Genomic DNA, 144179 nt, shown 5'->3' on the forward strand with positions numbered 1-144179 from the left:
AATGTTCAGATAAACAGGTTGTTCATCATTCAGAAGAGGGAGTATTCACATCCTTACTTCCTTGTTCAGTTATCAATTTATCAGCTAGCAGTTCAGTTTCAGTTTCAGTGTTGACAATTCTTTTGTTCAGCTATTTTACATACCAGTACAATTCAAATGTACTAACGTCCCTTTTGCCCGGGGCCTGCATCTCGCGATGCAGGTAATGATTTACAGGTTGATGATTCAGAGCGCTAGGATTCTCATACCAGCTATTTAGTGATCCCCAATTCTTTCAGGGCATTATCATTGCTACAGTTTTCAGTATTCAGATACAGTTAGTGTTTTCAGTACTCAAATAGAGGCTTCATAGACTACAGTAACAGTTAGACAGAGTCACAGACTTTTATATTAAGCTATGTTGGTTACAAATATGTTTCAGAATTGTATTAGTATTTTCGCACTTTGATTTATATCATCTAGACTTTCGGTATATCAGCATGTGTTAGTTTATCTTCCGCATTCAGTATGTTATGATACCACATGTTGATTCAGCTAGCCAGTTGGTTCGCTCGGTTACATGTAGTCAGGCACCGAGTGCCGTGTTACGTCCAGGCCCAGGTTCAGGGTGTGACAAAGCTTGGTATCAGAGCCATAGGTTCAAGTGTCCTAGGGAGTCTATGAAGCCGTGTCCAGTGGAGTTTCCTTTAAATATGTGTGTCGGCCACTCATATAAATGGTTAACTACCAAGACATCCAGGATTGTCTCATTTCTTTCTACTCTAGATCGTGCCATGAATCTTAGAGCAATAGATAACCTTTTCTTCCTATCAAATTCCAAATGTATTGGATGCCCAAGCGACGCGCAGGAGAAACCTAAAGTCCTAGAGATGATAATTGCCCATTGAGGTATAATTATGGAGTACAGGTTGGTAAATACGAGACTTTAGAGGATGTAAAAAAGTGGGATGCAATGGATAGTGTTACAGATTAGAGCATAACCTTATTAGAAAGTACAAAAGCAGTTATCGTGTCTTATGGTTATCAGTTTACCTTAGTTACCAGTTATACAGTCTTTCAGTAATTTCTCAGTTAGCAAGTTTATGGTTATTCCGTACTCCAGTATTCAGTTATATGTTTACCAAATATTCGATTTTCAGTGTATCCAAATTTTTGGAGGCTTGTGAGTATACGGTGATGCATATGGATGTTAAAAGAAAATTTAAGTAATAGTGATTATAGCGAAACCTTTGCATACTTTAGGTCTTGATTAAGACCAAGACTCACCGGACGATGCAAGAAGTGATTTATCAGATGATGGTATACTTTGAAGGATAAGTTTGTGCATGGTAGTGTATTCGTATGCGTTTTACCTCAGAGAACAATTTCTTTTAATTCTTGAAAATGGAGCCACAAGTTGGATGATGATAGTTTGGATGTCAGACCCCAACATTGGTCAATATAGTTTTTGACAGAAAAGAGCCTAAGGGTAAAATACCTAGGAGTCAGAAACGTTTGTTATTACCAAAGATGTGATTTCGTACAACTCATGCAAATGACTAGAAGATATGATATATGCAATGAGAACTAAGAGCAGCCAATAGTGAATTTCAGGGAATGATTTTAAGTTGTTCATATTTATTCAAATCAGAACTAGAAGTACCACGTTAGGTTGCTATAAGAAGCAGCTATTGGTGTAAGATAAAAGATATGGCAATTCCCCCTTAGGTTATGTGACTAAATGATTACCCGGGATGTTTATAGTATGATATGATTTTATATTATATAGAAAGTTTGGGGTTACATATTCTAATTTTGTTTAAGACAGATGAATTTCCCTATGTGTTATCCATGTACATAGTTCAAAAAGAATGATAGTGTGCGACAAAAAAAATATGGTCAGATGATAAGGGAATTTAGGAGTAACCTTATGCTTCACTATAGTTATTCAAAGCAGGAGAAGAAAATATGATGCTAGCAGGTGGTTAGTAAAAGAAGAGTAAGTAAGTTTTGAGTTGATACAGTGAATTAGCACTTTCAGCAGAGCTAGTGAGGGTACAATTTGATTCACTTAGCCAGGTTAACTCTAGTGAGTGGATGATAGTTTGAAATACCGAACGTGTGTTAGAACCCAAAGAGTTTAAGTTAAACTCGAAGTACAATAGCAGTGGAAAAAAAATATTAGCTAGTAGTGAGAGCACAAACTATAGAAGAATAGCCTTTAGGAATTATTGTAATGTGGTTTCTCCAGGATTGGCAGTGTGAGCAGAGTTAAATTATTAAGATTGTATATGATAGCTGTGAATACATTAGCTTTCTGTTAAGTGAATAATTTATTTTTTCCTAGTAAGAAAGATTTCTCAGAAGTAAGTTGGAAGATGAGTCGGCATTGACGTAGAGTGCAAAGAATTGCAGAGAATAAGGAAAGTTATTTGGATCCCAGCAAAATGAGAAGGATCCACAAGTATAAGACCTGTGGTCTAAGGGGTGATGTCAAAATTTTCAATAAGTCCAGTTGGAGATCTGAAACTCGAATAGTAGCATGGGATATGAAAAAGAAAATCAATTCGATAATGAGGGAAAATTGTATAATTACCACACGGATTATGTCTAGCAAGTGTAAGAAAAACAAATTGAGTAGAATGATCACCGAGTTTAGTTATTGATGATAAAATGATCACAGAAAGCTATAGTATCACGAGGGTAGTGCCATTGCACGAGACTCTAGTCTTCGAAGTACTGGTTAAAGACTTAGCTCACAACAATTCTATAAGTGTTTTCAGGAAGTTCTTAAGAAGATAAAGTGTGAGAAGTATAACTCATGATTGCGGTAGATAAGAGAACTTTGGTAAAAGAAGTTCACCAGCCAAGATAGGAGTTCGACTTCGGACTCTAAAAGATGACAGAGTTGTTGTCTAGAATATGACTTGTCCCCCCTTAGTAGGCGAAGTGAAGGGGAAATAGTTTGATGATCCCTACTTGTTGTAGCTGAAAGAGGAGATTCACAAGTATAAGATGATGTCTTTCGAATAAGGGGGAGATGATGGTACTTTGAGGTACCAAGATTGTGTGTTCTAGACATAGATGGACTTAAAAAGAGAAGATCATGTTAGAAGCCTATAATTCCTGGTATTATTTCCATCCAGGTCCCCTAAATATGCATCATGACTAAGGAGATTGATTATATGAACTACATGAAAAAGAACGTCGCACACTTGCAGCCAATTGTCTTAATTGTCAGCAAGTGAAAGTCGAGCAGCAGAAAGCCTAGTGTTTTATCACAGAATACACATATTTTGTGTCGAGATGGTAAATATGAAATTTATAAACGGGATTATCTTTCTCATTTTAAAAGCATGATTTGATTGGATGATTGTAAATCGACTTACCAAGTCAGCACATTTCTTGCCAATAAAGACTACAGATTCAATAGAAGATTATACCAAGTTATACATTCAGGAAATCGTCTAATTACATGGGACTCCATGGTCCATCATTTGGGACTGTGGTGCTCAGTTTAAAATGAACTTTTAGAAGTTCTTTCAGAAATGATTAGGCATAGGTTTTTCATCCTAAAAAAAAGATGGCTAGGCAGAGCGCATTGTTCAAACAATTGAGGATATTTCCTTGATGTTAAAAGTAATTGGGATGATCACATACCTCTTATTGGCCTTGCTAATAATAACCTACCATTCTAGTATCAAGATGGCACCGTACGAAGCTATGTGTGGGGGAAGGTGTAGATCACCAATTGGTTGGTTCAAAGTTGGAGAAGTGGAGTTATTAGGACCTTATTTGGTCTATCAGACTATAGAGAAAGTTAAGTTGATTCAAGAGCATTTGAAGAAAACTCAGAGCCACCAAAATGTCCTATTCGAGCGTGCGTCATAGAGACCTAGAGTTTCAAGTTGATGATTGGGTGTTTTTGAAAGTTTCGACTATAAAAGGCATTATGAGATTTGAGAAGAAGGGAAAGCATAGTCCCTACTATATTGGGTCATATAGAATCTTGCAAAGGATCGGTCAATTAGCTTATGAGTTGGAGTTGCCACCAGAACTAGTGGTGGTACAACCAGTATTTCACGTGTAACGTTATAACATTCAAGTTTCCAGCACTCAAATACTCATGTTAGTTCAGTACTCAGATACTTATGTCAGTTCAATACTCAGATATTCAAGTCCGTTCAATACTCAGCTACTCATGTCAGTCCAATACTTAGATATTCATGCCTGCTTAGTACTTTGATATTGATGTTAGTTCAATTGTCAAATATGTGCCAGTTCAATATTCAGATATCGATGTTAGTTCAGTATTCACGTATTCATGGCAGATCAATATTTAGTCAATGCAGTTCAGTTCAGTATCTCAACAGGTCAGTAATAATGTATTCATCATATTTTAGTATTCTCATATCTCCATAACACCCATTTAATGACCATAGATAGCCGTAGTTGCAGCCAGGACCATCATTCGAGGACGAATGATCCCAAGGGGGAGATAATGTAACACCCCGTAATTTGAATCGGTTGTGGATGCATTAAACGAGTATTAGCATGATGGTAATTGAGTGGTTATGATAATAAGTGTACGAGGCATATTATAGGTGATTTGGGGTCTAAGGAGAGGCTTAAGTCCAAGCCAAGTTGAAAATTTTCATTATAGCTGAAAATTTGCAAATGAGTATGCACAAGACCTCACTTTGGGCGAGCATATCTACCTGGATACAATGATTTGTGTGATTCAAAACCTATCAAATTAAATCCCTTTGAGTCTAGTTTTCGACGCAACAAACCGTTCATCATTTGGATGTGTATACAGAAAGTTATGACCATTTTACTGGGCAGGTGTCACTAGCGCGAACAGGAGCGCGAAGTCGCGCGTTTTTGCTGAGTATTCTGCCGAGCTCGCGCGAACAGGAAGGTTTAAATATCTTAAAGACCGGAAATAAGAGAAATTGAGTCATTTCTCAAGCTTAGGGCTTCCTCTACACCCCCAACTCGACCAAGGCATCCAATTGCACACCTAAGGTGAGTTTTTAAGTGTGTTATCATGGTGATTTCACTTCTCAATCACTAGTTACAACATGATTTTGATTGGGTTTCATAGGATTTCTTCAAAATCTCAAGAACACCCCAAAAGTTGTCTTTCAAGATTTGGTCTACAAGAGGTAATCCTACACCCTTAGACTTACATATATGGTGTTATTATGGAATTATGAGTATGAATCAAGTATTACAACTTATGGTATGGTGATTGGAAGTCATAAATTCCCAATTTAAATGCATGACCATGGTAGGGATTTAAAGGTGATTATTTGATAGGATTTGTTGGTTGGGTGTGAATGGATGGTCATACATATGTTGTTGGAAGTTATAAATTTGTTAGGAATGATGGTGGAATGAATTGTTGGTTAATGGTGATAGTTGGATGAACCAACACTATAGTTATGAGGTGTAAATATCTATGCCTACAAGGTGTTTGATAATATGCCTAAATGGCATAAGTTATGGAATTTATTACTAATATTGGGTTCCATTGGATGTTGTTGTTGTAGATTGAAGGTTCTTAGTAGTGTGGATCATTGTAGTATCACTAAGGGGCAAATTGAGGTATGTAAGGCTAACTCTTTACGTTTGGGAATATCTATGATTCTCCCTACGTCCCATTCATCATGAACATTACTAGTTTCCTCAGAAAGTAATTATGCCTTGGTTCCATGAATAGAAGTAGAACTTATATTCTCTAGATGACATAGTTTCATAATCATTCGATATTCTATGAGTTTCAGTTATGACAAATCAACTTATTATGAATACTCATCTCAGTTTAATCCTATTCACTATACCAGTATCATGTAAGTCGGTATGGCTCATTATTTCAGTATCACATATTACAGTATGATTCTCAGTTCCTGATTTAAATTCCTGAATGTTGAACACGTGCATTTGGGCCTAAGGCCGCAGTTTATGCTTTATGCATTTTGGACCTGAGGTCGCAGTTATGTATACGTATACTTGGGCCCGAGGCCGCAGTTTTGCACACATATATATATATATATATATATATATATATATATATATATATATATATATATATATACATATTGGGCCTGAGGCCGCAGTTTAATGTTCAGATAAACAGGTTGTTCATCATTCAGAAGAGGGAGTATTCACATCCTTACTTCCTTGTTCAGTTATCAGTTTATCAACTAGCAGTTCAGTTTCAGTTTCAGTGTTGACAGTTCTTTTGTTCATCTATTTTACATACCAGTACAATTCAAATGTACTGACATCCCTTTTGCCCGGGGCCTGCATCTCGCGATGCAGGTAATGATTTACAGGTTGAAGATTCAGAGCGCTAGGATTCTCGTACCAGCTATTTGGTGATCCCCAGTTCTTTCAGGGCATTATCATTGCTACAGTCTTCAGTATTCACATACAGTAAGTGTTTTCAGTACTCAAATAGAGGCTTCATAGACTAGAGTAACAGTTAGACAGAGTCACAAGCTTTCATATTAAGCTATGCTGGTTACAAATATGTTTCAGAATTATATTAGTATTTTCGCACTTTGATTTATATCATCCAGACTTTCGGTATATCAGCATGTGTTAGTTTATCTTCCGCATTCAGTATGTTATGATACCATATGTTGATTCAGCTAGCCAGTTGGTTCGCTCGGTCACATGTAGTCAGGCACCGAGTGTCGTGTTACGTTCAGGCCCAGGTTCAGGGTATGACAAATGTAATGTAATCCCTACAAATAGCCACATGGCTTAAATGACTAAGAGTCATTCTTAGCCATTGTGGCTTTGAGTTACTTAGTTAAATTTTGTCCATTTATTAGTTAACTGGGTAATGTTCTGTTATCCAATAATTAATCAATTACCCGCATAATTTAAAAATTACCACAAATTACTTAAAATTCTATTTATTTTTAAAATACTTCATATATACTTTATATATTATACAAATGTGGTCCTACGGCACCTTGCATGGTACTAGTTCATAATTATCGGGTATTATCGCTCGACCCGTATTTTATTCCAAATTAGCCACTTTCAACGAAACTTGTTTTCTTTAATCCGTGTACCCCTTTATCCTTCATAACACTTATTTATCGCTTGTTATAAATAACGTAAATACATTAACATCAAAATGATCTCATCCCCGAGTCTACGTCAGTTAGTTGAAAACAAAATTTTAACGTACAAAAATGCGAGATGTAACATCCTTCCCCCCTTTGAAACATTCGTCTTCGAATGTTCAACTCCCCGTAATCTGCATAACTTTGGCAGGTTCACCTTTGTAACAACACCACTACCAATTTTCCTCGTAGAAGCTTAATAACCCAACGCCACACAGGACCACAATTATGAATAACTACCATGGCCTGACATGACCAACGACAATAACCAACATAAGAATTTATACATGTACCTTATGATTATGACGTCTCAGTCGGACCCTTCTCTGGAGGAGGAAATAGGTAGGGATATCTAGACTTCATGTTTTCCTCGGCCTCCCAAGTCATTTCTTCCACATTGTTATTTCCCCAAAGTACTTTCACGGAGGCTACCTCCTTATTCTGCAGCTTGCGGATTTGTCGATCTAGAATGGCAACCGGAATTTCCTCGTATGACAAGTCCTCTGTAATCTGTACATTATTCGTGGGCACCACTCAGGTAGGATCGTCAATGCACTTTCGTAACATAGATACGTGAAAAACTGGATGTACAGACTCTAATTCTGAGGGCAATTCTAACTCATAAGCCACTCGGCCCACTCTCTGAATGATCCTATAAAACCCAATATATCGTGGGCTAAGTTTGCCTTTCTTGCCAAATCTTATCACGCCCTTCATAGACGACACCTTTAAGAATACCCTATCATCAACCCCGAACTCTATATCTCGACGTCGGACGTCAGAATATGACTTCTGACGACTCTGAGCTGTCAATAGTTGATCCCGGATAAGCTTTACTTTTTCTATGGCTTGCTGAACTAAGTCTGGCCCGTGTAATCCAGATTCTCCAACGTCGAACCACCCTATAGGCGACCTACACTTTCATCCGTAAAAGGCTTCATATGGAGCCATCTGAATGCTGGAATGGTAGCTATTATTATATGCGAACTCAATAAGTGCTAGATGATCATCCTAGCTACCTTTGAAGTCTATTACACAAGCTCGTAACGTATCCTCCAGTGTTTGAATAGTACGCTCAGCCTAACCGTCTGTCTGGGGATGAAATGCAGTACGAAGACTTACTTGAGTCCCCAATCCCTTTTGGAAGGACCTCTAGAAGTTAGCTGTAAATTGAGCTCCTGTATCCGAGATAATAGATTTCGGGACACCATACAGTCGTACTATCTCCTTGGTATAAAACCTCGCATAATCTTCTGAGGAATATGTAGTTCTAACAGGCAGAAAATGGGCTGACTTTGTGAGCCTATCAACAATCACCCATATCGAATTGAACTTACGCTGGGTACGAGGTTAGCCTACGATGAAGTCCATATTGATTATTTACCATTTCCAAGTCGGAATCTCCATAGCCTGCAATAATCAACCGGGTTTTTGATGCTCAATCTTAACCTACTGATAGTTAGGGCACTGAGCAACAAATTCTATTATATCCTTTTTCATTCCGTCCCACCAATATATTTCCCTGATGTCATGATATATCTTTGTCGCTCCTGGATGGATAGAATAACGGGAATAGTGAATTTCTCCCATAACCTGCCGACACAGCCCTGCAATATTAGATACACATAATCATCCTCGATATCTGAGGACCCCATCTTCTGTAATTTCAAATGGCATCTTCTCCTTTTGAAGGGTGGTATCCCTATAATGAACTAACACAGGATCATTGTACTGACGTTCCTTTACTTTAGTTGCTAAAGAGGATGTTGCCGTATCCTGAAGAGTAATTCCAATGTCACCTGAGTCTCGTAACCGAACTCCAAGATTAGCTAGCTGATGAACCTCATGGTCTATTCCCCTCTTTTCTAGCTATAAATACGATAGGCTACACATAGATCTACAGCTGAGGGCGTCGGCTACTACGTTCACCTTCCCCGGATGGTATAAAATTGACGTCATAGTCTTTAAGTAGCTCCAACCATCTCCTTTGACGAATATTCAATTCCTTTTGCTTGAAAATATACTGGAGGCTTTTATGATCCATATAGATATCAACATGAATGCCGTACAAGTAGTGCCTCCACATCTTTAGTGCATGAATCACTGCGGCTAACTCTGAATCATGGGTTGGGTAGTTCTTCTCGTGCTTTCTTAGTTTTCTAGAAGCATAACCCACAACCTTACCATACGACCCAATCCAATGCCTGAAGCGTTATAATAGATAACGTAACCATCAGTACCTTCTGGAAGCATTAGAACTGGTGCTCAAGTTAATCTGTCTTTTAAGGCCTAGAAAACTCCATTCGCAAGCGTCGGTCTATTGAAACCTAGTTCCCTTCTGAGTTAACTTACATGGTTATCCTAATCTTGTACAATTCAGGAAATTTCCCTCTTCGGAGGCCCAAACTTCATCTTTTATCCCTCATAATTGCGCCCTTATCCCACTATTAGGGCAACATTTCATCTATTCTAAACGTTACTAGTCTTAGACTCTTTTGAGTTCATTCGGGCTATACTGAGCCTTCTATAACTTAGAGACACCACCAACTCTCTTATGAGCTTAACCCCAAGGACTTATCCATTCTCGTCTCATTTTCACTCATCTTTTCTTATCCTTCCTCGTGTTTTCCTAAAACCTTGTCGCTCTACCATACTTTAGCTTGCGTCCTACACATATCTATTTATACTTATTCACAATCTTTCTTCAACTTACTTGCATCATAGATTTCCTTATGTTATTTCGGAACATTAAGCGAGACGATTACAAGTTTCCTGTAATAACCTGCCAAATGGAGAAGCTACGAACCTTCGTCGGTGTTGTGGGTCTAGGACAAGTCTTCAATGCCTCAACATTTTGTGTATCCATCCGGATGCCTTCACCTGAAATGATATGCCCAAGGAAAGCTACAACATTCAACTAGAATTCATATTTAGAGAGATTTGCATACCACTTCCCTTTTTGTAGAGCTTTGAGCATAGTACGCAAGTGATCTGTATGCTCAGCCTCTGAACGAGAATATACCAATATATATTGTTGATAAATATGATTACAAACAAATCTTAAAAAGCACCTGAACACATGGTTCATCGAATCCATGAATACTGTTGGGGCATTGGTCAAAGTGCCTGTATCTGGTCCTAAATGTTGTCTTCGGAATATCTTTATCATTAACCCTTACCTGATGGTACCCGAACCTCAGGTCTATCTTTGAAAACACTTGGCACCTTGCAACTACTCAAATAAATCATCAATTCTCAGGAGTGGGTATTTGTTCTTGATTGTCAACTTATTCAGCTGCCTATAATCAATACACATTCGTAAGGAACCATCTTTCTTTCTTACAAACAAAACAGGTGCTCCCCATGGTGACGTACTGGGTCTGATAAAACCTTTTTCCAACAAATCCTTTAGTTTCTCTTTTAACTCTTTCAGCTCTGCGGGGGCCATTCTATAGGGAGGAATAGATATTGGGTGAGTATCTGGTAGTAGGTCAATAGAAAACTCAATTTCTCGCTCTGGCGGGAGACTCGAAAGCTCCTCGGGAAACTCATTCACCACAAGGATTGACTGAATGGTTGGTGATTCTACTTCCGTATCGTAAACCTAAACTAAGTGATAAATATAACCCTTACTGATCATTTTCCTTGCTTTGAGATAAGAAATAAATCTGCATTTCAGCGACACCGTATTACCATCCCACTCCAAAACAAGCTCCCCTATAAATTGATGTCGGACTATATTTGACCTACACTTGATGTTAACATAACAAAAGGCCAACCAATCTATACCCATTATAGTATCAAGTTCTACCCAACCCAACGCCACGTATCTTATCCTTGTTTATTATAAAATCTATCACGGGCCATTTCGGGCCAGATCAATATATATAGGTAACAATATTAAAACTTAACTCGCATAACTAATTTAGAAAAAGGCTTATATACATAGGGGTCGACTAGGCCGTAGACATATCTTACCCAAAACTATATACAGGATACTGACTGCAAAACCTCTAAGTAGGCATAACCATAATATATACAAGTCGGGACGGGGCTCCCTACATCCTCATAAAACAACCAAACACATTTAGAACCCTGACTTGGTAATATTCCAAGAAGAGGTGGAACTCACCAACCAAAACTGACACTTGGAGGAAGTCTACAGTAGAGGGTCCTTGCCTCGTCCTATATAAGAACCTTGATCGGATACACTTTGAAGCAGAATTTTCATGTCCTTATCAGTTAACTTCTTCCTCTTGGCCCGACTGCTATCTTCTTCCTCTGTGTGTCCCATGACATACACCGACGAACCTTGATTGACGGACTCCCAAGACTGTGGACTATCCGGAACCTCAAAAGAACTGGTGTCCTCAAATACCTTGACATAGTTTTGGTCCTGAGGGAATCCTGGCTGTGCCAATCCATGCACTACTCCCCTCATACCCTGATCAACGGGCTGTGAAACTAAGGGTCTTGGTGAGGTCCGAACTCCTCTCACCCCATATACTACTGGAGTGGTCGAAACAGCTTGAACGTATGACTCATATGGATCCTCCTCAATTGAACCCATGATCTCCGATGGGTCTAAATCGATAGTATAAATTATCTCTCTTTCTAACACCTTCGTAGACTTCTGACCCGTGCTAGCGGCTGTAGTCTTCGGAGGCATCGCTAAAAATGTAACACATCGTTAGGAACATGAATGCTTATATCGCACGATCTAAGATAAGAAGAGAGGATAACATCCTATATGTCTTGTAGCCTCCTGTTTATAAGTATGGTGCACGACACACACATAAACAGGACTCTACTAGACACGGTCTATAGACAACCCTATGACAGAGCTGCTCTGATACCACTTTTGTCACAACCCAAACCGATGGGCCGCGGCTGGTGCCTGAGTCCTACTTGTCGAACACCCCTAAGTATGCGTCTAGGATATGAACCTGTATAATATCTGCTGAATTACGAACATAACGTATATGAAAGAAACCTGCCTTCAAGGCATATATACATATACATGCAGAATACAGTGGGCGAGCCGGCAAGGCTGCTATAGACAACTATATATATCTAAAACTAAAAGCTGTCAAGGCCACATGCAACCCAACTAGACATACTGTCCACAGACCTCTAACAGAAACATAACTGTACAAAGATGGGACTGAGCCATGTCATACCCATATACATATATATATATATATATATATATATATATATATATATATATATATACATACAAACGTATCGTACCAAAATCAAAAGCAGCTCCCGATCAAATGGAGCACACCAATTGTCGCTGATTAGGGATCATAAGAAGGGGGACCATCAGCTTGACTACTGCACCTGCGGGTATGAAACACAGGTCCCATGAAATAGGGCGTCAGTACGAAAAATGTACTGAGTATGTAAGGCATGAAAATTGGTACGTAAAAGACATAGATAAAACATGGAATACAGAAATACCTTTAAATCTGAATAACTTTGTAAATTCTGAAACTTTTATAATGTCATCCACATGCATATTAAATGTCATTCCATGCATAGGTATGGGTGTTCATAATATCATCAAGCCATTGAGGGCATCCCATCATATCGTCTCGGCCACTGTGGGCACATCATCAACATATACCAGCTGATCAGGTGGTGGTGCATATATAATGTCATAACCTCTTCCCATATCCCATATACATATACATATAAATATACGCATATATAACGCCGTCTGAATCATATTTCAGCCACTATGGGCAACATTATCATCATATACCAGCTGATCAGGTGGTGGTGCGTATATAACGCCGTAACTTTTTCCCATATCCCATATACATATTCATATATATATATATATGCGTATATAACACCATCTGGTCATGGGTCAATGCACATGTATAAATGAATGAAATGCGCAAAAAATACATAATAATCTCGATATTCCTTCCGAATAAAATTTTCCAACTACGTATTATTCTGAAACCCATGAACAAAAGATAATGATAATTCTCATGGGGAATAAAGAATATAGACACCCCTACTATTTCAATGAATAGAGTAACTTATAGAAACTGTGCATTTGCTTGTTTCTTCAGTATTATTTGGACCATGCCAAAAGAAAGAAGGGAGGGCCTTAACATACCTGTTCCGGGAATTATTTGAACGAATCTGCTTCTGTGAAATATGGAAAAAATTCTGCTTGAAATTTTGAAATGAAATCTGACTGCTCTCTGAAGTTTTAATCAAAATGTTGGCTTAAGAAGTTGAATTTGTTCAACGAAAATGGTTCTGCTTCACGTTTTTGGTTTTTAAATAGATTTGCAAAAGTTGTTTAATCTAAGACAATACATTTTGAATGTTTAATAATGAAGCTTATAACCATATGTAAGACTTGTAACCAAGTCTTGTTGATAAGACTTAATGTAATGTAATCCTTACAAATAGACACATGGCTTGAATGACTAAGAGTCATTCTTAGCCATTGTGGCTTTGTGCCACGTGGCTTTGAGTTACTTAGTTAAATTTTGTCCGTTTATTAGTTAACTGGTAATGTTCTGTTACCCGATAATTAATCAATTACCCGTATAATTTAAAAATTACCCCAAATTACTTGAAATTCTATTTATTTTTAAAATACTTCATATATACTTTATATATTATACTAACGTGGTCCTACGACACCTTGCATTATACTAGTTCATAATTATCTGGTATTATCGCTTGACCCGTATTTTATTCTAAATTGGCCACTTTCAACGAAACTTGTTTCTTTAATCCGTGTACCCCTTTATCCTTCATTACACTTATTTATCGCTTGTTATAAATAACATAAATACATTAACATCAAGATGATCTCAATCCCGAGTCTACATCGGTTAGCTGAAAATGAAATTTTAACGTATGAAAACACGAGATGTAACACAAAGTTTAAAGAGACCTCCCTAACTCATTTAGAGTCTCTACACGGTAATGAGGAAGGCTTCAACAAAGATGTTGATTTGAAATAGCTTCAAAAAATCATACGATACTATGTAATGTTATAGCAACGAGATTTTGCGATTCTAAGGGAGTACGGTGCAATCTCTCTCAAAGAATATCATACGAATTTTCCCCTACTTCGATCCATTGTTACATGTTTTGTCGCAATCAACGTGTGTTATAGGGATTGTCAAGAGAATCGGTTCAAGTATGTTAAGACTATCCCTTATTTCCTTTTGGCATGATTTATACGACACAAATGAAACAAGCAAATGCACAACTTCCATATTACTTTATTCATAGAAGTATTAGAGGTGAATATGTTCTTGAATTCCCATATGTCTTATTGTTCTATCATCAGTTCATGGGTCTAAGAAAATACGTAAGTTGATAAAGTTTACTTCATGATTTTATACAAAGGCATAATGGTCTTATGACATTCCGAAAGATTTTATTGACGTACTTCTCATGCATTACATTCATTTATACATGTACATTAACCCATGACCAGATGTCGTTATATACGTGTATATATGTATTTTATATGTATATGGGATATGGGAAAAGGTTACGATGTTATATACGCACCACCACCTGATCGGCTGGTATACGTTGATGATTTTGCCCATAGTGGCCGAGATGATGTGATGGGATGCCCTCAAAGGCTTGATGATGTTATGAACACATGTACCTATGCACGATATGACATTCATATGCATATGCATGACACTATGAGTATTTCATGATTTAAATAGTTATTTAGATTTACATGTCGAGTCTTTTACTCCATGTTTCTCTCATGTCTATTATTTACTTATTTTCATTCCTTACATACTCGGTACATTATTTGTATTGATGTCTCTTTTGCTTGTGGACAATGCGTTTCATGTCCGCAGGTCCCGATAGACAGGTCGACAGTCCTCCAAGTAGGCTACTAGCTTAGCGGAAGATGTTGGTGCACCCGTTTGCTTCGAAGTTGCGTGTTTTCTTAGTATGATTTAGACGTGTATTGATTGGTATGGCGGGGCGCTGTCCTGACCTTTATGGTATTTATCTACTCTTAGAGGCTTGTAGATGACAACAACTAGGTCGGGAATCCAAATTAGAGTAAGAATTTGAGAAGTAAATGCGGAAGCAATAACAACAAGGATTTGAACAACTAGAATTAAAGAGATGAAAGTAAAGGATATGGGAAGAATTCAAGGAAAGAATTCCAAGAACTTTCAAGAACGCAAGTTCTATATCCTTGACAAGATCAAAGTAACAACGTCTTGATTTATGGAAGAAATCAAACGCCTTTACTTAAAAAGCAAATCAAAACAATAGATTTGGATCTTGACCACTTTACGAGTAACTTGAGACAACAATTAATAACTAGTATTAATCGCCTTCTACGAATACCACAAAGGAATCAAAGATATCATAAAAGAGAAGTAATCTTACTACCTTGAACTAAGAACTAGTAAAGGTTGAAAGATAAATCTCAAAGCACAAGTAACAAAGGTTCAAAAGAACTCTCAAAGTATGATATACTTAATCAATAAATGTTGTGTCTTATGAATGAGAAGAACTCCTTATTTATAGGAGTTAAAAGCACTTAAAATAATGTAGGGGGTTGCTAAAAAGTCATCTAAATTAGGTAGGGGGCTGCTAGGGGTCACAATAGCCATCAAACTTAGGTAGGTGGCTCCTAAGGGGTAACAAAAGCCATCAAAATTAAGTGGGGGGCGGCCAAATCCTTTTGGGGCAGATGTGGGCCTTAAAACTATTAGTTTGGGCCATTGGTTTGGACTCCAATTGGGCTTATTTTGAAACACCCCCTTTTGGACCTCTTTTAAGGTCATTTTGAGCCCTATTGGGTGGACTTCAAGGGCTGATTTGGTAACCCAATCTTCCTCCTCCTGGACTTCAATTTGGATTACCAAATAATTGTAAAACTTGGACAATTCATCTCCTTTGGTCTTGAGCTCTTCCTCTACAATTGAAAGCTTCTTTATTTGCCATTGAAGTCTAGCAACCTTAGTTTGCAACTCTTTAGCTTGAGATCTTGTATATGGCCTTGGAGCTTCCAAAACTCTATCCTTGTCCTTGATGCTATCACCTAGCCAATTCACATCCTTTATCCTTGAGCTCTTCCTCCCAATTAATAACTTCTTCATTTGCACTTGAAGTCTAATGATCTTGTTTTGTAATTCTTTAGCTTGACATCTTATTAAAGGCCATCTTTGAGATTCAAAAGCTTCATCCCTGTCCTTGAATAGAGTTGAGCTTCCTAGGATGCTATCATTCCCCTCTTCTTGAAGAAAATTTGTCCTCAAATTTCGACCTTGCAAGAAAAAGAAAACACGCACTAGTAAATGGTATCCACTTATCTGAAAAAACAATAGGAATAAAATAGGATAGTGCCAATGTGTCCATTTAACCCAATCAATCCTAATAGGTATAAATACTCCCTTATAAAGCGTATGGACATCATCATCCCAATAAAATTTATGTCTACCTAGATTAATACAATAAAAACCTCTCTTAGATGCACCATGCAATGGAACTTGCAATTCGATCTTGTCGGTACGGTAGTCCATGAGTATACATGACAAAGAAATTATAAAAGAGTGACTACACATCCATTTAATATAAGTACCTTTACCACATTTATCAAACAAGATACATTCATGATATAGACTACTAACTACAATTACAAATCTCATGGATTCCTCTACATGAAAGAGTATTTGATCACCAGTATTACAACAATCATGCATATCCTCTTTACTAGAAACAAATACTTTTACAAGCTTACAATGAACATGACTTGAAGAATGACTCCCCATCACATAACAAAGATCACATTCTAGCACTTTAGCACATGAAAACTCATTAGCCACTTGAATAAGATAAGAAGAAATATTTAACTCATTCGCAAGCCTCTTCTCAGAAATTCCATGCCTCTTTCCACCAAGTTGGAATAAGTAATCATCTATGTCATACACAATTTCACAAGGAAGCGAATTACTCTTACACATTAACTTAGATATTATAGTAAATGACTTGATGTGCATCAAAATATCATCATCTACAAAAATTATAAAGTCACCAATATAAAAAATAAGTGTGTAATTCATTACCTCCAAAAATACCTTAGGTGTTCTAGAAAGACCAAGAATGAAAATAAACCAATTATACATACCATACTTGGACTTATTTACCAATGGAACATCATCACCTTGTATTGTTTTATGCAATGGCTCCACCTTAGCAATGCTTTTAGGCAACTCCATGTCATAACCCTATAAATAAGAATCGAAATAGTCAAAAGGTAACAAAGAATTTAATCAAGCTTTTGTCTTCCACCATCCAACAAGAATTGATATTGCCGAATTTATGTTGGAATCCAATTTGATCTTTTGCCACCATCTCTTGCGCCTCACCACTCCTTTCAAAAGGTATTTCATCACGTCGCTGCACAAAATCACAAGAACTAAAACAAGAAAGAGTTAATGGGTTAGGAAGTAAAGAAATTTTTTTCTTGCTTACACTCTCTTTGGCTTTTATCGCAAGACTAATGTTTTCCTCACCCTTAGCCTCTTTTCTCTCACTAAAGAGTTCTTTTCCTTCACTCAATCTCTCTTGTTTTTCTCTCTCTACCTCACAGACTTTGTTTCTCTTATTGCTTTCTCTCTTTTCTTTTTTCTCAAGATCATTGTTTACCTCACTTGACATCCCACTCTTTTTACTCAAGACAATCTCTCCTTTTTCCTCTCTTGGAATGTCAACATGCACTCCCTTACTCCTCTCATTCTTTTCTCTCTCGTATTTTTCCATATTCTCTTTAACAATCTTTTCATCTGCACAAATTTGTGAGGAAGTCAAAGGTCCAAGACTGAGTTTCTTCCCATTAACCTCAAAATAGTATCTATTTTTTTCGATACTATATGAAGCACTTCTATAGATATTCCATGGCCTTCCCAACAAGATATGAAAACGATTCATGGGAATGACATCACACCAAATCACATCCTCATACCTTCCAATAGAGAATGGTAATAACACTCTTTTATCTACCTTTACTCCTTTCAACATGTAGGGATCAATATGTTCAACACAAGGCAAGTTCAATTTCTCAACCATATAAGTGCTAATTAAGTTATAGTTAAATGCTTTGTCAATTCTAAGGGTATAAATTGTAGACATCACTTTAGCTCTTGTTTGAAAAATAACTTTACCATTGTCTTCTTTCCATTCGATATATTGTAATATCGACCTTTCAAGAGTCATAGATCTACTCCTTCCACTGCAACTACCTATTTGAGATATCTTGACATAGATTAAAGGAAATATGAATCTCTCAAATTTGGCTTCTTTGTTTTTTTTTCAATTGTTCTCTCACACACTTTATCCTTTTTTTTCTCTCGAAATGACCTTTGAACAAAATACTTTGTAGATTTATAGTTAAACCAACTCGTATGAAGTTCTTAGTAGTAAAATTCAGATTTTTGGGGAACTAATGAAAGAAAAACCAAATCCTAGAACTATTAGGCTCGGTTGAAACATGACGCGAACAAAAAGGAAAGGATTATATGTTTAGATTAGAAAGAGTAAGAAAATCTAGGATCCCCTCTTCTTGTTTCCTTTGTTAATTTTTGGTAACAAATTAGATACAAAAGAAATATCCCGGAGAGCACGCAATTCTATTTTTTGTTCTAAAAACTGATTTTTCGCTTCTTTTTTTTTTTAATTTTTTTTTCTTTGCTCTTAGTATTCAAGAAATCCCAAGACTTACCAAGAACGAAATCTTGATAAAAACCGCTCTGATACCACTTGATAACAACTAGGTCGGGAATCCAAATTAGAGTAAGAATTTGAGAAGTAAATGCGGAAGCAATAACAACAAGGAATTGAACAACTAGAATTAAAGAGATGAAAATAAAGGATATGGGAAGAATTCAAGGAAAGAATTCCAAGAACTTCCAAGAACGCAAGTTCTATAGCCTTGACAAGATCAAAGTAACAACGTCTTGATTTATGGAAGAAATCAAACGCCTTTACTTAAAAAGCAAATCAAAACAATAGATTCGGATCTTGACCACTTTACGAGTAACTTGAGACAACAATTAATAACTAGTATTAATCGCCTTCTAAGAATACCACAAAGGAATCAAAGATATCATAAAAGAGAAGTAATCTTACTACCTTGAACTAAGAACTAGTAAAGGTTGAAAGATAAATCTCAAAGCACAAGTAACAAAGGTTCAAAAGAACTCTCAAAGTATGATATACTTAATCAATAAATGTTGTGTCTTATGAATGAGAAGAACTCCTTATTTATAGGAGTTAAAAGCACTTAAAATAATGTAGGGGGTTGCTAAAAAGTCATCTAAATTAGGTAGGGGGCTGCTAGGGGTCACAATAGCCATCAAACTTAGGTAGGTGGCTCCTAAGGGGTAACAAAAGCCATCAAAATTAAGTGGGGGGCGGCCAAATCCTTTTGGGGCAGATTTGGGCCTTAAAACTATTAGTTTGGGCCATTGTTTTGGACTCCGATTGGGCTACTTTTGAAACACCCCCTTTTGGACCTCTTTCAAGGTCATTTTGAGCCCTATTGGGTGGACTTCAAGGGCTGATTTGGTAACCCAATCTTCCTCCTCATGGACTTCAATTTGGACTACCAAATAATTGTAAAATTTGGACAATTCATCTCCTTTGGGCTTGAGCTCTTCCTCTACAATTAAAAGCTTATTTATTTGCCATTGAAGTCTAGAAACCTTAGTTTGCAACTCTTTAGCTTGAGATCTTGTATATGACCTTGGAGCTTCCAAAACTCTATCCTTGTCCTTGATGCTATCACCTAGCCAATTCACATCCTTTATCCTTGAGCTCTTCCTCCCAATTAATAACTTTTTTCATTTGCACTTGAAGTCTAATGATCTTGTTTTGTAATTATTTAGCTTGACATCTTATTAAAGGCCATCTTTGAGATTCAAAAGCTTCATCCATGTCCTTGAATAGAGTTGAGCTTCCTAGGATGCTATCAGTAGACATATGTCATGTACGTAAAAGTTTGTATGGCCTTGTTGGCCTATGTTTAGTGTACGAGTGATCGTTTTGGTCTTATATATAAGTTGCCATTACATGTTTTGTTCTAGATATCCTATGGCATCCCTTCCGCCTCATTTATCTATGATAGCATGATAGGAAAAGATACATTATGTAAGTACTCGGTTAAGTAAGGTACCGGGTGCCCGTCGCGACCCATCGGTTTCGGACGTAACAAAAGTGGTATTAGAGCAGTTCTATCCTAGGGAGTCTACAAGCCGTGTCTAGTAGAGTTTTGTTTATGGGTGTGTCGTGCACCACATTTATAAGTAAGAGGCTACAGGGCATTTAGGACTGTCACTCTTTCTTCTTACTCTAGATCTTGTGGTAGAGCTCAGTTGTAAGAACTCAATTTCCTAAAGTCTATCTTTTCATAATACAATGATGCCTACATCTAAAAAGATGGTTGATAAAGGATTAAATGCAGCTGTGGAGAAATTGAGGTAGAGGAACTCGATTTTGAATCATGCTTATGATGAGTAAATGTAAGGTCTCCAGCAGATCGTGTATGTATTAAGACATGTGAGCTTCTGGAAAAGGAGCCCTAAGGCATGAATATCTATCCACCCATATGGTAAAAAGCAACAAGAGAATCAGAAGATAGATACAAGTTTCAACAAGTAAAAGAAGCAAGATGAAGAAGGGTACGAGTTACTCAGCTAGTGAAGATTATCATTACTTACCACTCAAGAAAGGAAATTTAAGCATTTTGAGTTACCTTCAATAGTAATAGAGGTATATATAATTGGCCACACCCATCTTGTTTATGCCCTATAGGGGCTAACATAAGTAGTTTAAGAGAAGGATCAGGACCCGGCTGGGGTTAGAGTGACCCAAAATGGTGGATGGATTGTTTGCGTTAGTTGACATTTCCGAAGTATATTGCAAATGTGCTAATAGATCTCCTTGTGAGACACCCAGATGGTGCACTCTAAAATAGTACAGCTGGATATGAGAACTACAAAGATAGGCACTGGTAGCCTTGAAGGGATAAATATTTGCTCCCGTCCCTAGTAGAGAAGAAATGTTAGGCAGCCCGAAGAACCAATGGATGGAGCAAGGGGCTCTAAAAGAAAACGAATGTCTTGTTTGGGTTTTTAGAATAAAGTGATAGACATAAATGTTAGCGGGAAATAAGAACAGAGTTAACGAAGCATTATGAGAAAGATATGATACATGGATGACAACGGTAGATCAAAAAGATGACAGTATTACAGAGTTTATAGACAAGTAAAGGAAAAGACGAGAGGTGACAGGCCTTGAGACAACAAAAGAGTATAGGCCATAAAGTCATATCTTCATTTTGAGAAATAAGTTCGTGACTCTAACGTGATTAATAGAAGGAAAAGCTAGACCCCAGAGTAATAGAAATCAGTATGGACTGGAGAACAAGATAAACTAAACATGAATTAGGAACTGAGTAATTTGATAATAGTCGGCATCATAGAATTTCAGATTATCTGTATGGACAACATAAAAAGATTCAAGAGAAATTCAGAGAATTCAGGAAGACGCTTCCCTAAAGCAAGCAATGTGAGCAAAGTTAAGCTTAAGGGACTGTATGTGTCAGTTACACTAAGTGTCACCCTCGTGAGTAAGGAAATATTATTTTCCTTGGTACAGAAGGATTACCGTAAGGTGAGTAAGGGTCATCGATGAGGTGAAAAGACGCCAAAGATGAAAAGGTAAAATATCTATAGGTAGTTCGTCGTAGCGCTAAATCTTAGTAGTCCCCTAAAGGGGGAATATGGAAGGATGTGGCATTAAGTCAGAATTTAGTGGTTATAGTAAATATGGAATGGTAAAGGAAGATTGCGATGAAAAATGAGAAAGGGATGAGATTGCACTTATTCAAATCCTACAGATATTCTATAATTCCAGAACATTATGCAAACACAACGTCAAAAAAATAAAGTAAGGGTTCCTACCCGAGATGTTATTGGTACATAAGGAGTTAGTGCAGGACATAAGTTAAGACAAGGAAATAACCCAAGAAAGATTACACGGAATATTGATATGAGAATGGGCCAACAAGTAGTTAGTAATTGATTCAGGAATAGCCTAATTATGGCTAGACAAGAGGATACAGACAAATCAATAGATCGTACAAGATAAACATAGTGAACCCCAACATGGGGAATTGAGTCTCGTAGATATGACATCATGACCCTTGAGAAATATTCAGATAGTAGTTGGGGTAGTTAATGGTACCGTATGAGTGTTACAGAAATAAAAGAGAATACCACTGGGAAGACAGTCAAAACATCAGTTCAGAAGCAACTATACGAGCAGATGAGTGGAGAGGTAAGTAACTAAGGATAATTATAGGTGAGTACGAACATAAAGAATTCCATCGGCTATACGATGTAATAAGCTTGCAGCTTTACAAGAGTCAGAGGGTCCTCCTTATGTACTACAATGAAAAGCTAGCTAAGGAAATAAGGAAGAAGGCTTTAACCTAAGCATAGTAACTTGAAAAAGGAATGGTCATGTAGAAATAGTCTCACTACAACATTGTATGCACTCTATAAGAAAGTGGCACCTACTGTGGCTAATGACGGGAAGTAAAAGCAAAAGTAGGAGTCGAGATCATATGAGTTGCACGAAAATTCTGGCATGCGTGGGAACAAAATAAGCTAAGTATGCATGCAACAAGGGGGCAGAAAGACCAGGAAAAGTAATTACTTACGTTTAAAGGAAGATGAGAAGGAACGAAAGGATTTATTCAATCAATGATTCAGAGTTAGTTACGTTATGAATGCACTCAAGATTTCAAAGTATTATTCATGCAGCATATATGTTGACAATCATACAACAGTAGAAGACTTTGGTATAAGATAAAATAAAGAATTGAGTAACTAATCCCAGGAGTCGTAGATCGGAAGATAGCTTAAGCCTGCATAAAGGCTGATTAGAAGGAGGAAAATAAAGAGTTACATCAACTAAGTAAATTAGGAGTTTGATTATTGGACCCAAAAAATTATAGACATCATGATTGAGAACATTGCAGAAACACTCTCAAAATCAGAGGTACAAGAGAGATAGTACGACCTACCTAGATGTAGTAAAGTCATACGAATGGATAACCGGATCTATGAAATAAGATATAGCAATATTCGTATGTTCAACAAAGTATCGAGTGAAGAACTTCAGTATACCCATAGATGCCGAAAGAGACATCTTATCAAACTCTGTATATGTTTACAAAGTGAGGCCTAGAGATTGGCTAAAAGCTAGAGAAAAAAAGAGAGAAGAGTCGCATAGGCGCATTTACAAGGTCAGAGTCATACAAACTGCATGATAGATGGTAGCAACAGTTACGAGATTGGAAAGATTCCGACCACTAGTCGTGGTTGGAAAGAGGCCTAAAGGAGGGGGAGGGGGGGGCAGGGAGGGATGACCTGGCCTTTGGATTTATTCACAAAACAGTTGCTTAGATGGCAAGAAGAGTACTAAAGTATTCAAAAGACATAGGTTATGAAAATTATAAGTGCATCGGTCAATATTCTAGGATGAATGTTCCAAAGGGGGAATGATGTTACACCCCATGTTTTTGTACATGGAAGTACGCCATAAGTAAATAAATATAAGCTCGGAAATGAGATGTTACTTCCGCATTTTCGTACAGTAAAGTTTCGTTGTAAACTAATCGACGTAAGTTCGGGAATGAGATTATTTTGAGACTATAAGAATTATGCTATTTCAAACAAGTGATGAATAAATTAGTGAAGGTGAGAGGGTAAGCAAATCAAAGAAAATGAATTTTCGTCAGAGTTTGACATGGGATAAAATACGGCCGGAGCTAAAATACCCGGTATTTATGGACTAGTGCCATACAAGGTACCATATGACCATGGTAGTAAGGTGTATAAGGTGTGTTAAAAGTGAGTAGTATTTTAAGTTATTTGAGATAATTCTTAATTATGTGGATAATTGAGTAATTATTGATAGTGGGAGATTAACAATTAATTAAGATGATTGGTTATTAATTGTTGGGAATGGATAAACATCATGTGACAGCCCAAGGTTGTCTTGATCAAGCCTAGAAATGACTCTTAAGTCATGTAAAAAGGTTGCACATTTTAATGAGAATTTTGTGACTAAGCCATCCTAAGTGGGGCCCACACCCAAAGTTTAAAGAGACCTCCCTAACTCATTTAGAGTCTCTACAAGGTAATAAGGAAGGCTTCAGCAAAGATGTTGATTTGAAATAACAATGTAATGGCTTCAAAAAATCATACGAGACTATGCAATGTTATAGCAACGGGATTTTACGATTCTAAGGGAGTACGATGCAAACTTTCTCAAAGAATATCATATGGATTTTCCCTTACTTCAATCCGTTGTTACATGTTTTGTCGCAATCAATGTGTGTTAGAGGGATTGTCAAGAGAATCGGTCCAGGTGTGTTAAGGCTATCCCTTTTTTTCCTTTTGGCATGATCTATACGACACAAACGAAACGAGCCAATGCACAACTTTCATAAATGACTCTATTCATAAAAGTATTAGAGGTACATATGTTCTTGAATTTCCATTTGTCTTATTGTTCTATCATCTCTTCATGGGTCTCAGAAAAATACGTAAGTTGAAAAAAGTTTACTTCATGATATTACTCAAAGGCATAATGGTGTTACGACATTCGTAGAGATTTTATTGACGTACTTCTCATGCATTGTATTTATTTATACATGTACATTGACCCATGACCAGATGACATTATATACACGTATATATATGTACTTATATGTATATGGGATATGGGAAAAGCTTACGACGTTATATACACACCGCCACTTGATCAACTGGTATATATTGATGATTTTGCCCATAGTGAATGAGATGATATGATGGGATATGACCTCAGAGGCCTGATGATGTTATGTACACCTATACCTATGCATGACATGACATTTATACACACGTGCATGACATTATAAATGTTTCAAGATTTACAAAGTTATTTGGACTTACATGCGGAAATATTTATATCATGTTTCATCTATGTCTTTTATGTACTGATTTTATGCTCTACATACTCAGTACATTATTCGTACTGATGCCCTATTTCTCGGGGCATGCGTTTCATGCCCGCAGGTTTAGGTAGACGAGCTGACGGCCCCCCTCCTTAGGATCCTTGATTAGCGAGAGTTGGTGTGCTCCATTTGATCCGGAGCCGCTTTTAACCTTGGTACGATATGTTTGTATGCATATATGAGTATGATGGGGCCCAGTCCCGTCCTTATATAGTTGTATATTCTAATAGAGGTTTGTACGAAAACATGGGGTGTAACATCATTCCCCCTTTGGAACATTCGTCCTTGAATGTTGATTGATGCACTTATTATTTTCATAACCTATGTCTTTTGAATACTTTAGTACTCTTCTTTCCATCCCAACAATAGTTCTGTGAATAAATCCAAAGGCCAAGGCATTCCTCCCTTTAGGCCTCTTTCTCATACCATGACTAGTGTTCGGAATCTTTCCAATCTCGTAATTGTTGCTACCTTCTATCGTTCAGCCTGTACGACTCTCACCTTGTATGTGTTCCTATGCGACTCTTCCCTTTAGCTTTTAGCCAATCTCTAGGCTTCACTTTGGTAACATATACAGAACTTGACAAAATGTCCCTCTGGGCATCTATAGGTGCACTGAAGTTCTTTGCTCGGTACTTTGTCAAACTTACGAATATTGCTATATCTTATTTCATAGGCCTGGTTATCTATCCGCATGACTTTACTGCATCTAAGTAGGTCATAATATACCATAACTCTTACTTCGATTTATCATTACTGAGGCCTGCTACCAAACTCTAGGTTATTCTCATTGCTTATCTTATATGTATAAATCTAAGTCCTTTAATGCTTCTTCATTACTGTTCATCTTAAGTATGACGACCTAATCTCATCTCATACTTTGTAAATTTTATCTATCCATTGTTGATTCACATCAATGTTGATCTATAATCTACCACTAATAACTTGAAACTTCTTACGTAATACATTGTCATTAGGGCCTACGTCTCGTCAGGGAATATCTGAAGTGGCTTGCCTAATCCACCTAGGGGCGATACTATACTTCAATAACCATATTTCATAGCATCCCAAAGTAATTCTCCTTACGAGGGTAATTTAATCTTGTACCATTCATCAAATCATTACTCAATCGAAGGCCCAAACATCATCCTTTATCTATCACAATTACACTCTTATTCTATTACCAGGATAGTATTCTATCTTTTCAAATTCTACTAGTCTTAGACTCCTTTGAGTACATTCAGGCTATACTAAGCTTTCTATAATTCTTGTTCTCATGGGCTTAATTCGAAGGACTTATCCCTTCTCGTCACCTTCTCACTTGCCTTTTCTTATCCTTACTCCTGTCTTCCTAAAACCTTGTCGCTTTACCATACTTTAGCTTGCGACCTACATATATGTATTTATATTACTCGCAACCTTCCTTCAACTCGCCTCCACCATAGATTTCCTTGTGTTATTTTGGAACATTAAGCGAGACAGCACATCTTCTCTAACTCTTCTTTACTCTCTTGGCTAGATCTCTCGGTACCTAGAAACCATAGGCTGAGTGATATGCTACTGATGATGCCGCTATTATTCTTGGATACTGAATCCCAGTGCTTTTAGCCTTCTATCTGAAGTATGGATTATTCATAATCTTCTGTACCTGAGTATCTCGTATATTGTTCACCTTCACCATACCTTAAAATATCGCATCACATCTTCTATCTCTTTTATGACCGCCCATCCACGTAGGTATAATTTACATTTATAACTTGAAGCTCTATTATTATACTTGCACCTCTGGTGCATACACAACCCAGTGAGAGCTTCATACCGACTTCTCATAAGGCTGGTACTTCTTCTAACTTGCTTTATTGTAGAGCCATTGTAGAATATGGCTACTGTACTATCTCTCTTGTACCTCTGATATATAAGAGTAATCCTATAATGTTCTCATTCACGAGGTCTATAATTTTCTAGGTCCAATAATCTGATTCCTGATTTACTTCGTTGATGTAACTATTTATTTTCCTCCTTCTTCTGATCAACCTTTATGTAATCTTAAGCTATTTCTCGATCTTCGGCTCATGGTATAAGTTATTACTTTAGCCTTTCATGGGCGTTATGGAATATCCATGATACAATCTTATAATAACTCAATCATTTGTCTATGCCCTGGGCTTAATTCTTTCTTTTAACTTATACCGGATTCTTCTACGGTTTATCATTAATCGAATAATTCCTTTTGTTCCATCTCAGCTTTCTTCAAGCGTAAGCAATTGCTTTTCCTGGTTTGTTTGCCCCTTGTTGTGTGCATACTTAGCTTATATGCGTTCTCACGCATGCCAAAATTTTTGTACAACTCATATGGTCTCAAATATTACTTTGGTTTTACTCCCCGCTCATTAGCCATGGTAGGTGCCACTTTCTTTTGGAGTGCATACAATTTTATAGTGAGACTATTGTTACACGACCATTTCCTCTTTAGGTCATTGTGCTTAGGTTGAAGCCTCCTTCCTTATTTCCTCAAGTAGTCTTCTATTGTAGTAACTAGGAAGGACCCACTGACTTTTGTAAAGCTACGAGCTTATTACATCGTATACTCGACAAAATTTTTGATGTCCTTCCTCGCCTATAATTATCCGTAGTTACGTACCTCCACGCCCTTGTGCTTGTAGGGTTGCTTTTTAACTGATATTTTAACTGTCTTCCCAATGGCATTCCCTTTTATTTCCGTAATACTCATACGGTACCTTTAACTACCCCAACTCTTATATGAATATATCCCAAATATTACAATGTCATAGCTGCGAGGCTGAATTCACTATATTGGGTTCTACTCTATTTATCTTACACGATCTGCTGCTTTGTCTGTAATCTCTTGTCTAGCCATAACTAGGCTCTTTCTGAATCAACTACTAACTACTCATTGGCCTATTCTCATATTAATATTCTGTGTAATCTTTCTTGGGGTTATTTCCTTTGTCTTAACTTACCTCTCGCACTGGCTCCTTATTTAACAATAACATCCAGGGCAAGATTCCTTACTTCCTTTTCTTGAGGTCGTGCTTGCGTAATGTTCTGGAGTCGTAACACCTCAGTAGGATTTGAATAAGTTCAATATCATCTCTTTCTCATTTTTATTGCATTCTTCCTTTAGCATTTCATAGATACTAGAGCCACTTAATTCTGACTTAATGCCACATCACTCCATATTCCCCACTTTAGGGGAGTACTATGATTTAGCGCTATGACGATCTACCTATAGATGTTTTACCTCTACATCATTGATGGTCCTTACTCGCCTTGCGGTAATCCTTCTGCACCAAGGATAACAAAATTCCTTACTCACGAGGGTGACACCTAAGTGTAACTGGCACAGGTAGTCCCTTAAGCTTATCTTTGCTCACATTGCTTGCTTTAGAGAAGCGTCTTCCTGAATGGCCTTTAAAGATTATTCTTCTGTCGTCCATTCTATTATTGCCGGAATACAATCTAAAATTCTCATGATGTCGACCATTATCAAACCACTCAGTCCCTAATTCATGTTTAGTTTATCTTGTTCACCAATCCATACTAATTTCTATTACTCTAGGTCTAAATTTTCCTTTTAGTAGTCATGTTGGAGTCATGAACTTATTTCTTGATATGAGGATATGACTTTATTGCTTGTCTCAAGGCCTGTCACCTCTCGTCTTTTCCTTCACTTGACTATAAACTTTGTAATACTGTCATCATTTTTTTTAATCTACCGTTGTCATCCATGTATCACATCTTACTCATAATGCTTCCTTAACACCCTTCTTATTTCCCTATTAACATTTCTGTCTATCATTTTATTCTGAAAACTTCAACAAGACATTCTTCTGCTTCTAGCTCCCCTTGCTCCATCCACTGGCTCTTCAGGTTGCCTAACATTCTCTCTACTAGGGACGAGAGCCATACTAAGATAATATTTATCCCTTCAAGGCTTTCAGTGCCTATCTTTATAGTACTTATATCTAGCTGTACTATTTTAGAGTGCACCATCTGGTGTCTCAAAAGGAGATCTATTAGCACATTTGCAATATCCTTCAGAAATCTCAGCTAACGCTAACAATCCATCCAACATTTTGGGTTACTTTAACCCCAGCTGGATCCTGTTATCCCGTCCTTCTATTACACTATATCTATTGGCTCCCATGGATCATAACTGAGATGGAAGTGACTAATTGTACATACCTTTGTAACAATTGATTGTAACTTAAAATGCTTATATTTCTCTGCTTGAATTGTAAATATTGTTAATCTTCATTAACTGGGTGTCTCGTACCCTTTCTTCACCATGCTTCTTTTACTTGCTGAAACTTGTGTCTACCTTCCGATTCTTTTATTCCTTTTTATCGTAAGAGTGGATAGACATTCTTGCCTTAGGGATCCTTATCAAGAAGCTTACACATCTTAGTACACACATGATCTGCTGAATACCTCATATTTATACATCATAAGCAAGTTGCAAAAATCGAGTTCCTCTAACTCAACTCTTCCATAGCCGCATTCAATCCCTTACTAACTGTCTTTCTAGATATAGGCATCATCGTATTGTGAATAAGATGGAGTTTAGGAAATTGAGTGCTTATAACTAAGCTCTACCACACGATCTAGAGTAAGAAGAAATAGGGACAGTTCTAAATGCCCTGTAGCTCCTGCTTATAAGTGTGGTGCACGACACACCCATAAACAAGCTACTAGACACAGCTTGTAGACTCCCTAGGACAGAACTGCTCTGATACCACTTTTATCACGACCCAAACCGATGGGCCGCGACGAGCACCCGGTACCTTATTCAACTGAGTACCAACATAACATATCTTTCTTATTACATCATCATAGGTAAGTGGGCCAGAAGGGGCGTCATGAGATAACCAGAGTAAACATGAGGGAATACCTAACACAGAATGACCCAACCTGATATAGAAACTCATACATGTGACATACAGGCCAATGTGTTCCATTACATACATAAATATAGGCCGACAAGGCCATACAAGTATCCGTATACATGACATCTATCTACAAGCCTCTAAGGATACATACTTATCATAAAGGTCGGGATAGGGCCCCACCATACCAAACAATACATGTCTAAATCATACTGACCAAACGAGAAACTTCGGAGCAAATGGAGTGCACCAACATCTTCCGTAGAGTTGATTGCCTACTTGGAGGAATCTCGACCTATCTATCGGGACCTGCAGGCATGAAATGCAGCATCCCTAGACAAAGGTATGTCAATACAAATGATGTACCGAGTATGTAAGGAATGAAAATTAGTAAACAATAGACATGAGAAAAACATGTAGTAAAAAACTCAACATGTATGTTTGAACAACTCTGTGAATCATTAATACTTATACTATTATGCATATGCATATGAATATCATGTCGTGCATAGGTACATGTATTCATAACATCATCAAGCCTCTGAGGGCATCCCATCATATCATCTCGGCCATTGTGGACAAAATTATCAATGTATACCAGCTGATCAGGTGGCGGTGCGTACATAACGTCATAACCTTTTCCCATATCCCATATACATATATAAATATATACATATATAAATATATACATATATACGCGTATATAACACCATCTGGTCATGGGTCAATGTACATGTATAAATGAATGCAATGCATGAGAAGTCGTCAATAAAATCTCTCGGAATGTCATAAGACCATTATGCCTTTGATTAATATCATTAAGTAAACATTATCAACTTACGTATTTTCTGAGACCCATGAATAGATGATAGAATAATAGGACACATAGGGAATCAAGAACATAGGCATCTCTATTATTTCTATGAATAGAGTCATTTATTAAAGTTGTTCATTCGCTCGTTTCGTTTTTATCGTATGGATCATGCCAAAAAGAAAGAAGGGATAGCCTTAACATACCTGAGCTGATTCTCTTGACAACCCCTCTAATACACGTCAATTGCGATAAAACACGTAACGGCAGATCAAAGTAGGGAGAAATCCGTATGATATTCTTGAGAAAGATTGTACCGTACTCTCTTAGAATCGCAAAATCCCGTTGCTATTATGCAATATAATTTCATATGAAATTTTTCTTAAGACCGTTACCCTGCTGAATATGACCATCTTTAATTTGTGATTTTAGAGAAGCCTCACGTTACCATGTAAATATATATCCATCTCTCTTAAAATGAATTTATATCCATCTCTTGAAGATCAATGACTAAGCCTTCAAAAGGTGATGACTAAGCCTTATCAAGTGACTTTTAAGAGTCATCAATTTGGCAAGAGTTGGCTGCCACATTTGGGGATAAGGACTTTATCAAACTTATCCACAAATATCTTAATCTTTATCCAAATAACATAATTACTTAATTAATCTCTCATTAGAATCCGTAATTACCCAATTATCCACATAATTAAGAATTATCTCAAATTACTTAAAATACCACTCACTTTTAACACGCCTTATACACCTTACTATTATGGTCATGTGGTACCTTGTAGGACACTAGTCCATGAATAAAGGGTATTATAGCTTGGACCGCAGTTTTATCCCCAAATTGCCAAACTTCGACGGAATTCATTTTTCTTTGATTCGCTTACCCTCTTATCTTCACGAACTAACTTATCACTTGTTTGAAATAGCGTAATACTTATAATCCCGAAATAAATCTCATCCTCGAACTTACATCGATTAACTTACGACGAAGCTTTAACGTACGAAAATGTTGAATGTAACATCTCATTTCCGAGCTTACATCAATTTACTTATGGCGTGCTTCCACATACGAAAACATGGGGTGTAAATTCGGGATCCATGTCACGACCCTAGTTCGCCCTCCGTGAACTGTCGTGACGGCACCTAGTCTCTACGACTAGGTAAGGCTAACAAATGCGGAACATAAACGAAACTTGCGGAAGAAATAATCAAAAACCCAAAATAACTTAATGGAAGCAACAGTTATAATTCCGTTTGACATATACAACACAACATTCTCAAAACCAAGTACACAATCCAAAACCAAGAAACTCACGAAACACAAGCCTTTGAAATATCTAATAGTCTAACTCCAGAATATCTAACAAGAAAGAAAAATATAGAAGGGCAACTTTTAACAACTAGAATAGAAAGGGACTTCTCGGTCTGCGGACGCGACAGATGTACCTCGAAGTCTCTAGAGCAGTCGCCTCCCTCAAGGATGGTAGGCCTGAGTAGCGGTGCCTGAATCTGCACATGAAAAACATGCGCAGAAGGGACATGAGTACACCACAACGGTACTCAGTAAGTGCCAAGCCTAACCTCGGTCGGGTAGTGACGAGGAAGGTCAGGGCCCTACTGAGGTTAAATAAATAATAAGATGACAAAATAAGATAAACAGTACAATTGAGAATCTACAGTAAGAATCTACATAGGATAATAAGGAGTACAATAACGAAAAAAGAAATAAAGGCAAAAACGAGGAAGTACCACTCATAACAAGGATGATAACCAAGGATCTCTTGGTATCATCAATATATGCTAGGGATCTCTTGGTATCCTCAATATAGGCTAGGGGTCACTTGGTATCCCGATGATCTCTTGGTATCCTCAATATATGTTAGGGATCTCTTGGTATTCCGAGGATCTATTGGTATCCTCAATATATGCTAGGGATCTCTTGGTATACCGAGGATCTTTTGGTATCCTCAATACATGTGCCAGGGATATCTTGGTATCCTGCACCTCAATTCAGATCATAAATACGTACAGGGGATCCCCCAAAATGCCGTCCCGTAGTCCCAAAGTAAAAACACACAACAGCAACACATGAATACCCAATTAAGCTAAATTTCATAACAAGTAAATAGTTAATTCTAGCCTAACATGCTTCACGTAATGCAATTAAGGCAGTTTAAGCAAATAGGCAATTAAGTCAACTAAACATGCTTTTCTAATCTAGCAACATACTAAATTCGCAAGTAGAATAAAATAGGAAAAAGAACTCAATTGAAATATTTAAGGAAAAACCAGATTTTGAACAATTAGCTCAAGTACGCACTCGTCACCTCACATACAAGGCATTTCAATTATCAAATATATCATATCCTAAGGGGAAAGTCCCCCAAACAAGGTTAGCCAAGCCACTTAACTCGAACCGGCTCAATAATCAATCTGAAACCACGCTCTTGCCACGAGTACTCGACTCCAAATGACCCAAATCTATTCAACTCAATTTCATAACGTAAATAACACTTCATGCAACTGATTCTACAAAGAAATTCTAAGCTAATACACGAAATTAAGTAAAATGACCAAAACACCCCTCTGGACCACGTCTCGAAATCGGGTAAAATTTATATTTTCAGAATCCTCACTCTCACGAGTTCATGCATATAAAAATTATCCAAATCTAAGGTCAAATTCCTAATCAAAAGTCGAATTTTAGGTCTAAGAACTTTCTTCCAATTTTTCCCCAATTTTCATCTCTAATCCGAAATTAAATGATAAAACTAACTATAGATTGATGGAATATAACTAGAAAGGGTTAAAGAATCGTTACCCAATGATCTCCTCTTCAATTTCCTCTCAAAATCGCCCTATCCCGATCTCTAAAGCAAATTTCTAACTTTTGAAACTAAACCCTCGAAATTTCCTTTTTTTGCCCAGTTGTTTCCGCATCTGCGGTCCCGCTTTTGCGGACCAAAGGTCGCACCTGCGACTTTTCACTTAATGGCCAGGATCCGCATCTGCGACTCCCAATCAACAGATGTAGTACCACTTCTGCGGAATTACTACCGCTTCTGAGGTTCCTGAAGAAATTCCTAAATATCATTTCTACGGTGCCGCACCTGCGGAGCCCAAACAGCAGGTGCGGTTATGACAGAACCAGCAGTTGAAGCTGCAACTCTAATTCCAAAATCTTTCCGTCAACCATCCGAATTCATCCCGAGGCCTCGGGGACCTCAACCAAAGGCACCAACAAGTCACAAACCACTATCCAAACTTGTACCAAATCCATAGAACACCTAAAACAACATCGAAACATCGAATTAACCATGGATTCAAGCCTAAGAACTCCAAAATTCTCAAAATACACTTTCGATCAAAAAATCCATCAAACCGTGTCTGAATGAGTTGAAATTTTGCACATACGTCACACTCAACACTACGGAGATACTCCAATTTCCGAAATTCCATTCCGACCCACGGATCAAAATCTCCCTATCGGACCGAAAACTTCAAAAATTTAACTTTCAGCATTTCAAGCCTAAATTAGCTACGGGCCTATGAAACACAATCCGAACACTCCCCTAAGCCAGAAATCACCCAACGGAGCTAACAGAATCATCAGATTTCCATTCAGAGGCCATCTTCACACTGTTCCGACAACAGTCAAGTTTCCAACATTTAAGCTCTCATTTAGGGACTAAGTGTCCCAAAACACTCTGAAACTCAAAATCAAACATCCCGGCAAATCAAAATAGCAGAAATAAACTTGGGGAAAGCAGTTAATAGGGGATCGGGGTGTTAATTCTTAAGACGACCGGTCGGGTCGTCACATCCTCCTACACTTAAACATTCATTCATCCTCGAACGAGCATAAAGACATACCTGAAGTAGTGAAAAGATGAGGGTAACAGCTGCGCATATCCTGCTCAGTCTCCCAGGTTGCCTCCTCGACCGGCTGACCCCGCCACTGAACCTTTACTGATGCAATGTTCTTTGACCTCAAATTTCCAACCTGCCTATCCAATTGGATAGATCCTTGTCCAATTGGACAGAACTGCAATCGAACACATGCGATGGATCACTGTGATACCTCAGGAGCATCGAAATATGGAATACCGGATGAACTCTGGCCAAGCTGGGAGGTAAGGCAAGCTCATAAGCAACCTCCCCAACATACCTCAATATCTCAAAAGGGCTAATAAATCTCGGACTCAACTTTCCTTTCTTCCCGAATCTCTGAATCTCATGACGCTCTTCATAAGTGAAAATCGAAGCAGAACCCGCTCTCCAACCATATAGGAAACATCATGAACCTTCCGGTACGCGTAACTCTTCTATATGGACTGGGTTGTACGGAGTCTATCCTGAATCACCTTAACCTTCTCCAAAACATCCTAAACTAAGTATGTTCCCAATAACCTAGCCTCACCAGGCTGAACCAACCCACCGGGGATCTACACCGTCTCCCATATAAAGCCTTATACGGTGCCATTTGAATGTTGGACTGATAGCTGTTGTTATAAGCAAACTCCGCCAAAGTCAAAAACTGATCCCAAGACCCTCCAAACTCAATCACACATGCACGAGGCATATCCTCAAGAATCTGGATAGTGCGCTCAAACTGTTTGTCTGTCTGATGGTGAAATGTTGTACTCAACTCTACCCGAGTACCTAACTCATGCTGAACGGCCCTCCAGAACCGTGATGTGAACTGAGTACCTCTATCTGAAATGATGGACACTGGAATACCATGCAGACGAACAATCTCCCGAATATAGATCTCTGCCAGCCGCTCCGAGGAATAAGTAGTACACACAGGAATAAAGTGAGGGGACTTGGTTAGCCGATCCACAATCACCCAATAGCATCAAACTTTCTCAAAGTCCATGGGAGCCCAATTACAAAGTCCATGGTGATCCGCTCCTACTTCCACTCCGGAAATCTCTATCTGCTGAAGCAATCCACCCGGCCGCTGGTGCTCCTACTTCACCTGCTGACAATTGAGGCACCGAGCTACAAACCCAACTATATCTTTCTTCATTCGCCTCCACCAATAGTGCTGCCTCAAGTCCTGGTACATCTTCGCAGCACCCGGATGGATGGAATACCGCGAACTATGGGCCTCCTCTAGAATCAACTCATGCAGCCCATCAACATTGGGTACACAAATCCGACCCTACATCCTCAATACCCCATCATGCTCAATAGTCACATCTCTGGCATCACCATGCTGAACCGTGTCCTTGAGGACAAGTAAATGAAGGTCATCATACTGTCGTTCTCTGATGCGATCAAATAGGGAAGGCCGAGAAACCACGCAAGCTAGAACCCGACAAGGCTCCAAAAGATCCAATCTCACAAACTGGCTGGCTAAGGCCTGAATATCCATCTCCATAGGCCTCTCCGATACTGGTAAATAAGCCAAACTCCCCAAACTCTCTGCCCAGCGACTCAAAGCATAGGCCACCACATTGACCTTGCCCGGGTGATACAGAATAGTGATGTCATAATCCTTCAGCAACTCTAACCACCTCCTCTAGCGCAAATTTAGATCCTTTTTCTTGAACAAGTGTTGCAAGCTCCGATGTTCAGTATAAATCTCACAAGGCACACCGTATAAATAATGGCCCCAAATCTTCAGGACGTGAAGAATGGCAGCTAACTCAAAGTCATGAACAAGGTAGTTTTTCTCGTATATCTTCAATTGTCTGGACGCATAGACAATCACCCTACCGTCCTGCATCAACACCGCTCTGAGGCCAACCCTCGAGGCATCACAATAAACCGTATAAGACCCCGAACCTGTAGGCAATATCAAAACTAGGGCTGTAGTCAAAGCTGGCTTGATCTTCTAAAATCTCACCTCACACTCCTTCGTCCATTGGAACGGAGCACCCTTTTGGGTCAACCTGGTCATAGGGCCGCAATCGATGAAAACCCCTCCACAAAACGACGGTAGTAGCCCGCCAAACCAAGGAAACTGCGTATCTCGGTAGTTGAAGATGATCTGGGCCAACTCTGCATGGCCTCTATCTTCTTCGGATCCATCTGAATACCCTCACTCAATACCGCATGGCCTAAGAATGCCACTTAATCCAACCAAAACTCATATTTCGAGAACTTAGCATATAACTTCTTCTCTCTCAGAGTCTGAAACATAGTCCTCAGGTGCTGCTCATGATCTTCCTAACTCCGGGAATACACCAAAATATCATCAATAAAGACAATGATGAACGAGTCAAGATACGGCCGAAACATACTGTGCATCAAATGCATAAAGGCTTCTAGGGCATTGGTCAGCCCAAATGATATAACGAGGAACTCGTAATGACCATACCGAGTCCTGAAAGCAGTCTTCGGTTTATCTGGCTCCCGAATCTTCAATTGATGGTAACTTAACGCAAATCAATCATAGAAAACACTCGTGCACCCTGAAGCTGGTCGAATAAATCATCAATACGAGGCAATGTATAATGGTTCTTCACTGTAACTTTGTTTAACTGATGATAATCAATACACTGCACATAGAACCATCCGTTTTTCTTCACAAAAAAGACAGGAGCACTCCAAGGTGATACACTAGGACGAATAAAACCCTTATCAAGCAATTCCTGTAACAGATCCTTCAGCTCTTTCAACTTAGGAAGAATCATACGATACAGAGGAATAGAAATGGGCTGAGTGCCCGGCAACAGATCAATGCCAAAACCAATATCTCTATCAGGTGGCATGCCCGGAAGGTCGGCTAGAAACACATCGGTAAAATCCCGTACTACTGGGACTAAATCAATTGAAGGGGTATCAATACTGACATCTCTCACATAAGCTAAATATGCGTCACACCCCTTCTCAACGATACGCTGAGCTTTAAGAAAAGAAATAACTCTACTGGGAGTGTGATCTAAAGTACCCCTCCACTCAACACGAGGCACACCTAGCATAGCCAGCATCACAGTTTTAGCGTGACAATCAAGAATAGTATAATGGGGCAATAACCAGTCCATGCCCAAGATAATATCAAAGTCAACCATGCTGAGTAACAATAAATTGGCTCTAGTCTCAAAACCACTAAGAACAACCAATACGACAGATAAATGCGGTCCACAATAAGAGAATCTCCCACAGGAGTAGAAACATAAACAAGGGAACTCAACGAATCCCGAGATACACCCAAATGCGGAGAAAAATAAGACGACACATAAGAGTAAGTGGAGCCTGGGTCGAATAGAACCAATGCATCTCTATGACAAACCAGTATAATACCTGTGATGACAAAATTGGAGGAAACAACCTCAGTATGGGCAAGAAGAGCATAATATCTGGCTTGGCCTCCTCCTCTAGGGCTACCTCTACAGGCCCAACCTCCACCTCTAGCTGGCTGAGCAGGTGGGGTAGCAACTGGAGCTATAACCATAGCTTAAGAACTCTGTAGGGCACGCTGTGGTTGAGAAGTCTGTGGAGGTGCACCCCTCCCAAGTTTGGGGCAATCCCTCACCATTTGACATGTGTCACCACACTCAAAACAATCTCTGGGAGGACGTGGTGGATGTAACTGGCTCGGGCCAGGCCTGCTGGACTGACCTCAGAAAGCACCCCGCACAAGGGGCGCGCTAGAAACCGGAGGTGCATAATAAGGCTCCTAAGGTCTAGGAAGAGCTGGAATACCACTGGCTGCCGGAAGAGCTGAATGAACAGGGCAACTCATATAACCCCTACCATGACGATCTGCTGTTGGGGCACGGGCACCAGAGAAATGGCCCGACCCTCGAGACCTCTTGGCCTCCCTATCCTCTCTCTCCCTAGCATGCATACCCTCAATCCTCCCATCAATGCTCACCACCTGCTAATAAGAAATATCTATCTCCAACATACGAGCCATGCTAGACCTGATAGTGGGTATAAGGCCCTCAATAAACTTGCAAACCCTTTTGCGAATAGTAGAAACCAAGGTTGGTGCATGCCTAGCCAATCTGGTGTAACGGGCAGCATACTATGAGATAGTCATAGTACCCTGGCGCAAATGCTCAAACTCTGTGCACTATGTGTCCCTAAGGCTCTGAGGAACATACTCCCTTAGGAACAGATCTGAAAATTCAATCTAAGTCAGCAAAGTAGCCTCATCCGGACTGTCTAACTCATAGGTATGCCACCACTCATAGACGGCTCCTCGAAGCTGGAAGGTAGTGAACGAAACCCCGCTCGATCCTGATATACCCATGGTACGGAGAATGCGATAACTCTCATCTAGAATCCCAGAGAATCCTCTGATACTAGACCGCTGAATACAGGAGGCTTGTACCTTTTGAACCTCTCAAGCCTCAGTTGCTCCTCCTCGGAAGCCGCTACCTTGTCCTCGGGCTAAACTGGCACTACAGGTGGTACATGAATAATCTCAGGGACCTGCTCAACATGCACTCGCTGCTTAGGAGTGTGGGCGGCGGGAGTCTGTACTCCTCCCCCAGCCTGAGATATAGCCATAGCAAGGGGAAGCGACTCTGCCTGAGCCAGAGTGGTGTACATGCTCATGAACTGTGCCAGAGTCTCCTGAAGAGCTGGAGGAGTAGTAGCATTAGGCGTGTCAGGTGCTTGGACTCCGGCTGGAATTGCTGGTGGTACCTCAACGGCAGCTCGCGCAGGTGCTCTGGCTACACCACGTGCGTGTCCTCAGCCTCTACCCCGGCCTCGACTTCTGGCGAATCTCGCAGGGGCGCGGGTGCCTGATCATTTAAGGTAGCATGTGTCCTCACTACCAGTGAGAGAATAGAAGATAGAAGTTCAAAATCCGTGAAGTCAAAAATCTCGCACGATAAGGAAATCAAATGAAGTGGAATTTTCCTAATGGTTACATAGCCTCTCGTAGATAAGTACAGACCTCTCTGTATAGATCAGCGAGACTCTAATAAACCAACTTGTGATCTATGAATCCTATGAACCTAGAGCTCTGATACCAACTTGTCACGACCCCAGTTCGTCATCCGTAAACTGTCATGACGGCACCTAGTCTCTACGACTAGGTAAGCCTAACAAATGCAGAACATAAACGAAACTTGCGGAAGAAATAATCAAAAACGCAAAATAACTTAATGGAAGCAATAGTTATAATGCCGCTCGGCATATACAACACAACATTCTCAAAACCAAGTACACTATCCCAAAACCCGGAAACTCACGGAAACACAAGCCTTTGGAATATCTAATAGTCTAACTCCAGAATATCTAACAAGAAAGAAAAATACAGAAGGGCAACGTTTAACAACTAGAATAGAAAGGGACTTTTCGGTCTGCTGACGCGGCAGATGTACCTCGAAATCTCTAGAGCAGTCGCCTCTCTCAAAAATGGTAGGCCTGAGTAGCGGTGCCAGGATCTGCACATGAAGAACATGCACAGAAGGGGCATGAGTACACCACAGCGGTACTCAGTAAGTGCCAAGCCTAACCTCGGTCGGGTAGTGACGAGGAAGGTCAGGGCCCTACTGAGGTTAAATAAATAATAAGATGAAAGGATAAGATAAACAGTACAATTAAAAATCTATAGTAAGAATCTACACAGGATAATAAAGAGTACAATAATGGAAATAGAAATAAAGGCAAACACCAGGAAGCACCACTCATAACAAGGATGATAACCGGGGATGTCTTGGTATCCCGAGGATCTCTTGGTATCCTCAATATATGCTAGGGATCTCTTGGAATACCAATGATCTCTTGGTATCCTCAATATATACCAGGGATCTCTTGGTATCCCGAGGATATCTTGGTATCCCGAGGATCTATTGGTATCCTCAATATATGTTAGGGATCTCTTGGTATCCCAAGGATCTCTTGGTATCCTCAATATATGCTAGGGATCTCTTGGTATCCTCAATACACGTGCCAAGGATCTCTTGGTATCCCGCACCTCAGTCCAGGTCATCAATACGAACAAGGGATCTCCTAGGATACCGTCCCGTAGTCCCTATTTAAAACACACATCAGCACAAGAATATTAAATTAAATGCTAATTTTGTACTAAGTAAACAGTTGATTCTAGCCTAACATGCTTCACGTAATGCAATTAAGGCATTTTAGGCAAATAAGCAATTAAGTCAACTAAACATGCTTTTCTAAACTTGCAATAGGCTAAATTCGCAAGTAGAATAAAATAGGAAAAAGAAGTCAAATGAAATACTTAAGGAAAAACTGGATTTCGAATAATTAGCTCAAGTACGCACTCGTCACCTCACGTACAAGGAAATTCATATATTAAATATATCATATCCTAAGGGGAAGGTCCCCCACACAAGGTTAGGCAAGCCACTTACCTCGAACCGGCTCAATAATCAATCCGACACCACGCTCTTGTCACGAGTACTCGACTCCAAATGGCCCAAATCTATTCAATTCAATTTCATAACGTAAATAACACTTCAAGTAACTAATTCTACAAAGAAATTCTAAACTAATATGCGAAATTAGGTAAAATGACCAAAACACCCGTCGGGCCACGTCTCAGAATTGGGTAAAATTTATATTTTCAGAATCCTCACTCTCACGAGTTCATGCATTTAAATATTATCCAAATCTAAGGTCAAATTCCCAATTAAAAGTCGAATTTCAGGCCTAAGAACTTTCTTCTAATTTTCCCTATTTTCATCTTCAATTCGAAACTAAATGATAAAACTAACTATAGATTGGTGGAATATAACTAGAAAGGGTTAAAGAATCATTACCCAATGATCTCCTCTTCAATTTTCTCTCAAAATTGCCCTCTCCCAATCTCTAAATCAAATTTCCAACTTTTGAAACTAAAGCCTCCAAATATCATGTTTCTGCCCAGCTGTTTCCGTATCTACGGTCAAGCGACTGCATCTACGGTCTCGCTTATGCAGACCAAAGGTCGCACCTGCGACTTTTCACTTAATGGCCAGGTTTCCCATCTGTGACTCCCAATCCGCAGATGCGGCACCGCTTCTGCGGTTTCTGAAGAATTCCCAAATTTCGCTTCTGCGGCCACTAAGCCGCTTCTGCGGCGCCGCACCTGCGGAACCCAAACCGCAGGTGCGGTTATAACAGAACCAGCAGCTGAAGCTGCAACTCTAACTCCAAAATCTTTCCGTCAACCATCCCAATTCATCCCGAGGCCTCCGGGACCTCAACCAAGGCACCAACAAGTCACAAACCACTATCCAAACTTGTACCAAATCCTTAGAACATCTAAAACAACATCGAAACCTCGAATTAACCATGGATTCAAGCCTAAGAACTCCAAAATTCTCAAAATACGCTTTCGATCATAAATCTCCCTATCGGACCGGAAACTTCAAAACTTCAACTTTCAGCATTTCAAGCCTAAATTGGCTTCGAGCCTATAAAACACAATCCGAACACACCCCTAAGCCCGAAATCACCCAACGGAGCTAATGGAACCATCAGATTTCCATTCTGAGGCCGTCTTGACATTGTTCTGACTACGGTCAACTTTCCAACACTTAAGCTCTCATTTAGGGACTAAGTATCCTAGAACTCTCTGAAACTCAAAATCGAACATCCCGGCAAATCAAAATAGCAGAAATAAACTTGGGGAAAGCAGTTAATAAGGGATCGGGGAGTTAATTCTTAAGACGACCAGCGGGGTTATCACATCCTCCTACACTTAAACATTCATTAGTCCTCGAACGAGCACAACGACATACCTGAAGTAGTGAAAAGATGATGGTAACGGCTGCGCATATCCTGCTCGGTCTCCCAGCTCGCCTCCTCGACCGGCTGACCCCGCCACTCAACCTTCACTAACGCAATGCTCTTTGACCTCAGCTCTCTAACCTGCTTATCCAATATTTCCACTGGCTCCTCAACATAGGATAGATGCTTGTCCAACTGGATTGAACTGAAGTCCAACACGTGCGACGGATCACCGTGATACCTCCGGAGCATTGAAACATAGAATACCAGATGAACTCCGGCCAAGCTAGGAGGTAAGGCAAGCTCATAAGCAACCTCTCCAACATGCCTCAATATCTCAAAAGGGCTAATAAATCTCGGACTTAACTTTCCTTTCTTCCCGAATCTCAGACGCCCTTCATATGCGAAACTCGAAGCAGAACCCGCTCTCCAACCATATAGGAGACATCATGAACCTTCGAGTTCGCGTAACTTTTCTATCTGGACTAGGCTGTACGGAGTCTATCCTGAATCACCTTAACCTTCTCCAAAGCATCCTGAACTAAGTCTGTGCCCAATAACCTAGCCTCACCCGGCTCAACCAACCCACCGAGGATCTACACCTTTTTTCATATGAAGCCTCATACGGTGGCATTTGAATGTTGGGTTGATCGCTGTTGTTATATGCAAACTCCGCCAATGGCAAGAACTGATCTCAAGACCCTCCAAACTCAATGACACACGCACGGAGCATATCTTCAAGAATCTGAATATTGCGCTCGGACTATCCATCCATCTGAGGGTGAAATGCTTTACTCAACTCTACCCGAGTACCCAACTCATGTTGAACGGCCCTCCAGAACTATGATGTGAACTGAGTTCCTCTATCTGAAATGATGGACACTGGAATACCATGCAGACGAACAATCTCCCCGATATAGATCTACACCAACCGCTCCAAGGAATAAGTAGTACACACAAGAATAAAGTGAGCGGACTTCGTCAGCCGATCCACAATCACCCAAATAGCATCGAACTTTCTCAAAGTCCGTGGGAGCCTAACTACAAAGTTCATGGTGATCCGCTCCCACTTCCACTTTGAAAATCTCTATATGCTGAAGCAATCCACCCGGCCGCTGGTGCTCGTACTTCACCTGCTGACAATTGAGGCACCGAGTTACAAACCCAACTATATCTTTCTTCATCCGCCTCCACCAATAGTGCTGCCTCATGTCCTGGTACATCTTCGCGGCACCCGGATGAATGGAATACCGCGAATTACGGGCCTCCTCTAGAATCAACTCTCGCAGCCCATCAACATTGTGTACACAAATCTGATCCTGCATCTTCAATACCCTATCATCACCAATAGTCACATATCTGGCATCACCGTGCTGAACCGTGTCCTTGAGGTCAAGCTAATGAGGGTCATCATACTGTCGCTCTCTGATGCGATCAAATAGGGAAGGCCGAGAAACCATGCAACCTAGGACCCGACAGGGCTCCGAAAGATCCAATCTCACAAACTGGCGGGCTAAGGCCTGAATATCCATCGCCATAGGCCTCTCCGATACTGGTAAATAAGCCAAACTCCCCAAACTCTCCGCCCGGCGACTCAAAGCATCGGCCACCACATTGTCCTTTCCCGGGTGATACAAAATAGTGATGTCATAATCCTTCAACAACTCTAACCACCTCCTCTGGCGCAAATTTAGATCCTTTTGCTTGAACAAGTGCTATAAGCTCCGATGGTCAGTATAAATCTCACAAGGCACACCGTATAAGTAATGACGCCAAATCTTCAGGGCGTGAAAAATGGCAGCTAACTCAAAGTCGTGAACAGGGTAGTTTTTCTTGTGTATCTTCAATTGTCTAGATGTGTAGGCAATCACCCTACCGTCCTACACAACACCACTCCGAGGCCAACCCTTGAAGTATCACAATAGACCGTATAAGACCCTGAACCTATAGGCAATATCAAAACTGGGGTTGTAGTCAAAGCTTTCTTGAGCTTCTGAAATCTCACCTCACACTCCTCCGTCCACTGGAACGGAGCACCCTTATGGGTCAACCTGGTCATAAGGGCCGCAATCGATGAAAATCCCTCCACAAAACGATGATAGTAGCCCGCTAAATAAAGGAAACTGCGAATCTCGGTAGCTGATGATAGTCTGGGCCAACTCTGCACGACCTTTATCTTCTTCGGATCCACCTGAATACCCTCACTCAATACCACGTGGCCTAAGAATGCCACTTAATCCAACCAAAACTCATATTTCGAGAACTTAGCATATAACTTCTTCTCTCTCAGAGTTTGAAGCACAGTCCTCAGGTGCTGCTCATGATCTTCCCGACTCCGGGAATATACCAAAATATCATCAATAAAGACAATGATGAATTAGTCAAGATATGGCCGAAACACACTGTGCATCAAATGCATAAACGCTGCTGGGGCATTGGTCAGCCCAAATAACATAAGAGGAACTCGTAATGACCATACCGAGTCCTGAAAGCAGTCTTCAGGATATCTGGCTCCCGAATCTTCAACTGATGGTAACTTGACGCAAATCAATCATAGAAAACACTCGTGCACCCTGAAGCTGGTCGAATAAATTATCAATACGAGGCAAAGGATAACGGTTCTTCAATGTAGCTTTGTTCAACTGACAATAATCAATACACATGCGCATATAACCATACTTTTTTTCTTCACAAACAAGACAGGAGCACCCCAAGGCGATACATTAGGACGAATAAAACCGTTATCAAGCAATTCCTGTAATAGATCCTTCAGCTCCTTCAACTTAGGAGGAGTCATACGATTCAGAGGATTATAAATGGGATGAGTTCCCGGCAACAGATCAATGCGAAAATCAATATCTCTATCAGGCGGCATGCCCAGAAGGTCAGCTGGAAACACATCGGTAAAATCCCGTACTACTGGGACTGAATCACTGAAGGGGTATCAATACTGACATCTCTCACATAAGCTAAATACGCGTCACACCTCTTCTCAACCATACGCTGAACTTTAAGAAAAGAAATAACTCTACTAGGAGTGTGATCTAAAGTACCCCTCCACTCAAGTGGTACACCTGGCATAGCCAGCATCACGGTTTTGGCGTGACAATCAAGAATAGCATAATGGGGCAACAACCAGTCCATGCCCAAGATAATATCAAAGTCAACGATGCTGAGTAACAATAAATTGGCTGTGGTCTCAAAACCACTAAGAGCAACCAACACGACCGATAAATGCGGTCCACGATAAGAGAATATCCCACAGGAGTAGAAACATAAATAGGGGAACTCAACGAATCCTGAGATACACCCAAATGCGGAGCAAAATAAGAAGACACATGAGAGTAAGTGGAGCCTGGGTCGAATAGAACCGATGTATATCTATGACAAACCAGTATAATACATGTGATGACAGAATCGAAGGCAACAACCTCGGTACCGGTAGGAAGAGCATAATATCTGGTGTGGCCTCCCCCTCTAGGGCGACCTCTACCTCCCCGACCTCCAGCTCTAACTAGCTGAGCAGGTGGGGTAGCAACTGGAGCAGTAACCATAGCCTGAGAATAGTAACCAAGGTTGGTGCATGCCTAGCCAAACTTGTCTAACGGATAACATACTCTGAGACAGTCATAGTACCCTGGCGCAAATGCTCAAACTCTATGCACCATGCGTCCTTGAGGCTCTAAGGAACATACTCCCTCAAGAACAGATCTGAAAACTGAGTCCAAGTCAGTGAAGCAGCCTCATCCGGACTGTCTAACTCATAGGTGTGCCACCACTCATAGGCGGCTCCTCGAAGCTGGAAGGTAGTGAAGGAAACCCAGCTCGATCATTAAATACCCATGGTACGGAGAATGTGATAACTCTCATCTAGAAATCCCAGATCATCCTCCGATGCTAGACCGCTGAATACAGGAGGATTGTACCTCTTGAACCTCTCAAGCCTCATCTGCTCCACCTCAGAAGCCGCTGCCCTGTCCTCAGGCTGAACTGGCACTGCAGGCGGTACAGGAATAATCTCAACGACCTGCTCAACATGCACTCGTTGCTCAAGAGTGCGGGCGGTGGGAGTCTGTAATCCTCCCCCAGCCTGAAATGTAGCCGCAGCAAGGGGAAGTAACCCTGCCTGAGCCAGAGTGGTGTACATGCGCATGAACAGTGCTAGAGTCTCTTGAAAAGCTGGAGTAGTAGTAGCAGTAGGCGTGTCAAGTGCCTGGACTCCGGCTGGAACTGCTGATGGTACCTCGGCGGCAGCTCGTGCAGGTGCTCTAGCACGTGCGTCTCCTCGGCCTCTACCCCGGCCCCAACTTCTAGCGACTCTCGTAGGGGCGCGGGTGCCTGATCATTTCAGGTAGTGCGTGTCCTCACTATCGGTGAGAGAATTGAATATAGAAGTTAAGAATTCGTGATGTCATAAATTATGCACGACAAGGAAATCAAATGAAGTGGAATTTTCCTAACGATAACATAGTGATAACAACTAGGTCGGGAATCCAAATTAGAGTAAGAATTTAAGAAGTAAATGCAGAAGCAATAACAACAAGGAATTGAACAACTAGACTTAAATAGATGAAAATAAAGGATATGGGAAGAATTCAAGGAAAGAATTCCAAGAACTTCCAAGAACGCAAGTTCTATAGCCTTAACAAGATCAAAGTAACAACGTCTTGATTTATGGAAGAAATCAAACGCCTTTACTTAAAAAGCAAATCAAAACAATAGATTCAGATCTTGACCACTTTATGAGTAACTTGAGACAACAATTAATAACTAGTATTAATTGTCTTCTAAGAATACCACAAAGGAATCAAAGATATCATAAAAGAGAAGTAATCTTACTACCTTGAACTAAGAACTAGTAAAGGTTGAAAGATAAATCTCAAAGCACAAGTAACAAAGGTTCAAAAGAACTCTCAAAGTATGATATACTTAATCAATAAATGTTGTGTCTTATGAATGAGAAGAACTCCTTATTTATAGGAGTTAAAAGCACTTAAAATAATGTAGGGGGTTGCTAAAAAGTCATCTAAATTAGGTAGGGGGCTGCTAGGGGTCACAATAGCCATCAAACTTAGGTAGGTGGCTCCTAAGGGGTAACAAAAGCCATCAAAATTAAGTGGGGGGCGGCCAAATCCTTTTGGGGCAGATTTGGGCCTTAAAACTATTAGTTTGGGCCATTGGTTTGGACTCCAATTGGGCTCCTTTTGAAACACCCCCTTTTGGACCTCTTTTAAGGTCATTTTGAGCCCTATTGGTGGACTTCAAGGGCTGATTTGGTAACCCAATCTTCCTCCTCTTGGACTTCAATTTGGACTACCAAATAATTGTAAAACTTGGACAATTCATCTCCTTTGGGCTTGAGCTCTTCCTCTACAATTAAAAGCTTCTTTATTTTCCATTGAAGTCTAGCAACCTTAGTTTGCAACTCTTTAGCTTGAGATCTTGTATATGGCCTTGGAGCTTCCAAAACTTTATCCTTGTCCTTTATGCTATCACCTAGCCAATTCACATCCTTTATCCTTGAGTAGAGTTGAGCTTCCTAGGATGCTATCATTCCCCTCTTCTTGAAGAAAATTCGTCCGCGAATTTCGACCTTGCAAGAAAAAAAAAACACGCACTAGTAAATGGTATCCACTAATCTGAAAAAATAGTATGAATAAAACAAGATAGTGACAATGTATCTATTTAACCTAATCAATCCTAATAGGGGTAAATACTCCCTTATAAAGCATATGGACATCATCATCCCAATAAAATTTATGTCTACCTAGATTAATATAATAAAAACCTCTCTTAGATGTACCATGTAATGGAACTTGCAATTCGATCTTGTCGGTACGACAGTCCATGACAAAGAAATTATAAAAGAGTGACTACACATCCATTTAATATAAGTACCTCTACCACGTTTATCAAACAAGATACATTCATGATATAGACTACTAACTACAATTACAAATCTCATGGATTCCTCTACATGAAAGAGTATTTGATCACCAGTATTACAACAATCATGCATATCCTCTTTACTAGAAACAAATACTTTTACAATCTTACAATGAACATGACTTGAAGAATGACTCCCCATCACATAACAAAGATCACATTCTTTAGCACATGAAAACTCATTAGCCACTTGAATAAGATAAGAAGAAATATTTAACTCATTTGCAAGCCTCTTCACAGAAATTCCATGCCTCTTTCCACCAAGTTGGAATAAGTAATCATCTATGTCATACACAATTTCAAAAGGAAGCGAATTACTCTTACACATTAACTTAGATATTATAGTTAATGACTTGATGTGCATCAAAATATCATCATCTACAAAAATTATAAAGTCACCAATATAAGAAATAAGAGTGTAATTCATTACCTCCAAAAATACCTTAGGTGTTCTAGAAAGACCAAGAATGCAAATAAACCAATTATACATACCATACTTGGACTTATTTACCAATGGAACATCATCACCTTGTATTCTTTTATGCAATGGCTCCACCTTAGCAATGCTTTTAGGCAACTCCATGTCATAACCCTGTAAATAAGAATCGAAATAGTCAAAAGGTTTAATAACAAAGAATTTAATCAAGCTTTTGTCTTCCACCATCCAACAAGAATTGATATTGCCGAATTTATGTTGGAATCCAATTGGATCTTTTGCCACCATCTCTTGCGCCTCACCACTCCTTTCAAAAGGTATTTCATCACGTGGCTGCACAAAATCACAAGAACTAAAACAAGAAAGAGTTAATGGGTTAGGAAGTAAAGAAAATTTTTTCTTGCTTACACTCTCTTTGGCTTTTATCGCAAGACTAATGTTTTCCTCACCCTTAGCCTCTTTTCTCTCACTAAAGAGTTCTTTTCCTTCACTCAATCTCTCTTGTTTTTCTCTCTCTACCTCACAGACTTTGTTTCTCTTATTGCTTTCTCTCTTTTCTTTTTTCTCAAGATCATTGTTTACCTCACTTGACATCCCACTCTTTTTACTCAAGACAACCTCTCCTTTTTCCTCTCTTGGAATGTCAACATGCACTCCCTTACTCCTCTCATTCTTTTCTCTCTCGTATTTTTCCATATTCTTTTTAACAATCTTTTCATCTGCACAAATTTGTGAGGGAGTCAAAGGTCCAAGACTGAGTTTCTTCCCATTAACCTCAAAAGAGTATCTATTTTTTTCGATACTATATGAAGCACTTCTATAGATATTCCATGGCCTTCCCAACAAGATATGAAAACGATTCATGGGAATGACATCACACCAAATCACATCCTCATACCTTCCAATAGAGAATGGTAATAACACTCTTTTATCTACCTTTACTCCTTTCAACATGTAGGGATCAATATGTTCAACACAAGGCAAGTTCAATTTCTCAACCATATAAGTGCTAATTAAGTTATAGTTAAATGCTTTGTCAATTCTAAGGGTATAAATTGTAGACATCACTTTAGCTCTTGTTTGAAAAATAACTTTACCATTGTCTTCTTTCCATTCGATATATTGTAATATCGACCTTTCAAGAGTCATAGATCTACTCCTTCCACTGCAACTACCTATTTGAGATATCTTGACATAGATTAAAGGAAATATGAATCTCTCAAATTTGGCTTCTTTGTTTTTTTTTCAATTGTTCTCTCACACACTTTATCCTTTTTTTTCTCTCGAAATGACCTTTGAACAAAATACTTTGTAGATTTATAGTTAAACCAACTCGTATGAAGTTCTTAGTAGTAAAATTCAGATTTTTGGGGAACTAATGAAAGAAAAACCAAATCCTAGAACTATTAGGCTCGGTTGAAACATGACGCGAACAAAAAGGAAAGGATTATATGTTTAGATTAGAAAGAGTAAGAAAATCTAGGATCCCCTCTTCTTGTTTCCTTTGTTAATTTTTGGTAACAAATTAGATACAAAAGAAATATCCCGGAGAGCACGCAATTCTATTTTTTGTTCTAAAAACTGATTTTTGTTTTTTTTTAATTTTTTTTCTTTTCTTTTCTTTGCTCTTAGTATTCAAAAAAATCCCAAGACTTACCAAAAACGAAATCTTGATAAAAACCGCTCTGATACCACTTGATAACAACTAGGTCGGGAATCCAAATTAGAGTAAGAATTTGAGAAGTAAATGCGGAAGCAATAACAACAAGGAATTGAACAACTAGAATTAAAGAGATGAAAATAAAGGATATGGGAAGAATTCAAGGAAAGAATTCCAAGAACTTCCAAGAACGCAAGTTCTATAGCCTTGACAAGATCAAAGTAACAACGTCTTGATTTATGGAAGAAATCAAACGCCTTTACTTAAAAAGCAAATCAAAACAATAGATTCGGATCTTGACCACTTTACGAGTAACTTGAGACAACAATTAATAACTAGTATTAATCGCCTTCTAAGAATACCACAAAGGAATCAAAGATATCATAAAAGAGAAGTAATCTTACTACCTTGAACTAAGAACTAGTAAAGCTTGAAAGATAAATCTCAAAGCACAAGTAACAAAGGTTCAAAAGAACTCTCAAAGTATGATATACTTAATCAATCAATGTCGTGTCTTATGAATGAGAAGAACTCCTTATTTATAGGAGTTAAAAGCACTTAAAATAATGTAGGGGTTGCTAAAAAGTCATCTAAATTAGGTAGGGGCTGCTAGGGGTCACAATAGCCATCAAACTTAGGTAGGTGGCTCCTAAGGGGTAACAAAAGCCATCAAAATTAAGTGGGGGATGTCCAAATCCTTTTGGGGCAGATTTGGGCATTAAAACTATTAGTTTGGGCCATTAGTTTGGACTCCAATTGGGCTCCTTTTGAAACACCCCCTTTTGGACCTCTTTTAAGGTCATTTTGAGGCCTATTGGTGGACTTCAAGGGCTGATTTGGTAACCCAATCTTCCTTCTCTTGGACTTCAATTTGGACTACCAAATAATTGTAAAACTTGGACAATTCATCTCCTTTGGTCTTGAGCTCTTCCTCTACAATTAAAAGCTTCTTTATTTTCCATTGAAGTCTAGCAACCTTAGTTTGCAACTCTTTAGCTTGAGATCTTGTATATGGCCTTGGAGCTTCTTTCTCGGTATGCGGACGCGACAAATGTACCTCGAAGTCTCTAGAGCAATCGCCTCCCTCAAGTATAGTAGGCCTGTGTAGCGGTTCCTGGATCTGCCCATGAAAAACATGCGCAGAAGGGGCATGAGTACACCACATCATACTCAGTAAGTGCCAAGCCTAACCTCGGTCGGGTAGTGACAAGGAAGGTCAGGGCCCTACTAAGGTCAAATAAATAATAAGATGACAGGATAAGATAAACAGTACAATTAAGAATCTACACAGGATAATAAGGAGTACAATAATGGAAACCGAAATAAAGGCAAACACCAGGAAGCACCACTCATAACAAGGATGATAACCGGGGATCTCTTGGTATCCCGAGAATATCTTGGTATCTTCAATATATGCTAGGGATCTCTTGGTATCCTCAATATATGCTAGGGATCTCTTGGTATCCCGAGGATCTATTGGTATTCTCAATATATGCTAGGGATCTCTTGGTATCCTGAATATATGCTAGGGATCTCTTGGTATCCTCAATACACGTGCCAGGGATCTCTTGGTATCCCGCACCTCAGTTCAGATCATAAATACGTACAGGGGATCTCCTGGAATGCCGCCCCATAGTCCCAAAGTAAAAACACACAGCAGCAACACATGAATACCCAATTAAGCTAAATTTCATACCAAGTAAACAGTTAATTCTAGCCTTACATTCTTCACGTAATGCAATTAAGGCAGTTTAAGCAAATAGGCAATTAAGTCAACTAAACATGCTTTTCTAAACTAGCAATAGGCTAAATTCGCAAGTAGAATAAAACAAGAAAAAGAACTCAATAGAAATATTTAAGGAAAAAGCGGATTTTCAATAATTAGCTCAAGTACACACTCGTCACCTCACGTACAAGGAATTTCAATTATCAAATATATTATATCCTAAGGGGAAGGTCCCCACACAAGGTTAGGCAAGCCACTTACCTCGAACCGGCTCAAAAATCAATCTGAAACCACACTCTTGCCACGAGTACTCAACTCCAAATGGCCCACATCTATTTCAATTTCATAACGTAAATAACAATTCATGTAACTGATTCTACAAAGAAATTCTAAGCTAATACACGAAATTAGGTAAATTGACCAAAATGCCCCTTGGGCCCACATCTCGGAATCGGGTAAAATTTATATTTTCAGAATCCTCACTCTCACGAGTTCATGCCTACCAAAATTATCAAAATCTAAGGTCAAATTCCCAATCAAAAGTCGAATTTTAGGTCTAAGAACTTTCTTCTAATTTTTTCCCAATTTTCATCTCCAATCCGAAATTAAATGGTAAAACTAACTATAGATTTATGGAATATAACTATAAAGGGTTAAAGAAGTGTTACCCAATGATCTCCTCTTCAATTTCCTCTCAAAATTGCCCTATCCCGATCTATAAAGCGAATTTCCAACTTTTGACACTAAACCCTCAAAATTTCATATTTCTGCCGGGTTGTTTCCACATCTACGGTCAAGGGACCGCATTTGCGGTCCCGCTTTTGTGGACCAAAGGTCGCACCTGCGACTTTTCACTTAATGGCCAGGCTCCGCATCTGCGACTCCCAATTCGCAGATGCGGTACCGCTTTTGCAGAATTACCACTGCTTCTGCGGTTCCTAAAGAAATTTCCAAATATTGCTTCTACGGCCACTGAGCCGCTTCTGCGGCACCACACCTGCAGAACCCAAATTGCAGGTGCGGTTATGACAGAACCAGCAGCTGAAGCTGCAACTCTAACTCCAAAATCTTTCCGTCAACCATCCAAATTCATCCCGAGGCCTTCGGGACCTCAACCAAAGGCACCAACAAGTCACAAACTACTATCCAAACTTGTACCAAATCCTTAGAACACCTAAAACAACATCGAAACCTCAAATTAACCATGGATTCAAGCATAAGAATTCCAAAATTCTCAAAATACGCTTTCGATCAAAAAGTCTATCAAACCTCGTCCGAATGACCTCAAATTTTGCACACGCGTCACATTCAACACTATAGAGCTACTCCAACTTCTGGAATTCCATTACGACCCTCCGATCAAAATCTCCCTATCGAACCGGAAACTTCAAAAATTCAACTTTCAGCATTTCAAGCCTAAATTAGCTACATGCCTATAAAACACAATCCGAACAAACCCCTAAGCCCGAAATCACCTAACGGAGCTAACGGAACAATCAGATTTCCATTCCGAGGCCATCTTCACACTGTTCCGACTACGGTCAACTTTCCAATACTTAAGCTCTCATTTAGGGACTAAGTGTCCCAGAACTCTTTGAAACTCAAATTCGAAAATCCCGACAAATCAAAATAGCAGAAATAAACTTGGGAAAAGCAGTTAATAGAGGATCAGGGCATTAATTCTTAAGACGACCTGCGGGGTCATCACATCCTCCTACACTTAAACATTTATTCATCCTCGAACGAGAATAAAGACATACCTGAAGTAGTGAAAAGATGAGGGTAACATCTACACATTTCCTACTCGGTCTCCCAGGTCGCCTCCTCGACCGGCTGACCCCGCCACTAAACCTTCACTGACGTAATGTTCTTTGTCCTCAGCTTTCTAACTTGCTTGTCCAATATTGCCACTGGCTCCTCAACATAGGATAGATCCTTGTCCAACTGGATTGAATTGAAATCCAACACGTGCGACGGATCACCGTGATACCTCCAGAGCATCGAAACATGGAATACCGGATGAACTCAGGCCAAGCTAGGAGGTAAGGTAAGCTCATAAGCAACCTCCCCAACACGCCTCAATATCTCAAAAGGGACAATAAATCTCGGACTCAACTTTCCTTTCTTCCCGAATCTCAGACGCCCTTCATAGGCGAAACTCGAAGCAGAACCCGCTCTCCAACCATATAGGAAATATCACGAACCTTCGGGTCTACGTAACTCTTCTATCTGGACTGGGCTATACGGAGTCTATCCTGAATCACCTTAACCTTCTCCAAATCATCCTGAACTAAGTCTGTGCCTAATAACCTAGCCTCACCCAGTTCAACCAACCCACCGAGGATCTACCCCGTTTCCCATATAAAGCCTTATACGGTGCCATTTGAATGTTGGACTGATAGTTGTTGTTATAAGCAAACTCCTCCAATGGCAAGAACTAATCCAAAGACACTTCAAACTCAATCACACATGCATGGAGCATATCCTCAAGAATCTGAATAGTGCGCTTGGACTGTCCATCCGTCTGAGGGTGAAATATTGTACTCAACTCTACCCGAGTACCCAACTCATGTTGAACGACCCTCTAGAATCATGATGTGAACTGAGTACCTCTATCTAAAATGATAGACACTGGAATACCATGCAGACGAATAATCTCCCAGATATAGATCTACACCAACCGCTCCGAGGAATAAGTAGTACACATAGGAATAAAGTGAGCGGACTTGGTCAGCCGATCCACAATCACCCTAATAGCATCGAACTTTCTCAAAGTCCGTGGGAGACTAACTACAAAGTCCATGGTGATCGGCTGCCACTTCCACTCTGGAAATCTCTGTCTGCTAAAGCAATCCACCCTGCCGCCGGTGCTCGTACTTCACCTGCTGACAATTGAGGCACCGAGCTACAAACCCAACTATATCTTTCTCCATCCGCCTCCACCAATAGTGCTGCCTCAAGTCCTAGTATATCTTTGCGGTACCCGGATGGATGGAATACCGCGAACTATGGGCCTCCTCTAGAATCAACTCTCGCAGCCCATCACCATTGGGTACACAAATCCGACCCTGCATCCTCAATACGCCATCATCACCAATAGTCACATCTCTGGCATCAATGTGCTGAACTGTGTCCTTGAGGACAAGCAAATGAGGGTCATCATACTGCCGCTCTCTGATGCGGTCAAATAGGGAAGGCCGAGAAACCACGCAAGCTAGAACCCGACTAGGCTCCGAAAGATCCAATCTCACAAACTGGCTGGCTAAGGCCTGAATATCCATTGCTATAGGCCACTCTGATACTGGTAAACTCCCCAAACTCTCCACCCGGTGACTCAAAGAATTGGCCACCACATTGTCCTTGCCCGGGTGATATAGAATAGTGATGCCATAATCCTTCAGTAACTCTAGCCACCTCCTCTGGCACAAATTTAGATCCTTTTGCTTGAATAAGTGTTGTAAGCTCCGATGGTCAGTATAAATCTCACAAGGCAAACCGTATAAGTAATGGCGCCAAATCTTCAGGGCGTGAACAATGGAAGCTAACTCAAAGTCGTGAATAGGGTAGTTCTTCTCGTGTATCTTCAATTGTCTGGATGCGTAGGCATCACCCAACCATCCTGCATTAACACCGCTCTGAGGACCACCCTCAAGGCATCATAATAGACCGTCTAAGACCCCGAACCTGTAGGCAATATCAAAACTGGGGCTGTAGTCAAAGCTGTCTTGAGCTTCTTAAAGCTTGCCTCACACTCCTCTGTCCACTGGAACGGAGCACCCTTTTGGGTCAACCTAGTCATAGGGGTCGCAATCGATGAAAACCCCTCCACAAAACAACGGTAGTAGCCCACCAAACTAAGGAAACTATGAATCTCGGTAGCTGAGGTCGGTCTGGGAAAACTCTGCACGACCTCTATCTTCTTCGGATACACCTGAATACCCTCACTTGATACCACGTGGCCTAAGAATACCACTGAATCCGACCAAAACTCACATTTTGAGAACTTAGCATATAACTTCTTCTCTCTTAGAGTCTGAAGTATAGTCCTCAGGTGCTGCTCATGATCTTCCCGACTCGGGGAATATACCAAAATATCATCAATAAAGACAATGACGAACGAGTCAAGATACGGTCGAAACACACTGTGCATCAAATGCATAAAGTCTCCTGGGGCATTGGTCAGCCCAAATGACATAACAAGGAACTCGTAATGACCATACCGAGTCTTGAAAGCAGTCTTCGATATATCTGGCTCTCGAATCTTAAACTGATGGTAACCTGACGCAACTCAATCTTAGAAAACCCTCATGCACCTTGAAGCTGGTCAAATAAATCATCAATAAGAGGCAAAGGATAACGGTTCTTCACTGTAACTTTGTTCAACTGACGATAATCAATACACATGCACATAGAACCATCCTTTTTTCTTCACAAACAAGATAGGAGCACCCCAAAGTGATACATTGGGATGAATAAAACTCTTATCAAGCAATTCCTGTAACTGATCCTCCAACTCCTTCAACTCAGGAGGAGTCATACAATACAGAGGAATAGAAATAGGCTGAGTGCCCAACAACAGATCAATGCCAAAATCAATATCTCTATCAGGCGGCATGCCCGAAAGGTCAGCTGGAAACACATCGGGAAAATCCCGTACTACTGGGACTGAATCAACTGAAGGGGTATCAATACTGACATCTCTCACATAAGCTGAATACGTATCACACCCCTTCTCAGCCATATGCTGAGCTTTAAGAAAAGAAATAACTATACTAGGAGTGTGATATAAAGTACCCTTCCACTCAACACGCTGTACACCTGGTATATCTAGCGTCACAGTTTTGGCGTGACAATCAAGAATATCATAATGGGGCGACAACCAGTCCATGCCCAAGATAATATCAAAGTCAACCATGCTGAGTAGCAATAAATTGGCTTTGGTCTCAAAACCACTAAAATCAACCAACACGACCAATAAACGCAGTCCACAACAAGAGAATCTCCTACAGGAGTAGAAACATAAACAATGGAATTCAACGAATCCTGAGATACACCCAAATGCGGAGCAAAATAAGAACACACATAAGAGTAAGTGGAGCCTGGGTCGAATAGAACCGGTGCATCTTTGTGACAAACCAGTATAATACTTGTGATGATAGAATCGGAGGCAACAACCTCAGTATGGGAAGGAAGAGCAAAATATCTGGCCTAGCTTCCCCCTCTAGGGCGACCTCTACCTCCCTGACCTCCACCTCTAGCTGGCTGAGCAGGTGGGGTAGCAACTGGAGCTGTAACCATAGCCTGAGAACTCTACAGGGTATGTTGTGGGTGAGAAGTCTGTGGAGGTGCACCCCTCCCAAGTCTGGGGTAATCCCTCACCATTTGACGTGTATCAGAACACTCAAAACAAGCTTTGGGAGAACGTGGTGGCTATGACTGGATCGGGCCAGGTCTGCTGGACTGACTTCTGAAAGCACCCCGCGCAGGAGGCTCGCTAGAAACCGGAGGTGCATAATAAGGCTCTTGAGGTCTAGGAGGAGTTGGAATACCACTGGCTGCCGGAAGAGCTGAATGAACAGGGTGACCCATATAACCCCTACCATGATGACCTGCTGCTGGGGCACGGGCACTAGAGAAATGGCCCGACCCTCAAGACCTCTTGGCCTCCCTCTCCTCTTTCTCCCTAGAAAGCATACCCTCAATCCTCCTAGCAATGCTCACCACCTGCTGATAAGAAATAGCCATCTGCAACTCACGAGCCATGCTAGACCTGATACTGGGTATAAGGCCCTCAATAAGCCGGTGAACCCTCTCGCGAACAGTAAAAACCAAGGCTGGTGCATGCCTAGCCAAACTGGTGTAACAGACAACATACTCTGAGACAGTCATAGTACCCTAGCGCAAATGCTCAAACTCTGTGCGCCATGCATCCATGAGGCTCTGAGGAACATACTCCATAAGGAACAGATCTGAAAACTGAGTCCAAGTCAGCGCAACAACCTCATCCGGACTGTCTAATATGAACTAGCTACTCAGGAGTGCGGGCAGCGGGAGTCTGTACTCCTCCCCCAGCCTGAGATGTAGCCGCAGCAAGGGGAAACAACCTTGCTCGAGTCAGAGTGGTGTACGTGCTCACGAATTGTGCGAGAATCTCCTGAAGAGCTGGAGTAGTAGTAGCAGTAGGCATGTCAGGTGCCTGGACTCTGGCTGGAACTACTGGTGGTACCTCGGCGGCAGCTCGCGCAGGTGCTCTGGCTGCACCACGTGCGCGTCCTCGGCCTCTACCCCGGCCCTAACTTCTGGAAACTCTCGCAGGGGCGCGGGTGCTTGATCATTTCAAGTAGCACATGTCCTCACTATCGGTGAGAGAATAGAAGATAGAAGTTCTGAATTTGTGAAGTCAAAAATCTCGCACGACAAGTAAATCAAATAAAGTGGAATTTTCCTAATGGTTACATAGCCTCTCGTAGATAAGTACAAACATCTCCGTACCGATCAGCGAGACTCTAATAAACTGGCTTGTGATCCATGACTCCTATAAACCTAGAGCTCTGATACCAACTTGTCACGACCCCAGTTCACCCTCCGTGAACTGTCGTGATGGTACCTACTCTCTACGACTAGGTAAGCCTAACAAATGCGGAATATAAACGAACGTGCGGAAGAAATAATCAAAAACCCAAAATAACTTAATGGAAGCAATAGTTATAATGTTGCTCGGCATATACAACATAACATTCTCATAACCAAGTACACTATCCCAAAACCCGGAAACTCACGGAAATACAAGGCTTTGGAATATCTAATAGTCTAACTCTAGAATATCTAACAAGAAAGAAAAATACAGAAGGGCAACAATTAACAGCTAGAATAGAAAGGGACTTCTCGGTTTGCGGACGCGGCAGATGTACCTCGAAGTCTCTAGAGCAGTCGCCTCCCTCAATGATAGTAGGCTTGAGTAGCGGTGCCTGGATCTGCATATGAAAAACATGCGCAGAAAGGGCATGAGTACACCGCAGTGGTACTCAGTAAGTATCAAGCCTAACCTCGGTCGGGTAGTGATGAGGAAGGTTAGGGCCCTACTAAGGTTAAATAAATAATAAGATGACAGGATAAGATAAAGAGTACAATTGAGAATCTACAGTAAGAATCAACACAGGATAATATGGAGAACAATAATAGAAACAGAAATAAAGGCAAACACCAAAAGTACCACTCTAACAAGGATGATAACCGGGGATCTCTTGGTATCCCGAGGATCACTTGGTATCCTCAATATATGCTAGGGATCTCTTGGTATCCCGAGGATCTATTGGTATCCTCTATATATGCTAGGGATCTTTTGGTATCCCGAGGATATCTTGGTATCCTCAATATATGCTAGGGATCTCTTGGTATCCTCAATGCACGTGCCAGGGAACTCTTGGTATCCTCAATATGTGCTAGGGATCTCTTGGTATCCTCAATACACGTGCCAGGGATCTCTTGGTATCCCGCACCTCAGTTCAGATCATAAATACGTACAGGGGATCTCCCGGAATGTCGTCCCGTAGTCCCAAAGTAAAAACACACAGCAACAACATAGGAATACCCAATTAAGCTAAATTTCATACCAAGCTAACAGTTAATTCTCGTCTAACATGCTTCACGTGGCAATTAAGACAATTTAAGAAAATAGGCAATTAAGTCAACTAAACATGCTTTTCTAAACGAGCTACAAGCTAAATTCGCAAGTAGAATAAAACAGGAAAAAGAACTCAATTGAAATACTTAAGGAAAACCCGGATTTTCAACAATTAGCTCAAGTATGCACTCGTCACCTCACGTACAAGGCATTTCAATTATCAAATATATCATATCCTAAGGGGAAGATCCCCCACACAAGGTTAGGCAAGCCACTTACCTCGAACCGGCTCAATAATCAATCTGAAACCATGCTCTTGCCACGAGTACTCGACTCCAAATGGCCCAAATCTACTCAATTCAATTTCATAACATAAATAACACTTCAAGTAACTGATTCTACAAAGAAATTCTAAGCTAATACACGAAATTAGGTAAACTGACCAAAATGCCCCTTGGGCCCACGTCTCGGAATCGGGTAAAATTTATATTTTCAGAATCCTCACTCTCACGAGTTCATGCATACCAAAATTATCGAAATCTAAGGTCAAATTCCTAATCAAAAGTCGAATTTTAGGTCTAAGAACTTTCTTCCAATTTTCCCCAATTTTCATCTCCAATCCGAAATTAAATGATAAAACTAACTATAGATTGATGGAATATAACTAGAAAGGGTTAAAGAATCGTTACCCAATGATCTCCTCTTAAATTTCCTCTCAAAATCGACCTCTCCCGATCTCTAAAGCCATTGAGGCGCTTCTGCGGAGCCGCACCTGCAGAAGCCAAATTGCAGGTGCGGTTTTGACAGAACCAGCAGCTGAAGCTACAACTCTAACTCCAAAATCTTTCCGTCAACCATCTGAATTCATCCTTAGGCCTCCGGGACCTCAACCAAAGGCACCTACAAGTCACAAACCACTATCCAAACTTTTATCAAATCCTTAGAACACCTAAAACAACATCGAAACCTCGAATTAACCATGGATTCAAGCCTAAGAACTCAAAAATTCTCAAAATACGCTTTCGATCAAAAAGTTTATCAAACATCGTCCGAATGACTTGAAATTTTGCACACACGTCACATTCAACACTACGAAGCTACTCCAACTTCCATAATTCCATTCCGACCCTCGGATCAAAATTTCCCTATCGGACTGGAAACTTCAAAAATTCAATTTTCGACATTTCAAGCCTAAATAAGCTACAGGCCTATAAAATACAATCCGAACACACACCTAAGCCCGAAATCACCCAACGGAGCTAACGAAACCATCAGATTTCCATTCTAAGGCCGTCTTCACACTGTTCCGACTACGGTCAACTTTCCAACACTTAAGCTCTCATTTAGGGACTAAGTGTCCCAAAACTCTCTAAAACTCAAAATTGAACATCCCGGCAAATCAAAATAGCAGAAATAAACTTGGGGTGAAAGTAGTTAATAGGGGATCGGGTAATTAATTCTTAAGATGACCAGCCGGGTCGTCACAAACCATCAGGTAAGGGTTAAGGAGAAAGATATTCCAAAGACAACATTTAGGACCAGATACGGGCACTTTGAGTTTCGTGTTATGTCGTTCAGTTTGACCAATGCCCTAGTAGTATTCATGGACTTGATAAACCGTGTGTTCAGACACTTTTTAGATCTGTTTGTAATTGTATTTATTGACGATATATTGGTATATTCTCATTCAGAGGGTGAGCATGCAAATCATTTCTCACGACTCAAACCGATGGGCCACAACGGGCACCCGGTACCTTACTCAATAGAGAACCAATGATAGCAACTAGGTCGGGAATCCAAATTAGAGTAAGAATTTGAGAAATAAATGCGGAAGCAATAACAACAAGGAATTGAACAACTAGAATTAAAGAGATGAAAATAAAGGATTGTATTACCCCGTAATTTGAATCGGTTGTGGATGCATTAAACGAGTATTAACGTGATGGTAATTGAGTGGTTATGATAATAAGCGTACGAGGCATATTATAGGTGATTTGGGGTCTAAGGAGAGGCTTAAGTCCAAGCCAAGTTGAAAATTTTCATTATAGCTGAAAATTTGCAAATGAGTAGGCACAAGACCTAAGTTTGGGCGAGCATATCTACATGGATTTAAAGGTGATTATTTGATAGGATTTGTTGGTTGGGTGTGAATGGATGGTCATACATATGTTGTTGGAAGTTATAAATTTGTTAGGAATGATGGTGGAATGAATTGTTGGTTAATGGTGATAGTTGGATGAACCAACACTATAGTTATGAGGTGTAAATATCTATGCCTACAAGGTGTTTGATAATATGCCTAAATGGCATAAGTTATGGAATTTATTACTAATATTGGGTTCCATTGGATGTTGTTGTTGTAGATTGAAGGTTCTTAGTAGTGTGGATCATTGTAGTATCACTAAGGGGCAAATTGAGGTATGTAAGGCTAACTCTTTACGTTTGGGAATATCTATGATTCTCCCTACGTCCCATTCATCATGAACATTACTAGTTTCCTCAGAAAGTAATTATGCCTTGGTTCCATGAATAGAAGTAGAACTTATATTCTCTAGATGACATAGTTTCATAATCATTCGATATTCTATTAGTTTCAGTTATGACAAATCAACTTATTATGAATACTCATCTCAGTTTAATCCTATTCACTATACCAATATCATGTAAGTCGGTATGGCTCATTATTTCAGTATCACATATTACAGTATGATTCTCAGTTCCTAATTTAAATTCCTGAATGTTGAACACCTACATTTGGGCCTAAAGCCGCAGTTTATGCTTTATGCATTTTGGACCTGAGGTCGCAATTATGTATACGTATACTTGGGCCCGAGGCCGTAGTTGTGCATATATATATATATATATATATATATATATATATATATATATATATATATATATTGGGCCTGAGGCTGCAATTTAATATTCAGATAAACAGGTTGTTCATCATTAGAAGAGGGAGTATTTATATCCTTACTTCCTTTCAGTTCAATTATTAGTTACCGTTCAGCTATCAACTATCATATCAGTTATCAGTTCAATTACCAATTCAGTTATCATTTCAGTTTCAGTTTCAGTGTTGACAGTTCTTTTGTTCAGCTATTTTACATACCAGTACAATTCAAATGTACTGACGTCCCTTTTGCCCGGGGCCTGCATCTCGCGATGCAGGTAATGATTTACAGGTTGATGATTCAGAGCGCTAGGATTCTCGTACCAGCTATTTGGTGATCCCCAGTTCTTTTAGGGCATTATCATTGCTATAGTCTTCAGTATTTTCAGTACTCAAATAGAGGCTTCATAGACTAGAGTAACAGTTAGACAAAGTCACAGGCTTTCATATTAAGCTATGTTGGTTACAAATATGTTTCAGAATTGTATTAGTATTTTCGCACTTTGATTTATATCATTTAGACTTTCGGTATATCAGCATGTGTTAGTTTATCTTCCGCATTCAGTATGTTATGATACCACATGTTGATTCAGCTAGCCAGTTGGTTCGCTCGGTCACATGTAGTCAGGCACCGAGTGTCGTGTTACGTCCAGGTCCAGGTTCAGGGCGTGACAAAGCTTGGTATCAGAGCCTTAGGTTCAAGTGTCTAGGGAGTCTATGAAGCCATGTCCAGTGGAGTTTCCTTTAAATGTGTGTGTCGGCCACTTATATAAACTGTTAACTACCAAGACATCCAGGATTGTCTCATTTCTTTCTACTCTAGATCGTGCCATGAATCTTAGAGCAATAGATAACCTTTTCTTCCTATCAAATTCCAAATACATTGGATGCCCAAGCGACGCGCAGGAGAAACCTAAAGTCCTAGAGAGGATAATTGCCCATTGAGGTATAATTATGGAGTACAGGTTGGTAAATACGAGACTTTAGAGGATGTAAAAAAGTGGGATGCAATGGATAGTGTTACAGATTAGAGCATAACCTTATTAGAAAGTACAAAAGCAGTTATCGCGTCTTATGGTTATCAGTTTACCTTAGTTACCAGTTATACAGTCTTTCAGTAATTTCTCAGTTAGCAAGTTTATGGTTATTCAATACTCCAGTATTCAGTTATATGTCTACCAAATATCCGATTTTCAGTGTATCGAAATTTTTGGAGACTTGTGAGTATACGGTGATGCATATGGATGCTAAAAGAAAATGTAAGTAATAGTGATTATAGCGAAACCTTTGCATACTTTAGGTCTGGATTAAGACCAAGACTCACCGGATGGTGCAAGAAGTGATTTATCAGATGATGGTATACTTTAAAGGATACGTTTGTGCATGGTAGTGTATTCGTATGCGTTTTACCTCGGAGAACAATTTCTTTTAATTCTTGAAAATGGAGCCACAACTTGGATGATGATAGTTTGGATGTCAGACCCCAACATTGGTCACTATAGTTTTTGACAGAAAAGAGCCTAAGGGTAAAATACCTAGGAGTCAGAAACGTTTGTTATTACCAAAGATGTGATTTCGTACAACTCATGCAAATGACTAGAAGATATTATGTATGCAATGAGAACTAAGAGCAGCCAATAGTGAATTTCAGGGAATGATTTTAAGTTGTTCATATTTATTCAAATCAGAACTAGAAGTACCACGTTAGTAAGTTACTATAAGAAGCAGCTATTGGTGTAAGATAAAAGATATGGCAATTCCCCCTTAGGTTATGTGACTAAATGAATACCCGGGATGCTTATAGTATGATATGATTTTATATTATATAGAAAGTTTGGGGTTACATATTCTAATTTTGTTTAAGACAGATGAATTTCCCTAAGTGTGATCCATGTACATAGTTCAAAAAGAATGATAGTGTGCGACAAAAAAAATATGGTCAGATGATGAGGGAATTTAGGAGTAACCTTATGCTTCACTATAGTTATTCAAAGCAGGAGAAGAAAATATGATGCTAGCAGGTGGTTAGTAAAAGAAGAGTAAGTAAGTTTTGAGTTGATACAGTGAATTAGCACTTTCAGCAGATCTAGTAAGGGTACAATTTGATTCACTTAGCCGGGTTAACTCTAGTGAGTGGATGACAGTTTGAAATACCGAACGTGTGTTAGAACCCAAAGAGTTTAAGTTAAACTCGAAGTACAATAGCAGTGGGAAAAAAATATTAGCTAGCAGTGAGAGCACAAACTATAGAAGAATAGCCTTTAGGAATTATCATAATGTGGTTTCTCCAGGATTGACAGTGTGAGCAGAGTTACATTATTAAGATTGTATATGATAGCTGTGAATACATTAGCTTTCTGTTAAGTGAATAATTTAATTTTTCCTAGTAAGAAAGATTTCTCAGAAGTAAGTTGGAAGATGAGTTGGCATTGACGTAGAATGCAAAGAATTGCAGAGAATAAGGAAAGTTATTTGGATCCCAGCAAAATGAGAAGGGTCCACAAGTAAAAGACCTGTGGTCTAAGGGGTGATGTGAAAATTTTCAATAAGTCCAGTTGGAGATCTGAAACTCGAATAGTAGCATGGGATATGAAAAAGAAAATCAATTCGGTAATGAGGGAAAATTGTATAATTACCCCACGGATTATGTCTAGCAAGTGTAAGAAAAACAAAGTGAGTAGAATGATCATCGAGTTTAGTTATTGATGATAAAATGATCACAGAAAGCTATAGAATCATGCCTAGTTATGTATCACGAGGGTAGTGCCATTGCACGAGACTCTAGTCTTCGGAGTACTGGTTAAAGACTTAGCTCACAATAATTCTATAAGTGTTTTCAGGAAGTTCTTAAGAAGATAAAGTGTGGGAAGTATAACTCATGATTGCGGTAGATAAGAGAACTTTGGTAAAAGAAGTTCACCAGCCAAGATAGGAGTTCGACTTCGGACTCTAAAAGATGACAGAGTTGTTGTCTAGAATATGACTTGTTCCCCCTTAGTAGGCGAAGTGAAGGAGAAATAGTTTGATGATCCCTACTTGTTGTAGCTGAAAGAGGAGATTCACAAGTATAAGATGATGGCTTTCGAATAAGGGGGAGATGATGGTACTTTGAGGTACCAAGATTGTGTGTTCCAGACATAGATGGACTTAAAAAGGGAAGATCATATTAGAAGCCTATAATTACTGGTATTATTTCCATCCAGGTCCCCCAAATATGCATCATGACCAAGGAGATTGATTAGATGAACTACATGAAAAAGAACATCGCACACTTGCCGGCCAATTGTCTTAATTGTCAGCAAGTGAAAGTCGAGCAACAGAAAGCCTAGTGTTTTATCACAGAATACACATATTTTGTGTGGATATGGTAAATATGAAATTTATAAATGGGATTATCTTTCTCATTTTAAAAGCATGATTTGATTGGATGATTGTAAATCGACTTACCAAGTCAGCACATTTCTTGCCAGTAAAGACTACAGATTCAACAGAAGATTATACCAAGTTATACATTCAGGAAATCGTCTAATTACATGGGACTCCATGGTCCATCATTTGGGACTGTGGTGCTCAGTTTAAAATGAACTTTTAGAAGTTCTTTCAGAAATGATTAGGCACACGTTTTTCATCCTAAAAAAAAGATGGCTAGGCAGAGCGCATTGTTCAAACAATTGAGGATATTTCCTTGATGTTAAAAGTAATTGGGATGATCACATACCTCTTATTGTCCTTGCTAATAATAACCTACCATTCTAGTATCAAGATGGCACCGTACGAAGCTATGTGTGGGGGAAGGTGTAGATCACCAATTGGTTGGTTCGAAGTTGGAGAAGTGGAGTTATTAGGACCTTATTTGGTCTATCAGACTATAGAGAAAGTTAAGTTGATTCAAGAGCATTTGAAGAAAACTCAGAGCCACCAAAATGTCCTATTCGAGCGTGCGACATAGAGACCTAGAGTTTCAAGTTGATGATTGGGTGTTTTTGAAAGTTTCGCCTATAAAAGGCATTATGAGATTTGAGAAGAAGGGAAAGCATAGTCCCTACTATATTGGGCCATATAGAATCTTGCAAAGGATCGGTCAATTAGCTTATGAGTTGGAGTTGCCACCAGAATTAATGGTGGTACAACGAGTATTTCGCGTGTAACATTATAACATTCAAGTTTCCAGCACTCAAATACTCATGTCAGTTCAGTACTCAGATTCTTATGTCAGTTCAATACTCAGATATTCAAGTCCGTTCAATACTCAGCTACTCATGTCAGTCAAATACTTAGATATTCATGCCAGCTTAGTACTTTGATATTGATGTTAGTTCAATTCTCAAATATTCGTGCCAGTTCAATATTCAGATATCCATGTTAGTTCAGTATTCACGTATTCATGGCAGATCAATATTTAGTCAATATAGTTCAGTTCAGTATCTCAACAGGTCAGTAATCATGTATTCATAATATTTTAGTATTCTCATATCTCCATAACACCCATTTAATGACCATAGATAGCCGTAGTTGCAGCCAGGACCATCATTCGAGGATGAATGATCCCAAGGGGGAGATAATGTAACACCCCGTAATTTGAATCGGTTGTGGATGCATTAAACGAGTATTAGTATGATGGTAATTGAGGGGTTATGATAATAAGTGTACGAGGCATATTATAGGTGATTTGGGGTCTAAGCAGAGGCTTAAGTCCAAGCCAAGTTGAAAATTTTCATTATAGCTGAAAATTTGCAAATGAGTATGCACAAGACCTCACTTTGGGCGAGAATATCTACCAGGATACAATTAATTGTGTTATGCCCAACCTATCCAATTAAATCCCTTTGAGTCTAGTTTCCAACGCAACAAACCGTTCGTCATTTAGAGGTGTATACAGAAAGTTATGACCATTTTACTGGGCAGGTGTCACTAGCGCGAACAGGAGCGCGAAGTCGCATTTTTGCTGAGTATTCTGCCTCCCGCGCGCGAACAGGCGCACGAGCTCGCGCGTCTAGAAGGTTTTAAATATCTTAAAGACCGGAATTAAGAGAAATTGAGTTATTTCTCAAACTTAGGGCTTCCTCTACACCCCCAACTCGACCAAGGCATCCAATTGCACACCTAAGGTGAGTTTTTAAGTGTATTATCATGGTGATTTCACTTCTCAATCACTAGTTACAACATGATTTTGATTGGGTTTCATAGGATTTCTTCAAAATCTCAAGAACACCCCAAAAGTTGTCTTTCAAGATTTGGTCTACAAGAGGTAATCCTACACCCTTAGACTTACATATATGGTGTTATTATGGAATTATGAGTATGAATCAAGTATTACAACTTATGGTATGGTGATTGGAAGTCATAAATTCCCAATTTAAATGCATGACCATGGTAGGGATTTAAAGGTGGCTGGCTGAATCAACATGTGGTATCATAACATACTGAATGCGGAAGATAAACTAACACATGCTGATATATTTAAAGTCTGGATGATATAAATCAAAGTGCGGAAATACTAATACAATTCTAAAACATATTTGTAGCCAACATAGCTTAATATGAAAAGCCCGTGACTTTGTCTAACTGTTACTCTAGTCTATAAAGCCTCTAAAAAGTACTGAAAACACTGACTGTAACAAAAAAATTACTGAAGACTGTAAGGTAATGAAAATGCCCCGAAAGAACTGGGATCACCAAATAGCTGGTACGAGAATCCTAGCGCTCGGAATCATCAACCTGTAAATCATTACCTGCATTGTGAAATGCAGGCCCGGGGTAAAAGGGACGTCAGTACATTTGAATTGTACTAGTATGTAAAGCAACTGAAAGAAAGAATTATAAATGCTGAAACTGAAATTAAGCTGATAACTGAGATTTGATAATTAATAACAGAAATGATAACTATTGAAACTGAAACTGAAATGATAACTGATAATTGAACTGATATCTGATAGCTGAACTGGTAACTGATAACTGATAACTAAACTGATAACTAGCAACTAAAACGGTAACTAATAATTGAACTGAACAAAGGAAGTAAGGATATGAATACTCCCTCTCCTGAATGATGAACAACCTGTTTATTTGAATAATAAACTGCGGCCTCAAGCCCAATATATATATATATATATATATATATATATATATATATATATAGTGTGTGTGTGTGCATAAACTGTGGCCTCGGCCCCAAGTATACGTATACATAACTGCGACCTCAGGCCCAAAATGCATAAAGCATAAACTGTGGCCTCAGGCCCAAAAATGCATAAAGCATTGACTGCAGCCTCAGGCCCAAATACAGGTGTTCAACATTCAGAAATTTTAAAATCAGGAACTGAGAATCATACTGCAATACATAATAGTGAAATACTGAATCACGCTGAGTTACATGATACTGGAATACTGGGTCATACTGAGTACATAATACTGGAATACTGAATCATACTGAGCTACATAATACTGGAATACTGAATAGGACTAGAATGAGATATGTATTCTTGAACTGATTATGAACACCGAAACTTCAACTGTTTATGACATGTTGAGTAAGCCATACTTAGACTTAGGGACATCAAACCCAAGTATAAATTGAATACGAACTGAGCTCATAGCGTTCGGAATGAAAGTCATGAACGAGTTATGAAGCTAGAGAATAGAAGCTCTACAACTATTCAAGGAACTAGGCTTAACTATATTTCTGAGGCAATTGATACATCGTAAAAGAAACTTAGTGTAGGGAGGATCATTAGCATTCCCAAACATAGAGAGTTAGCCTCACATACCTCAATGTCGCCCCTTAGTGATCCTACAATGATCCACAACACTAAGAACCTTCAATCTACAATAGCAATATCCAATGGAACCAATATTAGTAACAAATTCCATAACTTAAGCCATTTAGGCATATTATCAAACACCTTGTAGGCATAAACCTCTACATCTCATCACCATATAATTAGTTCATCTAATTACCACCATTCATCAACAATTTATCCTACCATCATGATTAACCAATTTATAACTTTCAACATCACATATATGACCATCCATTCACACCCAACCAACAAATCCTATCAAATAATCACCCTTAAATCCCTACCATAATCATGTATTTAAATTGGAAATTTATGGCTTCCAATCACCATACCATATATGTAAGTCTAAGGGTGTAGGATTACCTCTTGTAGACCAAATCTTGAAAGATAACTTTTGGGGTGTTCTTGAGATTTTGAAGAAATCCTATGAAATCCAATCAAAATCATGTTGTAACTAGTGATTGAGAAGTGAAATCACCATGAAAACACACTTAAAAACTCTCCTTAGGTGTGCAATTGGATGCCTTGGTCGAGTTTAGGTGTAGAGGAAACCCTAAGCTTGATAAGTGACTCAATTTCTATTATTTCCGGCCTTTAAAGTATTTAAAACCTTCAAGACGTGCGAGTTCGCGCACGAGGCAGAATACTCAGCAAAAACGCGCGACTTCGGGCTAGTGACACCTGCCCAGTAAAATGGTCATAACTTTCTGTATACACCTCCAAATGACAAACGGTTTGTTGTGTTGGAAACTAGACTCAAAGGGATTTAATATGATAGGTTATGCATTACACAAAGCGTTATAGAACCGGAGATATGATCGTTCAAAATGAGGTCATGTGCGTATCCATTCACAGCTTTAGTCCATTTTGAAATTTTCCTACTTGGCTTAGACTTAGGCCTCTCCTTAGACCCCAATTCACCTCTAACATAACTTATACACTTATTAACATAACCACTCAATTACCATCACACTAATACTCGTTTAATGCATCCACAACCGATTCAAATTACGGGGTATTACATAAATAGTCCTTGTCCGTACACAACTGATTCATATTTACGGAGTATTACATTACCCATACTCATCTTGATAGAGCTTCACATGTCTAAAAGATCACATTAATAGTCATCTAACACATCCATAACTAATCCGAATTTATGGGGTGTTACATTATCTCCCCCTTGGGATCATTCGTCCTCGAATGATTATTCTGGTTGTATCTTAGGATAACTCTAGACCATAAATGGGTCTAGTGGGAACATGAACTTTCCTTAACACGTGCATACTAAACTGAATGAATACACGATCACTGAACTGATGAGGTACTAGACTGAATGGCTACTAAACTTACTAAACACTGAAAGACATGAGATTTTAATATAAGGCCTGAATGAGAAGGTTAGATAACTTCGACATTTCTCCAAAATACCTACCAGCTAACCGAGCATAACACTAGCTCCATAGGGCATAATAATATGCATAACATGAAACATATACATGAATACTGAACTGGCACGAATAATCGAGAGCTGAACTGATATGAATATCTACTCACTAAACTCACATCAATACCTAAGTATTAAGCTGTCATGAATATCTGAGTACTGGACTGACATGAGTATCTGAGTACCGAACTGACTTGAATGTTCTAACGTAAGATCTAAATACTGAAAACATAAATGTCGTGACATGAGATTTGAATACTTCGAAACTTGAATATTATAACATGACACGTGAAATACTGGTGTACAACCGCTAATTATGGTAGAAATTCTAACTCATAAGCTACTTACCCGATCCTTCATAGGATCCTATATGGGCTGATGTATCTGGGATTGAGCTTTCCTTTCTTTCCAAATCTTATAACACCTTTCATAGGCGAAATTTTTAGAAAAACCCAATCATCAACTTGAAACTCTAGGTCTCTATGTTGCATATTCAAATAGGACCTTTGACAACTCTGAGCTGTCTACAAATGCTATTGAATCAACTTGACTTTCTCCATAGACAGATACACCAAATCTGGTCCCCGCAACTCTGTTTCGCCAACTTCAAACCAACTAATTGGCAATCTACACCTTCGCCCATAAAAATAATACTTTCAAAATTAGCGAGATAATCCTATTATAAGGTCCATATTTACCATCTCCACTAATGGATGTGTGTGTTCTGAACTTGGTTTTCTGTTGCTCGACTTTCACTTGCTGACAATTTAAACACTTGGCCACAAGGTCTGCAACTTTCTTTTTCATGTCTTTCCACCAATAAATCTTCTTAAGATCATGATACATCTTTGGGAAGCCTAGGTGGATAGAATACCTGAAATTTTGGGCTTATAACATCTTCCTCCCTCGCTAAGTCCATCTGTGGTTGGAACACACAATTTATCCTGGTACCTCAAAGTACCATCATCTCCCCCTTGTTCAAAAGCCATCATCTTAAGCATGTGAATCCTCTATTTCAGCTACAACAAGTAGGGATCATCAAACCATTTCTACTTCACTTCGGCTACTAAGGAGGAATAGGTCATGTTCTAGACAATAACTCCACTATCTTTGGTGTCTGAAAGTCGAACTCCTACCTTGGCTAAGCAGTGAACTTCTTTCAACATAGTTCTCTTGCCTACCTTATTCTTGAGCTTTACTTCCCACACTTGATTATATTCTTAAGCACTTCCTGAAAACACTTATAAAATTGTTGTGAGCTAAGTCTATACTCCGAAAATTAGAGTCTCATGCGATGGCACTACCCTCGTGATACATAACTGGGCATGATTTTTTTTTATAGCCTTTCTGTGATAACTTTATCATCAATAACTAAGCTCGGTGATCATTCTACTCACTTTGTGTTTCTTACACATGCTAGACATAATTCCTGTGGTAATTATACAATTTTCCCTCATTACCGAACTGATTTTCTTTTTCATATCCCATGCTAACTATTCGAGTTTCAGATCTCCAACTAGACTTACAGAAAATTTTCACATCACCCCTTAGACCACATGTCTTATACTTGTGGATCCTTCTCTTTTTGCTAGGATCCAAATAACTTTCCTTATTTTCTGCAATTCTTTGCACTCTACGTCAATGACGACTCATCTTCCAACTTACTTCTGAAAAATCTTTCTTACTAGGAAAAACTAAATTATTCACTTAACGGAAAGCTAATGTATTCACAGCTATCATATACAATCTTAATAATTTAACTCTGCACACACTGTCAATTCTGGAGAAACCACATTACGATAATTCCTAAAGGCTATTCTTCTATAGTTTATGCTCTCACTGCTAGCTAATATTTTTTTCTCACTGTTGTTGTACTTCGAGTTTAACTTAAACTCTTTGGGTTCTAACACACGTTCGGTATTTCAAACTGCCATCCACTCACTAGAGTAAACCTGGCTAAGTGAATCAAATTGTACCCCTACTAGCTCTGCTGAAAGTGCTAATTCACTGTTTCAACTCAAAACTTACTTACAATTCTTTTACTAACCACCTGCTAGCATCATATTTTCTTCTCCTGCTTTGAATAACCAAAGTGAAGCACAAGGTTACTCCTAAATTCCCTCATCATCTGACCATATTCTTTTGCCGCATACTATCATTCTTTTCGAACTATGTACATGGATCACACTTAGGGAAATTCATCTGTCTTAAACAAAATTAGAATATGTAACCCCAAACTTTCTATATAATATAAAATCATATCATACTATAAACATCCCGGGTAATCACTTAGTCACATAACTTAAGGGGAATTGTCATATCCTTTATCTCACAATAATAGCTGCTTCTTATATCAATTCACTAACGTGGTACTTTCAAATTCTGATTTGAATAAATTTAAACAACTTAAAATCATTCCCTGAAATACACTATTGGCTACTCTTAGTTCTCATTGCATACATCATATCTTATAGTCATTTGCATGAGTTGTACGAAATCACATCTTTGGTAATAACAAACGTTTCTGACTCCTAGGTATTTTACCCTTAGACTCTTTTCTGTCCAAAACTATAGTGACCAATGTTGGGGTCTAACATCCAAAATATCATCATCCAACTTGTGGCTCCATTTCCAAGAATTAAAAGAAATTGTTCTCTAAGGTAAAACGCATATGAATACACTACCATGCACAAACTTATCCTTCAAAGTATACCATCATTTGATAAATCACTTCTTGCACCATCCGGTGAGTCTTGGACTTAATCTAGACCTAAAGTATGCAAAGGTTTCGCTATAATCACTATTACTTATATTTTCTTTGAGCATCCATATGTATCACCGTATACTCACAAGTCTCCAGAAATTTTGATACACTGAAAATTGGATATTTGGTAAACATATAACTGAATACTAGCATACTGAATAACCATAAATTTGCTAACTGAAAGACTGTATAACTGGTAACTGAGGTAAACTAATAGCCATGAGACATGATAACTGCTTTGGTACTTTCTGATGAGGTTATGCTATAATCTTTACTTCTATCCATTGCATCCCACTTTCAACATCTCCTCAAATCTCATTTGTTACCTACATGTATTCCATAGTAATACCACAATAGGCAAATCATCCTTTCTAGAACCTTATACCTTTCTTGCGCGTCGCTTGGGTATAAAACATTTGGAATTCGATATGAAAAGAAGGTTAACTATTGCTCTAAGCTTCATGGCACGATCTAGAGTAGAAAGAGATGAGACAATCCTGAATGTCTTGGTAGTTAACCGTTTATATGAGTGGCCGGCACACACATATAAAGAAAACTCCACTAGACACGGCTTCATAGACTCCCTAGGACACTTGAACCTAGTGCTTTGATACCAAGCTTTGTCACGCCCCGAACCTGGGCCTGGACGTAACACAACACTCGGTGCCTGACTACATGTGACCGAGCGAACCAACTGGCTGGCTGAATCAACATGTGGTATCATAACATACTGAATGCGGAAGATAAACTAACACATGCTGATATATTGAAAGTCTGGATGATATAAATCAAAGTGCGGAAATACTAATACAATTCTAAAACATATTTGTAGCCAACATAGCTTAATATGAAAAGCCCGTGACTTTGTCTAACTGTTACTCTAGTCTATGAAGCCTCTAAAAAGTACTGAAAACACTAACTGTAACAAAAAAAATACTGAAGACTGTAAGGTAATGAAAATGCCCCGAAAGAACTGGGATCACCAAATAGCTGGTACGAGAATCCTAGCGCTCGGAATCATCAACCTGTAAATCATTACCTGCATTGTGAAATGCAGGCCCCGGGCAAAAGGGACGTCAGTACATTTGAATTGTACTGGTATGTAAAGCAACTGAAAGAAAGAATTATAAATGCTGAAATTGAAATTAAGCTGATAACTGAGATTTGATAATTGATAACTGAAATGATAACTATTGAAACTGAAACTGAAATGATAACTGATAACTGAACTGATATCTGATAGCTGAACTGTTAACTGATAACTGATAGTTGAACTGATAACTGGCAACTAAAACGGTAACTAATAATTGAACTGAACAAAGGAAGTAAGGATATGAATACTCCCTCTCCTGAATGATGAACAACCTGTTTATCTGAATAATAAACTGCGGCCTCAAGCCCAATATATATATATATATATATATATATGTGTGTGTGTGTGTGTGTGCACAAACTGCGGCCTCGGGCCCAAGTATACGTATACATAACTGCGACCTCAGGTCCAAAATGCATAAAGCATAAACTGCGGCCTCAGGCCCAAAGATGCATAAATCATAAACTGCGGCCTCAGGCCCAAAGATGCATAAAGCATTGACTGCGGCTTCAGGCCCAAATACATGTGTTCAACATTCAGAAATTTTAAAATCAGGAACTGAGAATCATACTGCAATACATAATAGTGAAATACTGAATCACGTTGAGTTACATGATACTGGAATACTGGGTCATACTGAGTACATAATACTGGAATACTGAATCATACTGAGCTACATAATACTGGAATACTGAATAGGACTAGAATGAGATATGTATTCTTGAACTGATTATGAACACCGAAACTTCAACTGTTTATGACATGTTGAGTAAGCCATACTGAGACTTAGGGACATCAAACCCAAGTCTAAATTGAATACGAACTGAGCTCACAGTGTTCGGAATGAAAGTTATGAACGAGTTATGAAGCTAGAGAATAGAAGCTCTACAACTATTCAAGGAACTAGGCTTAACTATATTTCTGAGGCAATTAATACGTCGTAAAAGAAACGTAGTGTAGGGAGGATCATTAACATTCCCAAACATAGAGAGTTAGCCTCACATACCTCAATGTCGCCCCTTAGTGATACTACATTGATCCACAACACTAAGAACCTTCAATCTACAATAGCAATATCCAATGGAACCAATATTATAACAAATTTTATAACTTAAGCCATTTAGGCATTTTATCAAACACCTTGTAGGCATAAACCTCTACATCTCATCACCATATAATTAGTTCATCTAATTACCACCATTCATCAACAATTTATCCTACCATCATGATTAACCAATTTATAACTTTCAACATCACGTATATGACCATCCATTCACACCCAACCAACAAATCCTATCAAATAATCACCCTTAAATCCCTACCATGATCATGTATTTAAATTGGAAATTTATGGCTTCCAATCACCATACCATAAGTTGTAATACTTGATTTATACTCATGATTCCATAATAACACCATATATGTAAGTCTAAGGGTGTAGGATTACCTCTTGTAGACCAAATCTTGAAAGACAACTTTTGGGGTGTTCTTGAGATTTTGAAGAAATCCTATGAAACCCAATCAAAATCATGTTGTAACTAGTGATTGAGAAGTAAAATCACCATGAAAATACACTTAAAAACTCACCTTAGGTGTGCAATTGAATGCCTTGGTCGAGTTGGGGTGTAGAGGAAACCCTAATCTTGAGAAGTGACTCAATTTCTATTATTTCCGGCCTTTAAAGTATTTAAAACCTTCCAGACGCGCGAGTTCGCGCGCGAGGCAGAATACTCAGCAAAAACGCGCAACTTCGCGCTAGTGACACCCGCCCAGTAAAATGGTCATAACTTTCTATATACACCTCCAAATGACAAACGGTTTGTTGCGTTGGAAACTAAACTCAACGGAACTTAATTTTATAGGTTATGCATTACACAACTCGTTGTAGAACCGGAGATATGATCGTTCAAAGTGAGGTCATGTGCGTATTCATTCACAGCTTTAGTCCATTTTGAAAATTTCCAACTTGGCTTAGACTTAGGCATCTCCTTAGACCCCAATTCACCTCTAACATAACTTATACACTTATTAACATAATCACTAGTTACAACATGATTTTGATTGGGTTTCATAGGATTTCTTCAAAATCTCAAGAACACCCCAAAAGTTGTCTTTCAAGATTTGGTCTACAAGAGGTAATCCTACACCCTTAGACTTACATATATGGTGTTATTATGGAATTATGAGTATGAATCAAGTATTACAACTTATGGTATGGTGATTGGAAGTCATAAATTCCCAATTTAAATGCATGACCATGGTAGGGATTTAAAGGTGATTATTTGATAGGATTTGTTGGTTGGGTGTGAATGGATGGTCATACATATGTTGTTGGAAGTTATAAATTTGTTAGGAATGATGGTGGAATGAATTGTTGGTTAATGGTGATAGTTGGATGAACCAACACTATAGTTATGAGGTGTAAATATCTATGCCTACAAGGTGTTTGATAATATGCCTAAATGGCATAAGTTATGGAATTTATTACTAATATTGGGTTCCATTGGATGTTGTTGTTGTAGATTGAAGGTTCTTAGTAGTGTGGATCATTGTAGTATCACTAAGGGGCAAATTGAGGTATGTAAGGCTAACTCTTTACGTTTGGGAATATCTATGATTCTCCCTACGTCCCATTCATCATGAACATTACTAGTTTCCTCAGAAAGTAATTATGCCTTGGTTCCATGAATAGAAGTAGAACTTATATTCTCTAGATGACATAGTTTCATAATCATTCGATATTCTATGAGTTTCAGTTATGACAAATCAACTTATTATGAATACTCATCTCAGTTTAATCCTATTCACTATACCAGTATCATGTAAGTCGGTATGGCTCATTATTTCAGTATCACATATTACAGTATGATTCTCAGTTCATGATTTAAATTCCTGAATGTTGAACACCTGCATTTGGGCCTGAGGCCGCAGTTTATGCTTTATGCATTTTGGACATGAGGTCGTAGTTATGTATACGTATACTTGGGCCCGAGGCCGCAGTTGTGCACATACACACACACACACACGCACACACACACACATATATATATATTGGGCCTGATGCCGCAATTTAATATTCAGATAAACAGGTTGTTCATCATTCAGAAGAGGGAGTATTTATATCCTTACTTCCTTTCAGTTCAATTATTAGTTACCGTTCAGCTATCAACTATCATATCAGTTACCTGTTACCAGTTCAGTTATTAGTTATCAGTTATCAGTTCAATTACTAGTTCAGTTATCAGTTATCATTTCAGTTTCAGTTTCAGTGTTGACAGTTCTTTTGTTCAGCTATTTTACATACCAATACAATTCAAATGTACTGACGTCCCTTTTTCCCGAGGCCTGTATCTCGCGATGCAGGTAATGATTTACAGGTTGATGATTCAGAGCGCTAGGATTCTCGTACCAGCTATTTAGTGATCCCCAGTTCTTTCAGGGCATTATCATTGGTACAGTCTTCAGTATTCACATACAGTCAGTGTTTTCAGTACTCAAATAGAGGCTTCAGAGACTAGAGTAATAGTTAGATAGAGTCACAGGCTTTCATATTAAGCTATGTTGGTTACAAATATGTTTCAGAATTGTATTAGTATTTTTGCACTTTGATTTATATCATCCAGACTTTCGGTATATCAGCATGTGTTAGTTTATTTTCCGCATTTAGTATGTTATGATACCACATCTTGATTCAGCTAGCCAGTTGGTTCGCTCGGTCACATGTAGTCAGGCACCGAGTGCCATGTTACGTCCAGGCCCAGGTTCAGGGCGTGACAAGGATATGGGAAGAATTCAAGGAAAGAATTCCAAGAACTTCCAAGAACGCAAGTTCATAGCCTTGACAAGATCAAAGTAACAACGTCTTGATTTATGTAAGAAATCAAACGCCTTTAGTTAAAAAGCAAATCAAAACAATAGATTCAGATCTTGACCACTTTACGAGTAACTTGAGACAACAATTAATAACTAGTATTAATCGCCTTCTAAGAATACCACAAAGGAATCAAAGATATCATAAAAGAGAAGTAATCTTACTACCTTGAACTAAGAACTAGTAAAGGTTGAAAGATAAATCTCAAAGCACAAGTAACAAAGGTTCAAAAGAACTCTCAAAGTATGATATACTTAATCAATAAATGTTGTGTCTTATGAATGAGAAGAACTCCTTATTTATAGGAGTTAAAAGCACTTAAAATAATGTAGGGGGTTGCTAAAAAGTCATCTAAATTAGGTAGGGGGCTGCTAGGGGTCACAATAGCCATCAAACTTAGGTAGGTGGCTCCTAAGGGGTAACAAAAGCCATCAAAATTAAGTGGGGGGCGGCCAAATCCTTTTGGGGCAGATTTGGGCCTTAAAACTATTAGTTTGGGCCATTGGTTTGGACTCCAATTGGGCTCCTTTTGAAACACCCCCTTTTGGACCTCTTTTAAGGTCATTTTGAGCCCTATTGGTGGACTTCAAGGGCTGATTTGGTAACCCAATCTTCCTCCTCTTGGACTTCAATTTGGACTACCAAATAATTGTAAAACTTGGACAATTCATCTCCTTTGGGCTTGAGCTCTTCCTCTACAATTAAAAGCTTCTTTATTTGCCATTGAAGTCTAGCAACCTTAGCTTGCAACTCTTTAGCTTGAGATCTTGTAAATGGCCTTGGAGCTTCCAAAACTCTATCATCTCTATCATTGTCCTTAACTATATCCTTGTTCTTGATGCTATCATTCCCCCCTTCTTGAAAAGAATTCGTCCTCGAATTCGATCCTACATCAAACAAAGATAAGTCAGCAACATTAAATGTGGCACTTACTTGGAACTCACCAGGAAGGTCCAACTTGTAAGCATTGTCTCCAATCCTTTCAAGGACTTGAAATGGGCCATCTCCTCTAGGATGCAACTTTGACTTCCTTTTGGAAGGAAATCTCTCCTTTCTAAAGTGAACCCAAACTAAATCTCCAGGTTTAAAAATAACTTGCTTTCGTCCCTTATTCTTTCTCAAGGCAGTTTGCTCATTTTTCTTCTCAATTGCAAGCCTTGTTTGTTCATGAATTTTTTTCATCATCTCAGCCTTTGTCCTACCATCAAGATTAGCAATATCATTAGTTTGTAATGGTAATAAATCAAGGGGAGTGAAGGGATTAAAACCATAAACAACCTCAAAAGGAGACATACCTGTAGAAGAATGGATTGTTCTATTGTAAGCAAATTCAATCATAGGTAAGTGATCTTCCCATGAAGTTAATTTACCTTTCAAAACAGCCCTCAACATGTTTCCTAAGGTTCTATTAACTACTTCAGTTTGTCCATCAGTTTGTGGGTGACAAGAAGTAGAAAACAACAATTTAGTACCTAACTTCCCCCAAAACACACGCCAAAAGTGGCTCAAAAACTTAGCATCCATATCACTAACAATAGTTCTAGGTATACCATGAAATTTGACAACCTCTTTTACAAAAAGATCAGCAACATGTGAGGCATCATTAATCTTTAAACAAGGAATAAAATGAGCCATTTTGGAGAACCTATCTACCACAACAAATATACTATCCTTACCATATCTTGTTCTAGGCAAACCTAACACAAAATCCATGGAAATATCAATCCAAGGTGAAGTAGGAACAGGTAATGGCGTGTAAAGACCATGTGGTAACACTTTAGATTTAGCTTGTTTACATTCCAAACACTGTGCGCACATTCTTTCAACATCTTTTCTCATTCCAGGCCAAAAGAAATTTTCAGCCAGTATGTCTAGTGTCTTTGGGACTCCAAAGTGTCCCATAAGCCCTCCACAATGTGCTTCCCTTACAAATACTTCATGTAAAGAGCAATTAGGAATACACAACTTATTTTCCTTAAAGAGAAAGCCATCTTGGAGGTTAAACCTCTCAAAAGGACTCAACTTACAATCTGCAAAATTTTTGCCAAAATCAACATCATTAGCATAAAGTCCCTTGATTTGATCAAAACCCATTAATTTAGAAGTCAGGGTAGAAACTAAGACATACCTCCTTGAAAGTGCATCAGCAACAACATTTTCTTTCCCTTGTTTGTAAGAAATTACATAAGGAAACGTTTCAATGAATTCAACCCACTTAGCATGCCTTCTACTAAGCTTACCTTGACTCTTCAAGTATTTCAAGGATTCATGATCAGTTTTAATGACAAACTCTCTTGGCCACAAGTAATGTTGCCATGTGGCTAAAGCCCTTACCAAAGCATATAGCTCTTTGTCATAAGTGGAATAGTTCAATGTGGCTCCACTTAACTTTTCACTAAAGTAGGCAATAGGTTTAGAATCTTGCATCAAAACAGCACCTATTCCTTTGCCCGAAGCATCACATTCAATTTCAAAAGATTTAGAAAAATCAGGCAATTGTAACAATGGAGCAGAACATAACTTTTCTTTCAACAAGTTAAAAGCATCATCTTGTTCTTTTCCCCATTTAAAAATCTTATCCTTTTTAATAACTTCAGTTAAAGGAGAAGCAATGGTACTAAAGTCTCTCACAAACCTCCTATAAAAACTAGCAAGTCCATGAAAACTCCTAACTTCAGTTACACTCTTAGGTTTAGGCCATTCTTTTATTGCTTTGATTTTCTCTTCATCAACCTCAACTCCTTTAGAACTAACTACAAAACCCAAGAAAATCACACGATCCACATAAAAAGTACACTTTTTAAGATTAGCAAATAAAAATTGCTTTCTAAGAACTTCAAAAACTTGTTTTAGGTGTTCTACATGCTCTTCTAAAGTGTTAGAAAAGACCAAGATATCATCGAAGTACACCACAACAAATTTTCCATGAAAATCCTTAAAAACATGATTCATTAATCTCATGAAAGTGCTAGGTGCATTAGTCAAGCCGAAAGGCATAACTAACCACTCATAAAGCCCATATTTGGTCTTAAAAGCAGTTTTCCATTCATCTCCAGGATTCATTCGAATCTGATGGTAACCACTTTTTAGATCAATTTTAGAAAAGATTTTGGATCCATGTAATTGATCCAACATGTCATCAAGACGAGGAATAGGGTGGCGATACTTTACCGTAATCTTGTTGATTGCTCTACAATCCACGCACATCCTCCAAGTTCCATCCTTTTTTGGTACCAATAGGACGGGAACCGAGCAAGGGCTCATGCTCTCTCTCACAAAACCTTTCTCAAGCAACTCCTCAACTTGCCTTTGAAGTTCTTTTGTCTCTTCTGGATTACTCCTATAGGCTGGCCTATTTGGGATTTGTGATCCAGGTACAAAATCAATTTGATGCTCAATGCCACGTAAAGGTGGCAATCCATTAGGAATATCTTCTGGAAAGACATCTTCAAAATCCTGCAAAAGAGAAGAAATACTACTTGGCAAAGAAGAAGTTAGCAACTCAGAATTAATCAAAGTCTCTTTGTAAGTAAGTAGTATTATGGGCAGCCCCTCTTTTCTTGCATTTAAACACTCTTTGGTTTTTATATAAAAACTCTCTTTTTTTCTTTCCTTAACCTCTTTCCTCTCACCAAGACTGTCTATTTTTTCATTCAAACCCTTTTTTATCTCTTCTCTCAAATTGCTGCCCTCTCTCTCTTTCTCTCGGCCATCTCTCTTTTTTTCTAATTCTTGGCCTTCTTTCTTTTCTTTTTCCTCAAGCTCACTTTTTATCTCTCCCCTTGGTTTTCCCATTGTTTCTCTTAATCTCTTTTGATCTTCAAACACTTGAGAAGGAGATAAAGGTGCAAGAGTAAATTTCCTGCCATTTAGTTCAAGAGAATATCTATTCTTTCTTCCATCATGAAAAACATTCCTGTCATACTGCCAAGGACGACCCAGTAAGATATGACAAGCTTGCATAGGTATTATGTCACAAAGAATATCATCCTCATATCTACCAACATTAAATGAAATCATGCACTGTTTGTTTACCTTTAGTTCACCACTATCATTTAACCATTGGAGTCTATATGGAGTAGGGTGTTTCATGCATGCAAGTCCCAATTTTTCCACAAAGTATGAACTCACCACATTAGCACAACTACCACTATCAATGATCATAGAGCAAGTTTTTCCCTTTATCCCACACCTAGTATGGAATATATTCTCCCTTTGTTCTTCACTATTGCTTGCCAAATTGATAGTCATAATCCTTCTAACTACCCCAATCATGCCCTCATTAGGTAGTTCTACATCATCTTCATCACTCACATCTCCCTCTTCTTCTCCCTCACCTTTTTCACTCTCATATCCTCCATCTTCTCTAAGAATGATGTTTCTTCTACTTGGACATTCATGCATCATATGTCCCCTTCCTTTACATTTATGACATTGAATAGAACTAGAAGGTGTAAAAGGTTTAGGGTTAAAGGTTTTACCTCCCTCTTTGTTCTCAAATTTACCTTTACCCTTGTCTTCTTGAGGTCTAGAAGAACTCTTCATCTCATGATATGGCCATGGCTTCTTGGAGATGGTGCTTGTCCGACCTTTCCACGAGCTAGTCTGCTTTCTTTTATTTTGATTTTCTATCTTTACACACAAATCAACTAACTCATCTATTGTTACATATTGTTGTAATTCTACTACATCAGCTATTTCCTTATTTAAACCATTTAAAAACCTAGCCATTGTAGCCTCTTCTTCCTCTGTACAATTAGCTTGGATCATAGCCATATCCATAGCCTTAAAGTACTCATCCACAGACATGGACCCTTGCTTCAATGTTTGAAGACGTTGTTGTAGCTCTCTTTGAAAGTGTGATGGCACGAATCTCTTCCTCATCACCCTCTTCATCTCAGCCCAAGTAGCAACTGGTGCTTGTCCTTCTTGCAATCTGTCCCTAGCAAGCTTTTTCTACCAAATAGCAGCATAGTCAGAAAACTCAACAACAACAAGTTTAACTTTCTTACCCTCAAAGTAGTTGTGACAATCAAAGATGGCTTCAACCTTTCTCTCCCAATCAAGGTACAAGTCTGGGTCCCTTGTTCCCTTGAATGATGGCATATTCATCTTTATACTACTTATATTGTCATCTTCTACTCTACCTCTTTGTCCCGTCCTATCTCTTCCCACCCTACCAAAATCAATATCATTAAAATCATCTATAGGGTTTTCTTGATTTACAATGGGAGCATGGGGTACATTTCTCCTAGCTTGGGGTCTAACATTATTTTTCCTCCTAAGTTCAGCTATTGTATCATTTTGATCAGCAATGGTATCCCTCATCTCTTGGAGTTGCAAATTCAACCTTTCAAATTGTTGATGCATAGCTTTCAAGGTAAAATCATTTCTTCCTTTGATTTCAGCTTCTTGGAGAACCCTTCGTTCATCATCACTACCTGTACGCGACATCTTTAAAAAAAGTGTAAATTGTATCACAAAAATTAGCTCTTTTTATTTTCTCGGAATAACCTTTGAACAAAATACTTTGTAGATTTATAATTAAACCCAACTCGTATGAAATTATTAGTAGTAAAATTCAGATTTTTGGGGAACTAATGAAAGAAAAACAAAATCCTAGAACTATTAGGCTCGGTTGAAACATGACGCGAACAAAAAGGAAAGGATTATATGTTTAGATTAGAAAGAGTAAGAAAATCTAGGATCCCCTCTTCTTGTTTACTTTGTTAATTTTTGGTAACAAATTAGATACAAAAGAAATATCCCGGAGAGCACGCAATTCTATTTTTTGTTCTAAAAACTGATTTTCGTTTTTTTTATTTTTTTTTCTTTGCTCTTAGTATTCAAAAAATCCCAAGACTTACCAAGAGCGAAATCTTGATAAAACCTCTCTGATACCACTTGATAACAACAAGGTCAGGAATCCAAATTAGAGTAAGAATTTAAGAAGTAAAGGCGGAAGCAATAACAACAAGGAATTGAACAACTAGAATTAAAGAGATGAAAATAAAGGATATGGGAAGAATTCAAGGAAAGAATTCCAAGAACTTCCAAGAACGCAAGTTCTATAGCCTTGACAAGATCAAAGTAACAACGTCTTGATTTATGGAAGAAATCAAACGCCTTTACTTAAAAAGCAAATCAAAACAATAGATTCGGATCTTGACCACTTTACGAGTAACTTGAGACAACAATTAATAACTAGTATTAATCGCCTTCTAAGAATACCACAAAGGAATCAAAGATATCATAAAAGAGAAGTAATCTTACTACCTTGAACTAAGAACTAGTAAAGGTTGAAAGATAAATCTCAAAGCACAAGTAACAAAGGTTCAAAAGAACTCTCAAAGTATGATATACTTAATCAATAAATATTGTGTCTTATGAATGAGAAGAACTCCTTATTTATAGGAGTTAAAAGCACTTAAAATAATGTATGGGATTGCTAACAAGTCATCTAAATTAGGTAGGGGGCTGCTAGGGGTCACAATAGCCATCAAACTTAGGTAGGTGGCTCCTAAGGGGTAACAAAAGCCATCAAAATTAAGTGGGGGGCGGCCAAATCCTTTTGGGGCAGATTTGGGCCTTAAAACTATTAGTTTGGGCCATTGGTTTGGACTCCAATTGGGCTCCTTTTGAAACACCCCCTTTTGGACCTCTTTTAAGGTCATTTTGAGCCCTATTGGTGGACTTCAAGGGCTGATTTGGTAACCCAATCTTCCTCCTCTTGGACTTCAATTTGGACTACCAAATAATTGTAAAACTTGGACAATTCATCTCCTTTGGGCTTGAGCTCTTCCTCTACAATTAAAAGCTTCTTTATTTGCCATTGAAGTCTAGCAACCTTAGCTTGCAACTCTTTAGCTTGAGATCTTGTAAATGGCCTTGGAGCTTCCAAAACTCTATCATCTCTATCATTGTCCTTAACTATATCCTTGTTCTTGATGCTATCATTCCCCCCTTCTTGAAAAGAATTCGTCCTCGAATTCGATCCTACATCAAACAAAGATAAGTCAGCAACATTAAATGTGGCACTTATACATAAGACATACAGGACTATAAGGTCAGAATAACCACTTGTACACTCAACATAGGCCGACAAGGCCATACAAGCCTCTAAGAATACATAATTTTTCTATAGGTCGGGACAGAGTCCCGCCATACAAAACAATACACATCTAAATCATACTAACCAAACAAGCAACTCCGAAGCAAATGGAGCGCACCAACACCTTCCACTGAGCTGATAGCTTACTTGGAGGATTCTCGACCTATCTATTGGGACCTGCGGGCGTGAAACGCAGTGTCCCCAAACAAAAGGGATGTCAGTACAAATAATGTACCGAGTATATAAGGAATGAAAATCATTAAATAATAGACATGAGAGAAACATTGAGTAAAAGACTCGACATGTACATTTGCATAGCTCTGTGAATCATTTCATTTTTATAATGGCATGCGTATGCATATAAATATCATACCATGCATCAGTATATGTGTTCATAACATCATCAAGCCTCTGAGGGCATCCCATCATATTATCTCGGCTACTGTGGGTAAATTATCAACATATACCAGCTGATCAGGTAGTGGTGACCTTTTTCCATATCTCAGATATATATATATATATATAAACACATATATATACGCGTATATAATGCCATCTGGTCATGGGTCAATGTACATGTATGCAATGCATGAGAAGTACGTTAATAAAATATTTCGGAGTGTCATAAGACCATTATGCCTTTGAATAATGTCATGAAGTAAACTTTTTCAACTTACGTATTTTTCTGAGACCCATGAACAAATAATAGAATAATATGACACATGGAGAATCAAGAACCTAAGCATCTCTAGCATTTCTATGAATAGAGTCATTTATGAAAATTGCGCATTTGCTCGTTCTGTTTGTGCCGTATTTATCATGCCAAAAGAAAAAAGGGATAACCTTAACATGCCTAGAGTAGGGGAAAATCCATATGATATTCTTGGAAAAAGTTACACCGTACTCCCTTATAAAATTGGAAAATATGGACAAACCGAAACTCAGAATCAACACTGTTTTCTCTCAATGGTGCAAACCAAGTTGTAAATTCTCCATACAAAACAAACTCATACTAGCCTTACAAAGACTAGGCAAAGCAGAATATACTTGGCCTTAACTTTAGCTCTATTTCTTTGCAACCCTTTCTATGTACATGAATGCCTTGTTAAATATAATCGGAAATATGCACAACTTGTAACTATGTTTGGGCACCAACTTGGTGCTTTTTCTTTCATTAATGGAAATAATAGAAGTCTTTGTTACTTATAAAAAAGAAAATGTAACCATGAACTTGGGTAACCATCTTAGGTAGAGATGTCTTTGAATGCCAAGCTTCATCCGTAAGCTTTTTTTTTTCTGGCAAATTTATGTACTTTCCTCTTAGTTATACATAACAATCCTTGTAGGCCACCAATTCCTCTACTGTCACGATCCTAGTTTGCCCTCCGTGAACTGTTGTGACGGCACCTAATCTCTACGACTAGGTGCCTAACAAATGCGAAAAATGAACTAACTTGCGGAATAAATAATCCAAAGCTGAAAACAACTGAAGGAAACAATATTTAAATGTCACTCGTCATATATACATAACTTCTTGAAATTTGATAAACTATCCAAAAATCCGGAAACCCACGGATCCACAAGCTGAGAAAAATACTACATAGCTCTAATCTCCAAAATGTCTAACAAAACAGAAGGGCTAAATACTAAAATGCAGGAATAGAAAGAGACTCCTCGGTTTGCGGACGGGGCAGATATACCTCGAAGTCCCGTAAAATTGCCTCGCCTCAAGAATGGTAAGCCTGAGTAGAGGTACCTGGATCTGCACATGAAAAACATGCGCAGAAAGGGCATGAGTACACCACAGCGGTACTAAGTAAATGCCAAGCCTAACCTCGGTCGGGTAGTGACGAGGAAGGTCAGGACCCTACTGAGGTTAATAAATAATAAAATGATAGGATAAAATAAATAGTAAAACTGAGAATCTATATAGTATAATAAGAGTACAATAATGGAAACAGAGATAAAGGCAAACTACAAGGAAATACCACTCACAACAAGGATAATAAACAGGGCTCTCTAATCTCTTGGTATCCTCAATATATGCTAGGGATCTCTTGGTATCCCGAGGATCTCTTAGTATCCTTAATATATGTCAGGGATCTCTTGGTATCCCGAGGATCTCTCGGTATCCTCAATATATATAAGGGAACTTTTAGTATCACGAGGATCACTCGGTACCCTCAATATACGTGCCAGGGATCTCTTGGTATCCCGTACCTCGCTCCAGATCATAAATACGTACAGGGGATCTCCCGGGATGCCGTCCCGTAGTCCCAAATTAAAACACACAACAGCAACACAAGAATACTAAATTAAATGCTAATTTCGTATTAAGTAAACAGTCAAGTCTAGCCTAACATGCTTTACGTAATGCAATTAAGTTAATTTAAGCAAATAGGCAATTAAGTCAACTAAAGATGCTTTTCTAAACTAACAACAGGCTAAATTTGCTAGTAGAATAAAGCAGGAAAAAGGAACTCAGTTGAAATACTTAAAGTAAAACCGGATTTCAACAATTAGCTCAAGTACGCGCTCATCACCTCACGTACAAGGCATTTCAATTATCATGTATATCATATCCTAAGGGGGAGGTCCCCCACACAAGGTTAGACAAGCCACTTACCTCGAAACAGCTCAAAATCTGCCCGACACCACGTCTTTGCCACAAGTACTCGATTCCAAATGGCCCAAATATATTCAATTCAATTGCATGAAGTAAATAACACTTCAAGTACTGATTCTACAATTAAAGTCTAAGCTAATACACGAAATTATGTAAAATGATCAAAACGCCCCTCGGACCCACATCTCGAATTCGGGTGAAATTTACATTTTTAGAAACCTCGTACTCTCACGAGTCTATTCATAACAAGAACACTAAAATCGAAATTCAAATGACCCCTCAAATCCTCATTTAAAGGCCTCTTAAACTCAAGCCCTAATTACCCTTTTTTCCCAAATTTCTCACCACTAATTAGGTCTTTAATCACATAAAAACGAGTTAAGAACTCAAGGACATTACCTCCAAGTGATTCCCCTTTGTTTTCCTCAAAAATCTCTCTCAAAAGCTTCAAACCCGGATGAAAATGGTGAAAGAATGGCTCAAAATCGCAAAGGCAACTATTTATATGTTCTGTCCGCTTCTGCGGAAACTACATCGCATTTGCGACTTTCATTTAAATGCCAGATTCCGCATCTGTGGAACTCTAACCACAGGAGCGGTTACACTTCTGCGAAGATTTCACCACATCTACGGTTCCTGAGGAATTCCCAAATTCAGCTTCTATGGTCTCTACGCCGCTTCTGCAGCTCCGCATCTATGGTCCCCAAACCGCAGATGCGAAAATACCAGAAGCAACAAACAAAAATACAGCAGCTGCAACATGTTCCTTAATTTCTCGTTAACCATCCGAAATCACCTCGAGGCCCCCGGGACATCAACCAAAAGCACAACATCACCTAATACCTTATTTAAACTTGTACCAATCCTTAAAACACCTAAAAAACCTCGAAACCTCGAATTAACCAAGGATGTAAGCATAAGAACTCCAAATTTCCTCAAAATACACTTTCGATCAAAAAGTCTATCACAACGCATCCGAATGACCTGAAATTTTGCACACATATTACATTCAACACTATGGAGCTAGTCCAACCTCCGTAATTCCATTCCGACCCTCGGATCAAAATCTCACTATCGGACCGAAAACTTCAAAAATTCAACTTTCAACATTTCATGCCTAAATTAGCTACGCACCTCCAAAACACAATCCGAACACGCTCCTAACCCCGAAATCACCGAACGAAGCTAACGGAACCATCATATTTTCATTCCGAGGCCGTATTCACACTGTTCCAACTACGGTCAACTTCCAAAGTTGACTCAGAAGGGAGCAGAGTTTCGATGGACTGATGCTTGCGAACGGAGTTTCCAAGCATTGAAGGATAGATTAACTTCAGCAGTGGTTCTAACGCTCCCAGAAGGGACCGATGATTATGTTATCTATTGTGATGCTTCGAGCGTTGGACTGGGTTGATTACTGATGCAGCATGGTAAGGTTGTAGCTTATGCTTCTAGGAAACTAAGAAAGAACGAGAAGAATTACCCGACCCACAATTTAGAGTTAGCCACAGTGATTCATGCACTAAAGATGTGGAGGCACTACTTGTATGGCATTCATGTTGATATCTATCCGGATCATAAGAGCCTCCAATATATCTTCAAGCAAAAGGAGTTGAATTTACATCAAATGATATGGTTGGAGCTACTTAAAGATTAGACGTTGATATTTTATACCATCCAGGGAAGGCGAACGTGGTAGCCGATACCCTTAGCCGTAGATTTATGGGTAGCTTGTCATATTTACAGCCAGAGAAAAGGGAAGAGCCCATGTGATTTATCAGTTAGCTAGTGTTGGAGTTTGGTTACTTGACTCAGGTGATATTGGAATTACTATTCAGGATACGGCAACATCCTCTTTAGTAACTGAAGTGAAAGAACGCTAGTATGAGGATCCTGTGTTAATTCATTATAGGGATACCACCCCTCAGAAGGAGAAGACATCGTTTGAGAGTACAGAAGATGGGATTCTCAAATATCGAGGACGATTATGTTTCCCTAATATTGCAGGGCTGCATCGGGAGGTTATGGGAGAAACTCACTATTCGCGTTATTCTTGTCACGACCCAAACCGATGGGCCGCGATGGGAACCCGGTACCTTACTAGTCTGAGTACCACATAACATATCATTTCATGTCATACTATCATAGATAACTGAGCCAGAAGGCTGCCGTGAGATAAGTAGAATACAACATGTGATACTAACTTATACATAAGACATACGGGCCTATAAGACCAAAATAACCACTTGTACACTGAACATAGGCCGACAAAGTCATAAATCTTTTACATACATGACATCAGTCTACAAACCTCTAAGAATACATAATTTTCATAAAAGTCGGGACAGAGTCCCTCCATACCTAACACAACACGTCTAAATCATACTAACCAAACAAGCAACTCCGAAGCAAATGGAGCGCACCAACATCTTCCGCTGAGCTGATAGCTTACTTGGAGGGCTCTCGACTTGTCTATCGGAATTTGCGGGCATGAAATGCAATGTCCCCAGGCAAAACGGACGTTAGTACAAATAATGTACCGAGTATTTAAGGAATGAAAATCAGTAAATAATAGACATGAGAGAAACATGGAGTAAAAGACTCAACATCTAAGTCTAAACAAGTTTATGAATCTTTTAATATTTAAAATGTTATGCATATGCATATTAAAGTCATACCATGCATGGGTATATGCGTTCATAACATCATCAAGCCCATGAGGGCATCTCATCATATCATCTCGGCCACTGTGGGAAAATCATCAACGTATACTAGCTGATCAGGCGGTGGTGCGTATATAATGCCGTAACCTTTTCCCATATCACCCATATATATATATATATATATATATATATATATATATATATATATATATATATATATATATATATATATATATATATATATACATATATACGTATATAACGCCATCTAGTCATGGGTCAATGTAAATGAATGCAATGCATGAGAAGTATGTCAATAAAATCTTTCGAAGTGTCATAAGACCATTATTCCTTTGATTAATATCATGAAATAAACTTTATCAACATACGTATTTTCTGAGACCCATGAACAGATGAAGAATAATAATATATATGGGAATGCAAAAACATAGGCACTTCTAATACTTCTATGAATAGAGACATTTATGGAAGTTGTGCATTTGCTCATTTCGTTTGTACCATACGGATTATGCCAAAAGGAAAAAAGGGATAGCCTTAACATACCTGAGCCGATTATCTTAAAAATCCCTCTTAGACACGTCAATTGCGACAACACATAACGGTGGATCAAAGTATGGGAAAATTCGTATGATATTCTTGAGAAAGATTGCACCATACTCCCTTAGAATCGCAAAATCCCATTGTTATTATGCTAAGAAGTCTCGTATGAATTTGTTTCAAGAAAATCACGTTACTACTATTCAAATGCTTGGACGAATTTGCTGAAGCAATTTACATTGTTATGGAGATTAGACATGTCTCCCTTGGTAACTTTTTTGAGATATCACGTTACTACCTCTTAGGTAATGACTAAGCCCCAAGATTCTCTTAGTATGCCATATTGCAATGTGACATAAAAGTCACTTAATCGATCTTTATGTTGCTACCATGTTGGGGGGGGGGTCAAATCTTTTCCAATAATTATCCACTCAATCCTTTAATTAATTTGTTAATCCTCCATTAACCAATAATTACGCAATTATCCACATAATTAAGAATTATCTCAAATTATTTTAAATACTAATCACCTTTAACACACCTTATACACCTTACTATGATGGCCATGTGGTACCTTGTATGGTACTAGTCCATAAATACCGGATATTTTAGCTCGTGCCGTATTTTATCCCAGAATGTCAAACTTCGGCGAAGTTCATTATCTTCGATTTGCTTACCTTGTCACTTTCACGAATTTACTCATTACTTGTTTGAAATAACATAAAATGCTTATAATCTTAAAATAATCTCATTCCCGAACTTACATTGTTTAACTTACGTCGAAACTTTAACGTACGAAAAATGTGCGATGTAATATCTCATTTCCGAGCTTTCATCAATTTTCTTATGGCGTACTTTCACGTACGAAAATATGGGGTGTATCACTCTCCCCTTTGGAACATTCACCCTCGAATGTTGACTGGTGCACTTATCATTTTCATAGCATATGTCTTCCAAATATTTTATTACTCTCCTTGCCATCTAGGCAAATGTACTGTGAATAAAACCAAAGGCTAGGGCATTCCCTCATTTAGGCCTCTTTCTCACACCACGACTTTTGGTCGGAATCCTTCTAATCTCGTAACTGTTGCTACCTTCTATCATGTAGCCTGTACGACTCTAACCTTGTAAGTGTGCTTATGCGTCTCTTCTTTCCTTATTCCTCTGATTTTTAGCCATTACTGAAGTTCTTCGCTTAGTATTTTGTCGAACTTACGAATATTGATATAGCTTATTTCATAGACCCAGTTATCCATCCGTATGACTTTACTGTATCTAAGTAGGTCATACTGTACCATAACTCTTACCTCGATTTCTCGTTACTGAGGTCTGCTACCAAATTCTAGGTTACTTTCATTGCTTATCCAATATGTATAAATCTATGTCCTTTAATTCTTCCACATTATTGTTTATCTTAAGAATGACGGCCTAATCTCATCTCATACTTTACAACTTTTATCCATCCATTGTTGATTCACTTTAATATTGATCTATAATCTACCCCTGATAACATAACCTTTTATGTAACACTGCCACTAGGGTTCACGTTTCATCGGAGAACATCTAAAATGATTAGACTGATTCACCTGGGGTGATACCATGGTTTCATAACCATATCTCACGGCATCCCAATGTGATTCACCTTGCATGGTATTTTAATCCTGTGCAATTATTGAGATCCCTTTCTTTTCTTCGTCAGATCATTACCCAATCAAGGCCCAAATGTCATCCTTTATCTACCACAATTACACCCTTATTCTATTACCAGGGCAGCATTCCATCTCTTCTAAGTGCTATTAGTCTTAGACTCCTTTGAGTTCATTCAAAGCTATAGTGAGCTTTGTATAACTTAGAGAAACCATCTACTCTTCTTGTCTTCATGGGCTTAATACTGAGGACTTATCAATTTTCATTACCTTCTCACTCGCTCATTCTTATCCTTACTCATGTCTTCTAGAACCTTGTCGCTTCACCATACAATATCTATTTATATTACTTGCAACCTTTCAATTTGCTTGCATTATAGATTTCCTTATGTCATTTTGGAACATCAAGCGAGACATCACATCGTCTCTAACTCTGCTTTACTTTCTTAGTCAGGCTTTTCGATACCTAGACCATAGGTTGGAAGATATGTTACTGACGATGTCGCTATTATTCCTAGATACTGAATCCCCGCGCTTCTAGCCTTTTATTCGAAGTATGGACTATTCACGATCTTCTGCCTTTGAGTATCTCGTACATTGTTCACCTTTACCTTACTTACCTTAAAATCTCGCATCGTATCCTCTATCTCTTTCATGACCTCCCTTCCACCTAGGTGTAATTCACGTCCATAACTTAAAGCTCTATCACCTCTGGTGCACACACAATCCAGTGGGATCTTTATACCGACTTCATATAAGGCTGGTACTCTTCTCATAGGCTTTATCATAGAGCCATTATAAAATATGGCTACTGTACTATATCTCTTGTACCTCTGATATTAAGAGTGATTCTGCAATGTTCTCAATCATGATATCTATAATTTTATGGTCCAATAATCAGACTCCTGATTTTCTTAGTTGATGTAACTCTTTAGTTTCCTTTTCCTTCTGATCAGCCTTTATGTAGGCTTAAGCTATCTCCTGATCTATGGTTCATGGTATTAGTTATTATGATTAGCATTTCATGGGCACTATGGAATATCCATGATATAATCCTTTAACAATTAGATCTATGCCTTGGCTTAATTCTTTATTTAACTTATACCATAGTCTTCTATGGCTGTATGATTGTCAACATATATGTTGCATGGATAATACTCCGTAATTTTAAGTGCGCTCATAACGTAACTAACTCTGGATCATTGATAGAGTGATTCCTTTTGTTCTTTCTCAGTTTTCTTTAAGCGTAAGCTATTAGCTTTCCTGGTCTTTCTTCCCCCTTGTTGCGTGCATACTCAGCTTATCTTAGCTCTCACGCATGCCGGAATTTTTGTACAACTCATATGATCTTCAAATATTTCTTTTAATTTTTCTTGCCATTCACTAGCCATGGTAGGTTCCTCTTTCTTATAGAGGACGTACAATGTTGTTGTGAAACTATTGTTACAAGACCATTTCCTCTTTAGATCACTGCTTAGGTTGATGCCTTCTTCCTTATTTCCTCAGCTAGTCTTTTACAGTAGTACTTAGGGAGGACCCTCTAACTTTTATAAAGCTGCGAGCTTATTACATTGTATACCCAATAAAATCTTTGATGCCCTTCCTCACCTACAATTATCTGTAGTTACTTACCTCTACGCCCCTGTGCTTATAGGGTTGCTTCTGAACTGATATTTTGACTGTCTTCCCAGTGGCACTCTCTTTTATTCCCGTAATACTCATACGGTACCTTTACCAACCCCAACTCCTATCTAAATATTTCTTAAGTATTACAATGACATTACTGCAAGGCTAAATTCACTATATTGGGTTATACTATGTTTATCTTGCACGATCTGCTGACTAGTCTGTAACCTCCTGTTTAGCCATAACTAGGCTCTTCCTGAATCAACTACCAACTACTCGTTGGCCCATTCTCATATCAATGTTCCGCGTAATCTTTCTTGGGTTATTTCCTTTGTTTTAACTTGCCTCTCGCACTAGCTCCTTATCTATCAATAACATTTCAGGCAGGAACCCTTACTTCCTCTCCTTGACGTCGTGTTTGAATAATGTTCTCGAATCGTAGCATATATTTAGGCTTTGGATAATTGCAATCTCATCCCTTTTTCATTTTTTTTGCATTCTTTCTCTACCATTCCATAATTACTAGAACCACTTAATTCTGGCATAATGCCACATCATTCCATATTCCCCCCTTTAAGGGAGTACTAAGAGTTGGAGCTATGATGACCTACCTACATATGTTTTACCTCTTCATCTTTGGCATCCTTTCACATCATCGATGACCCTCACTCGCCTTGCGGTAATCCTTTTGTACCAATGATAACAAAATTTCTTACTCACGAGGGTGACACTTAGTATAACTGGAACATACAGTCCCTTAAGTTGAACTTTGCTCACATTGCTTGCTTTACGGAAGCGTCTTCCTAAATGACCATTCTCTGAATTTCTCATGAATCTTCTTTTGTTGTCCATTCAATTATCGCCGGAACAAAACCTGAAATTCTCATGAGGCCGACTGTTATCAATCACTCAGTCCCTAATTCATGTTTAGTTTATCTTGTTCACCAATCCGTACTATTTCTATAACTCTAGGGTCTAACTTTTCCTTTTGGTAATCGCGTTAGAGTTAAAAACTTATTTCTCGAAATGAGGACATTACTGTATGGCCTATACTCTTTTGTTGTCCTAATACAACCTCTTGTCTCTTCCTTCACTTGACTATAGATTCTGTAATACTGCCATCTTTTGATCTACCGTTGTTATCCATGTATCATATCTTACTCATAATGCTTCATTAACTCTTTTCTTATTTCCCTCTAACATTTATGCCTATCACTTTATTCTGAAAACTCGAACAAGACATTCTTTTGCTTTTAGCTCCCCTTTGTTCCATCCAGTGGCTCTTTGGGTTGCTTAACATTCTCGCTCTACTAGGGACGTGAGCCACACTAAGGTAATATTTATCCCCTTCAAGGCTTCTAGTGTCTATCTTTATAGTACTCATATCTAACTGTACTATTTTAGAGTGAGCCATCTAGGTGTCTTACAAGGAGATCTATTAGCACATTTACAATATCCTTTGAAAATGTCATCTAATGCAAACAATCAATTCACCATTTTGGGTTACTCTAACCCCAGCCGGATCCTGATATCCCGTCCTTTTCTTAATCTACACCTGTTAGCCCCCAATATGGTATAACTGTGATGGGTGTGGCCAATTATACATACATCTGTTATTGTTGAGGGTAACTCACAATGCTTATATTTTTCTGCCGGAACTGTAATATTGATAATCTTCATTAACTGGGTGCCTCGTACCCTTCTTCACCTTTCTTCTTTTACTTGCTGAAACTTATGTCTCCCTGGATAGGCATTCTTGCCTTAAAGATCCTTATCAAGAAGCTTACACATCTTAGTATACACATGATTTGCTGAATACCTCATATTCATCCATCATAAGTGTCACGCCCCGAACCTGGGTCTGGATGTAACACGATACTCGGTGCCTGACTACATGTGACCGAGCGATCCAACTGGCTGGCTGAATCAACATGTGGTATCATAACATACTGAATGCAGAAGATAAACTAATATATGCTGATATACCGAAAGTCTGGATGATATAAATCAAAGTGCGGAAATACTAATACAATTTCAACATTCAGGAATTTAAATCAGGAACTGAGAATCATACTGTAATATGTGATACTGAAATAATGAGCCATACCGACTTAGATGATGCTGGTATAGTGAATAGGATTAAACTGAGATGATTATTCATAATAAGTTGATTTGTCATAACTGAAACTCATAGAATATCGAATGATTATGAAACTATGTCATCTTGAGAATATAAGTTCTACTTCTATTCATGGAACCAAGGCATAATTACTTTCTGAGGAAACTAGTAATGTTCATGATGAATGGGACGTAGGGAGAATCATAGATATTCCCAAACGTAAAGAGTTAGCCTTACATACCTCAATTTGCCCCTTAGTGATACTACAATGATCCACACTACTAAGAACCTTCAATCTACAACAACAACATCCAATGGAACCCAATATTAGTAATAAATTCCATAACTTATGCCATTTAGGCATATTATCAAACACCTTGTAGGCATAGATATTTACACCTCATAACTATAGTGTTGGTTCATCCAACTATCACCATTAACCAACAATTCATTCCACCATCATTCCTAACAAATTTATAACTTCCAACAACATATGTATGACCATCCATTCACACCCAACCAACAAATCCTATCAAATAATCACCTTTAAATCCCTACCATGGTCATGCATTTAAATTGGGAATTTATGACTTCCAATCACCATACCATAAGTGTAACACCCCATAAATCCGGATTAGTTGTGGATGTGTTAGATGACTATTAATGTGATCTTTTAGACATGTGAAGCCCTATCAAGATGAGTATGGGTAATGTAATACTCCGTAAATATGAATCAGCTGTGTACGGACAAGGACTATTTATGTAATACCCCGTAATTTGAATCGGTTGTGGATGCATTAAATGAGTATTAGCGTGATGGTAATTGAGTGGTTATGTTAATAAGTGTATAAGTTATGTTAGAGGTGAATTGGGGTCTAAGGAGAGGCCTAAGTCTAAGCCAAGTTGGAAAATTTCAAAATGGACTAAAGCTGTGAATGAATACGCACATGACCTCACTTTGAACGATCATATCTCCGGTTCTGTAACGAGTTGTGTGATGCTTAACCTATAAACTTAAAGCCCTTTGAGTCTAGTTTCCAACTCAATAAACCGTTTGTCATTTGGAGGTGTATACAGAAAGTTATGACCATTTTACTGGGCATGTGTCACTAGCGCGAAGTCGCGCGGTTTTGCTGAGTATTCTGCCTCGCGCGCGAACAAGCGCGCGAACTCGCACGTTTGGAAGGTTTTAAATACTTTAAAGGCCGGAAATAATAGAAATTGAGTCACTTCTCAAGCTTAGGGTTTCCTCTACACCCCAACTCGACCAAGGCATCCAATTGCACACCTAAGGTGAGTTTTTAAGTGTGTTTTCATGGTGATTTCACTTCTCAATCACTAGTTACAACATGATTTTGATTGGGTTTCATAGGATTTCTTCAAAATCTCAAGAACACCCCAAAAGTTGTCTTTCAAGATTTGGTCTACAAGAGGTAATCCTACACCCTTAGACTTACATATATGGTGTTATTATGGAATCATGAGTATAAATCAAGTATTACAACTTATGGTATGGTGATTGGAAGCCATAAATTTCCAATTTAAATACATGATCATGGTAGGGATTTAAGGGTGATTATTTGATAGGATTTGTTGGTTGGGTGTGAATGGATGGTCATATACGTGATGTTGAAAGTTATAAATTGGTTAATCATGATGGTAGGATAAATTGTTGATGAATGGTGGTAATTAGATGAACTAATTATATGGTGATGAGATGTAGAGGTTTATGCCTACAAGGTGTTTGATAATATGCCTAAATGGCTTAAGTTATGGAATTTGTTACTAATATTGGTTCCATTGGATATTGCTATTGTAGATTGAAGGTTGTTAGTGTTGTGGATCATTGTAGTATCACTAAGGGGCGACATTGAGTTAAGTGAGGCTAACTCTCTATGTTTGGGAATGTTAATGATCCTCCCTACACTACGTTTCTTTTACGACGTATCAATTGCCTCAGAAATATAGTTAAGCCTAGTTCCTTGAATAGTTGTAGAGCTTCTATTCTCTAGCTTCATAACTCGTTCATGACTTTCATTCCGAACGCTGTGAGCTCAGTTCATATTCAATTTAGACTTGGGTTTGATGTCCCTAAGTCCCAGTATGGCTTACTCAACATGTCATAAACAGTTGAAGTTTCGGTGTTCATAATCAGTTCAAGAATACATATCTCATTCTAGTCCTATTCAGTATTCCAGTATTATGTAGCTCAGTATGATTCAGTATTCCAGTATTATGTACTCAGTATGACCCAGTATTCCAGTATCATGTAACTCAGCATGATTCAGCATTTCACTATTATGTATTGCAGTATGATTCTCAGTTCCTGATTTTAAAATCCCTGAATGTTGAACACCTGTATTTGGGCCTGAGGCCGCAGTCAATGCTTTATGCATCTTTGGGCCTGAGGCCGCAGTTTATGATTTATGCATATTTGGGCCTGAGGCCGCAGTTTATGCTTTATGCATTTTGGACCTGAGGTCGCAGTTATGTATACGTATACTTGGGCTCGAGGCCGCAGTTTGTGCACATATATATATTGGGCCTGAGGCCGCAGTTTATTATTCAGATAAACAGGTTGTTCATCATTCAGGAGAGGGAGTATTCATATCCTTACTTCCTTTGTTCAGTTCAATTATTAGTTACCATTTTAGTTGCCAGTTATCAGTTTAGTTATCAGTTATCAGTTCAACTATTAGTTATCAATTACCAGTTCAGCTATCAGATATCAATTCAGTTACCAGTTATCATTTCAGTTTCTGTTTCAATAGTTATCATTTCAGTTATCAATTATCAAATCTCAATTATCAGCTTAATTTTAGTTTCAGCATTTATAATTCTTTCTTTCAGTTGCTTTACATACCAGTACAATTCAAATGTACTGACGTCCCTTTTGCCCCGGGCCTGCAATTCACAATGCAGGTAATGATTTACAAGTTGATGATTTCGAGTGCTAGGATTCTCGTACTAGCTATTTCGTGATCCCAGTTCTTTCGGGGCATTTTCATTACCTTACAGTCTTCAGTATTTTTTTTGTTACAGTCAGTGTTTTCAGTACTTTTTAGAGGCTTCATAGACTAGAGTAACAGTTAGACAAAGTCACGGGCTTTTCATATTAAGCTATGTTGGCTACAAATATGTTTTAGAATTGTATTAGTATTTCCGCACTTTGATTTATATCATCCAGACTTTTAATATATCAGCATGTGTTAGTTTATATTCTGCATTCAGTATTTTATGATACCACATGTTGATTCAGCCAGCCAGTTGGTTCGCTCGGTCACATGTAGTCAGGCACCGAGTGTCGTGTTACGTCCAGGCCTAGGTTCGGGGCGTGACAAAGCTTGGTATCAGAGCACTAGGTTCAAGTGTCCTAGGGAGTCTATGAAGCCGTGTCTAGTGGAGTTTCCTTTATATGTGTGTGCCGAGCACTCATATAAACAGTTAACTACCAAGACATTCAGGATTGTCTCATCTCTTTCTACTCTAGATCGTGCCATGAAGCTTAGAGCAATAGTTAACCTTCTTTTCCTATCGAATTCCATACGTATTATACCCAAGCAACGCGCAAGAAAGGTATAAGGTTCTAGAAAGGATGATTTTCCTATTGTGGTATTACTGTGGAATACATGTAGGTAACAAATGAGATTTGAGGAGATGTTGAAAGTGGGATGCAATGGATAGAAGTACAAATTATAGCATAACCTTATCAGAAAGTACCAAAGCAGTTATCATGTCTCATGGCTATTAGTTTACCTCAGTTACCAGTTATACAGTCTTTCAGTTAGCAAATTTATGGTTATTCAGTATGCTAGTATTCAGTTATATGTTTACCAAATATCCAATTTTCAGTGTATCAAAATTTCTGGAGACTTGTGAGTATACGGTGATGCATATGGATGCTCAAAGAAAATATAAGTAATAGTGATTATAGCGAAACCTTTGCATACTTTAGGTCTGGATTAAGACCAAGACTCACCGGATGGTGCAAGAAGTGATTTATCAAATGATGGTATACTTTGAAGGATAAGTTTGTGCATGGTAGTGTATTCGTATGTGTTTTACCTTAGAGAACAATTTCTTTTAATTCTTGGAAATGGAGCCACAAGTTGGATGATGATAGTTTGGATGTTAGACCCCAACATTGGTCACTATAGTTTTGGACAGAAAAGAGTCTAAGGGTAAAATACCTAGGAGTCAGAAACGTTTGTTATTACCAAAGATGTGATTTCGTACAACTCATGCAAATGACTATAAGATATGATGTATGCAATGAGAACTAAGAGCAGCCAATAGTGAATTTCAGGGAATGATTTTAAGTTGTTTAAATTTATTCAAATCAGAATTAGAAAGTACCACGTTAGTGAATTGCTATAAGAAGCAGCTATTATTGTGAGATAAAGGATATGACAATTCCCCTTAAGTTATGTGACTAAGTGATTACCCGGTATGTTTATAGTATGATATGATTTTATATTATATAGAAAGTTTGGGGTTACATATTCTAATTTTGTTTAAGACAGATGAATTTCCCTAAGTGTGATCCATGTACATAGTTCGAAAAGAATGATAGTATGCGGCAAAAGAATATGGTCAGATGATGAGGGAATTTAGGAGTAATCTTGTGCTTCACTTTAGTTATTCAAAGCAGGAGAAGAAAATATGATGCTAGCAGGTGGTTAGTAAAAGAATAGTTGTCACACCTCCTTTTTCCGCCCCCGCGAGGGTGCAAAGGAGTTTTCTCCAATTAAAGGACAGTCGAAACAGGATTTGTTTATTTGTTTCAGAGTCGCCACCTGGGAATTTTAAGGCGTCCCAAGTCACCGGTTTTAATCCCTGAATCGAGGAGAATATGACTCTGTTTGTTATTCTGCGAACCAGAAATCCTGAGTAAGGAATTCTGTTAATTCGGGAGAAGGTGTTAGGCATTCCCGAATTCCGTGGTTTTAGCACGGTCGCTTAACCATTTTTATATTTGGCTTAATTATCTTGATTTGTTAAATACATTTTTTATTTGTTGCCCAATTTTATTACCGCTTTTGTTTAGATTGTTTACAATTATGTAAACGAATCACGCGTACGTATATTCGTATTATATTCCCTTTGTAAAAAATCGTGCCACGCATACGTGTACACAGAAAGGTTAATAATATTATTTCTTGTTTTATTTTTATTATAAAAAAAATAAACTTATGTTCGAAATTGTGCTTAAAATTAAGAACGTTCGCCGCTCTTGTATGATTAAATAGTGGACTGCATATCTCGGGTTATGTGAAATTAATATTGATATTCTCCGAAGAACCCCCTTTTTATTAAATGTTCGCTCGAAGTTGCGCGAACGCATAATCCGAATTGCTTTTAGAAATATAATCAGGTTACGCGAACACATCCCTAATCACGCAAAATATTCTTAATAGTAGTATAGATTTTCCATAAATTGTTTATTACGTCCATGCATTTTTATGTGAAAGCCATGAGAAATCAATATTTTTCTAGTCTCTAAATTCCTCGTTGATCGCAAATTATATATTTTTTTTTTTGCGTATAAATTATATTCCTCCGAGCCATTCTAATTTAAAGAATAAAATAAACAACGTGTGATTAATACTACCATTTTTCTCGTAAATACAGTATATGTATACTCAAATGCGAATGTATATGAAACTAAAAAAAATCTGACTCATGACAGGGAATGCTATTTTTGAAGAATTTTCATTATTCTATTTGTAACGAATGCTATTTTTGCACTCTTAAAATTGTTACACATTATAAATCTAATCTACTCTTACATCGTTTGTTCTTAATCTAATAGGCGAAATTATTTTGATTAATTCTGCTTATGATTGAGTTTGGGATATATATATATAATCAAACCAATTTGATTCTCAATCTATGTGAACTATTGCTAAACACTAACTTTCGCATTGTATAAATTCCTAGGCCATTTGTTATTAAGAAAGAGAACAAATCTACCTGTTGACTTAATAAGATGATATTACATATAACATTATTCACCATATTTCAACATTATAAACATAACGGCGGATTGTACTAATGCATCTTTCAACTATTGATTATAAACATAACCATTATTATGCCATATATGAACAAAATAAAACTAACATCATTTGATCTACAAATAAATCGGATGGTTGACAAAATAGGCTAGCGATATAGTTTTTGCCATTTCCATACTATTCTTTACTTAACTAACAATGCCACAAGACTTAATTAATGGCCAACTTTATGTCATATTTCCTATTTCTTGATAATTCAATCACAACTATACATAATGAAATTCTGAAATATATAACACTATTACAACACTTATGCGAACTTCAAATGGGAATGATTAACTATAGTCGTTATGTCAAGCATACTACCATGTTAAATAAATAAAACAAAACTGAAATTTAAACTAATAGATTTAAACGAGTAAAAGACATAATCATAATCCCAAACTTCATTTTTTCTTCCAATGTTCTTTTCACAACATGAGTCTTAAAAAATATGTACCTGGAAATGAGGGCAGAAGGGGTAAATTTCAGCAGTTGCAGCAGTAACAAAATCAGCAGATTTGAGCAACAAATGGGACCCGTGAAACCCAGATACACAATAGCAGTATTTTTTTTTAGAAATTTCAGATTTTTAACTAAACAATAGGATCACATAAATCCGGACAGATTCAATGAAAAACAATATTTTTGATTTTTGAGACTTAGGACAAGGCAGACTGACAAAAAAAAAGCTTTTAATTTCAAAACACAGAATCGGCTTCAATACTAGTTTCTGATGTAGAATTCTGTTTTACTGTTTCTGCTTTCCTTTCTTTCTATCTTCCTCTTATTTCAGATTTCTTTCTATATGGTTGTTCTGTTCTCTATCTCTCTCTTACAGGTCTGCCTTTTTTTTCCTTCCAAAATCAGTCCCAACTCCTCTCTTATATAACTCATTCCCCTAATGCTGCCCGGACCCCTTCTTTCTTTTAAAATCAGAAAATCCTACTGAAATTCTGTTTTTATTACTTTAAGTTCCATTAAGTAAAACTTTTCCTGATTTTCAGCACTCCCATTACCCTTTGTTTCCCATTATCTCATTAAGTAATAGCCATTATCACTCTACTATCAGCACACTACTATTATCACATTACCCTACTATTTCTATCCCAGAAATACCCTTGAAAATCCCTTAATATTACTGTTATTACTGCCCAGACCAAAGACTGCCTAAACCTTAACAGATTTATCTGAATTAAACTATTTAGCAGCTAATAACCAATTCCTAAATCAAACAAACATTCTGTCCTTACAGACTATGCTAAATAGGGAAATGCAATAGTTAATGTACAAAAGCTAAATTCAGATTGAACACTGAACTTGCATACAAACATATTAACAAATAACAACTTAACAGAACATAATTTGAATCGAGATTGAAGTTGGCATGAATGCAGTTTGTTTGTCAGTATTGGCATTACCTGAAACTAACTGCCCAGAAATCAATATACACACAACATCCATTTGACGGACTCATTGATTTACAAACAAGCATGATTTAAAAGACTAATCAACTGACTATCTATAACAATTGTCAACAAACAATAGGTAAACAGATTGTTTCAATCAGTATTATCATAAACGGGAATCCATAATATAACTAATCGACGAACCTAATCGAGTCGATTACACACATTGTAAACAAACATAACATACAGAGACAAATGCCATTATTTGATCACAGGAACGGGTATGAGACAGAATCACAAAACTAAATAAACAAATATGAAAAGCACACAGGCTATTGAAACAGGCAACAATATACACATAAAATACAGAAAGAAATAAGAAAATACCTCTGAATCTTCAAATGAATACGGACCCAAGCTTAACTTTGAATTCGGACCTTTTTGAGGCTAAACAGACTTTATTCGAAGTATTCTCAATTGAGAATACTTCGATTAAAGTCTCTTAGACCTCAATCCCTCACTTGAATTGAACAAATTCCATGACTGGAAATTTTTAGGGTTTCAAATTCTTCGATCTCAAATCCGAACATTTCTAGGTATATTCGAATCAAAGCAATGGTGTTCTAGGCACGAGGGGGTGAGGTGGATAACTGGTGTGAGTTTGAGGTAGGTTGGGATAGGGTCAGGTTTCACTCGAATCTTCAAATGAAGATTCGAGAAGTTCCAAGTGGATTCGAACCATGCCACTAACAGATCCGTGATAAGGATGGACAGGGGAGACTGTGGTGTTAATTTGGAGGCCATCAGAGAAGGTTGGTTTTTCAGACCAACCTTCAATCGAAGATTCGAGACTATGTGATATGATTCGAAGGAAACTAATATTAGATCCGTAAAGAGGGGGTTGTGAGGAGTCGATGGTGTTTAGGAGGTGACCGGCGGCGTTGTTGCCGCCGGGTTTCAAGCAGTGGGGAATTAGGGCGGCTAGGGTTAGGGGTGTGTTTCGGAGATGACGATGAACAGGAGAGGAGGGGGGGTGTTTAGTTAGGGGGCCGGGTTAGGGATTTGGATTTATATAGGATTGGGGTGGATGGATCAGGGCCGTCGGATTAGCCGAGATCAAAGGCCTGGATTAATTGGTATGAGAGGAACGGTTTCGTTTGAATTAAACTGGGGTATGGGTTGGCCCGGGTACTGGATCGGGTAGGGATCACGGGTTAGGTCAAAATCCTGGGAGCCCTTGGATCAGAAATAATGAACGGCCCCGATCTATTTCAACCATACGACGCCGTATGGTTTGCATTTGTAATTAAATGACCGGGCATCATCAAACGGTGTAGTATTTGCCCTATACTACGTCGTTTGATGGTCTTTGGGTTGACTGACCTGGGCTGGGTAAAATGCATTGTTTTGGGCCTGAATTTTTGTCAAAATAATGGCCCAGTCCGTTTTTCTTTACATTTTAATCAACTCTTTTCCTTTTCTAGTTTTGTTCCTTAATTATTAAATTCCTAATTTTAATTATAAAAACAAAATTACCCTTACAAAAAATATTAATTACCTTTTAACAATTATTAACACATAGACAAAACATTAATCACACAATGACATAATTAAATGACCAAAATAAGGTAAATGCATATTTTTTGTGATTTTCTTTTAATTATCTTTTAAATTCATAATTAAATCCTAGATATGCATGCAACATGTATTTTTTGTTTTATTTATTATTATTTAACTATAACAAAGTAAACATTTACGGACAAAATACAAATAATTAATAAACGCCACATAAATTCTAAAAACTGCATACTAAGAGAATTTTTGTTTTATTTTTTGATTTATTTTAGAGTAGTTTTCATGAGGCAAAAATTACGTGCTCACAACTGCCCCTCTTTGTGCGGAAACTCGAAGAGTTTGCGTGCAAAGATAAAGTGAGCGGATACGAGCGATTTTTGCATGTTCGAATACTCTGTGGGAAGCATTTTTTGAAAGATTTGATAAAACCTCTGCTTCAAAGGTTTCCTACATATCCTTGGCTATAAAGGAATCAGGTCAATGTAGTTCGGGAAGTTTTGGGTAGCTGGGACTACTATGGGACTGTGATGCTACTGCTGTTTCGTGCTGCTTTTACTGCTTGCTGACCTCCTTATTACCCCCTGCTTTAAAGGTAAAACAAAAGCTAAACTAGACTATGGTATATGAATTACAAGATCTTATCTAGATCATGCCCTTGCGTTTCTTGTTGTCTTGATGTCTCGGTGACTTCTCGGGCATCTTTTGCTTCTGACTTGTTCCGCATTTCCTTTCATTGTGCCTCGTATTTCCTTTATTTGTTTGGGACTCTTGTTGTTTCTTGCTGGGGATTTGGTTGGACTCCTCTGCTTTATTGACATTACGTGTGCTCCTTTCTTATATGGGCGGGCTTTTGACTTCAACCCGTAATGTCAAACTACATTGCCATTTTGTTCTTCAGGTGGGCGCCTGACTGCTGATCCTTTAATTGTATTCCCTTATTCTCCAGGGGGACGCCTGACTGTTGATGCTTTAATTGTATTCCCTTATTCTCCAAGTGGACGCCTGATTGCCTTTTCGATTCTTCATCCTCATTTTCCAGGTGGACACCTGATTTCTTCTTTAATTCTTCATCCTCATTCTCCAGGTGGACGCCTGATTTCTTCTTCAATTCTTCATCCTCATTCTTCAGGTGGACGCCTGATTTCTTCTTCAATTATTCATCCTCATTCTCCAGGTGGACATCTGATTTCTTCTTCAATTCTTCATCCTCATTCTCCAGGTGGATGCCTGATTTCTTCTTCAATTTTTCATCCTCATTCTCCAGGTGGACGCCTGATTTCTTCTTCAATTCTTCATCTTTATTTTTCAGGTGGATGCCTGATTTCTTCTTCAATTCTTCATCCTCATTCTCCAGGTGGACGCCTGATTTCTTTTTCAATTCTTCATCCTCATTCTCCAGGTGGACGCCTGATTTCTTCTTCAATTCTTCATCCTCATTCTCCAGGTGGACGCCTGACTTCTTCTTCAATTCTTCATCCTCATTCTCTAGGTGGACGCCTGATTTCTTCTTTAATTCTTCATCCTCATTCTCCAGGTGGACGCCTGATTTCTTCTTTAATTCTTCATCCTCATTCTCCAGGTGGACGCCTGATTTCTTCTTTAATTCTTCATCCTCATTCTCCAGGTGGACGCCTGATTTCTTCTTTAATTCTTCATCCTCATTCTCCAGGTGGACGCCTGACTTCTTCTTAAATTTTTCATCCTCGTTCTCCAGGTGGACGCCTGATTTCTTCTTTAATTCTTCATCCTCATTCTCCAGATGGACGCCTGATTTCTTCTTTAATTCTTCATCCTCATTCTCCAGGTGGACGCCTGATTTCTTCTTTAATTCTTCATCCTCATTCTCCAGGTGGACGCCTGATTTCTTCTTTAATTCTTCATCCTCATTCTCCAGGTGGACGCCTGATTTCTTCTTAAATTTTTCATCCTCGTTCTCCAGGTGGACGCTTGATTTCTTCTTTAATTCTTCATCCTCTTTCTCCAGGTGGACGCCTGATTTCTTCTTTAATTCTTCATCCTTATTCTCCAGGTGGACGCCTGACTTCTTCTTCAATTTTTTCATCCTCGTTCTCCAGGTGGACGCCTGATTTCTTCTTTAATTCTTCATCCTCATTCTCCAGGTGGACGCTTGATTTCTTCTTCAATTCTTCATCCTCATTCTCCAGGTGGACGCCTGATTTCTTCTTTAATTCTTCATCCTCATTCTCCAGGTGGACGCCTGATTTCTTCTTTAATTCTTCATCCTCATTCTCCAGGTGGACGCCTGATTTCTTCTTAAATTTTGCATCCTCGTTCTCCAGGTGGACGCCTGATTTCTTCTTTAATTCTTCATCCTCATTCTCCAGGTGGACGCCTGATTTCTTCTTTAATTCTTCATCCTCATTCTCCAGGTGGACGCCTGATTTCTTCTTAAATTTTGCATCCTCGTTCTCCAGGTGGACGCCTGATTTCTTCTTTAATTCTTCATCCTCATTCTCCAGGTGGACGCCTGATTTCTTCTTTAATTCTTCATCCTCATTCTCCAGGTGGACGCCTGATTTCTTCTTAAATTCTTCATCCTTATTCTCCAGGTGGACGTCTGACTTCTTCTTCAATTTTGTCATCCTCGTTCTCCAGGTGGACGCCTGATTTCTTCTTTAATTCTTCATCCTCATTCTCCAGGTGGACGCCTGACTTCTTCTTAAATTTGTCATCCTCATTCTTCAGGTGGACACCTGATTTCTTCTTTAATTCTTCATCCTCATTCTTCAGGTGGACGCCTGATTTCTTCTTTAATTCTTCATCCTCATTCTCCAAGTGGACGCCTGATTTCTTCTTTAATTCTTCATCCTCATTCTCCAGGTGGACGCCTGATTTCTTCTTTAATTCTTCATCCTCATTATCCAGGTGGACGCCTGATTTCTTCTTTAATTCTTCATCCTCATTCTCCAGGTGGACGCCTGATTTCTTCTTTAATTCTTCATCCTCATTCTCCAGGTGGACGCCTGATTTCTTCTTTAATTCTTCATCCTCATTCTCCAGGTGGACGCCTGATTTCTTCTTTAATTCTTCATGGTTGAAAAGACTGTTTTGTCCTTGTAATTGATCCTTAACTATAGTATCCCCAACTGTATGTTTTCCTTCAAACCCTTTTAACAGTAATCATATGTCTCTCCTGACATTGCTGATCCACTTTCGATTCCACTTTTCTTACACCCATATCTTATTTTTTTTGTCCTATTACCTCCTGCCCATCATGGCCGTATTTTTGTCCTATGCAACCTTGAATTTTGGTAGTATACCTTGACATTCCTCCTTATTTGTTTGGAACAAAGCTCATCTCAAAAGCTTTAGAAGAGTAAGATTATTAGTGACGAAAACATGATGATTTCGACAATCTAAAATGAAAAGAAAAATCCAAATTTGGATGACTGTTGGAGAAAGAATAAATGACTTATCTGATTGGAGTCACTGGCACCAATGATCATGGTATGCATTTTGGATTAATCAACCCAGTCTTTTAATAAATCTCCTTTCAATTGTTTCATTTTGTTTTCCCAAAATTTCCATAACCCAACTTCACCTTTTTTTTCATTTTACAGACCTATTTGACTTGCAATATCTTAAAGAGTTTTCACCGACAAACCTTCCTCATTTGTTCATTTCTTAATTCCTTTTCGCCTTATGGTGCCTGCGAAGGTTTTCACCAATAAGACTCTCTCATTTTACTTTCTCTCAACTTCCGTCGTCTCATGGTGCCCGTGTGGGTTTTCACCTATAAGACTCTCTCATTTTTACTTTCTTTTCTTGTTTGGACCAGAGTGTTATGAACCATTTTTATTTGCTCGACTCGGCATTTTTCTAAGATTGATCGAAAGGTCTTTTTGGTATGTGGTTGGAATCAAAAGTTAAACAATTTTGATATGGGTTTAAAATTACAACTCTTGGAATCTTTTCTTATTACCAATACAATTCCTGCCCCAGTTTCTTGATTGGGGTCTCTTGATGTTTCTTTTTGTGCACATTATGCATATCGTGCACCGTATGACCGAGCCGTGAGGCGCCTACGTATCCTTCTTTGAGGAATCAGGTCAAACGTAGTTCACTACTATAATAGTGATTTTATATATATATATATTTGACTTTCATCGATTCCAAGAGAGGGAAAGAAAGAAACGAATGTGGTTCAAAGGGGAAAACAAAGGGTACAGTGTTTGGATAACAGAATAAATTGCCTTTGTCATCCCAATCTTCGAAATAATGCCGAATACAAACATTTAATAATTATACCAAAAATCATGCATAATATCTCTTTACCGCATCAGAATTGATAGCCATGTCTATGCATTTGCCTTCAATATCTGTTAAACATAATGCACCATTGGATAATACTCTGGTCACGATGAATGGTCCTTGCCAATTCGGGGCAAATTTGCCTTTTGCCTCAACCTGATGTGGAAGAATACGTTTCAGCACATGTTGACCCACTTCAAACTTCCGGGGACGCACCTTTTTGTTGTATGCTCTTGCTATTCTTCTTTGATACAATTGGCCATGACATACTGCGGTCAATCGTTTTTCATCAATCAAGTTTAACTGTTCCAGACGGGTTTTGACCCATTCATCATCATCAATCTTAGCTTCGGCGATGATCCGAAGGGAAGGAATTTCAACTTCTGCAGGAATTACTGCCTCAGTGCCATATACCAACAAATAAGGAGTTGCTCCTACTGAAGTGCGAACAGTAGTGCGATATCCCAATAACGCAAATGGTAATTTTTCATGCCATTGTCTTGAACCTTCTACCATTTTCCGAAGTATCTTCTTTATGTTTTTGTTGGCTGCCTCGACTGCTCCATTCGCCTTGGGCCGATATGGGGTAGAGTTGCGATGTGTAATCTTAAACTGTTGACATACTTCCTTCATTAAGTTACTGTTAAGATTAGCACCGTTATCTGTGATGATCACCTTTGGGATTCCGAATCGACATATGATATTTGAGTGGACAAAATCGACCACAACTTTCTTGGTCACTGATTTGAATGTTTTGGCCTCAACCCATTTGGTAAAATAATCAATGGCTACCAGAATGAACCTGTGCCCATTGGATGTTGCTGACTCAATTTGTCCAATCACATCTATGCCCCAGGCGACGAAGGGCCATGGTGCCGACATTGTGTGCAACTCGGATGGTGGAGAATGAATCAAATCTCCGTGTATCTGGCATTGATGACACTTACGCGCAAAACTGAGACAATCTCGCTCCATGGTAAGCCAATAGTAACCAGCTCGGAGGATTTCCTTTGCCAACACATATCCGCTCATGTGGGGTCCGCAAACTCCCGAATGTACTTCAGACATGACAGCCGTAGCTTGTCGGGCATCTACGCATCTTAATAATCCAAGGTCTGGTGTTCTTTTATACAAAACTCCTCTGCTTAAGAAGAATCCATTTGCCAATCGCCTAATGGTTCTCTTTTGATCCCCTGTGGCTTGTGCTGGATATATCCCCATTCTGATATACTCCTTGATGTCGTGGAACCACGGTTCACCGTCAAATTCCTCTTCAACCATATTGCAGTAAGCGTGCTGATCGTGGACTTGAATATGTAGTGGATCCACATAAGCTTTGTCCGGATGGTGCAACATCGATGCCAGGGTAGCCAATGCATCGACAAGCTCATTATGGATCGTTGGAATATGTCGGAACTCCACTGATCGAAACCGCTGACAAAGATCATGTAGACATTGTCGGTATGGTATGAGCTTCAAGTCTCGGGTTTCCCATTCTCCTTGAATTTGATGTACCAGAAGATCCGAATCTCCCATGACTAAGATTTCCTGGATACCCATGTCTGCGGCTAGCCTTAACCCCAAAATACAAGCTTCATATTCAGCCATATTATTGGTGCAATAAAATCGTAGTTGAGCCGTAACAGGATAGTGATGCCCTGTTTCAGAAATGATTACAGCTCCTATCCCGACTCCTTTCATGTTAGCGGCCCCATCAAAGAAAAGTTTCCAGACAGGTTTTTCAATTTGCTCCATCTCATCTATATGCATTATTTCTTCATCGGGAAAATAGGTTTTCAATGGCTCGTACTCCTCGTCGACCGGGTTTTCAGCTAAATGATCAGCCAGTGCTTGGGCTTTCATTGCAGTTCGAGTCACATAGATGATGTCAAATTCTGTGAGCAATATTTGCCACTTTGCAAGTCTTCCCGTTGGCATAGGCTTTTGAAAAATATATTTCAACGGATCCAGACGCGAAATGAGGTAAGTAGTGTAGGATGACAAATAGTGTTTCAATTTCTGAGCTACCCAAGTTAGGGCGCAACATGTCTTCTCCATATGAATATACTTAACCTCATAATCTGTGAATTTCTTGCTAAGGTAGTAGATGGCCTGTTCTTTTCTGCCAGTGAGGTCATGTTGCCCCAATACACAACCAAATGAATTTTCCAAGACCGTCAAGTAAAGAATCAGAGGTCTTCCTGGCTCTGGCGGGACCAACACGGGTGGGTTCGACAAGTATCCTTTTATCTTATCAAACGCCTCCTGACACTCATCGGTCCATTTGACCGCAGTATCTTTTTTCAACAATTTGAAAATAGGCTCACAGGTTGTTGTGAGCTGAGCAATAAACCTGCTGATGTAATTCAACCTCCCCAACAAACTCATTACTTCAGTTTTGTTCCTTGGAGGTGGCAATTCTTGGATGGCTTTGATTTTTGATGGGTCTAACTCGATGCCTCGCCGACTGACTATGAATCCCAGCAACTTTCCAGATGGAACTCCAAATGCGCATTTGGTAGGGTTAAGCTTGAGGTTGTACCTGCGAAGTCTTAAGAATAATTTCCTCAAATCCCCAACGTGGTTGTCCTGATGCTTTGATTTTATGATCACATCGTCCACGTATACCTCAATCTCCTTGTGTATCATATCGTGAAATACTGTGGTCATTGCTCTCATGTAAGTTGCTCCGGCGTTCTTCAAACCGAATGGCATTACCCGGTAGCAATAAGTTCCCCATGGTGTGATGAATGCCGTCTTTTCTGCATCTTCTTCATCCATTAGAATTTGATGATACCCGGCATAACAATCCACGAAAGATCCTATCTCATGCTTGGCGCAATTATCGATCAAAATATGGATATTGGGTAATGGGAAATTATCCTTTGGACTTGCTTTGTTGAGATTGCGGTAATCGATGCATACTCTAATTTTGCCGTCTTTCTTTGGTACAAGAACGATATTAGCTAACCAAACAGGATATCGAGTGACTCGAATGACCTTTGCTTCTAACTGTTTGGTGATTTCTTCCTTAATTTTCACACTCATATCAGGCTTGAATTTTCTCAACCTTTGCTTGACAGGAGGCACCATTGGATCGGTGGGCAATTTGTGAACCACTAAATCAGTGCTCAAGCCCGGCATGTCGTCATATGACCATGCAAAAACATCTTTGAATTCTATGAGTGCTTTAATTAACTCTTCTCGGATCCTTGGTTCGAGATGGACACTTATTTTAGTTTCCCGGATATTATTCGTGTCCCCTATGTTGATGTCTTCGGTATCACTCAGGTTAGGTTTGGTTTTTTCCTCAAAGTGAATTAACTCTTTACTAATCTCTTCAAAAGCCTCATCTTCATCATATTCTGATTCATAATCACAATATATTTCTTGAATTATTATTTCGGAACCAGATTGATTTTTAAGACTGGGCTGAGGATTCCTCATGCATGCCATATCACTAGAGCCAGCGTAAAAAGAACTGTACAGAAAAAGAAGAAAAGGAAAAGAAAACTATCAGGAATGATAATGAAAAAGGAAACTGTATTTTATTGGATGATGAAAGATAACAAGGTTTGCACACTTCAAACAAACTGTAAGATAAGCATTGGGATTACAACCCTGAGGTAACCCAAACAAACTGAAGGAAAATCAAAATAAACTACCAAGACTCCTTTCGAATGGGGAGAGGAGTGGCTTTCCAATTATTAAGCTTTGTTTCTGGCCCAACGAATTGAACTTCTGCGTTGCTACAACCTTCCCCGCTTTCCACCATATTCACATCGTCAAACAATTTCTCGAATCTTTCAATTAATTCCTCCTCAGGATTGACCAGGGATTTAGGAATTGTTGTTATCGGGCGATTTTTAGCACCGGTCTTGACAAAAGACTTTGATAGATGTGGGACTGGTTTTGGAAGAACCCATGCCTTTTGTTTCAGCTTTCTGGCCTTTCTCACGTCGGTGACAGTGGGTATGAATCCCAAACCAAATGTTCCCCAGTTCTCGGGGAGAGATACTGGTTGTATAATTCCTTGCAAAGATGAGCCCAGACCTTTGCCGGGTATAAAACCATTTTTTAACATTTCATAGGCTACCATGACTGATGCAGAGGTTATCTTTGGATTCGGAAGGTACTTCCCCTCTGGAATTTTCTCTACCGACACTGTATCGGACACTTGGTATACCCATGGTCCCTGGTCATTTTCTATTCCCTCGACCGGTACAATGGCACTGCTGTGAGCATTTAAACTTTCTTCCCCATGCACAACTATTTCTTGATGATCCCATTCAAACTTGACCGCCTGGTGTAGTGTTGACGGGACTGCTTTAGCAGCATGGATCCATGGTCGACCCAACAACAAATTATAAGAAACAGTTATGTCCAGTACTTGAAACTCCATCATGAATTCAACTGGCCCTATTGTCAGTTCCAACACTATGTCGCCAAATGAATCTCTGCTTCCACCGTCAAACCCCCGTACGCAAATACTATTCTTCTGGATCCTCTCCTCTTTGATTTTCAATTTGCTTAAAGTGGAGAGAGGGCAGATGTTTGCACTTGACCCGTTGTCAACCAATACCCGGGTTACTACGGAGTTTTCACATTTCACGGTGAGGTAAAGAGCTCTGTTGTGCTCAGTCCCTTCCACAGGCAATTCATCATCAGAAAATGTAATTCTGTTTACCTCAAAGATTCTGTTGGCTATTCTTCCCCAATGATTTACAGAGATTTTCTCGGGAACGTGAGCCTCATTCAGGATTTTCATCAAAGCCAGACGGTGCTCCTCTGAATGGATCAGTAATGACAACAATGAAATTTGAGCGGGCGTCTTCTTCAGTTGATCCACAACAGAATAGTCATGGAGCTTCATTTTTCTTAAAAACTCTTCCGCTTCTTCTTTCGTCACAGCTCTCTTTATTGGTGTTGGATTATTTTTAGTTTTTCTTAACTCTTCGGGAGTAAAACATCTTCCCGAACGAGTCAAGCCTTGCACCTCACAGACTTCTTCCTTGACTTCTTTTCCCTTGTACATTACAGTCACCCGTTCATAGTTCCAATGGAATGGCCTTGTTGTTGATCACTGGTAGCTGGGTTACAGGTTTGATAATAACCCGATCTATACGGGCTCCTTCCACGAATACAATGGGTTTGCTGGCAACCCCTGGTACTATCACTTTCGGCCTTTCTTGCTTTGTGGCTACTTTGCTCGAAGATCCCTTCTCGACTACCACAGATGGTTCATCACCATTTCTGTTCTGCTTAGGTACCGACTTCTCCTCTGTTAACTGCTTATCCGGCTTGGCTTCATGAGACTTGATCATCATGACGGTTTGTGACGGCTTCTTTGTCTCCCCATCAACCTGTACTATTTCTATCATATTAGTCTCCTGATGGGCTGGCATTGGATTTCTGTTGATATTGGGAGCTTCGGGGGTTTGAACCTCGATTTTATTAGTATCAATCAGCTCTTGTATTGTATTTTTTAAATGCCAGCATTTTTCCGTATCATGGCCTGGTGTACCGGAACAATACTCACAGCTAATGGTGTAGTCCAGATTTTTTGGAGGAGGATTGGGTAGCTTAGATTGTATTGGTCTTAGCATGTCCAGCTGTCTCAGCCTGTGGAACAGACTAGTGTAGGACTCTCCCAATGGAGTGTAGGTTTTCTTTTTCTGCCCCCTTTCACCCCTGAATACTGTACTAGGTCTGAAACCTGGTCCGGAGTGGGCTCGCGGATAAGGGTAAGTACTTGGTATGACAGGAGCACGCCAATTAGCGTGAGCAGGTGGATGATTGTATGCTTGTGCATGGTTGATGAAAAAATGAGGTTCTGAAGGGTGATAGTAGTGTTGAGGTGAATTGTGGTGGTGAGTTGATTGGTGAGGTCGATGTTGATTATAATATGGAGGTGAACCTCTGGATCCCGACCAAGTTCCTGAATCAACTACCGCTGCTTCCTCCCTCTTCTTTCTTCCGATTCCTCCTATCCCGCCTTGAATAGCTTGAGTAGTCGCCTTAATAGCCGAATAGCTCATGATTTTATTTGTCTTGAGGCCTTCTTCCACCATACCTCCCATCTTCACTACTTCGTTGAATGATTTTCCTACCGCTGAAACCAAATGGGCATAGTAAGTTGGTTCCAAGGCTTGAAGGAAGTAGTCTACCATTTCACTCTCTTTCATAGGAGGATCCACTCTTGCTGCCTGTTCTCTCCACCGGAAGCCATACTCTCTGAAACTTTCATTGTGTTTTTTCTCCAATTTTGTCAAAGATAGTCGATCTGGGATGATTTCCAAATTGTATTGGAAATGGTATGCAAATACCTGTGCCAGGTCATCCCAGGTGTACCATATCCCATGGTCCTGGCGTGTATACCACTCCAAAGTTGATCCGCTTAAACTTTGACTAAAGTAAGCCATCAATAATTCGTCCTTTCCCCCAGCTCCTCGCATCTTGCTGCAGAATCCTCTCAAGTAGGCTACTAGATCGCCGTGCCTGTTATATAGGTCAAATTTAGGCATCTTGAAACAAACTGGCAATTGCACATTTGGGAATAAGCATAAATCCTTGTAGGCCACACTGACCTATCCTCCTAACCCTCGCATGTCTCGGAACGATTGTTCTAGGCCTTTGACCTTTCTGAACATCTCTTCTTGTTCAGCATTTTTGGCTGGCTTGTCAATTTCAGTTGGGAGGTCAAAACGAGGAGTAGCTGAATGGATTTCGTAGGCTTTGAAGGTGGGCTCCGGAGGGTAGTATTGATTGTCCTGGGCCTGGAGTATAGGCTCACTAGGAGATTTGTGGAATGTAGCCGGGGCAGATGTTATGAAGACAGGAGTCACTGGTGGAGGATGGTATGGAACTGGTTTCGGGGGTGGAGATTGCGGTGTTTGAGAGGTAGTACCTCGGTAGTGTTGGTAGATGGGGAAATTTGGAGATAGTTCAGTGGTAAGATTATCCTGAGCTTGGGCTAGTGATGGAGCAAGGTTAGCTGGGTAAGATGGGGGTGACTGCCCTGTAGACCAGGCTCGGTACATCTCAGCCATTTGCTGCTTGAGTTTAAGCATTTCTTCTTTCATTTTGCCAACGTCCATCTCCTCTATCTCAATACATGTGTCGACATATGGAATAGACATACTTTCGGGTATCGGTCCTTTTGATCTGGTGTGATAATGATAATATGCCAGTATCTCTTAGAAAAACTAACTGCTTGAATTCTGGAAATGAGCAAACTTGTTAGTTTTGAGAGTTTAACACATATATAATTACACGTTGAGATGCAATGTTCCTAGACAAATAACCCTTTTCTATTATGCATTTGCTCGACTGCTTGTGTCATCCCAGCTTTCTTGAAATTATTATTTTTTTTTGTTACTCACTCTCAATTTATTTATTATTTTTTTTTATTGTGGTCGAATCTTATAGAGATTGCCTACGTATCATGCCCCCGCATGAATCAGACCTTGCGTAGTTCGGACATAAGGCAAACACTTTTATTTATTCTTGAAAATAATACAAAGATGGAACGACATTACATTTGAAAACCTTATAAGAAAATGGTTTGAAACACACACACCCAAATCAAAATAAAAGACACAACTCTTAACATCTCTTATAATGCTCCACTTTCCACTTTTGTTGTCAATCATTGGATTATCTACTCAATGTGGGGCTTGACCTGGATGACCTCCCAGCGTACGATACATCCTTTCTAACTCCATTGCCAGATGACGGGCAAAAATAGGTGCATGCTTTGTAAACCTTTCATAATCCATTCCTTGGCAGCTTACATAACTTTGAGAGGTGTAGACCGCCAGGTCGTGGATTTGTGCCCTGAAATCTTGGAGACGTTGGTCTTGGTTCTGCAATTGCTGCTGGCGAGTGGTGGCTATATCTCTGATACGGTCTTCGCGATCTATAGCTGACTCTAATAGAGCTCGGAGTCTGGCCTGCTCTAGTCTTGCCTGTGCTCTTTCTCTGTCGATGTCCGCGTGTTGATGTTCCCTGTTGTACCTTCTTGCTTCTTCTAATTGTGCATGAAGTTGGGCTTCTGAATGCATCCAACGGTCTTTCTCCTTCTTGAATTGTGCCATGTCTTCTTCGGATTGCCTCACTTGGCGTTCCTTATTAGATCTGGCCTCTTCGTTTAATTGTTGGACTCTTTCTTCAGCTTTGCTCAATGCCTTTTCAGTTTTAGCCAAAATGGAATCACCATCTTGCATTTTTTCCAAAAGATTGGCGATGATTTTTTGATCCTTCCAACTTCTCATTGGTGTTTCAGAAGCTTTCTTTATTTTTTGAAATTGAGCGTGAAGGTTTTTATTCTCACAAGCCAGACTCTTCTTCTCGCCTTCTGCTTCCTGTGCCTGCAAATCTTTCTCCAGACTGAGGTTCCTCAGATTTTCCTTTAGGGCATGGATAGTTGCTTTGTACCCTTTTTCCTTTTCTCCCCAAATCATCCGCTCTTGGATTTTATCATTAAAGGTTTGTACATGGGGTCTTTTTGTTGGACTTCTTAGCTCGGGTTCTGGTATATCATCCATGCGAGACCGTTTCTCAAACCACCTTGCATATCCTGGATTTATCTCTCCCCTTGTAGTGTCTGGGACTTGAGTATCACTTTTCAAGTATCGACATCCATTCCACATCTGCTGAATTAGAGCCTCGGGAATAGTGGCTTCAGGGTGTAATTCGATTACTTGCATACTCAAATCTTCATCATCAGGAACTACTTGGTATCTCCCTAGTTGTCTTAGAACTCTTAGTGGCGCATATGGCTGGATGCTTCTCAATCCCAATAGTAGCAAATAACTATTTGAGGTTGACATGTGTATCACTTCCCTCATCGGGAGCCATCCCAAAGTCCACTCAATTTGATTTGCCGTTAAAGCCCTTAGATGAGATACCCAGGCTTCTATCCCTTCTGGGGACTTATAATCTTTTATTCTTTCCTCATAACTCTCGATGAAATTATCATTGCTTGGCCCATACTGTATGATCTTGGCCTGATGTTGGAGATGTTCAATCACCCACATTTGCAACAAAATTTTGCATCCTTCGAAGACTTTTGCCCCTGATTTACATAAAGTCAACGCCCGATAAATGTCTGAGAGAATGATCGGGACAAGGGTGTGATTTTCCTTGGTGGTGAGGACCTGTACAACTTTCGTTGTGCGAATATCAATTGTTCGCTCTTTGTTTGGGAAGACCATGATTCCTAGAAAAGCCACCATGAAGGCGAAGCGACGGTGAATCTGCCAGGTGTCTTTGTTTTGCTTGTTAGTAAGGCCTTTCTCATGAATTTCAAATCCATCTGGCTTTCCGAACCTTGAATACAAGAAGTTGAAAGAACAACATCCATTGATGACATTGCTTTTCCTGATTTGACTGCTGATGTTCAGAAGACCGAAGAATCGATGTACCGAGGGAGCCTTTGTGAATATCAGGTTTTGATTTCTTAGACTTCCGTCAAAACCAGCATATCCAGCTATCTCTTCTAATGTAGGAGTAAGCTCGAAATCAGAGAAACGAAAGACATTGTCAACAGGGTCCTAAAAAGTTACTAACGCCGCAATCAGATCATCACATGGTTTAACTTTCATAATATCTGTGATATTTCCCAAATGCTTAATAACCCATTTTTTACCATCTTCGCCTAACTCATACCACCACATTTGAAGCTGAAATAGAAACTCATCTGTATTCGTGGACGGGGGTTTTGTGTGGTGCTCATTTTGTATCTGAAATTTAATTTTAACAAAATCAAGACTCATTTTGAAAATATACACTCAAATAAAAATCATTTTTATTTATTTAACACTTTTTTTTTCAAGATTTAAAACTATTTTTGGGAATTTTCTAAAACAACCCATTTTATTCCTCGGCTCTCACAATGATTTCAATTAAGATGGTCAACAAGCAAATCCGAGGCAAATGAATGCACAGGTAGCAAGTAGGATGCATCAGGATAGTCTTTTTATTTCGGGTTCACCTGTCCTAGACAGACCCAACCCATGTGTTGAGTCTCCAAGGCCAAATGCACGTGATGCAAATATACGTTCCTACTAGGGATCCGGTACATGGATTAGTTATTCTAAGTGAAAAACCTGAGGCTGATTGTTCTAAACATGGCTTAACCAAACGGACAGTTTGAGCCGAAGTGGGGGCAACGTACTGGGAGCACGAAAGTCTACCCGGCCTAGTTACTTGTCCCAACTTCATCTTATTTGGTATGACTTTAACAGAAAGGTGGGCCACGCGCACGTGTGCACCATAAATTCAGAAGACTCAGAAAAAAAGGGGTTTCGTAGCAGTTGTATATACACAATTCAGATAATATTAAAGCGGTAAAAATATTATTTAGCACATTAGGCATATATCATGTAAGCATCAGATAATAAATAAAGCCAACTATAGCAGTTATTTTAAGCTCGAATTCTTAAACCCTGAACCAGTGGTTCTGGGTTCTAAATCACTAATGTCCCCAGCAGAGTCGCCAGAGTTGTCACACCTCCTTTTTCCGCCCCCGCGAGGGTGCAAAGGAGTTTTCTCCAATTAAAGGACAGTCGAAACGGGATTTGTTTATTTGTTTCAGAGTCGCCACCTGGGAATTTTAAGGCGTCCCAAGTCACCGGTTTTAATCCCTGAATCGAGGAGAATATGACTCTGTTTGTTATTCTGCGAACCAGAAATCCTGAGTAAGGAATTCTGTTAATTCGGGAGAAGGTGTTAGGCATTCCCGAATTCCGTGGTTTTAGCACGGTCGCTTAACCATTTTTATATTTGGATTAATTATCTTGATTTGTTAAATACATTTTTTATTTATTGCCCAATTTTATTACCGCTTTTGTTTAGATTGTTTACAATTATGTAAACGAATCACGCGTACGTATATTCGTATTATATTCCCTTTGTAAAAAATCGTGCCACGCATACGTGTACACAGAAAGGTTAATAATATTATTTCTTGTTTATTTTTATTATAAAAAAAATAAACTTATGTTCGAAATTGTGCTTAAAATTAAGAACGTTCGCCGCTCTTGTATGATTAAATAGTGGAACCGCACATCTCGAGTTATATGAAATTAATATTGATATTCTCCGAAGAGCCCCCTTTTTATTAAATGTTCGTTCGAAGTTGCGCGAACGCATAATCCGAATTGCTTTTAGAAATATAATCAGGTTACGCGAACGCATCCCTAATCACGCAAAATATTCTTAATAGTAGTATAGATTTTCCATAAATTGTTGAATGTTAACCGCAAATTATATTTTTTGCGTAAGAATTATATTTCTCCAAGCCATTCAAATTTAAAAGGGTAAAAATAAACGTGGGATTAATAATACCATTTTTCCGTAAATACAATATATGCATACCCAAAAAATGAATTGCATATAAAACTAGGAAAGAGAATTAATTTGATAAACAAACTAATAGTTTTCGAAGAAATTATATCTCCTTCTCATCTACTTGTTTTTAGTCCAAAGTTATAATGGTTTGGTTAATGTTTGCAATGGAAGATAAGAGTCAAGTTGATAAGAAAAAAGAAATATTACAAACTGATTCAATAAAATTGCTTTATATACAACGTAGTTGTTCGTCGGAACCATTCATAATATTTTAACGTCGTAACAAGCTAATTGTATAAATTCCTAGGCCATTTGTTATTAAGAAAGAGAACAAATCTACATGTTGACTTAATAAGATGATATTACATATAACATTATTCACCATATTTCAACATTATGAACATAACGGCGGATTGTACTAATGCATCTTTCAACTATTGATTATAAACATAACCATTATTATGCCATATATGAAACAAAATAAAACTAACATCATTTGATCTACAACTAAATCGGATGGTTGACAAAATAGGCTAGCGATATAGTTTTTGCCATTTCCATACTATTCTTTACTTAACTAACAATGCCACAAGACTTAATTAATGGCCAACTTTATGCCATATTTCCTATTTCTTGATAATTCAATCACAACTATACATAATGAAATTCTGAAATATATAACACTATTACAACACTTATGCGAACTTCAAATGGGAATGATTAACTATAGTCGTTATGTCAAGCATACTACCATGTTAAATAACTAAAACAAAACTGAAATTTAAACTAATAGATTTAAATGAATAAAAGACATAATCATAATCCCAAACTTCATTTTGTCTTCCAATGTTCTTTTCACAACATGAGTCTTAAAAAATATGTACCTGAAAATGAGGGCAGAAGGGGTAAATTTCAGCAGTTGCAGCAGTAACAAAATCAGCAGATTTGAGCAACAAATGGGACCCGTGAAACCCAGATACACAATAGCAGTATTTTTTTTTAGAAATTTCAGATTTTTAACTAAACAATAGGATCACATAAATCCGGACAGATTCAATGAAAAACAATATTTCTGATTTTTGAGACTTATGACAAGGCAGACTGAGAAAAAAAAGCTTTTAATTTCAAAACACAGAATCAGCTTCAATACTAGTTTCTGATGTAGAATTCTATTTTACTGTTTCTGCTTTCCTTTCTTTCTATCTTCCTCTTATTTCAGATTTCTTTTTATATGGTTGTTCTGTTCTCTATCTCTCTCTTACAGGTCTGCCTTTTTTTTTCCTTCCAAAATCAGTCCCAACTCCTCTCTTATATAACTCATTCCCCTAATGCTACCCGAACCCCTTCTTTCTTTTAAAATCAGAAAATCCTACTGAAATTCTGTTTTTATTACTTTAAGTTCCATTAAGTAAAACTTTTCCTGATTTTCAGCACTCCCATTACCCTTTGTTTCCCATTATCTCATTAAGTAATAGCCATTATCACTCCACTATCAGCACACTACTATTATCACATTACCCTACTGTTTCTATCCCAGAAATACCCTTGAAAATCCCTTAATATTATTGTTATTACTGCCCCAGACCAAACACTGCCTAAACTTTAACAGATTTATCTGAATTAAACTATTTAGCAGCTAATAACCAATTCCTAAATCAAACAAACATTCTGTCCTTACAGACTATGCTAAATAGGGAAATGCAATAGTTAATGTACAAAAGCTAAATTCAGATTGAACACTGAACTTGCATACAAACATATTAACAAATAACAACTTAACAGAACAAAATTTGAATCGAGATTGAAGTTGGCATGAATGCAGGGGCATTGTCAGTATTGGCATTACCTGAAACTAACTGCCCAGAAATCAATATACACACAACATCCATTTGACGGACTTATTGATTTACAAACAAACATGATTTAAAAGACTAATCAACTGACTATCTATAACAATTGTCAACAAACAATAGGTAAACAGATTGTTTCAATCAGTATTATCATAAACGAGAATCCATAATATAACTAATCGACGAACCTAATCGAGTCGATTACACACATTGTAAACAAACATAACATATAGAGACAAATGCCATTATTTGATCACAGGAACGGGTATGAGACAGAATCACAAAACTAAATAAACAAATATGAAAAGCACACAGGCTATTGAAACAGGCAACAATATACACATAAAATACAGAAAGAAATAAGAAAATACCTCTGAATCTTCAAATGAATACGGACCCAAGCTTAACTTTGAATTCGGACCTTTTTGAGGATAAACAGACTTTATTCGAAGTATTCTCAATTGAGAATACTTCGATTAAAGTCTCTTAGACCTCAATCCCTCACTTGAATTGAACAGATTCCATGACTGGAAATTTTTAGGGTTTCAAATTCTTCGATCTCAAATCCGAACATTTCTAGGTATATTCGAATCAAAGCAATGGTGTTCTAGGCACGAGGGGGTGAGGTGGATAACTGGTGTGAGTTTGAGGTAGGTTGGGATAGGGTCAAGTTTCACTCGAATCTTCAAATGAAGATTCGAGCAGTTCCAGGCAGATTCGAACCATGCCACTAACAGATCCGTGATGAGGATGGACAGGGGAGACTGTGGTGTTAATTTGGAGGCCATCGGAGAAGGTTGGTTTTTCAGACCAACCTTCAATCGAAGATTCGAGACTATGTGATCTGATTCGAAGGAAACTAATATTAGATCCGTAAAGAGGGGGTTGTGAGGAGTCGAGGGTGTTTAGGAGGTGACCGGCGGCGTTGTTGCCGCCGGGTTTCAGGCAATGGGGAATTAGGGCGGCTAGGGTTAGGGGTGTGTTTCGGAGATGACGATGAACAGGAGAGGAGGGGGGTGTTTAGTTAGGGGGCCGGGGTAGGGATTTGGATTTATATAGGATTGGGGTGGATGGATCAGGGCCGTCGGATTAGCCGAGATCAAAGGCCTTGATTAATTGGTATGAGAGGAACGATGTCGTTTGAATTAAACTGGGGTATGGGTTGGCCCGGGTACTGGATCGGGTAGGGATCACGGGTTAGGTCAAAATCCTGGGAGCCCTTGGATCAGAAATAATGAACGGCCCCGATCTATTTCAACCATACGACGCCGTATGGTTTGCATTTGTAATTAAATGACCGGGCATCATCAAACGGCGTAGTATTTGCCCTATACTACGTCGTTTGATGGTCTTTGGGTTGACTAACCTGGGCTGGGTAAAATGCATTGTTTTGGGCTTGAATTTTCGTCAAAATAATGGCCCAGTCCGTTTTTCTTTACATTTTAATCAACTCTTTTCCTTTTCTAATTTTGTTCCTTAATTATTAATTTCCTAATTTTAATTATAAAAACAAAATTACCCTTACAAAAAATATTAATTACCTTTTAACAATTATTAACACATAGACAAAACATTAATCACACAATGACATAATTAAATGACCAAAATAAGGTAAATGCATATTTTTTGTGATTTTCTTTTAATTATCTTTTAAATGCATAATTAAATCCTAGATATGCATGCAACATGTATTTTTTGTTTTATTTATTATTATTTAACTATAACAAAGTAAACATTTACGGACAAAACACAAATAATTAATAAACGCCACATAAATTCTAAAAACTGCATACTAAGAGAATTTTTGTTTTATTTTTTGATTTATTTTAGAGTAGTTTTCGTGAGGCAAAAATTACGTGCTCACAATAGTAAGTAAGTTTTGAGTTGATACAGTGAATTAGCACATTCAGTAGAGCTGGTAAGGGTACAGTTTGATTCACTTAGCCAGGTTTACTCTAGTGAGTGGATGACAGTTTGAAATACCGAACGTGTGTTAGAACCCAAAGAGTTTAAGTTAAACTCGAAGTACAGTAGCAGTGAGAAAAAAATATTAGCTAGCAGTGAGAGCACAAACTATAGAAGAATAGCCTTTAGGAATTATCGTAATGTGGTTTCTCCAGGATTGACAGTGTGAGCAGAGTTAAATTATTAAGATTGTATATGATAGCTGTGAATACATTAGCTTTCCGTTAAGTGAATAATTTAGTTTTTCCTAGTAAGAAAGATTTTTCAGAAGTAAGTTGGAAGATGAGTCGTCATTGACGTAGAGTGCAAAGAATTGCAGAAAATAAGGAAAGTTATTTGGATCCCAGCAAAAGAGAAGGATCCACAAGTATAAGACATGTGGTCTAAGGGGTGACGTGAAAATTTTCAGTAAGTCCAGTTGGAGATCTGAAACTCGAATAGTTAGCATGGGATATGAAAAAGAAAATCAGTTCGGTAATGAGAGAAAATTATATAATTACCACAGGAATTATGTCTAGCATGTGTAAGAAACACAAAGTGAGTAGAATGATCACCGAGCTTAGTTATTGATGATAAAGTGATCACAAAAAGGCTCTAAAAAAATCATGCCCAGTTATGTATCACGAGGGTAGTGCCATCGCATGAGACTCTGATTTTCGGAGTATAGACTTAGCTCACAACAATTCTATAAGTGTTTTCAGGAAGTGCTTAAGAATATAATCAAGTGTGGGAAGTAAAGCTCAAGAATAAGGTAGACACGAGAACTATGTTGAAAGAAGTTCACTGCTTAGCCAAGGTAGGAGTTCGACTTTCAGACACCAAAGATAGTGGAGTTATTGTCTGGAACATGACCTATTCCTCCTTAGTAGCCGAAGTGAAGTAGAAATGGTTTGATGATCCCTACTTGTTGTAGCTGAAATAGAGGATTCACATGCTTAAGATGATGGCTTTTGAACAAGGGGGAGATGATGGTACTTTGAGGTACCAGGATAAATTGTGTGTTCCAACCACAGATGGACTTAACGAGGGAGGAAGATGTTATAAGCCCAAAATTCAGGTATTCTATCCACCTAGGCTTCCCAAAGATGTATCATGATCTTAAGAAGATTTATTGGTGGAACGACATGAAAAAGAAAGTTGCAGACCTTGTGGCCAAGTGTTTAAATTGTCAGCAAGTGAAAGTCGAGCAACAGAAAACCAAGTTCAGAACACACACATCCATTAGTGGAGATGGTAAATATGGACCTTATAATAGGATTATCTCGCTCATTTTGAAAGTATGATTTTTATGGGCGAAGGTGTAGATTGCCAATTAGTTGGTTCGAAGTTGGCGAAGCAGAGTTGCGGGGACCAGATTTGGTGTATCTGTCTATGGAGAAAGTCAAGTTGATTCAATAGCATTTGTAGACAGCTCAGAGTTGTCAAAGGTCCTATTTGAATATGCAACATAGAGACCTAGAGTTTCAAGTTGATGATTGGGTGTTTCTAAAAGTTTCGCCTATGAAAGGTGTTATAAAATTTGGAAAGAAAGGAAAGCTCAATCCCAGATACATCAGCCCATATAGGATCCTATGAAGGATCGGGTAAGTAGCTTATGAGTTAGAATTTCTACCATAATTAGCGGTTGTAAACCAGTATTTCACGTGTCATGTTATAATATTCAAGTTTTGAAGTATTCAAATCTCATGTCACGACATTTATGTTTTCAGTATTCAGATCTCACGTTAGAACATTCAAGTCAGTTCAGTACTCAGATACTCATGTCAGTCCAGTACTCAGATATTCATGACAGCTTAATACTCAGGTATTGATGTGAGTTCAATGAGTAGATATTCACGTCAGTTCAGCACTCGATTATTCGTGCCAGTACAGTATTCATGTATATGTTTCATGTTATGCATATTATTATGCCCTATGGAGCTAGTGTTATACTCGGTTAGCTGGTAGGTATTTTGGAGAAATATCAAAGTTATCTAACCTTCTCATTCAGGCCTTATATTAAAATCTCCATGTCTTTCAGTGTTTAGTAAGTTTAGCAGCCATTCAGTCTAGTACCTATTCAATTCAGTACCTCATCAGTTCAATGATCGTGTATTCATTCAGTTTAGTATGCACGTGTTAAGGAAAGTTCATGTTCCCACTAGACCCATTTATGGTCCAGAGTTATCCTAAGATACAACCAGAATAATCATTCGAGGACGAATGATCCCAAGGGGGAGATAATGTAACACCCCATAAATCCGGATTAGTTGTGGATGTGTTAGATGACTATTAATGTGATCTTTTAGACATGTGAAGCCCTATCAAGATGAGTATGGGTAATGTAATACTCCGTAAATATGAATCAGTTGTGTACGGACAAGGACTATTTATGTAATACCCCGCAATTTGAATCGGTTGTGGATGCATTAAACGAGTATTAGCATGATGCTAATTGAGTGGTTATGTTAATAAGTGTATAAGTTATGTTATAGGTGAATTGGGGTATAAGGAGATGCCTAAGTCTAAGCCAAGTTGGAAAATTTCAAAATGGACTAAAGCTGTGAATGAATACGCACATGACCTCACTTTGAACGATCATATCTTCGGTTCTATAAGGACTTGTGTGATGCATAACCTATCAAATTAAATCCCTTTGAGTCTAGATTACAACGCAGCAAACCGTTTGTTATTTTAAGGTGTATACAGAAAGTTATGACCATTTTACTGGGCAGGTGTCACTAGCACGAAGTCGCGCGTTTTTGCTGAGTATTCTGCCTCGCGCACGAACAAGCGCGCGAACTCGCGCGTCTGGAAGGTTTTCAATAATTTAAAGGCCGGAAATAATAGAAATTGAGTCACTTCTCAAGCTTAGGGTTTCCTCTACACCCCAACTCGGCCAAGGCATCTAATTGCACACCTAAGGTGAGTTTTAAGTGTGTTTTCATGGTGATTTCACTTCTCAATCACTAGTTACAACATGATTTTGAGTGGGTTTCATAGGATTTCTTCAAAATCTCAAGAACACCCCAAAAGTTGTCTTTCAAGATTTGGTCTACAAGAGGTAATCCTACACCCTTAGACTTACATATATGGTGTTATTATGGAATCATGAGTATAAATCAAGTATTACAACTTATGGTATGGTGATTGGAAGCCATAAATTTCCAATTTAAATACATGATCATGGTAGGGATTTAAGGGTGATTATTTGATAGGATTTGTTGGTTGGGTGTGAATGGATGGTCATATACGTGATGTTGAAAGTTATAAATTGGTTAATCATGATGGTAGGATAAATTGTTGATGAATGGTGGTAATTAGATGAACTAATTATATGGTGATGAGATGTAGAGGTTTATGCCTACAAGTTGTTTGATAATATGCCTAAATGGCTTAAGTTATGGAATTTGTTACTAATATTGGTTCCATTGGATATTGCTATAGTAGATTGAAGGTTCTTAGTGTTGTTGATCATTGTAGTATCACTAAGGGGTGACATTGAGGCATATGAGACTAACTCTCTATGTTTGGGAATGTTAATGATCCTCCCTACACTACGTTTCTTTTACGACGTATCAATTGCCTCAGAAATATAGTTAAGCCTAGTTCCTTGAATAGTTGTAGAGCTTCTATTCTCAAGCTTCATAACTCGTTCATGACTTTCATTCCGAACGCTGTGAGCTCAGTTCGTATTCTATTTAGACTTGGGTTTGATGTCCCTAAGTCTCAGTATGGCTTACTCAACATGTCATAAACAGTTGAAGTTTCGGTGTTCATAATCAGTTCAAGAATACATATCTCATTCTAGTCCTATTCAGTATTCCAGTATTATGTAGCTTAGTATGATTCAGTATTCCAGTATTATGTACTCAGTATGACCCAGTATTCCAGTATCATGTAACTCAGCGTGATTCAGTATTTCACTATTATGTATTGCAGTATGATTCTCAATTCCTGATTTTAAAATCCTTGAATGTTGAACACCTGTATTTGGGCCTGAAGCCGCAGTCAAAGCTTTATGCATATTTGGGCCTGAGGCCGCAGTTTATGCTTTATGCATTTTGGACCTGAGGTCGCAGTTATGTATACGTATACTTGGGCCCGAGGCCGTGCATATATATATGTATATTGGGCCTGAGGCCGCAGTTTATTATTCAGATAAACAGGTTGTTCATCATTCAGGAGAGGGAGTATTCATATCCTTACTTCCTTTGTTCAGTTCAATTATTAGTTACCATTTTAGTTGCCAGTTATCAGTTTAGTTATCAGTTATTAGTTCAGCTATCAGATATCAGTTCAGTTATCAGTTATCATTTCAGTTTCAGTTTCAATAGTTATCATTTCAGTTATCAATTATCAAATCTCAATTATCAGCTTAATTTCAGTTTCAGCATTTATAATTCTTTCTGTCAGTTGCTTTACATACCAGTACAATTCAAATGTACTGACGTCCCTTTTGCTCGGGGCCTGCATTTCACAATACAGGTAATGATTTATAGGTTGATGATTCCGAGCGCTAGGATTCTCGTACCAGCTATATGGTGATCCCAATTCTTTCGGGGCATTTTCATTACCTTACACTCTTCAGTATTATTTTTTTGCAGTCAGTATTTTCAGTACTTTTTAGAGGCTTCATAAACTAGAGTAACAGTTAGACAAAGTCACGGGCTTTTCATATTAAGCTATGTTGGCTACAAATATGTTTTAGAATTGTATTAGTATTTCCGCACTTTGATTTATATCATCCAGACTTTCAATATATCAGCATGTGTTAGTTTATCTTCCGCATTCAGTATGTTATGATACCACATATTGATTCAGCTAGCCAGTTGGTTCGCTCGGTCACATGTAGTCAGGCACCAGTGTCGTGTTACGTCCAGGACCAGGTTCGGGGCGTGACAATAATTTGTAATACATGATTCATACTCATAATTCCATAATAACACCATATATGTAAGTCTAAGGGTGTAGGATTACCTCTTGTAGACCAAATCTTGAAAGACAACTTTTGGGGTGTTCTTGAGATTTTGAAGAAATCCTATGAAACCCAATCAAAATCATGTTGTAACTAGTGATTGAGAAGTGAAATCACCATGATAACACACTTAAAAACTCACCTTAGGTGTGCAATTGGATGCCTTGGTCGAGTTGGGGGTGTAGAGGAAGCCCTAAGCTTGAGAAATGACTCAATTTCTCTTATTCCAGTCTTTAAGATATTTAAAACCTTCCAGACACGCGAGCTCGCGCGCCTTTTCGCGCGCGGGAGGCAGAATACTCAGCAAAAACGCGCGACTTCGCGCGCGACTTCTCGCTCCTGTTCGCGCTAGTGACACCTGTCCAGTAAAATGATCATAACTTTCTGTATACACCTCCAAATGATGAACGATTTGTTGCGTTGGAAATTAGACTCAAAGGGATTTAATTTGATAGGTTGTTCATCACACAACTCATTGTATCCAGGTAGATATGCTCGCCCAAAGTGAGGTCTTGTGCATACTCATTTGCAAATTTTCAGCTATAATGAAAATTTTCAACTTGGCTTGGACTTAAGCCTCTCCTTAGACTCCAAATCACCTATAATATGCCTCGTACACTTATTATCATAAATACTCAATTACGATCACGCTAATACTCGTTAATGCATCCACAACCGATTCAAATTATGGGGTGTTACATTATCTCCCCCTTGGGATCATTCGTCCTCGAATGATAGTCCTTGTTGCAGCTACGGCTATCTATGGTCATTAAATGGGTGTTAAGGAGATATGAGAATACTGAAATATTATGAATACATGATTACTGACCTGTTAAGATACTGAACTGAACTGCATTGACTAAATATTGATCTGCCATGAATACGTGAATACTGAACTAACATGGATATCTGAATATTGAACTGGCACGAATATTTGAGAATTGAACTAACATCAATATCAAAGTACTAAGCTGACATGAATATCTATGTATTTGACTGACATGAGTAGCTGAGTATTGAACAGACTTGAATATCTGAGTATTGAATTGACATAAGTATTTAAGTACTGAACTGACATGAGTATTTGAGTGCTGGAAACTTGAATGTTATAACGTTACACGCGAAATACTGGTTGTACCACCACTAATTCTGGTGGCAACTCCAACTCATAAGCTAATTAATCGATCCTTTGCAAGATTCTATATGGCCCAATATAGTAGGAACTATGCTTTCCCTTCTTGTCAAATCTCATAATGCCTTTTATAGGCGAAACTTTCAAAAACACCCAATCATCAACTTGAAACTCTAGGTCTCTATGCCGCACGCTCGAATAGGACATTTTGGTGGCTCTGAGTTTTCTTCAAACGCTCTTGAATCAACTTAACTTTCTCTATAGTCTGATAGACCAAATAAGGTCCTAATAACTCCACTTCTCCAACTTCGAACCATCCAATTAGTGATCTACACCTTCCCCCACACATAGCTTCGTACGGTGCCATCTTGATACTAGAATGGTAGGTTATTATTATCAAGGCCAATAAGAGGTATGTGATCATCCCAATTACTTTTAACATCAAGGAAATATCCTCAATTGTTTGAACAATGCGCTCTGCCTAGCCATCTTTTTTGAGGATGAAAAATGTGTGCCTAATCATTTCTAAAAGAACTTCTAAAAGTTCATGTTAAACTGAGCACCACAGTCCCAAATGACGGACCACGGAGTCCCATGTAATTAGACAATTTCCTGAATGTATAACTTGGTATAATCTTCTGTTGAATCTATAGTCTTTACTGGCAAGAAATGTGCTGACTTGGTAAGTCGATTTACAATCATCCAATCAAATCATGCTTTTAAAATGAGAAAGATAATCCCGTTTATAAATTTCATATTTACCATCTCCACACAAAATATGTGTATTCTGTGATAAAACACTAGGCTTTCTACTGCTCGACTTTCACTTGCTGACAATTAAAACAATTGGCCGCAAGAGTGCGACGTTCTTTTTCATGTAGTTCATCTAATCAATCTCCTTGGTCATGATGCATATTTGGGGCACCTGGATGGAAATAATACCAGGAAATATAGGCTTCTAACATGATCTTCCCTTTTTAAGTCCTTCTATGTCTGGAGCACACAATCTTGGTACCTCAAAGTACCATCATCTCCCCCTTATTTGAAAGCCATCATCTTATACTTGTGAATCACCTCTTTCAGCTACAACAAGTAGGGACCATCAAACTATTTCTCCTTCACTTCGCCTACTAAGGGGGAACAAGTCATATTCTAGACAACAACTCTATCATCTTTTAGAGTCCGAAGTCGAACTCCTATCTTGGCTGGTGAACTTCTTTTACCAAAGTTCTCTTATCTACCGCAATCATGAGTTATACTTCCCACACTTTATCTTCTTAAGAACTTCCTGAAAACACTTATAGAATTGTTGTGAGCTAAGTCTTTAACCAGTACTCCGAAGACTAGAGTCTCGTGCAATGGCACTACCCTCGTGATACATAACTGGGCATGATTCTATAGCTTTCTGTGATCATTTTATCATCAATAACTAAACTCGGTGATCATTCTACTCACTTTGTTTTTCTTACACTTGCTAGACATAATCCGTGTGGTAATTATACAATTTTCCCTAATTACCGAATTGATTTTCTTTTTCATATCCCATGCTACTATTCGAGTTTCAGATCTCCAACTGGACCTATTGAAAATTTTCACATCACCCCTTAGACCACAGGTCTTATACTTGTGGATCCTTCTCATTTTGCTGGGATCCAAATAACTTTCCTTATTCTCTGCAATTCTTTGCACTCTACGTCAATGACGACTCATCTTCCAACTTACTTCTGAGAAATATTTCTTACTAGGAAAAATTAAATTATTTACTTAACAGAAAGCTAATGTATTCACAACTATCATATACAATCTTAATAATTTAACTCTGCTCACACTGTCAATCCTGGAGAAACCACATTACGATAATTCCTAAAGGCTATTCTTCTATAGTTTGTGCTCTCACTGCTAGCTAATTTTTTTTCCCACTGCTACTATACTTCGAGTTTAACTTAAACTCTTTGGGTTCTAACACACGTTCGGTATTTCAAACTGTCATCCAGTCACTAGAGTTAACCTGGCTAAGTGAATCAAATTGTACCCTTACTAGCTCTGCTGAAAGTGCTAATTCACTGTATCAACTCAAAACTTACTTACTCTTCTTTTACTAAGCACCTGCTAGCATCATATTTTCTTCTCCTGCTTTGAATAATTATAGTGAAGCATAAGGTTACTCATAAATTCCCTCATCATCTGACCATATATTTTTTTGTTGCACACTATCATTCTTTTTGAACTATGTACATGGATCACACTTATGAAAATTCATCTGTCTTAAACAAAATTAGAATATGTAACCCCAAACTTTCTATATAATATAAAATCATATCATACTATAAACATCCCGGGTAATCATTTAGTCACATAACCTAAGGGGGAATTGCCATATCTTTTATCTTACACCAATAGCTGCTTCTTATAGTAACTTACTAACGTGGTACTTCTAGTTCTGATTTGAATAAATATGAACAACTTAAAATCATTCCCTGAAATTCACTATTGGCTGCTCTTAGTTCTCATTGCATACATCATATCTTCTAGTCATTTGCATGAGTTGTACGAAATCACATCTTTGGTAATAACAAATGTTTCTGACTCCTAGGTATTTTACCCTTAGGCTCTTTTCTGTCAAAAACTATAGTGACCAATGTTGGGGTCTGACATCCAAACTATCATCATCCAACTTGTGGCTCCATTTTCAAGAATTAAAAGAAATTGTTCTCTGAGGTAAAACGCATACGAATACACTACCATGCACAAACTTATCCCTCAAAGTATACCATCATCTGATAAATCACTTCTTGCACCATCCGGTGAGTCTTGGTCTTAATCCAGACCTAAAGTATGCAAAGGTTTCGCTATAATCACTATTACTTACATTTTCTTATAGCATCCATGTAACACCCCGTAATTTGAATCGGTTGTGGATGCATTAAACGAGTATTAGCGTGATGGTAATTGAGTGGTTATGATAATAAGTGTACAAGGAATATTATAGGTGATTTGGGGTCTAAGGAGAGGCTTAAGTCCAAGCCAAGTTGAAAATTTTCATTATAGCTGAAAATTTGCAAATGAGTATGCACAAGACCTTACTTTGGGTGATCATATCTACCTGGATACAATGAGTTGTGTGACGAACAACTTATCAAATTAAAGCCCTTGGAGTCTAGTTTCCAGCACAACAAACCGTTCATCATTTGGAGGTGTATACAGAAAGTTATGACCATTTTACTGGGCAGGTGTCACTAGCGAGAACAGGAGCGCGAAGTCGCGCGCGAAGTTGCGCGTTTTTGCGGAGTATTCTGCCTCCCGCGCACGAGCTCGCGCGTCTTGAAGGTTTTAAATATCATAAAGACCGGAAATAAGAGAAATTGGTCATTTCTCAAGCTTAGGGCTTCTTCTACACCCCCAACTCGACCAAGGCATCCAATTGCACACCTAAGGTGAGTTTTTAAGTGTGTTATCATGGTGATTTCACTTCTCAATCACTAGTTACAACATGATTTTGATTGGATTTCATAGGATTTCTTCAAAATCTCAAGAACACCCCAAAAGTTGTCTTTCAAGATTTGGTCTACAAGAGGTAATCCTACACCCTTAGCACTTACATATATGGTGTTATTATGGAATTATGAGTATGAATCAAGTATTATAACTTATGGTATGGTGATTGGAAGTCATAAATTCCCAATTTAAATGCATGACCATGGTAGGGATTTAAAGGTGATTATTTGATAGGATTTGTTGGTTGGGTGTGAATGGATGGTCATACATATGTTGTTGGAAGTTATAAATTTGTTAGGAATGATGGTGGAATGAATTGTTGGTTAATGGTGATAGTTGGATGAACCAACACTATAGTTATGAGGTGTAAATATCTATGCCTACAAGGTGTTTGATAATATGCCTAAATGGCATAAGTTATGGAATTTATTACTAATATTGGGTTCCATTGGATGTTGTTGTTGTAGATTGAAGGTTCTTAGTAGTGTGGATCATTGTAGTATCACTAAGGGGCAAATTGAGGTATGTGAGGCTAACTCTCTATGTTTGGGAATGTTAATGATTCTCCCTATATTACGTTTCTTTTATGACGTATCAATTGCCTCAGAAATATAGTTAAGCCTAGTTCCTTGAATCGTTGTAGAACTTCTATTCTTTAGCTTCATAACTCGTTCATGACTTTCATTCTGAATGTTGTGAGCTCAGTGTGTATTCAATATAGACTTGGGTTTGATGCCCCCGAATCTTTGTATAGATTACTCAGTATGCCATAAACAGTTGAAGTTTCAGTGTTCACAATCAGTTCAAGAATACATGTCTCAGTCTAGTCCTATTTAGTATTCCAGTATTATGTAACTCAGTGTGATGCAGTATTCCAGTATCATGTAACTCAATGTGATTCAGTATTTCACTATCATATATTGCAGTATGATTCTCAGTTCTTGATTTTAAATCCCTGAATGTTGAACACTTGAATTTGGGCCTGAGGCCGCAGTTTATGCTTTATGCATCTTTGGGCCTGAGGCCACAGTTTATGTAATTGATCCTTCAACTCCTTCAACTGGCGGTAATCAGTACACATACGCATAGAACCATCATTTTTCTTCACAAACAAGACAGGAGCACCTCAAGGTGATACACTAGGCCAAATAAAACCCTTATTAAACAATTCCTGTAACTGATCCTTCAACTCCTTCAACTCAAGATGAGCCATATGATACGGAGGAATAGAAATGGGTTGAGTGCCAGCAATAGATCAATGCCAAAATCAATATCTCTATCAGGCGGCATGCTTGGAAGATCAGCTGGAAACACATTGGGAAAATCCTGTACTATTGGAACTGAATCAACTGAAGGGGTATCAATACTGACATCTCTCACATAAGCTAAATACGCGTCACACCCCTTCTCAACCATATGCTGAGCTTTAAGAAAAGAAATAACTCTACTAGGAGTGTGATCTAAAGTACCCCTCCACTCAACACGTGGTACACCTGGCATAGCCAGTGTCACGATTTTGGTGTGACAATCAAGAATAGCATAATGGGGTGACAACCAGTCCATGCCCAAGATAATGTCAAAATCTACCATATTGAGCAACAATAGATCAGCTCTGGTCTCAAAACCACTAAGAGCAACCAAACATGACCGATAAACGCGGTCCATAATAAGAGAATCTCCCACAAGAGTAGAAACATATACAAGGGAACTCAAAGAATACCGAGATACACCCAAATGCGGAGCAAAATAAGAAGACACATAAGAGTAAGTAGAGCCTGGATCGAATAGAATTGATGTATCTCTGTGGCAAACCAATATAATACCTATGATGACAGAATCAGAGGCAATAGCCTCGGTACGGGCAGTAAGGGCATAGTATCTGGCCTAGTCTCCCCCTTTAAGGCGACCTCTACCTCCCCGACCTCCACCTCTAGCTGGTTGAGCAGGTGGGTTAGCAACTGGGGCTATAATCATAGCTTGTGAACTCTGTAGGGCACGCTATGGCTGAGAAGTCCGTGGAGGTGCACTCCTCCCAAGTCTAGGGCAATCCCTCACCACGTGGCATGTGTCACCACACTCAAAACAAGCTTTGGGAGGACGTAGAAGCTATGACTGGCTCGGACCAGTTATACTAGACTGACCTCGGAAAGCACCCCGCGTAAGAGTCGCGCTAGAAACCGGAGGTGCATAATAAGGCTCCTAAGGCCTAGGAGGAGTTGGATCACTACTGGCTGCTAGAAGAGCTGAATGAACAGGACGACTCATATAACCCCTACCATAACAACCTGCAGTTGGGGTACGGGCACCAAAATAATGGCCCGACTCTCAAGACCTCTTGGCCTCCCTCTCCTCTCTCTCCCTAGCATGCATAACCTCAATACTCCTAGCGATGCTCACCGCCTGCTGATAAGAAATATCCATCTCCAAATCACGAGCCATGCTAGACCTGATGCTAGGAATAAGGCCCTCAATAAACCGGTAAACACTCTCGCAAACAGTAGAAACCAAGGCTGGGGCATGTCTAGCCAAGCTAGTATAACGGACAACATACTCTAAGACAGTCATAGCACCTTGGCGCAAATGCTCAAACTCTGCGCGCCATGCATCCATGAGGCTTTGAGGAACATACTCTCTCAAGAACAGATCTGAAAACTGAGTCCAAGTCAGTGAAGAAGCCTCACCTGGACTATCTAACTCATAGGTGCGCCACCACTCATAGGCGGCTCCTCGAAGCTGGAAAGTAGTGAAGGAAACTCCGCTCGATCCTGATATACCCATGGTGCGGAGAATGCAGTAACTCTCATCTAGAAATTCCAGAGCACCCTCCGATGCTAGACCGCTGAATACAGGAGGCTTGTACTTCTTGAACATCTCAAGCCTCAGCTGCTCCTTCTCGGAGGCCGTTGCCCTGTCCTCGAGCTGAACTGGCACTGCAGGCGGTCTAGGAATAATCTCAAGGACTCAACATGCACTCACTGCTTAAAAGTGCGGGCATCGGGAGTCTGTGCTCCTCCCCCGGCCTGATATGTGGCTGCAGCAAGAGGAAGTAACCCTGCCTGAGCCAAGGTGGTGTACATGCTCATGAACTGCGCCAAAGTCTCCTGAAGGACTGGAGTAGTAGTAGCAATAGGCATATCAGGTGCCTGGACTCCGGTTGGAACTGCATGTGGTACCTCGATGGCAGCTCGCGCAGGGGCTCTAGCTGCACCACGTGCGCGTCCTCGGCCTCTACCCTAGCCCCGGCCTCTGACAGCTGCAGTAGGGGGTGCGGGTGCCTGATCATCTCGGGTAGCACGTGTACTCACCATCTGTGAGAGAATAGAAGGCAGAAGTTTAGAATTGTGATGTCAAAATATTGCACGACAAGGAATCAAATGAATTGGAAATTTTCCTAACAGTTACATAGCCTCTCATAGATAAGTACAAACGTCTCCGTACCGATCAACGAGACTCTAATAAACTGGCTTGTGATCCATGACTCCTATGAACCTAGAGCTATGATAAAAACTTGTCACTACCCCGGTTCACCTTCTGTTAACTATCGTGATGGCACCTAGTCTCTACGACTAGGTAAGCCTAAATTGCGGAAGAAAAACCAAAATTTGCGGAAGTAAAACAATTTAAAACAGGAATAAAGTAATAATAGTGTTTAAATGTGTCACTCGGAATACACCATGTTTAACTCTCAATACCAATACGTAAATCCAAGACCCGGAAACCCCACGAATCACCAACTAAGATCAATACTACATAGCTCTAACTCCGGAATGTCTAATAAGAATAGAAAAATACATAAGGGCTAAATACTAAAAGCAGGAATAGAAAGGGACTTCTAGGTGTGCAGACACGGCAGATGTACCTCGAAGTCTCTAGAGCAGTCGTCTGCTCAAGGATGATAGGCCTAAGTAGTAGTTCCTGGATCTGCACATGAAAAACATGCACAAAAGGGGCATGAGTACACCACAGCGGTACTCAGTAAGTGACAAGCCTAACCTCGGTTGGGTAGTGACGAGGAAGGTTAGGGTCCTACTGAGGTTAAACAAATAGTAAGATGACAGGATAAGATAAACAGTACAATTGAGAACCTACAGTAAGAATCTACACAGGATAATAAGGAGTACAATAATAAAAACAGAAATAAAGGCAAACACCAGGAAGTACTACTTATAACAAGGATGATAGCCGGGGATCTCTTGTTATCCCGAGGATCTCTTGATATCCTCAATATATGTTAAGGATTTCTTGGTATCCCGAGGATCTCTTAGTATCCTCAATATATGCTAGGGATCTCTTGGTATCCTCAATTATATGCTAGGGATCTCTTGGTATCATCAATTATATGCTAGGGAACTCTTGGAATCCCAAGGATCTCTTGGTATCCTCAATATACGTGCCAGGGATCTCTTGGTATCCCCCACCTCAGTTCAGATCATAAATACGTACAACGAATCTCGCGGGATATCGTCCCGTAGTCCCAAAGTAAAAACACACAGCAATAACACAAGAATACCCAATTAAGCTAAATTTCACACCAAGTAAACAGCTAATTCTAGCCTAACATACTTCACGTAATGCAATTAAGGCAGTTTAAGCAAAGAGGCAATTAAGTCAACTAAACATGCTTTTCTAAACTAGCAACAGGCTAAATTCACAAGTAGAATAAAATGACCAAAATGACCCTTGGGCCCACGTCTCAGAATCGGGTAAAATTTATATTTCCAGAAACCTCGCACTCTCATGAGTCCAGTCATATCAAAAGTACCAAAATCAGACCTCAATTTGTCCCTCAAATCATCACTCAAAGGTCTCCAATTAAATAAGCCCTAACCCCTCAATTACCACTGATTTCCTTAATTTTTCATGCTTAAATTTATAAAAGTCACTCCAATAACGAGTTTAAGGAACCAATGCCTTACCCCAATGAACTCCTCTGAGAATCCCTTTTGAAAAGTGCTCCCCAAGCTTCTTCCCGTTTTGAAAAAAGATGAAAAATGGATAAATTTCGCGAAGGCAAGAATCTGCGATACCGCTTCTGCGGTGGGGAAACTTCTTTTGCGGTTTCTCACTTAAAAGTTAAATCTCGCACCTGCAACCTCAGATTCCACATCTGCGATCCCGCAGGTGCGGTTCCTTGTGCCGCTTTTGCGTTGTTTGGCCCCCTTTCTCCTTTTCGCTTCTATGGTTAATCTGCCACTTTTGCGGCTCTGCACCTGCGATCCCACACTCACAGGTGCGGTTATGACAGAAGAATAGCTGAGGTTGCAACTCCAATTCTAAAAATCTTTCCATCAACCATCTGAATTCATCCCAAGGCCTCTGGGACCTCAACCAAAGGCACCAACAAGTCATAAACCACTATCCAAACTTGTACCAATCCTTAAAACACCTAAAACAACATCGAAATCTCAATTAATCATGGATTTAAGCCTAAGAACTCTAAAATTCTCAAAATACGCTTTCGATCAAAAAGTTTATCAAACCTCGTCCGAATGACCTAAAATTTTGCACACACATCACATTCAACACTACGGAGCTACTCCAACTTCCGAAATTCCATTCTGACCCTCAGATCAAAATCTCACTATCGGACCGGAAACTTCAAAAATTCAACTTTCAGCATTTGAAGCCTAAATTAGCTACGGACCTCCAAAACACAATTCAAACATGCCCCTAAGCCCGAAATCACCTAACGGAGGTAACAGAACCATCGGATTTCCATTCCAAGGCTATCTTCACATTATTCCAACTACAACCAACTTTACAACACTTAAGCTCTCATTTAGGGACTAAGTGTCCCAAAACTCTCCGAAACTCAAAATCGAACATCCCGGCAAATCAAAATAGCAGAATTAAACTTGGGGAAAGTAGTTAATAGGGGATCGAGAAACCTCGCACTCTCATGAGTCCAGTCATATCAAAAGTACCAAAATCAGAACTCAATTTGTCCCTCAAATCATCACTCAAAGGTCTCCAATTAAATAAGCCCTAACCCCTCAATTACCACTGATTTCCTTAATTTTTCATGCTTAAATTTATAAAAGTCACTCCAATAACGAGTTTAAGGAACCAATGCCTTACCCCAATGAACTCCTCTGAGAATCCCTTTTGAAAAGTGCTCCCCAAGCTTCTTCCCGTTTTGAAAAAAGATGAAAAATGGATAAATTTCGCGAAGGCAAGAATCTGCGATACCGCTTCTGCGGTGGGGGAACTTCTTTTGCGGTTTCTCACTTAAAAGCTAAATCTCGCACCTGCAACCTCAGATTCCACATCTGCGATCCCGCAGGTGCGGTTCCTTGTGCCGCTTTTGCGTTGTTTGGCCCCCTTTCTCCTTTTCGCTTCTATGGTTAATCTGCCACTTTTGCGGCTCTGCACCTGTGATCCCACACTCACAGGTGCGGTTATGACAGAAGAATAGCTGAGGTTGCAACTCCAATTCTAAAAATCTTTCCATCAACCATCTGAATTCATCCCAAGGCCTCTGGGACCTCAACCAAAGGCACCAACAAGTCATAAACCACTATCCAAACTTGTACCAATCCTTAAAACACCTAAAACAACATCGAAATCTCAATTAATCATGGATTTAAGCCTAAGAACTCTAAAATTCTCAAAATACGCTTTCGATCAAAAAGTTTATCAAACCTCATCCGAATGACCTAAAATTTTGCACACACATCACATTCAACACTACGGAGCTACTCCAACTTCCGAAATTCCATTCTGACCCTCATATCAAAATCTCACTATCGGACCGGAAACTTCAAAAATTCAACTTTCAGCATTTGAAGCCTAAATTAGCTACGGACCTCCAAAACACAATTCAAACATGCCCCTAAGCCCGAAATCACCTAACGGAGGTAACAGAACCATCGGATTTCCATTCCAAGGCTATCTTCACATTATTCCAACTACAACCAACTTTACAACACTTAAGCTCTCATTTAGGGACTAAGTGTCCCAAAACTCTCCGAAACTCAAAATCGAACATCCCGGCAAATCAAAATAGCAGAATTAAACTTGGGGAAAGTAGTTAATAGGGGATCGAGAAACCTCGCACTCTCATGAGTCCAGTCATATCAAAAGTACCAAAATCAGACCTCAATTTGTCCCTCAAATCATCACTCAAAGGTCTCCAATTAAATAAGCCCTAACCCCTCAATTACCACTGATTTCCTTAATTTTTCATGCTTAAATTTATAAAAGTCACTCCAATAACGAGTTTAAGGAACCAATGCCTTACCCCAATGAACTCCTCTGAGAATCCCTTTTGAAAAGTGCTCCCCAAGCTTCTTCCCGTTTTGAAAAAAGATGAAAAATGGATAAATTTCGCGAAGGCAAGAATCTGCGATACCGCTTCTGCGGTGGGGGAACTTCTTTTGCGGTTTCTCACTTAAAAGTTAAATCTCGCACCTGCAACCTCAGATTCCACATCTGCGATCCCGCAGGTGCGGTTCCTTGTGCCGCTTTTGCGTTGTTTGGCCCCCTTTCTCCTTTTCGCTTCTATGGTTAATCTGCCACTTTTGCGGCTCTGCACCTGTGATCCCACACTCACAGGTGCGGTTATGACAGAAGAATAGCTGAGGTTGCAACTCCAATTCTAAAAATCTTTCCATCAACCATCTGAATTCATCCCAAGGCCTCTGGGACCTCAACCAAAGGCACCAACAAGTCATAAACCACTATCCAAACTTGTACCAATCCTTAAAACACCTAAAACAACATCGAAATCTCAATTAATCATGGATTTAAACCTAAGAACTCTAAAATTCTCAAAATACGCTTTCGATCAAAAAGTTTATCAAACCTCGTCCGAATGACCTAAAATTTTGCACACACATCACATTCAACACTACGGAGCTACTCCAACTTCCGAAATTCCATTCTGACCCTCAGATCAAAATCTCACTATCGGACCGGAAACTTCAAAAATTCAACTTTCAGCATTTGAAGCCTAAATTAGCTACGGACCTCCAAAACACAATTCAAACATGCCCCTAAGCCCGAAATCACCTAACGGAGGTAACAGAACCATCGGATTTCCATTCCAAGGCTATCTTCACATTATTCCAACTACAACCAACTTTACAACACTTAAGCTCTCATTTAGGGACTAAGTGTCCCAAAACTCTCCGAAACTCAAAATCGAACATCCCGGCAAATCAAAATAGCAGAATTAAACTTGGGGAAAGTAGTTAATAGGGGATCGAGGCATTAATTCTTAAGATGACCGGCCAGGTCGTCACAATTGTAGTGAATAATATGTCATGGTCATTACAAATGATTGGGTCCCCTTTATATAGGCAGAGAAAACCCCAATGTAGTACATTCCTAATTGTGGTAAGGAATTCTATTGGTACAGTTGTATAACAATCTAGTACAAAAATGTACCATTTCGTACAAATCTTATCCTTTAATTTATGCCCTGATTCACGTGTCCCTGAGAAATTTCTGCTCTTTCTTGAGTGTCATCGAAATTGTACTACCCTCGAGGCAGATCATAAAGGGCCTCCGATTGGCTTCTTGAGGTGTGAATATCTCGGCCAGGCTCGATTCTTACTTTGAGCTTCTGAATTCAAGCTCCGGGTATGACCAAGTCTTCAAAATTGAGCTCCCCGATTTAGACCATATAAAGATAGTCCCCGCGTTTCTTAGAATAAAATGATATGAAACGATTTGAATTCCCGAAGTCCTATATGATGGCATCACTCTTATGATGTAAGCGTTGAAATGATCGAAGCGTCCCGTCGGTTCTCTTCCCCAAAAAGCATTAAATGCATGTCAGAGCCGGTCGTCCATCAATATTATCGAACCGTCGCCACCTTCCTCTATGTATACTTGTTTTCTCTTCTCATTAAGAACTTTTTCACCTTGCATCACCTACATTTATCTATACGTTTCCTTTTC

At 38.8% G+C, this 144179-nt stretch overlaps 1 protein-coding gene across 1 annotated transcript; it reads right to left on the bottom strand.

Annotated features, from left to right (window-relative positions):
* Positions 1 to 45241: 45241 nt before the first annotated feature.
* Positions 45242 to 46756, bottom strand: LOC138875620 (uncharacterized). Its single transcript, XM_070154468.1, has 2 exons — positions 46444 to 46756; positions 45242 to 45492 (listed from the first exon to the last, which is right to left on the bottom strand). The coding sequence occupies exons 1-2, from the start codon at positions 46754 to 46756 to the stop codon at positions 45242 to 45244; spliced, it is 564 nt and encodes a 187-aa protein (XP_070010569.1).
* Positions 46757 to 144179: the final 97423 nt, after the last annotated feature.

This window comes from Nicotiana sylvestris, chromosome 8 (genome assembly GCF_000393655.2).
Source record: "Nicotiana sylvestris chromosome 8, ASM39365v2, whole genome shotgun sequence".
NCBI classification, from domain to species: Eukaryota; Viridiplantae; Streptophyta; class Magnoliopsida; order Solanales; family Solanaceae; genus Nicotiana; species Nicotiana sylvestris.

Bases quoted from the DNA above. Each gene is read 5' to 3' on its own strand.
- LOC138875620 (XM_070154468.1), bottom strand. From the start codon at position 46,756: ATGCGCATGTACACCACTCTGGCTCAGGCAGGGTTACTTCCCCTTGCT. The intron at 45,493-46,443 runs GTATTTAATGAT...ATGTGTTTCCAG, and splicing joins TCACATTCTCCGTACCATGG to CTGACCTTCTGGGCATGCCG.